The 144,179-nt window shown below is 46.5% G+C and overlaps 2 protein-coding genes, 1 long non-coding RNA gene and 1 pseudogene across 3 annotated transcripts in view; 2 read left to right on the top strand and 2 right to left on the bottom strand.

Annotated features, from left to right (window-relative positions):
* The first annotated feature begins 50,606 nt into the window (after positions 1-50,606).
* On the top strand, positions 50,607-63,931 carry LOC144166106 (uncharacterized). Its single transcript, XR_013321573.1, has 3 exons — positions 50,607-50,747; positions 61,478-61,535; positions 63,638-63,931. It is a non-coding gene; the product is annotated as an uncharacterized LOC144166106 (long non-coding RNA).
* Positions 63,932-81,041: 17,110 nt separating this feature from the next.
* On the top strand, positions 81,042-88,649 carry LOC144166223 (uncharacterized; annotated as a pseudogene).
* A 16,155-nt stretch (positions 88,650-104,804) lies between these two features.
* Positions 104,805-124,670, bottom strand: LOC144166160 (glutathione S-transferase 1-1-like). Its single transcript, XM_077695763.1, has 5 exons — positions 124,218-124,670; positions 123,687-123,745; positions 112,287-112,428; positions 110,737-110,910; positions 104,805-105,249 (listed from the first exon to the last, which is right to left on the bottom strand). The coding sequence occupies exons 1-5, from the start codon at positions 124,356-124,358 to the stop codon at positions 105,115-105,117; spliced, it is 651 nt and encodes a 216-aa protein (XP_077551889.1). The 5' UTR covers positions 124,359-124,670; the 3' UTR covers positions 104,805-105,114.
* Positions 124,671-140,447: 15,777 nt separating this feature from the next.
* The window catches only part of LOC144166105 (glutathione S-transferase 1-like), a 16,721-nt gene continuing 12,989 nt past the window's right edge, over positions 140,448-144,179 (bottom strand). The window contains exons 4-5 of the mRNA XM_077695737.1: positions 143,101-143,274; positions 140,448-140,632 (exon numbers count right to left, since the gene is read on the bottom strand). Coding sequence (XP_077551863.1) covers positions 140,495-140,632; positions 143,101-143,274 — 312 coding nt within the window. The 3' untranslated portion in view covers positions 140,448-140,494. The remainder of the gene's footprint in view (positions 140,633-143,100; positions 143,275-144,179) is intronic.

Raw genomic sequence — 144,179 nt, 5'->3', positions numbered from 1 at the left:
TGCTACTGTCCTGTTGTAACCTTCAAAGACATGATTGTGCAGTGTATGGAACCCCGAAATGCATTTGCTAAGGCGTACACGTTTTTTACCCTGCCACGTTATTTTAATGTCGCTGAATAAATAGTTTTTCGATGAGTATCTCATTTGTTTCCTTGTTTATGGGGTCTAGCATGTTTGTGCTCAGTTTTAATCATAAAAAATATTTGCTGTGCTGCTTTCACCTCGTCTGTGTTAACAGATGAGTCAATAGATTATCCTGATAGCCTTAGGGCTGTGTGACTCCAACCTTCGAATAGGGGAAGATCTCTTACTTGATATTTATTACCCTATTTGCCTTCTTGCGCTTCACAGGGCATTTTTACAGAGCTAGTTCCCTCCCCTTTCAGCGGCACTCTACCTTGTTTGCCCCGTATGCTGCTGGAGTGAATCCTATCTTTTTGAAAAGTTAGCCTGTATCAAATGCCTTCTGCAGCCCGGTTTCTGTCTACCGGTTCAAGTCCACGTTCCTTTCAGTGCCTCACAATCTCGCTTTTAGAAGCGAGTATTGGCCGATTGGTGTGCATGCTCCGCCCCGTCAAATAAGGCATGGTGATGACTGGAGTCCAGACGTTTGGGTCTGCTTCCAGAAATTCTTCAACCCCTTTGCTATCTCCAGGTCAAGGTCCCGTGAGAATTCCGTCAAGGTCCGCATTGGTCATTACAAGGTTTCTACACTGGCTTCACATGGCCAGCTAGCTCTTTGTTTTCGCCGAAACACCTAACATTCACATTCTTATCACCCTTCACCTTCGATAAAACGGCAAGCCACATAAGCAGCGATTATCGAGTGCCCTGGAATCATAACGCCATCTATAAGATGCAGATGTTTATTTACACACAGACTGCTCTAACACCGCTTCTGTCTGCATATTGTCGATCACGTTGTTCCTCGCTTCTTCTCCACGTTTCTGACTCGAAGCATGACACAATTTTGTTATGTGAGCGAGGCGTTTGTGATTTTGAGGAGGAACGATGAGTACGTCTAACTTCTATTCAGGTAGTCCTAACTTTTGTTCGGCGGACTCGTTGTCGTCAAACTCAATACTTATAGCTGCCTCTACTGCCCAAAGCCATGCAGCTAACGCAGACTTATCCGCTTTTATTCTAGCCAGACGCGACAGCACCAAGCACAGACGACACGGCTCTGCGCGTTGCTCGGCCTCGGCACAACCGCGCTCAAAATACCCGGTGCCTACATAACGCGCGCAGCTGCCAAACTGTAGTAGCTTTCTGCGGACAGCCTCAGCTTTTCGTATACAAGACCGTACATATAGTAAGAGGTCGCTGGCATCGCTTCCTTGGCATCATTGTTCAGCTTCAGTATGCCGCAGTTGCCGTACATTTGGGAGCACACAGGAGGCGGAGCACTGTTGTCGGAGCACAGTCTTTGACACTTTGTCCTCCTAATCAGTTGTTCCAAGCCGCCTCTCTAACACTGATGATGGTGATGGTCAGATTTTATAGCGCAAGGCCAACTAGGACAGACAGCGCCAAACCAGTGGTTAGTATGAGGAGTGAATATGTAAACACTAAAATCGCTCAATAATGCCAATAGTAAAAAGAGTTGACGGCAATGGTGGCGGCTGTTGTATAGGTCAAGTTTTGATTACACATGATAGGAAACGAGGTTTCAATCTTCATATCTGACAAATACTTAAAAAGACATTTGACAGGGACCATGTCATCGTCACCCAAAAACAACGATGGGTGGGGTAGAATGTGTTGTCTGTAGAGTAGGGGAAGGTGTCTGTGTCGCGTTGTGTCAAGCGCCTTGCAAATGAATGAATTATGTGTACTACGGATAAGGCCTCCCCGCACCTGCTGCACACGGGTCTTGAAGATCCTTTGAGCAGATACGAGTGATTTGCATGTGTGTGCCCTATCCGTAGCCTACCCAAAGCGACTTCTGTGTATCTGTTGTGTGTGTCAGTGGTGTATGGTCTCAAGTGTGGTTTAATTACGTGTAGCTTGTTGTCTATCAGTTAACTTGAGCCTGCCGGCCATGTTTTATGAAGTGGTTTTCAATTGTGTGGCTTCCTGTCAGTGTACGGTACTGTTGTTATATCAACTGTGCCTTGCAGTGGAACACCGGCAGACATTTATTCAGCAACCTCATTCCCGACAATCCCACAGTGGCCTGTAACCCAGCATAATGTTATATCAAGGTTTGCGCTACATGCGGATATATTAGTTTCAAAAATAAGGTTAACTACATAGTTTTTCGACCGTTCATTCGAGGACAGCGCGCGTACAACGGTGAGGTAGTCCATTTACACGATGCACTTTGGAATTTTGTGTTGGACAATATCATCTAAAACCATTAAGATGCCGTATGCTTAAGCAGTAAATATAATTGGACATTGAGCGTTTGACAGACATGAAAGTTTTGTCCGTGCGCAGCAAAAGACATCACTATAGAATCCTGCACACCCGTATTTATCCTGCAAACACAAGAAATGCTGCAGAACCGCAATTCTTTGTGCCCTGTTATTAGCAAGCTGCGTAAGAGACAGGCCACAGAACACAGGGCGCAGACTCCATGTTGGTATAAAATCAGTAATGGGTGTCTTGTGAATGTCTAAAAAGGGGACCTTGAGCTTAGAGGCTTCCTCTCTTACCCTAAGCGAAAAAGGCATAAAGATGGAAGGACGATTTGGAAGCAGTTCTTGTGAGGAGGTAATATAAATGGCGGAATCGAAAGGGTGGTTAGTCAGGGCCATTTTTTCGAGCCATACAAGTCAATGTATATCCTCTGGTGATATAAAAACCATTTATCACACTCGGCGTAGAGGCTCTGGACTGGACTAGTGCGAAAAGCCCCAGACACAAGGCCTAGCCCCAGATACAGCACTGGGTCGAGCATTTTTAGAGCATTTTTTGCTGCAGACCCATAAACGACACTTCCATAGCCTAATCGACTCCCCACCTGGCTGGTAAAAGTACGTAACAGGAGTTGCTTGTCAGTTCCACATGACTGATGTGAGAGAGTTTTAAGAATGTTGGTTGCTTTTAAACATATATGTTTGAGTAATTCAATGTAAGGAATCAATGGAAGTTTTTCATCAAACACTCTACCTAAAAACATGTGTTCTTTTTTGACAGGAATTGAGACGCCATTTAGAGCAATGTCTGGTTCCGGATGAATCCCACGCTTCCTGGAGAAGACAACACAAGTGTTTTTTTCTGGATCATGTTTAAAACCGTTCTTGTGTGCGCAGCTTACACGTTTTATGACACCGGGCTGGGCTTGACGGTCACCGGTGGACATATTGCATGATTTAAAAGATACCTGGACGTCATCTAGATACATTGAGTTAGGAATAGTAGGTGGCAATGCCCTCCCAAGGGAGTTCATCTCAGCCATGAACAGAGTGCATCTTAGAACTCCACCTTGCGGAACGCCGTTTTCTTGCACATTAACCGTTTAGAGTGCGCTACCAACTCTCACACAAAATGTTCTTTCGGACAAATAACTAGCAAGAGTGTGCATCATGTTTCCTGAGACACTAAATGACCTCAGGTCACTGACGATCCCATAGCGCAAGGTGGGGTCATAGGCCTTCTCAAGGTCAAAGAACACCGCTGCGCAGTTTCATTTATGAATAAAAGCATCCTTTATCTAAGACTCGAGCGCGACGAGTTGATCGTTAGTGAATCAGCCTGCCCTGAAGCCTGCCTCGCAGCTGTCGAGAAGACCATTATACTCAAGAAAGTACATGAGCATCCTGTTTATCATCTTCTCGAGGAGCTTGCGGAAGCAGCTTGTCAAAGCGATGTGCCAATAACTCGTTGGAGAAGAAGGGTCCTTCCCTTCCTTCATGAAAGCCACTACTATGGACTTCTTCCAAGAGCATGGAATGTGCCCCGAAAGCCATATTTGATTGTATAGATGAGAAATGTCTCAAGAGTGTCTAAGTGTAGGTATTGTGTCATAGTGTATGTTATTTTGTCGCCACCTGGAGCTGAAGGCTTACATGTGGTCAGAGCGGCCTTCAGCTCATGAATTGAAAAAGGAGAATTGTAGGAAGTCTGCGACTTGTTGCTATCACACAGGAACTTCTTTTTTGGAGATTTTTCGTGTTTCATGAAATTGTTTGTGTATAGTGTTGAAATGGACACGTGTTCGAAGTGTTGTGCAAGTTTGTTAGCCTGATCTTCGAATGTGTCCCTTGTGCTAACCTGGGCCAGGCTGTGTATCTGTTGTACTTTGAGCTTGCGTATATGTGTCCGTGTATGAATAATGGGTGTCAGGAAGTGCTCAGTTTGCCTCACGGCGCACACGTTTTCCAAACGCCTTGACCCTTTTGAACGATCGGAGGTTACCCGACGTGGGGTACCAACGAAGGATACCCCACGCCTTGTTCTGGACCTCTCGCGCCCGCCTACAGACCTCATTCCACGACGGCCTCCTCTCGTTGCGCCGGGCACTGGAGGCAAGGGGAATGGACTTTTCGGCGGCGTCGAGGATGTGCACCTTGAAGAGTTGGGAAGCTTCTGCATTGTGTAGGCGTCTTATGGTTGTGTAGTGTAGTTTGGATGTCTCTTTAAATGTACTCCAGTTAGCTCTTGCCTCATTTAATCTGTTCTGGGAAGGTGGACTGCGAGGGCCTTTACTTATGTATGTTAGTGAGGTGGCGAAGTGGTCACTGCCATAAGGGTCAGGGCCCACACCCCACCCGACAAGAGGAAAGAAAAGTTTGGAGCCAATAGTCAGTTCAAGGTATGAGTGAGTGTTGGATCCAATGTCATATGTAGGCTGTTTTTTGTTCAAGAGGCATGCTCCAGAGGATGTTAAAAACTGCTCTATCAGGCCACCTCGGCCTTTCGTGCGAGAAGAGCCCCGAAGAGGATGGTGCACATTATGGTCGCCTGTGAGGATGTATGGTTTGGGCATTTGGTCAACCAGCGCCTCGAATTCGGAGCTCGAAAGTGCGAATTTGGAAGTATTGCAAAAAGAGCATACCATTATCAACGTTTTAAATATTATTGTTCGAATTGCTACAGCCTCAATTATGGTGTTTAGAGTGATAGGGTGGCATTAAAACGGTTTCTGGGGGATTAGTGCCACAACACCAGAAGAGTATGTGCAATCAACCCTCACCTTTCTCTATACCAGGTAACTATTCAAAAAATTTTTGTGTGTTGAAATTCAAATATGTTTCCTGAACACACATTACACTTAGTTAATTAGCATGCAATATTTTGTATACATCGTCAAGATTTTTAAGAAGGACTCTGCAGTTCCATTGTATTGTGTTTTCTATTCCCATTATGAATTGTTCGGAGCTACTGGACTGTGTTGTTTATGTATCGTCTTTAGGGGCTTGGACTCTAGGAGGGGGCCCTCTCTACAGGTTTGGATGCAGGGGCCCGTTCCTTCCGCTGCGACCCAAACAGGAACGGCCCCACGCCCATCTCATCCCCGGATGTCCTAGGGGTGCCCGATGGAACAGGCCCCTTGGACTTGGCTCCCGTTGGGGGGCCTTTGTTTTTTGACCCGCTACCACCAAAGTTGTCGCGAGCACCACAGGTGGGACGGGTGGTGGAGCAGGGGTGGGAGCCGATGCGGGACCCCCTGTGTCCGTCGCCTTCGCAGCCTTCAATGAAAGCAGGGAGGATGACGAAGGAGGGGCCGGAGGGGCATCGGTCCCGACGGTGACTGTCGCCATCACATTAGCTGCTGGCGCAGCGAGCGCTGTGGTGAGGGGTTGGGCTTCCTGAGGAATCCCAGCAGGATTCAGGAGTGGTATCAGGTCAGAGTCGGTGAACTGGATCGCTGTATAAACCAGAAGCCGCTCCGCCCCCCGGCGAGCTGCGTCAGCGTACCACCGAAGGGGGAAAGAGGCGAAGCCCTTTTGCGCCTCTGGGAAGGTGATGTTCTCGTTGACATTCAAGGCAGTAATCTGTTTCTTCTTTTTAAACTTTTCATAGAACCTGGAATAGGCAGGTTGCGGTGCCTGGCAGTGATGTTCTCAGATTCCCAATTGTCATTGTGATGATCATGTGCTGCACATTTTGCGCACGTCAGTTTACCGCGACTGGAGGTTATGCCGTTTCCAAACCATTGACACTTAAAGCAGCGGCGTGGGTTAAGCACGTAGGTTCGGACCGGTCACCTCATGAAGCCTGCGTTGACCCACTCAGGAAGTGTTGAGCGGCCAAACTTCAATATTATGTGTTTGGTTCGTATTGTTTGGATCGTGTCGGGGTATGGTTATTCGCCTAACTTGCTTCACACCCTGAGTACAAAGGCCCTCGAGCAGATCTGCTTCCGTTTTACTTATAAGGCCCCGATCACAGATCAGGCCTTGGCAGCTATTAAGGCAGTGACGAGGCACGATCTTGATATCAACGTCGACCACGCGCATTTGTGCGAGCAGGTTAGCGGACTGCGGTTTGCTGTCTACCTCGGTGAGAGGTTCTCTTGTTTTCAGTTTCTTAGCCTTGTACGACTTGCCGACAGATCTTTCAAGTTACTTGGAGATCAGAAACATGGAATTAGAAGTGATTGGCTTTGTCTTATCAAGAGATTTCATTATCAAAAAGCATGAGAAGTTATTCAGCTTTGGGAGCGAGATTGATTGCACATGAGGAAAAGAAACTTCGGTGGAACACCTTTTCAGAGACCGGTCACGTTTGAGAGGGGAGAGGGGGTTTAGAAAGTACCAGATGCTATAGTATAAAAGCAAGGGAAAGGGGTACTTTCTTTGTGAAAGTACCCCTTTGTGAAAGTCCCCCTGTGAAAGTACCCCATTTAGTGAATGAAAACAAATTCTGGTCGTTGGATATATCTAGGTTCGTTTTATGGGACAGCCCTGCACAGTTGGACACATACATCTTTGAAAATCTATTTACTTGATGAAATGTGCGTATAATTTCATTTGAAGGCATCTGCTTTTGTGACAGCGAATTATGAATATGCAATTACCGAACTCCTTTTTCTGTAACTCTCGTAGGAAATGCTCGCATGTAGTTGATACTGAATCCTCCAGAGAACGTAGGTGCCATTTATTTATGAAGGCTGAAGAAAAACAGAGTGCAGTTTATGAGATCATTTTTTGAGGTTAAGACATTCATTATTGTTACAGCACTGCCTAATTATTTCTTTACCCACATGAATTAAACGACCATTAACCTGCCGTTATTTCAGAAGCAGAATATAAAACGTAAATCCCCCTTTTTGCCTTCTCCGAGTTCCATATCATTTACGGTAGTTTGTAGAGCCTATTCTTTACATTCGTTTCCTTTGTGCAACCGATACCTATTCATCTGGTAGCACGTACGGCACCTGTCTTAGTCAAGTTAAAGAGATAGCTTGCGACAAAAAGTGTTTTGTTTTTGCCTATGAATGCAAGAAAAGGTGGTGATTTCCAGAAATTTCAGGGATTTGAGGAGCCTGTGCTGAGAACCTACATTCTTATAGATCATTCGGCTGTTTGAAACAAAAGAACCTTGATTCATCAGTCATAGAATACTACCCATGCATTATCTTGCTTCCTATAACTGTCATGCGTAGTTCAGTTTCCCGTCGTCTTTGTCGGAAGGTCAATATTTCTACCGGCGGAAGACAATAATTTTGGGTTGCTCCTCTTGTTGACCTAAAGTCAAGGAGTGACTTGCTGATGTTTACACTTGTTGTCTGTGACCTCTGCAATTTATTACTTGAATAAACTGTTTACTGGAATAAATTGGGGTGGTAAAAAATAGGGTGTTTGTTTTGTTCACACCTTTCATGGCAACCAAGAAATTATACTCTGGGGAGGCCGAGTTTGTTAAAATTTTCTTGTTTAGAACACGAGAGCATACCTCCCCAGTGCGAGCATTCTTGTATAATGACTGCTATTGACAAGGCAAACAATAGCATTTTCATTTTTCGTGTAGTATTGTAAACATGTTTTCCAATAGCGTAAATAGCCCATTTAGCGCGAATAGAAAAGCCAACCCAAATAAGTCACCAATAAATTTCAGCCCCCGTTCAACCAAACCATGTTTACGGTATAAGAAGAAGCTGGAGAAGCACGCATTCGTTGAACCAAGTCGCATGTGGCAGCCGGTGAGTCCTAAACGAATAAAAACTTTTCCAACGCTACGCAGCTAGTTTGAATTTCTATAGACTGTTTAGTTTTATGTCTACTACATGTAGACTGTATCAATACGGCTTCAAAGGAAATTTGTTTGGGATAAAATGTTTGTGTAAAATAACTGGCTGAATTTTATATACGCAAGAAACAGGCTAATGAAATCCTAATACTGAGCCTCATCATGGAAATGCGCTTTCCCAGCTAGCATACAAGCTATCGTTCTTGTCTACCAACGGGTGTTTTTGTTTGGACACCACTTTAAAAATATAAAGCATGGAGCTGTCAAATCTTGCTTGTAAACTTTCTGTTTACGGGGCTAGATGTTTCTGTACTAGAAGCATGGTGTTGGCAAAATCTCTTTATTTTTCTCATCTCTATAAGGTTATATATATAAGGTTATAAGGTTATATAACCTTATATCTCTATAAGGTTATATAAGGTGGTATAGAGCAGGTGAAGCACAATACAGTGCATTTTTTACGGTATAGGATAAACGAAATGGTTGATTAATTGATTGATTGATTGATTGATTGATTGATTGATTGATTGATTGATTGATTGATTGATTGATTGATTGATTGTAGGGTTTAACGCGCCGACGAAACGCAGGCGATGAGGCGCGCCGTAGCGGAGGGCTACGGATTAATTTTGACCACCTGAGGATCTTTAACGTGCGCCGAAATCTCGTACACACGGGCGTTTTTGCTTTTCGCCTCCATCAGAAAAGCGGCCGCCGCGGCCGGGAATCGAACCCGCGACTCGTGCTCAGCAGCGCAACGCCTTAGCCACTGAGCTACCGCGGCGGGTAAACCAAATGGCTTCTTTCAAATTGTTGTAAAGCTGTGACGGGCCAGGGGAGGCATTTTTTTCACACTTTTTTTTAAACTTTCGAGTCGCAGCGTTAGGTACAGTTTCAAATCTTTCAATATATTTTAAACTTTGACACACGAGAGTATTATCAGACCGTGCACAGTGATTGGCAATTTGAGACACCAAATTTAAGATCATTTTTGAAAGGATATTAATAAACAATGTATTATATATTGAAATTGAATATCCAGGTATCTTTTATGGATTGCATCGTAAAACATCGCACCTAAAACATTTTTTACAAAGACTTTTTGAAGCCGGCTTCCCTAATTGCTGCGAAGGGGAATGTTCTTCAGAGGGAGTGAGAGCGCTGTACATGGCATTAGGCAGCTCGAGTTTGTTACTTGACAAAGAAGGTTTTATCGCGCACACTCTTCGCTTCTATAAAATGGATGCTGTTCACGCTTCCAGTTCGCAAGAGTAGTTATTGCATAAAAACTTTCGAAGGTAAAGTTCTCGAAAAATGTCTCCGTCGTTGTTTACATTAAAATTCCATATATCTAAAGAGCTCCAGTTATGTAAAATACATCACACCCATGTCTATATCTGCTAACGGGAACAAAGTTTGCAAGAAAGTCTACGACTTTTTTCTCGACTGCACAAAGCCGATAATGTACCTTTAGAGAACATGAATAAAACAGCAACCTTTTCGCAGCAGGCGCTCACGATGGGTAATCATTTTGACCACGTCACGCAAACGACTGTACACAGCTTTATTATTTTTCCAGAATAACTATGCACAGAGCTTCATATTCATTTATGCGAACCAACAAAAACCTGAATTTAAAACGTCTCATCAGTCTCGAAAGTGTCGTCCTGTAACCAAAAGTCGGCTTTTATATTGCGCTTACTACGTGGACCCACCGCATTGCTGGAAGTAAAACCGCTGACCCAAATCGCTCAGTTGGCAGTGGCGACGAGAGAACGTAAACGCATTAGCAAATCCTTTTGTTTGTACAGACACCCTTTTTGCTCTATCGATGATGCCCATAAAGAAGCTTGGACGGTTGGTTGCATCACGAGGCTGACAAGAAAAAACTGCGGTTTACCGATGATACCGTCGGTTGCGTGTACCTTATGCGCATCTGTGTGGATGGCACCACGCAAGTTTTCAAGAGGCTACCAGGCTCACTTCCCTGTAGCGGCGACGCTCAACCGCAGCGTATAACACGCTGCTTTGTTTTGTTTTGGTTGGTGCGAGTAATGTTTAGGTTGGGCGTGGGTGCTGCACTGTTTGCTGCACTGCACGGAACATGGCGATAAAATCCAATACAAAACGAATAAAGAGAGATATTAGGTCGACCTTTTATCAGCTCTAAATTATCTAAACATGCTTTCAAGTATGCAAATAAGGTAATATAAGAATCGAAGTTAGAATTTGGCGGTCAAGCTTTTGAAAGCTCTAAGCTCTCTTTGACAATGTCATCATCCATTTCATGCAGATAGCATTGATGTCGCAAAAACTACAACTGCAGAATTATGACTCGCAACACAACTACTTATAAAACACTAAAAATACAGTGGGGGCATTACACAGAAAAAGGAGATAAATTTGAATATAATTAGCAAATCAAATGTGTAAATGAAAAAGCAATTCCCGAAGCCGCCATCCAATAAAGGCACTGTGCCCGTTAGCTATATTCACTGTAAGATAGACATCATTGTGAAATTGAGTTACTTGCAAATAAAAAACAGGGAACACTTCAAAATGCAATCAACGAGCACGTGGCAATACACACACTGCCTATATACGCGAACGAACTTGTTTGTCCAGCACTGAAAGGATTGCTCGGTGTAGAGATCAAAGACGACAGCAGCAGAAAATCTTTATGCTCCATCAAAGCAATACCTTTGCGAGACAGGAAGATGAGCTCAATGCTGTACAGAAAAACAGTCGAAATAATCTTGAAAGAATTCGCTGAGGCAATCAACGCAACTTGGGCTCATCAAAACCTTAAACGTACATTTGCTGTAAACAGTTTTCGCTAAACTCGGCATTGCACATATGTGCACTCTCGGTGTGCCACAAAGGGGCTATTGAGATCTTCGGTTATCAATCTACTTTTACATTTTGCACAATAACGGTGACAGAGACTGGGTACCTCGACAAATACAAACTGCTCCGAAATAATGGGGACAAAAGCTGCTATATCAATCACCCGCAACAAAACCGACACGATGTCACTTTTGTTGTTAGTTTCGGTAGAAACAATAAAATACCCATAAATTTAACAAAATACTACATGATACAAACTTTTTACAGTATGGAATAAGCAGGGTCTAGCTGCTGGTGTATGTAGGCTCTAAAGAGACACATTTTACTTTCTTTTCTCAGTGGTTTTTTGAATTGCTTTGCTCAAAAAAAAAGACTTTCCCTTATTTCGTTGGGGATAACTACATGAACATGCATTAATATCAAAATCCCGTTAAAAACTGATTACGCCTCTTTAAATATCACATTTGTAAAGCGTCATAGGAACTACGCTGTAGTCTAATCCTCATTTATTTATTAGGTATGCTGAAACTACCATTCAGACTCTGATACTATCAAGGCAACTATACCCTACACTGCCCTCTTTTCAAGCGCACCTTGTAACGGATAATTTGCACGTCGAGGGCCGTCGAGCAAAGCCCTGCTCTATGGTGTTCGTCTCTCTCTCTCTCTTCTCCAAACCCACAGCTGCTTCCCCTCGGCACGAAGCACCACGCCACATCGCACGTGCGGCCTGGAGGACTCCGAGAAGGCACGTGAGCCAGTTCACTGTCGGCTACGGCATGTGTAAGCCGCGCTTGGTTCGCTTCGCGGAAGAGTGGCCAGCCATGCGAGGCCAACGTGAGCACGACCACGAACGTGTGCGTGCTCGCCGTGTGGATGCTGTGTTTCGGCAAGGGAAGTGGTTTTATTTTGTTCCGTCAACGTTTTTGCGGTTTGAATTTGGTAGAAGCGATTTGTTGTCACTTCCCGTGAGATCAAGGTTTGGCTGCTGTCTTGTTCACGGAGATAACGGCGCTCATTAGTTTTGTTTTCTTTGAAGAACGAAGGAACCCGGATTGTCACATTAGGTTTGTCTGAGTTAAACATCTCAGTGACACAGAGTTAGATTTCTTAGAACTTCATATTGTTATTCAGTGCTGGTCTCTCTTACTTTGAAAGTCGAATCTTGAATCTTGAATATATCTTGAACCGTTTGTGCAGATACATACCAGTGTTTTTTTTTGTTTGTTGCTTGTCCTCACCATTAACAACAGAATCCACGTAACTTCAAATTTCTTCGCACGCGCCTAGCCGCCACTGTTTATGAATTAACAAAAGTAATTAGCAATGTCAAGGCTGAACTGAGGAGAGCAAATATTCGCTTCTACTGAATATGCTTGCTGGTGTCTCCCATTGTGCGGTAGCGCAATAGTGTGATACGCCGGGGAGCACAAAAATATGGTTCTGGAAAAAAATGTATAATAGCTCTAGGGTGGTGTAATAGGGTGGTGTAATAGGGTGGTGGCGAAGCAGTTCAGCGAATAAATTTTTAACGTTGTCCCTTGAGAAACTAACTTTAAGGTACCAGGTAAAATCACCTGCAGAGTATGAAAAAGACTGCTTTTCGAAACAAAAAAAAATCACAGTACGTGCCACCATCATCCTCGCCACCCTATTGTGACGCAGGATTTAGGCAACCATAATTATGATTATTAATATAAAGCAATAGGTATTCATGACCTGCAAGCAATGCGAAATAAACGTGTTAGAAATAAATAGTTCCTCTGCTCTCACAATTTTATTTATCATTCAGAAGAAGTGGATTTCCAAGCGCTACAAAAAATTGGTCATTTTAGTAATCCAAAGGGCTGACGGAAATTTGCGATCAAATTATAGCGAAGTGTATGTTATTCCCACGGTTTAAATGTATTCGAAATTTTTCGTTGTCGATGGGCCACACAATTCTCCGACAAACATAGCATTTTGTATGCTCAGTTTGAATTAAGAAGTAATAAATCAACAGAAGCAGTTTCATTTAACTTTAGGTGAAGGTTCTAAAAATATAGGTTATATGTTTTCACTCTGAGGCTATTCGTACATTTTACTGGGCCATTCAACTCTCATCATTGGGACTCAAGGTGAACCACTTGTACTTCTCTAGTGGTTATCAAGCAATAGAAATTATTGTGTATGTTTAGGCTCCTTCATATCGTCTTATATACCAGTTACAAATGGACTATTTCTCGAAACCTAACAGAGCAATTCAGATTTAAACTGTGTAATGACATTTTTCAGATAGATATTTGCTTCATAAAGGCATGATGGAGCCTTGTTGGCGAGTGGAAAATACGAAAATTGTTATCAAAAGGAAACGACGTGCTAGACAATTTGCAGCTGTGGCCTCAATGAACTGAATTTATATTAATAGAATAAAACCATAATCAAATATTTTTAGGGGAAAAATAAAATTGGGAGCGCATCTGGTCGCCTTGTTACCTGGTCGCCTGCAAAAGACGATAATCTACTGCCGGACCAGGCATGTAACCATAGTTCATCTCTCATCCGCATATACCTCACATGCTTTCCTCCTGCTTTGATCTATCCTTTGGCGGTTTGCAGAGTTGAATGTTGACGGCTCCTCAAAACTCAGCCGCCTTTTGTTTAAACTATCGAAACCTAGTGCTGGAGCCACGTGTGCAAGACTTGGGTGCAAGCCTTATTTGTTTTTGTGAATAAATATTGTTTTTAACGCATTCCATAAAATTTCATCGAGCAAAAATGCAGCATGCATCTACTCTTAAGAGATTACTGCATACACCGCTTATGTATTGACATTTCCCCACACAAGTGTGATATCTTTTTAAGGAGCGATGTTTACACATATTGATCATGTTTCTCGATTAGTTATATAAAAACATAATATCATATAAACTGTTTGTTCACAGATTCTTTCAATTTTGGCCGCCCTTCTGAAGATAAAAAAAGCAAACGACAGACCGACCAAAAGTGTTGCCTTTCAGTAGCCCAATAAGGACTATCGTGTTTAACAACTTTCAATTCTCTCTTGAATACGCAGGCTAAAAATTCTCTTAGTCCTCCAGCATACATTTTTTGCTATCCTGTTTTTCTGCTCACCTTAGTTGAGATGCCTTTCTGAGATACTAATGTGTTGTCTCGCTGTCGAGCGCTTCCACCCTAAAATTCTAAATTTTGCCAATATGTAGCGCGTTGTTTGCGTGTCATAATTGGTATCGCAGTAAAGAAAAGTTTGGCATCCACCTGAATGCTGACGTTTTTTTTTCTTCAACTGTGTAGTTTCTGAGAAAGCTGCATAGCTTTCCTTGGTAGCCGTACGGCTGCATTCATGTGGATGTCAAACGTTTCTTTGCAGAAACGTACTCCACCTTGGGGATTTCCTCTAAATCTGTTCTGAACATATGTATCACAGTTTACCTTGATCTACTACGACCAAAACAATTATTTGAGAGTTTTGCAGTCGCAAGGAGTACTTGCTTGATCCTCAAAATATTTATTTATTCTAAATAAAGAAGTTGTTCCCCGTGTATGTCATTGTGAGAGCTCACAATGTGTATGGTCTTCAAATTTAGATTCTACGCAGCAAAACAAAAGCTTCTCTACCACCCGCAGTCGCCATCGTTAGTTCACTACGCATTTCGTTAATAGTTATGAAATCGCGACGCCAGAACGTTATCTGTCATACATTATAAATACGTTTAAGCACACACGAAACATCAGTATCATGAAACAGTGAGAATAATTCGTATTAACTATCATAAAAGGTATTTATGCATATCTCTTACAAGGTGCGTAACTTGGCGTTCCTTTCTTCTTAATAGTTTTGTCTGTTCATTTAACAAGTCCGGTATTGGTTTTGTACTGCTTGTTCTACGACCAAATTCCCTTTAAAAAGATGTGCAGTGAATGCCGAAAGAAAAACAGACCTGTTTTCGTGGAATTTATGTGTTTGGTGTTTCCAATTTTAAGTATTCGACATGTTCGTTTCTCTGTTTGTTATGTCACAGCACTGTGATGCGTTGTTGTGAATGTTGCTGCGAAGTAATAATTGGCTGAGCCTTTTCAACATGCTGCTGTACCTCTTACCTGAATGCCCAGCCAAAAAATACTCGTTAAATAACCAGAATGGAATGTAATGTTTTCTGACTGATCTTCGCCGTGAACCAGAACACTGTAAGCACAACCCTGCTAGGTGACAGATACTTCGTGAACTCTGGTGGCACAAATACATAAAACAAACACTGTTAAGTAAAAAAATATTTTAAATCCGTTCCACTCAACCAGAAAGCTATGGGAAGTGAGGAGCAGTGATTCGCCATAATGGGATGTGGCACCGGTATCCATTCACTGCTACCAACCGCGCTCTTCGTCTTCCTGTCTCACTGTTCTCTGGATGTATTGAACGGAGGTCCAATACAGTTCAAACTTTGCGCCTTCGCAGTGGTCGCGTGCCCCCTGCTTGGAACAGCGCGAGCGGGAGTTCTGTTGTTTTTGTGCTTGGTTTCATCCGCACGTGCCGGAGCCTTACTCCGCAGCTTGGAACTCGTCGGTCTTTGCGGTCACTTTTTTCGCTTGCTATCGCAAAAAACAACCCAACGGGCGGTCTTCGCAGAATGAACACGAGGGCTTCATGTCATATACACACATTTTGCCTCTAAAGTACCTGCAGTTTTCTTTACGGTAAGCAACGCGGAGAGGTATGACAAGCGCCCGCGTTTAAGGAGTTAGGAACGGTTATGAGCATATAAACCGCTTCTTTTTCGAGGCCTCTGTCACGGGCTCTACGTGAGTCCGCAACCTCGCTGCGGCGCTTGACTACGGCAGTCTGTTGGCATTCTGACACGAAATGCGCTACGACGACAAGGCGAGCCACTTAAGTGCTGTGCCCTTAAGAGTATCGCTGAAGTGTGCATGTACACACTGCAAATGGGCCACAGTCGCACAGCACCTTTTAAACCGCACTCTACCAGGTGCTTTAGAGAAATAGATGAAACAATTTCCTATTCCCACTAGGTACGCTTATGTACATCATAATCATGCCAAAAGGCGACTCTTTCCTAACACAAAGCTTTAAAAAAACCGCTCTACAACCTAGCTATACTGAGCAGAGCAGCTGACATCCTGAAAGCGGCGTCCTCTAAATTTTCACTTTTTTGATTGCGAAAACTGGTCCAGGACGGGGCGTAATCCCCGATGTCAGCCTGTGGGCGTTTCTTGAGATTTTCTATCTCCACGCTGGAAACGTGATTTACTGCTGACCTCATACAAAAACCCCGGTGTGTTCGAGGTTTCGGCGTACATAAAGATCCCCAGGTGCTCAAAAATTAATCCTGAGCCCTCCACTATTGCGAGAATAATCGCCCGTGCACAGTCGGCGTGTCAACCTTCATAATTCATCTATCAAATGTAGTACGTGACTCGCTCACCTCAGCTGAAAGTTCCATGCGCCATCGCCAGTCAACCATGCTAACTATGTCTTGCATATAACCATATTAAGGTTTTATTCTCCAGTGCAAAACACTTTTTGTATACGGGATTGCTATTTCCTCTGTAATTGAAGGATCACACAACGCATTTAATGACATACCAACACACTTTTAGCTCCCTTCATCGCCATGAGCACTAACATACGTAGTACTACAGTACATTTAGTACTTCAATACATTCAAGCTAGCCAGATTACTAACTGCAACCGCGAATGTGGTTTTCTGCTAAACATTTCAGAGAAAGCGGAGGCGGAGACAAATGCCATGATATACAGTGCCTCAACCAACGCTGCAAATTATTTACCCATATTCTTTCGGCAACTCCAGAAACTTGAATTGCTACTGGTTTCTTGCATAGGAAACTAAAGCATCTTTAGTGCAAGTCAAGCGAGACAGGATATTCAACTGCTGCGACTACGAGGAAACCTGCATGTGCCGTTTCCTTTCCTGACTATTCAGCAGACAGTTGGTTGCGGGGCCACGAGTTAACTGTCATGAGATCGAGTCTACGCCGACCGCGATTGCATTTCTTCTTGCATCCGGCAGCGAAAGTTGCAGAGTCATACTTATCCACTGCTTCGTGCATTTATTCTCATTTGTCACACAGTCTTTTTGAGAGGCAATATTTGGCCATGTGACCGAGGCAGCGACTGCGACTACGAGGAAACCTGCATGTGCCGTTTCCTTTCCTGACTATTCAGCAGACAGTTGGTTGCGGGGCCACGAGTTAACTGTCATGAGATCGAGTCTACGCCGACCGCGATTGCATTTCTTCTTGCATCCGGCAGCGAAACTTGCAGAGTCATACTTATCCACTGCTTCGTGCATTTATTCTCATTTGTCACACAGTCTTTTTGAGAGGCAATATTTGGCCATGTGACCGAGGCAGTGGCAGTTAATCAAACACGCTACTTGAGTTAATATTACGCCACACGGACCAACTTTACATAGTACGTGGTAGTTCCTTCCAAGTGTTGATGAATCTATGTTGATGAATCAATGAATCATGGGTGAATCAATGAAAGACTGACGCGGTAAAAGTTTCCATTTTCTCCTCTTCAACTATACGAAAATTTTAACTAGCGTGGTTTGAGTTAAGCCAGTGTCAGAGTACAAATTTAAGGGAAAAATAGGTTCTGTAATCCCTATTCATTAAAAATAGACCATGAATAAGGTCACTGTCATGTACATATAAATAAATGAAGAAAAAGCCAAATATAGTGAAATACATTTTAAGGAGATGGTATTTAAAATTATTGACAAGTTGTATGTCTCCAAAACTAGGCTTCCGCAGTTAAGAAGCTGTCTAATAACAACTTTTTGTCTTGTTTTGAAATTGGGTAAAAGCATACTTCAGGCTATGAAACCTTTAGTCGTTTATACAGACCACGTTTCTACAGCAAGGTTTTGCATAATTTCTTCTTACTAGCTAAATTTTGCTTTTGTCCCCAACGATCTGTTTTTCTTGATTGTACTCATCTAAGTCATCAAAAAAAGTGGGGCCAACATGAAGTAAAATTTCTCCGTGGTATTCTAACACGACTTATCTTCAGAACACACAGCGAAATGTGGTCGTAAGATTCGCCATCCTGCATTTGGACGGCTGTTTGGCGCACGACGACCGAATTTGAAACTGATTGGAAAAAATGGGTTATAATTAATTCTACACTGGCGGCTGACTCCTTTTGGTTCTATTTTTGTATTACTGGACCACTAGGTATTCCTTACAGAATAAAAGTAGAAAGCGAGAAATTTAGTGTCAGTACTCCTTTAACTCAAAAACTTTAGGTCTTTCCCGTCTGAGACTTTTGCACTTGCCTTTCCTTACCAAAGTTCATTGGTCCCTCTCGCAGCTTGTACCTTTTTTCTGCCCTCCTCTCTCTTAAGCCGCTCTCCCTTTTTCCCTCCCCTAACAGAGTAGCATTAATGTGATTTTGTACGCCGGCTAAACACTGTTTTCTTTTAAATAGCTTTTCACGCATTATCTTGGTTATTTTTTTATTTATTTATTTATTTATTTATTTATTTATTTATTTATTTATTTATTTATTTATTTATTTATTTATTTATTTATTTATTTATTTATTTATTTATTTATTTATTTTGTAATACTGCCGACTTTTGACACAAGGTTCTTGGCAGGAGTGGCGACGATAAAATATATAGATGACACAGCATACATGAACATGTATATGAAAGCAGTTCACTGGGGTACTGCCCCTAATAAACAATGTTTGCTAATTTTGGGTGGATATATACGGTTTTATCATAATACATACCGATGACGGGCTGCTGGCGATTGCGAAGTAACTGAATTCACCAAAAAGTTTTTGTTGAACTTTTACTCCGCGCCCGTCACCACTTCACCCTACCTTTTCAAAGCTTGTCCCGCTATTCTCATTTCAGGCACAATCCTGCTAATATTTAAAGCGCAGACAGACGATACACAAGAAGAAGACAACACCAGCGCTTTCGTCTTCTTATTTATCGTTTGTCTGCGCTTTAGATAAGAATCAGACCCAACTAGCTTAGCTTTACGTAAAATAAGGTTACTCAATTAATCCCTAATCTTTGACAGGAACTGACTTTTCGCCGTTGTCGGTACCTTCAACTCCTAATGTGGCTCGTACAGCTGATGCTGAAGTGGTGTAGCTTGCTCCGATCCTTCAGTTTCCCTTGCACGCAGGCGCTTTGTTACTATGTCTCAAAGCCCTCCTCTGACCCCGCTGACGCAGTGATGTTCCCTTTCCTGGCGCGCGACACGCAGATCGGGCTTCGCGCTCGGCTTTCCTTGGCCAATCTGTGTCCTCATCATTTATGCACGCCTTGCGTTGTAAGAGACATAGAGCCAATGCTTTCGCTTTAGAACTTCCCAAGAAATATACCAGGAAGAATCCGCCATCAGGCAAAAGTTTCCCACGTGACTACTGCTCTGACAGATGTTTCGCCACGAAGATAACGCTTTATTGAGAGTATACAATCTGTGGCAATATTTTTGCTTGAGCATCTGTCAAGGGCCAAGCACCTAGTAATATGCCTGCTCAAGTAGATTGGCCAGGCATAATCACAGAAGCTGGCGATGCTGACGGCCGATTGGGAAGCGTAGGTAGGTAGGTAACAAAACAATTTAAGGTCTAACATTGTGATTCAGAAGTCGCATTTTGACCTACAATGCGTGGGTAGTTGCTTAGCACGCGTTCGTCACCAACTTTAAGGCCACGTACATTTAAGTGTTAATAAATCACTACAACATATCCAGCAATGCTGGATTGGCTGGTGATCATAATGGCTGCGGCAGATGCTCAAGGTCGACACAAAAAACGGTGGGCATATTGTGGCATTGGGAGGTGTAGCATCCTTAATCCTGAACCAGCAGCTTGACGACAATGAATAATGTCGCTAGTTACGCGGTTTCGCTAAATTTTCTCATTCCCAAATGTTAGGTCTGAAATGGGGTAAATTGGCCCGAGATGGTGACGCAGTTTAGAGAATTTGTTAGCCTATTGACCAGACTTTATTTGATTGTAACGTCAACATACCTGAATTAGGTATACAGGATTAAAAAAGCCGCTGTTACACAATCCACTAAAATGTGCTAGGCAACTCACTGGAGAACAGCAGCTTACCCAGATTCGGTTACTCCAAGTGCTACACTGGTGGAGGTCTTGGTCTTCATGCGGGCTCGGCCACGTTCACCGCACGAAATGGCTGTCTTAAGACCTGTTTAGGCACCAAGGAGGCTGCTCACAAAGAATATCCCCGGGGAAAAAAACGACACCCAGGGTGTTTGTTCAACTTGGTTTGGAGGTAAAGGTTGCAAGGCTTTACACGTAAGACGTGAACTATGTTAGGTCAGAAGCTATGTGAAGGATGGCAGGATCCTGCCATTTCGATTGTCACGTTGGTCTCGATAACCACGTACGTCATGGAAAATGCAACGAATGCTCGTTAAAGTCCATACTATTTTCCCGCATTCGCACTACTTAATCGCCATTTTAACTACCTGGGGCAGCACGCGTTCCTTCCGTTACAGTTGTTCTTGCTTCTGTTCGAACCAAAACCAGCTCAAGCGTTTTTTGTTGTTATTTTTTGCGTTTATATTGCGTCATTCGGACGCCGTTTTTGAGGAGTTGTTTTTTACACTTGGTAGGCTAAAACTCATAAACATTAGCCGCGTATCTGCTCCTTTCGTTGAAAATGTTGTCAAAAGACGATAGTCTTTGTAGACATTTGCCGGAGAAATGTCCCCTTTGCTTTCCCGCTAACCTCTTATGCTGTTCGTGTACCGTCGCCATCATTCCAAGGTAAACACACGAAGGGTTTGCTCAAGGTGATTTGAATTTACCGCGTTCCACTGCTACAGGCCGGGTTCCTCGATGCCAGCGCTGCAGTACAGCGGAGACGCGCGTGAATCGAGGCGGCTTACTTTCAAACTTTATAGAACCGTGTGGCCGTGCTCTACGTCCGCTTCAAGCAGAACGTGAAACCTAGCTAGTGGAACCTTTCCTTGCTCTTGCCGCGTCATTTTTCATATGCCACCAGGAGGTGGTGCGGACAACAGCAGGCGGCAGTCTTCTGCAGAAGATGTAGAATATAATTTGCAAACAAAAAACCAAGCATTCATGATTTTTTAATAAAAGAACACTGTCAATATGCCTTGTGTACGTACTAATCTCCTGTCCTATTATGGTTAATATCTTGTTCTTGTTCAACAAAGTGGACAAGTATGAACATATAAACCGGGCTTAGATGTTTACCTTTTGCTGTGAGTATATAAGACCATTGCGCAATATCTATTTTACTTTGGCCGGGTGGATGAATCGAGTTACAGACAGTCAGACCGAAATTTCAGCGTTTAAGTAGCCCAAGAAAGACTACCGCCTTTAAATGTGTATTTTTGATTAAAAAGCACCTACAATTTTCGTTATGCACAGTCAGTTTGAATCAAGTTTCGCTGACGTTTCTCTCGCGCTAAATAATACCGACATTTATTATCCAAAACCTGGTTTCATAGGCTCAAAACGGTCATCCATGTGCATTTCTGTAGTTTATTTATTTAATCATTTAATAAAATACCTACAAAGCCCGAAGGCGTTTCAAAGAGGTGTGGTTAACAATTCATACAATACTAGTTACAGCCGTTTTGAATGATGTAGGATCCCGAATGCTGGCGATTGAGGCGGGGAGGTGGTTCCAGTCGTCGGAGGTTTTGGGAACGAACGTGTAAAAATAGGGGTTTGCGCGACAGTTAGAAACCCCTACCTTGAACCTATGATCGTTACGTGCGGAGTTCTAGGATTGAGCAGAAATAAGAGCCTGTTTTAGGGTGAGGTTAGTAAAGTAAAAGGTGTAAAAAAGGCACTAGCGCGCTATAATCACTCTAGCAAGAACGTCACTGAGTTTAAGAGAAGATTTAATTGACGTTATGCTACCGGTTCGGGAGTAGTTTGTGACAATGAATCCAAGAGCCCGGTTCTGAATGCTATCCAAGGATAAAGACAACGCCACTACATGAGGGTCCCAAATCGATGATGCATGCTCCAACTTTTTACTTCCTTGCAGCCCGGCTGATCAAATTGTTTGCGTTTTAGTAGCCCAAAAATTATTTCTCTGATAGCAGCTAATGAGACGGAAAGTTGTGTAATTTAGTAGTGGGATTACTACTTATGGGTATTTCTGGCATAAAGTGGACGTGAACACCGAACAAGAATGCGCACGAGAGGGGTTAAATATAACAAGCCGTTAACAGATAATGTCTAGCCTCTGTCTGTCACCATTCTTTTGTTTGTTGTGGTGTATTGTGCACTAATAAACATTTGCCCACTAATAATGCTAGTCGGTAGAGCCCCCAAGCTAATCTTTTGGTTAAAAAAATCACGCCATATCCACGGAATGAATGATGATAAGTGGGGCGAAGCTCGAGAGGGGGAGATCATCGGTAACCGTAACTCTCCCGTGAAAGTTCGCCCATTACATCATTAAGAAAGACGTAAGACTGTGTGCGTACATTGTGTGCGTACAAATCAACTTTTATTTTCGGAGTCAATGCTCCCAGGCCCAGACCTGGTGAAAGACCCCGCGCCATCGAGGGCTACCCCGCACCTCCACCACAATTTGTCAAGTAGGATGGGACACAACGGTAAAGAATTTTAGTAAGGGCGAACTTGTGCCCGAACAAGGCGAGAGGAAACGAGCAAAGGTCCTTGCGTCTCGTTCGATCTCCGAGAACGACTGCCTGCGTTCGTGGCGTGATCTCTTGCGTGATCTCCCCCTCGCAGTGCGCGTGCGCTCGCGCCTCCGTTGGCGAACACAGACAAGTTCGCGCTCCCGGTGCCGAGTTTGCGCTGCCGGTTGCATCCGGTTCTTGCGCGTGCAACGCGGCCCACTTTGCGACATCTCCGAAAGCATGCGGTGGTCACGTACCACGAGACTCAAGGGATGGACAGACCCATGGCTTTAGGAGCTTCGCCCCTAAAATAAGAGCGGCGGGGCCCGATAAGCGTTTTGGGCTTTTTTTTTTCTTGGTCTACTGAGCTCAGCGTAACGTATTAAAGGGGCCCTGAAAGGCATTTTGAGCACACTAAATGAACTAGCGCAATCGCTAGATTGGGTCGCCAACGTCACCTGTGCCAAGTATTACTCTTTTACGCGCAGCGGAAAGCTCACACTTTTGTTGCAAAGTTTGTCGCTTTTTTCTCACCCTTTCCTTCGTGTTTTTGGACGCCGCCATCTTCACATGTCTACATCATCGATTCCCAGATGTTCGTCATGAGCTAGACATCCTGCTATTGGGCGGCTTTTTCACGCACTTCCGGCAAAGAGATGAGTCGTCTGCTCAGCGTCGGCTCGCCGGCTGATCTGCCAGCGGAGTGCCGGAAAGCTTTGACATTTTACGACAAACGAAACAAGAGTAAACAAACGCTTAACCGTTTGTATTGAATGCAACACGGCCATAACACGACGTGGATTTTATCTTACGTGAGTACGTACCATAAAGAAAGTCCCGTGGCACTTCTTTGGTGCAATCGCAGAGAACGCCCTGAGCCGAATGCCCGGGTTTGACGCGTACATTTTATTCAACTTCAAAACAATCCAGAGATGCGTTTCGAACGAACGCAACGTCACAACATGCGTTGCAAGTCTGAACCGCGATTGACAGACGATGAGTTGCCTCCTCCTGCCCGTCGTAAATTCGGCACTCACCTCACACCCGGTTTGCGGGGACGAGCAGCAAGTCACAACTCTGGCGCGCAAGCGAGAAGGCTTTTAGCCAGGCACACTGCACATACCCCATGCGAGGTTGAGTGGTACGTCGTTCGAGAAAGATAATCCAGACCATGGGAAGCACTATCCACCCGCAGAAGTACAATGTCGCATTTCATCGCGAAACGAACGTGTCCACAACACACAGGAGGCGATGCACACACACACACACACAGCTTCGGTCGCTGCATTGGCTTAGCTGCAAGCTTCGTTCGGACAATCAGCGATGCTACTACGATACAGAGCTGCGTGAGGACGACGTGCTAACCACTTCACGTATTTAAAAACACAGGGGCAAAGAACTAGGTTCATCGGAAGCAAAAAAATCTTTCCTCCATTATAGTGCCTGAAATATACTGGCTAGTGTGCCGAGGGCGGGCTCCAGGCGGGCGCCGGGAGCGATGTACGCAGCCGTCTGCCGCTTGGGGCGCTGCCGTGCGGGAGTGTGCGCGTTCATCCGGCCCGAGCAGATCGCGCGGTTACCCCCGAGCTGCGTAGCAGACGGCAGCGGCAGAACTTTCCATTCCCGCTTGCGACGAAAGCGAGCGAAAGCGACGGGAATTCTGTCGCGCAACCAAAATTTGTCCCGACCATTCGACAAAAACGATCGTCGCGCGACAAAGCGACGGAATTCCTGCCGCTCTCACTTTCTTTCGTCGCAAGTGCGAACGGGCCTTTATGCGCAATCTCCGCCCCACATAAAACAAGCTCTTGCTTGTCGCCTGAGCATACGGTTGATATCTGACTACGTTACACTGGGCTTGCCAGTGTATTTAAACGATGTCACTAGGTTTGAAACGTACGCGCTCGGCGTGCAGCTTTGTAAACGCAAGCGCTTTCACATACGCACGCTATTTTGCTGCTAATAGAGTTTTAGTACAGCGTTTGTGGCCTTTGCATACGCTAAACGCTAAATTTTTGCGTCCCGCTACGTGACACCGCGATGGGAGTTTTAGTAGAGCGTCTCATCAGTCTGGCGTAGCGACACACTAATGCATACGGCGCCATCTGTCAAATGTTTTCCGAAATGTCTCGCCGGCTGATCTGCTAGCGGAATGCCGGAGTGTTTGGACATTTTACGACTATCCAAACAAGTGCAAACAAACGCTTTCCCGTCAGTGTTGAATGCAACACATGGGTGCAGCTTGTCAGAACACGGGTTCTCGCTGATCGAGTGCAGCGTTGGTTTGCTCTTCGCCTTCACGTTCATCGCCGCTGATAAAGCGATCCGATCCGGCGCGTTTTGTGCACGGGTTCTGTGTCGGTTGAAAATGTCTTTTTTCACATGCCGCCGGTAGTAGGAATTACAACCACCGCAAAATAACACCCGGCACCAGCGGGGCCACATCTGAGACCGCGCTTTTTGGATAAACAGTGCGCGGTGCACCAAAGGGAACGAGCGCACGATTCTCCCCACGCGGCTGCGAGTTCGCCGCCGATACCAACTACAGCTACGTACACCGCGAAAGGGCGAGGCCAGGCCGCACACATGCGGCCAGGTCATTCGTTCGCTTTTCCAGCCTGTGTCCATGGTGTCTACAGAGATGAAAAAGCCGAAAGAGCTGGCCCGTAGCAGACGGCAGTCTGTGGGAGCGCAATAGCGGAAGTACGTCACCGCTGAGGAGCGGAGCATCATGGGAGGGGAGGCCAACAGCGAAGAAACAGTTGAAAGGAGGAGGAAATACGGCGCGACGATAATTCGCGGTTTTTGATTTACGATTTCTCAGCTAATACTCATCGCTTTAACAAAATTCTTGCAGGAGGAGATTGCTAATACATTGCTTTATTTGGTTACATGTACATCCATGCATCGGCGGAAGGCATTTCAGGACCCCTTTAAGCAGCTCCTTCAACAAGGAAACGCCTTTTTATCGCGACACTTTGGCGGAGCACTCGGGTAACATACAATGCACGTGTATCAGAAAGACTCTTTCTCTGCTCGTTCGGGCACGTTGGGCAAAACACCCGTACATACAACCAGCAGCTGCATGCGGGGCCTTCAAACCGAAGTTTGGGACCCTTCCCAAACCAACCCCGGCGGTGACGCCGTCAACGGCGAGCGAAGCCAGCCTGAAAACAGGGAGGGCCCCGCCGCCCCTGTTGAGTATCCACGTACCCCGAGATCAATCCACGGCGACAGGTTTGTAGACGCCGAAGATTCGCTGGACAGCTACGACCGTATGGCGGCATTCAATGCGTGTGGCGAAGATCGGATTCACAGGAATTCGTATTTCTCCTTCAAAGATATCGCAATGACGATGTTCGAGAACAACGAATCTTAGATTACTCCCTGGCCTGAATCTGGCCGGCCGCTGCCGACCACATAAACCGGCAACGAAAGGAAAGATAGCGCAGAGATCACTCTGGAGGTGAGAGTAGAAAAGCCGAATGAGTCGGTTGGCCTTTTTGATTGAGGACGTGTGCCAACTATTTAAACGACCCGATCTAAACATGCCAGAAGAAAAGAAAGTTCGCCGTTTAACGCGCGGTGTAAAAAGCTACTACTGTTAGCGGGGTTTATGCGTTACACTCCGGGTGCAGTATCCGACTTCATCAGGGAAACGACCACAAATAAACATGCAGTCCAGCAACCGTTTCTCCGGTACGCATGTCCCACCGACCTTGCCAGCGCTAGCTGCTATGCATTGTCGCAGGGTAATGGCCTTGTTGCTAGTCTGCGGGAGCACAAAAGGAGCACCATACGGGAGCAACTACAGCTCCCGGAACTCCATCCTCAGCCACGGGTCATCGCTATCTTCAACGTAGTTCGTGACGAGCACCGGCAGATAATGCATTCCCCTGCGTTTTCACCGAGCACTCCTGCTACCTGCTACGAAGCAGTGTCACCTCACGTCATGGTGTACACCTACGTGCCACTGCACGACTGCCCCGTGGACCCCAGTTATAACGTCCATCGGCTCCACGATTTTAGCGCTATAAGAACGGTGTTGCGTGATTAAATCAGGCCAATGTGCAAAAAAGCCACAATATGGCGCATGGCGGAGAGTCAGCCCGTGTGCTATTACTGCGTCGAAGCGGGATATGTTCTGTGCCATTGCTGTTCTCGCCGAATAGGCCTTGGGGTGTTTTTTCCCACTTCTCTGCTGACCCGCTAAGGGAACGCCCTCACGAGATCCAGAATTATCTAGAGCAAATTTTAAGTATCAGCTAAATACATTATAAGTGACATTGTAATGTAAGGGACTTTATAATGAAAGAATAAACCCGCCGACTACAGAGCATTATTTACTCTTTTAATGACTGCTTTGTTTCCTCGTCAAAGATCAGGCGGAGAAGTGTCGACAAATACCGCAATATTACCCATGAATGCGAAAAAACAGCACCCCAATATCCATACACGGGCTGAAACAGCGCGAAGCAATTCGTCGTGAGGTCCAATAAACGCTTTAGAACGACGTATTAACGCTCTGGGCAGGCCCATGATCACCAGGCGTTGTGCCAGATAAAAAAAACAGACATCTCTCTTTTTGCGTGGATTATAGGTGACTGCGAGGGTTGGCAACAAAAATGTGGCATTTCAGCAGCTGATGAGCGGAAGAAGACCAAGGATGGACCCGCATTTCCTATGTTCCACTTACAGGGCCAATGGCTCCAAGCACGCGAGTCGGGTCCCGCCAACGCGTGCGGAAGCCGCAGATGACCTGGGCATGCTCCTACGACTGCCCGAGTCTTGAGATCACGGCCCAGAGGGTTGCCACTACTCAACCCGTCACTAAGAGCGTAGTGCTTTTAAGTGCGAATGCACTTTATAAGCGACCCCAAACCATCCACCGCCGGCGGCGGCGGCGGCGTCGGCGGCGTCCGCAGTGCTCCTCTATATTTAAAAAAGAAACAGCATCCGGCGCCAGGTTTCGATCCGAGGACTTTGCGGCCGCAGCGCGACGCTCTACCGACCAAGCCACGGACGCGACGCTGATATCAGTGTTAGTGACGCGCCTTATATCTTTAACGCATTCAAACTACGTCGTCAGCGGCGTGCGTTGGCGACTCAGCGGCGTTATAGCGGCTTGATAACTGCGTGGTGTACACGTGATACTACAAACCCGATGGAAGAGATGGAAGAGAAGGCGGCGAGGCGGTGGGCTGCGGGGGCCGAGCGCAAGCGCCGCAAGCGGGCCGACAACCGTGCATTCGCACTTTCACATTCTCCCCCTCGGGGAAATGCGGGGGAATTTTTTTCTGCTGCATCGCCAGGGCACAACTGGCAATGCGCAGCCACAGCTCTACTACAACCGGGACTGACGACGGCCCACCATGGACATCACCGATCATTGACGCTCGTGGCGGCTGTGACAATGTTTGTTTTTGTAGCCGAACGCAAGCTCGAGTTAGGGATCTCTGACTCTTGTGTCCCTTTATTTGCTGTTGTTCATTATAATATAGCTTTACCACTTTTTCTAGGGCTGTAAATATACGCATTATCTTACCGGTTCTCTCGAGTTCCATTCGTACGCGTCCCCACCTGCAAGGCCAAACGAGTCCATCACAGTGACTAAACACACTCACAAGGACTTTTATTCTTGGTCCCGTACCAATGACTCATTGGATCGTCTCCGCCATATCAATAACGTCGAATCCATGGGCTTGGGTAGCGGATATTTGCTGACAAAACTTGATGAACACGACCATCAAAAGAGTGCCTTTATTGCTGTTTAAGGTGCTCCTATTCAGTCTCTGCTCAGTCCCTGCGACTTCTCAAAGAATGAGGACAGCTTTCTTAAAGACTTGAAGTGACACTCAAGTCTCTATTAGCTGAAGACGTTGAAATCTTTTCTGGCACATTTCACAAACATCTCAAGCGCCACCGCGCCGTGTTAGGGGTGATTCTATTCGCTGGACTTTCGCCAAGACCACAAAAATAGCAGTTTTCCTTTCAGTAGCTCAAATGTATCACTTATCAAATGAGCTCTGAGAGTGCCAGCTCGACCCTGAAAAAACAGAAGCTGTAAGCGCTTTCTTTCCGCCGGCTGATAAACGGGCTGCCCGCCGATCCCTGGGCCTTCCTGTCTATTATAGGCTCTCTGGGATTAACCACTAAAAAACGTCTTCGCCCATAACATGTCTAAAAAAAGATGACATACCATTTCATTGTGGCATAAGGAGTGTAGCGCTTTTGATGATCGAAGGATGTGCTTGAACACCGCCGCTAATACAGGAGAGTTCCACTGCACTCAGATTTAAGTAATGTTGCTCTTGGTGCGGTACTCGCGCACTGGAAAGACGGTGTTGCACACGTTATTGGTTATGCTGGTCGTACCCTCTCACAAGCCAAGGCAGAAAAACAATGCTTCGACGGCAGAAAAACAATGCTTTGCAGTTATACGGGCGGTTCCGCCCATATAAAGTTCTGCCAGAACATATATATGCCAAACCATTTCAATGCGTGAGTCAGCAGTGCTGCCACGCGAATCTCGAAGATAACTGATAACGTGTCGCATCGTAAAGTTTGACTTCGAGACTTTTTCGTGACAATCGCCTACAAGTCTGAAAGACGCCACACCGACGCTGACTGCCTGTTACCAGCCCCCCTGAATTGGGACCGTGATGACTCAGGAGTCGACACAGCGCTCCCAGGAGTCCTGAAAGTATCACCTCTACCCCAGGAACTAAGGAAAGACTGTGAGCTTCGTTCACTCGTTGAGTATCTCAAAAGGCACGACTAAAATTTTCAACGACTCTTGAGAATCTCCATGTCGTGGTGTTTTCTCTGGAATGGGGACCTCTAGAAAAATTTGTTTTACCCTATTAGAGCAACCAACCTGCTTGCGGTTTTAAGAACGCTACGCGACGACGTCCTTCATGCATCCCACGATGCGACTTCATCGTAGAACCTGCGCTTCACACGCACACTTGCGTGGGTTTGTCAGAAATATAGCTGGTCGAAGCGCGGTGCGACCGTCATGTATCGCATCAAACCTTGCCGTGACTCTCGAGGGGGAAGACGCTGCCTACGAGGCCGGCTGGATCCCCCATCCTCTTTACCCACCGGGCATGCCATTTCAACAGTTCTGCAGGAATGTACTAGAATCACTTCCAACGTCAACATCCAGTGTCGGCTGAAATTTATTGCCTCTGACTATCTTACCCAATATTGGGAAACTAAGCCTTACCAAGAGGAACGTTGGCCGTGATCACAATTTCTTTGTCAAGCACCATTTGATTGGCCATGGCGCTCCTGCACTTGCCTTGAGCGGCAGAAACACTACTTTCACAGCAGAACTCATCAAAGGCAACGAAGTAAACTTTACTCATGATATCAAAACGATTACGTACCCCCCCCCCCCACCCCCGCCGCCCCTCCCCCACCCCCCGACAAATGGGCTCACAGAGCGGCTAGAGACTATGCACAAGACTACAGCGTGTAAAGGCGAGCGCAATAGCTAGAATGACGCACTGCCATTATTGAGGATCGCATATAAAATATCGGTCGGAGAAACACCGAATTTCACTCCTTTTCGGTACGTTCATGACCTCGATATCGCAACCAGGCCGTACGCACTGCTGCTGCCAGATGGAACTCACGCGATTACGCCATACGCTACCGAATCGACTCGCCACGCCGATGCCGCAGTGCAGATGGCACTAAACCGTATCTGGCGCCAACCAACTGTGGACACTCACCGCTATAACACACGTCAAAAATAAGTAACCTGCCCAACAAGATACCACGTTTTTGTATGTGTTTCGCTACTTATCTGGCCTGACGTGTGCGAGCCACTATCAAGCAGAAAATAAACCAGTTGGTTTATTCCGAAGCAGTATTTAAAGATGTGAAGGGAAAGGATAGAAAGACGAGGTACTCGCAGAGCATGCGCGATGGCTATTTCAGACATCACACGTGTCGTGATGGGCCAAGATTATGCTGCCGATGCATGTCCCTTTCTTTGCGGGAATAGAAAACATTCTTTCATGGCAAAGTAACACTCAGTTCGTTAATCCGCGACATGCGCCCGCAACAAGTTGTTGCCCGCTTCGGAGCTCTGCCGTTACGGTTCGACACCTCCACAACCCTTGGATGGTGCTAGTCGTACTACTTGTGGGTGGTCATTCACCTGCAAGAAGTACGACTAACGCCTTGCACTGCTGCCTCAGTCGGTCAGGTCGCTCACATGTAAGTTGAGTAGGTTTCCAGCTCTGATTAAACCCAAATGACACACTACAGTAACGCGTTATACGGGTACGCCAAGCAGGTAGTACGGAAAAGGAGCGGGGCAGTCTTTGGAGTATATGATATCACTATAGTTTCGGAGAGATCAAACTTCAAATAGTTGCTGTCGCAGCATGCCTAAATTGTGTTGATATCATTTTGCAACAGGGCGCGATCTTACGGGGAAGAAACTGCGTGATCGAGCTACATGTAATCAGCATACTGAGAAAGCGAACAGTGCCAAGTAACGGGTGGATGTCAACAACAAAAATGTTTAAGAGAAGAGGGCCCAGGGTTGAGCCTTCAGGTACCCCCGATATCATCGCGAAAGGCCGGAAGCTGACGCCTTCATAGCAAACACAATTAGACCTGCCTTTTAAATAACTGCCGAACAGCTAGCAGAACTACGTAGATATACCTCATCAGACAATTTGCGACGCAGTGAATCATGGTTTACAGCGCCGAACGCCTCCGGTGTAGGTTATAGTGGATTTACGGTCGCATTATTTCGCGGATAACTGTATTCGAGTGTCAGACATTACAAGAATTTTTTTGGCGATTCTAGAGAAATTTTTCCAACACACGTTGTGTCTCAAATATTCACGCTATTCTGCAAATTTGGAGAAGTCTCTAAAGGGGCAGCTCGTGTGTAAAACTTTAGACTGTTTCACACTGAGTAAAAATGCTTCAAACGTCTTGCCTCGCATTTTGGAAAAAAATTGTCTCCAATTTTCGCTGTAAAAGTGGTTAGACAGCAAAGCTCTAAACGACACCCACAACAACTGCCAATACGACGTTACTTGAATTCACACATGTGGATCGACGAAGAGAAAAACCAGAGATTCAGGCAGCCGTAATCTCAGATTCGCGGGGCTGGCGTCCCGAACGCAGCAGCGTCGTCCACGGCCGGGCTCGACCATCAGATGCCACCGCTCCAACCCGGCCGGTCGTCGGCTTCACTCTTAGTCCTCGTGTTTTTACAGTTTGGTATGCTTAATTAATCAGTCTAAACCAAGCTTGTGCTTGGCATATTCAGGGTCAGCTAAGCTTAGCCGTAACCATTTGTTTGGTTGTACAACCTGTTCAGGGGTCAAAACCAAATATTGCCGAAGTAGGAATATGGCCTATTGATTCGAAGAATAATATACTTCTACTTTTTACGCGGTTTTATTAAGTGGTTATCTCTTATATGAAGAAGATATAACTGAGGAACGTGAGAATTGTACCGTAAATTTTTTTCTAGGGAAAAACACGTGTAGTATTCGGCACTGTTTTTAGACTTGACGCTTACACTATTATTCCGAGTCTTCTGTTTGTGGGCGAGGGGGTTCGAGTTCGAATAAGACAACGCCGCATTGTGGAAACAGGCTTTTACAGGGAGTCGGCAAAAAAAGGGAAATCATACCGCACCACATATGGCTACATTGCGAGGACTTTTCATAAGAACGCAGAAAAAACAGAAAAATGTTGCAGAGAATTTCTAGGTTTTATGTTTAAGGTGCACGACACGACAGCCTTATTTCGCCATGGGCAATGCGCTATGGAATGTAGCTGTTGCATTAGTCTCTAATGATATCTAAGCGCTAAACCTCAGTTCAAGGAGCGAGACTTGTCACAACGGTTCTAAATGCCCTGCACAGGAAACAATTGTCGCAGCACCGGAAAGACGCTTGGCTATAGTATATGCGCTCGTCTCGTTTAACATGCCAGCTGGAAGGTGCGATGGAGAGTGTCGATCGGTTTGAGCGAGAAGTAGCCCTGTCCATGTTTAAACTCTAGCGTTTCAGTTTTGGTTCCAGTTTCAGTTTATTATATTAGAATACAAAGGTAGGAGTGCATGTTTACTGACCTCGCAGAAAATGGTATCGAGGTGTGGCGCAGTGGTGGAACCTTTTGTAAGTGAACAATCAAATTATTACATAGTAGCAGTCACAACACAACGAACTTACAAAAGACTTAGTCGTAACGTTACTAAAACATTAAACAAACCCACAAACTCAAAATGTTTGTTCATAAAAATCGCACACATAAATCAGACCTACGAGAAATTGCGAAATATGCATTGCAAAATGCAAGTATACCTAGAAAAAAAGGAAAAAAATCTAAGCAGGAACTGATTAAAGTCGTGAACTAACCAGCTGATAGGCGGAGTTCCTCGAGTATGAATGTGATTGTTGTTTTTTTTTTTGAACATGCACATTTATTTTTTTTGAGCTCATTCTGTAGGCTTATCGTATGGGCAGAGCCTAGGGATATGTTTGACACTTTTGTTCTTTATATTAAACATTGTATGGCGCGTCCTCCAACGTTTGTCAAAGGGACCGCCCGACACCCAGACAGATGAAAAATTAAAAAGTAACTGGTATATCCGTTTTCAGTAGGCGCTATTGACACTACCAAATTTTTAGTGAAGACGCGGTTTAGTTCATGTGCCCTCGTATCATAGGATTCACTTTATTCCTTGAGAGAGAACCGTTTCTTTATTGCCATTGTTAGTTTTACTTCAAACACACTATTGGGCGCCGACCACGATTTGAAAATATGATGATGATGATAGTTGGGTTTTATTGGCGCAAGGCCGACTATGAGCAAAGAGCGCCAAAGAAGAAGTTACTGAATTGTGATGAGACCGTACATACTAAAACATGTGACTACAAGTAAAAGTGATGCTAAACAAAAGACAATGGATATGGCTGGTGTATAGGGCCAGGATGATTACACGTGATATGACAAGAGCTGCAGAAAGTTCACCTCAGCTAAAAACTTAAAAACACGCTGACTAGAAAACATGGGTTCGTCGGCTAAAAAATATGATGGGTGCAAAGGGATGTGTCGTCTGTATAATTCAGGGAAATGTTTGTGTCGTGTTGTGTCAAGTGCCTTGCATGTGATTAGTATGTGGACTACGGATAGGCCCTTTCCACACCTGCTACACGTGGGTCCCGAAGTTCCAGTGAGCAGGTGGGAGTGCGTCGCATGTGTGTGGCCTATCCGCAGCCTAGCCAGGGCGACTTCAGTGTATCTGTTGTGTGAGTCAGTTATGTAGCGTCCCAATTGTGGTTTTATTACCTGTAGTTTGTTGTCTGTTGACTCCAGTGCAATTGCCATGTGTTACGAAGCTGTCGTCTGATGTGTGTCTTTAGGTCGGTGTAAGGTACTGTTGTAATGTCAACCGTAGTCATGAGAGCAGCATCACCAGCCATTTGGTCGGCGGCCTCATTACCATGGATTCCACAATGCCCTGGTACCCAGCATATAGTTATTTCAAGATTTGAGGCATATGCAGACATTAGTACCTTGAAAAGAGCATTTATAACATTGATTTTAGATGACCTTCCTAATGACAGTGCCTGTACAACGCTTTGAGAGTCTGTGTACACAATGGACTAGGGGATTTTATGTTTGATGATGTGGTTTGAAACGAGTAAAATGCCATATGCTTCTGCTGTGTAAATACTGTTATGAAAATTCATTGTTTTGCTTACTCTAAAATTTGGTCCGTGCGCTGCACAAGATACTGTAGAACCAGTTTTCGACGCGTCGCTATAGAATTCTGCACACCTGTACTTGTCCTGCAGGAACAGGAAGTGCTGCAGAATTGCATTCCTGGGTACCCTGTTTTTTTCTACAAGAGTGAATGACAGGTCGCATGATACAGAACGAAGATGCCATGGTGCGATGAAATTATGAATTGGTGTCTTGTACGTGTCTGAAAGGGGGACATTGAGTGCAGAAGCCTCCTCCCTAACTCTGAGAGAGAACGGTAAGGAAATAGATGGCCTGTTTAAATGAGTTGTAAATTTGATGTATCGTTCATGGTGGGATTAAAAGCATGGTTGGTCAGAGACACGATCATGGATGCATACAACAGGTCAACATACTCCCGCTGATGCCCTAGGCACCATTTGTCGCACTCGACATAAAGACTTTCAACAGGGCTAGTGCGGAATGCGCCACATGAGAGGCGAAGGCCAAGATGCAGCACTGGGTCGAGCATTTTCAGTGCTGTTTTTGTAGCAGACCCATACACGACACTGCCATAGTCGAGCCCACCAAGGCCGTGTAAAGGCGCAGCAGGAGTTGTTTGTCGGCCCCATAAGATTGAAGTGAGAGGACCTTAAGAATATTCATTGTTTTTAAGCATTTGCATTTGAGCTGTCTGATATGCGGGATGAATGTAAGCTTTTCGTCGAATAAAATGCCTAAAAACATGTGTTCCTTGTTCACAGGAATCGACACGCTGTTAAGAGTAATATCTGGTTCTATATCGACCCCGCGCTTCCTAGAGAACACAACGCAGGAGCTTTTTACAGGATTCAATTTAAAACCATTCTTGTCTGCCCAACCGGCAAGCTTCTTGACGCCGAGCTGGACTTGACGTTCGCAAATGGACATATTACATGATTTAAAAGATATCTGCACGTCATCTACATACACGGAGTAAGAAATTGTAGGCGGCAGTGCCTTCCCAAGGGAGTTCATTTTTACTATGAAGAGAGTGCAGCTTAGAACTCCGCCTTGCGGCACGCAATTTTCTTGCACGTGTACGTTTGACAGTGCAGAACCAACTCTGACGCGAAAGGTTCTCTCCGACAAATAGCTAGCAAGGGTGTTAAACATTTACCAGAAACACCGAATGACTTCAGGTCAGTAAGGATCCCATAACGCCAAGCGGTGTCATAGGCCTTTCTAGGTCGAAAAACACAGTTAAACAAAACTGTTTGTGAATGAAGGCATCCTTAATATATGACTCTAGTACCACAAGTTGATCATTTGTGGATCTCCCTGCCCTGAAGCCTGCCTGGCAGCTCTCGAGAAGGTCGTTATACTCCGAAAAGTACACGAGCCTCCGGTTTATCATCTTCTCGAGAAGCTTGCACAGGCAGCTGGTCAGGGCAATACGTCGATAGCTAGCGGGAGAAGAAGGGTCCTTCCCTTCTTTCAAGAATGCTACAACTATGGCATCCCTCCAATACTTTGGAATGTGCCCCGAAAGCCATATCTTGTTGAAAAGGTGAAGAAGTGTTCTGTATCATTGTATATGTAATGTCGTCTGGGCCTGGAGCTGAGGGTTTACACGTGCTCAGAGCAACCCTCAGCTCATGAAGCGTGAACTCCGAGTTATAAGAAGTGGCTGACCTGTCATTGTCATGTAAAGGCTTCTTTTCGGCCACGCGTTTGTGTTTCATGAAAGTGTTTTGTAGTGTGCTGAACTGGAAACGTGTTGGAAGTGTTGTGCGAGTGTGTCAGCCTGGTCTTCGAGTGTGTCCTCTGTTGTACTGACCAGAGGCAGGCTGTGTGTTTGATGTTCCTTGAGTTTGCGTATTCGGGTCCATACATTCCGTGTGTCTGTGTAGGAGTTAATTGATGTTATGAATGTACGCCAACTATAACGTTTTGCCTCACGGCGCACACGTTTTCCGAACGCCTTGGCCCGTTTGAACAAGAGGAAGTTACTCGACGTGGGGTACCGACGAAGGACACCCCACGCCTTGTTCTGGGCCTCTCGCGCCCGCCTACAGTCCTCATTCCACCACGGCCTTCGCTGGTTGCGCGGGGCACCAGAGGCGTGGAGAATGGAGTTTTCGGCGGCGTCGAGGATGTGCGCCGTGAGCAGTTGGGTAGCTTCTTCAACGTGTAGGTGTCCTATGGATGTGTGGTGTAGTTGGGATGTCTCTGTAAATGTATTCCAGTTAGCTCTTGCTTCATTGAACCTATTATGGGAAGATGGACTGCATGGGCCTTTACCTATGTATGTGAGTGAGTTGGGGAAGTGGTCACTACCGTATGGGTCAGTGCCCACACCCCACTCGAGGAGAGGAAAGAGAACTGCGGAGCCAATCGCCAAGTCAAGACATGAGTATGTGTTGTGTCCTATGTTATAATATCTAGGCTGTTTATTGCTGAAAAGGCATGGTCCTGAAGGTGTAAGGAATTTCTCTATAAGGCAACCTCGGGCATCCGCGCGAGAAGAGCCCCAAAGAGTGTTGTGAGCATTAAGGTCGCCTGTCAGGATGTATGGTTCGGGCAGCTGGTCAACCAGTACCTTGAAGTCCGAGCTTAAAAGTGAAACATCAGGAGGAATGTATATGGAGCATACCGTTATCAACCTATTAAATAATATTGTTCGAATTGCCACAGCCTCAACGACAGTGTTCAGGGTGACAGGGTGGCATGGTAAAGATTTCCGGGCAATTATGGCCACACCCCCAGAAGAGTGCGTGCAGCCATCCCTGTCCTTTCTGTATATCAAGTAACTGTTCAAGAAATTTGTGTTCTTGGAATGCAAGTGTGTTTCCTGAACACACATTACACTTGGCTGATTTGCATGCAGAGTCTCATACACGTCGTCAAGATTTTTCATAAGGCCTCTGCAGTTCCATTGAACAATATTTTCTCTTCCCATTATGATGTGTTCGGAGCTACTGGAGTGTGACTCTTTATGTAGGGTCTTTGGGGGCTTGGACTCTTGGAAGGGGTTTTCTGGCCTTCTCTACTGACCTTGACGTCGCAGCCTGTTCCTTCCGCTGCGATGAAAGCCGGAAGGGCTCGACGTCCATGTCGTCATCTGAAGGCAAAGGGGTGCCCAGCGCACTGGGCCCCCTTGACGGGGAACCCTTTCGGGTGTTCTTTGCCTGCGGTGCCAGTGCCGAAGGCGTGGGAAGCACCACAGGTGGCACAGGCAGTGAGGCAGGGGAGGGGGTCGCTGCGACTGCCTCCGTCTCCATCTCCGTGCCCTTGCGTGTGCTTTGGGCCGCTGGAGAGGAAGCAGTGAATGCAGCGGCATCCCCAAAAGACGTTGCCACCACAGCCGCTGCTGGGTAAGCGAGCGGTGCGGAGGCAGATTGGGCTGCCATAGGCCACCCAGGGGGGGGGGCGGGGGCGGGACCAAGTCCGACTCGCGGTACTGGGTCCCCGCCGAAACCAGACGCCGCTCCACCCCCCGGCGAGCTGCGTCGGCGTACCTGCCCAGAAGGAAGGAGGCGAACCTCTTCCGTGCCTCTGGGAAGGTGATGTTTTCGTTGACTTTCAAGGGAATGATCTGTTTCTCTTGTTTGAACTTTTCACAGCTCCTAGAATAGGCAGCGTGTGGTCCCTGGCAGTTGGTACAGGTGAAGTTCTCGGATTTACAATTGTCACTTTGATGATCATGTGCTGCACATTTTGCGCACGTCAATTTACCACGACAAGACGTTGTGCCGTGCCCAAACCACTGCCACTTGAAACAGCGGCGTGGGTTTGGCACGTAGGGTCGGATTGGAGATCTCAAGAAACCTGCATTGGCCGACTCAGGATGGTTAGAGCGGTCAAGTGTCAAGATTATGTGCTTGGTTGGAATTATTTCATCATTTCGGCGTATGGTGATTCGCCTCACTGCTGTCACGCCCTGATCTCGAGGCCCTCGAGCAGATCTGCTTCAGTCTCATTCATTAGATCCCGATCAGAGATCACGCTCTGGCAGCTATTGAGGCTGCGATGGGGCGTGATCTTGATGTCAACATCTACCATGCGCGTTTGCTTGAGGAGGTTGGAGGATTGTTGTTTGTTTTCTACTTCTATCAGAACTTCTCCCGTTGTGAGTTTCTTAGCCTTGTACGACTTTCCGATAATGCTTTCAAGAAACTTGGAGATTAGAAACACAGACTGGGAAGTGATGGGCTTTGCCTTGTCAACAGATTCCATGATCAAAAACCGCGAGAAATTATCAGGCTTTGGGGGAGAGATCGATTGCAAAGGAGGAAAAGAAACTTCGGTGCGGCCCCTTTTCGGGGGCCGATCACGTCTAGGGGGTGGGGGGGGGGGGTTGGAAAATGCCATATGATACATTGGAAAGCAGGGAGACGGGGGTACTTTCTCCTTTGACCTTACCCTGGTAGTCAAAGAGGTTCCGGAGCTCCCTGCCTGGTAGACAGGCAGGGAGCCCATCTGCCGGACCTTGACCAAGGCTCCGACGGCCACCGTTCACGGCTTCTAACCCTCCACCTTTCAACTTCTAGCCACGGTAGGTGACAGCTTAAGTATGGGGGGCTCGGGGTACGCGGTGTCGCCACTCACCGTCACCAAGATTACTCAAGGTCCCCCATGCGGGGCGATTTGAAAATAAGAGCTTGTGGTGGGAATCCGGCTGCGCGAAATTCTGTAACTATTTTGCTAGCTTGTGTAATTATCCACCTTTGACAGAGTATAGTTTTTTAAAAAGAAATATTTTATTTTGTTTCTGCTCATATTGGAGGCCTTTCTTTGGTTTGCCTGAGCCCAGCGGCTATTTTTGGCCGAGTGAGGTACGTTCACCTTTCAGCACTGGAATTTTTATTTCGAGTAAAAATTCTTTGGTGCATTTTGCGCACAGAATTAGTCCTCACAGTCACAGAAACAATGAAGTGAGCTCAGAGTGCAAGTATTTATGAATTTACGGGCATGGCAATAAATGAGATCGTTAGGTAATTAACCTTTTTTGTTTTAGTAGAAAATATTTCCGTGTTTTCGTAACGGCTGTGACACCCTGAGCCTATAGAAAAAAAATAACGCTTATTGGGAGGGTATGTGCAGATTCATGGGCATTTTTATAAACCCGGATTTCAGTTTCCTCAACCGCCCCTTGTTATACATTGGGTGCACTGAAGCTGGGTTTGTTTGTGTTGATATATGTTGAAAAGAGGTGTCCTTGAAAAACTTACTCCCACAAAAATATCTTTTCTGTTTTGTTCTCAAGGCGCGAAAGAATATTTTGTGTAGTGTCAAATCATGACACCAGGTCCGAAAGGGTTGACGCCAGCGTCAATCATAGTCGTCAGACGTTTCTTTGAATGTTTGATGAGCATGACAAGTAGCGACGCCTATTGCACACAGAAAAGCACTGAATGAACCTATTACGCTGTTACCTCAAAACAGCCGTGCCATTCTTGAGCCTCATTCATATTGGGTCACACTTAAAAATATCGGCCGAGTTTGAGACTACGCGTGTTTTTAAACAAAGCATTTATGGCGCCCAATCCCTTTAAGTAAGCAGGGTACGAGTTCTAGCGGCCGCTGTTTTTGATATCGGGCTTACGAGCTCATGTTTGTCTCAGTACATTCGCGTAGCCTATTAGCACTGAAACTTGCATGGGCGTCTGGTAACATAGAACTTTATATTAAACGCCCTCTACATTTTTTCCGCCGTATATTTTATGCCGGCACGCGCTCATGCCGTGACACGGTGCAAAGTCAAGTGATACAACACTTTCGAGCATTCTGAAATGTACACAAAACTCTAAAATTCGGCCTGCAAATATTCCGAAAAAACAATTAGCCAAAATTTAATCCAAGTTATCTAGTGTGAAGCCCCACGGAAACAGCGCAGCTGTGTTTCCATACGCTAGCTCGAACGTCAACGGGCGCTCGCATGAGTACGGCAGCGCCATCGCAGCGAAAATTTTACGGTTCACGCAAAGGAATTCCCAGCTGAATGTCAGGTGCGGGAAGGTTCCTCCAATATCCCTCCCCAGAGGAAGGGGCAAGGACTCGCCCCTGGGAGACCCCTGCGCCCTATCCCTGTGTGTTTGAGAACCGGTTGCTGCGACGACGTTGGCGGCAACACCACTGCTCCCTCAAGTGAGGGTCTAGGCTCCTGATCCTACGCATGAGTGACGTATGACCTGCCGTAGACATAAGAAAAGGCTGGGCCCGCAAAACTCAAAGTTGGCGTGCAGTGCGGGCACGATTTACTGTTTGCGCACAAATGTAAAAGGCAACAAAAATTCCCCAATTGTAGGGCCGGGGTTTCATTTTTTTTCCGGCGGTCTTTCTTCAATGAACATGTCGACGAAAACAGTCGCCTTTTGTTGACAATTGCAAAGATAACAGCTGATGTGTGTCAATTGTTTTAATACACGGCTAACGCGGAAAAAAATAGCAGTGACTTAGCTCGGCTATGCCAGTATATACGTAGCCTGAGCTAAGATTCAGCTGCTTATTCTTAGCTTTCCTTTTAGTATTGGATTGGCTTGGCTATCATGATTACTGCTGCTTCAATGACACACACACGGTATCAGTGTTGTACGGAACGGCGTTACAAGGAACGGCGTTCCTGGAACTAGTTCCTTTTTGGAGGAACGGAGGAACGCCACCGTTCCATTACGGGTCGGTGGAACTGTAACGGTAACTCGCTACGTTTTTGAAGGAACGGCAGGAACGGCGTTCCTGCCGTTACATCGCCAGGATCTGGCTGTTTTTGATGCCAAGGCTCGAGTACAAAAATCCACAAAGCGCTACTGCGTTTCTCTTCCTATAAGATGGTCAGTTTGCCCGCCCTTCAGCCGTACGTGCTTCCTCGAAGGTCAAAGGCATAATAATAACCACGCAGCACGCCGCAGCTTGTGCTTGCTTTCATGCTGGTTGCTTACGCAGCGTTCGACGGGTGAATAGCGTAGCCGCGAGAATGGTTTTCACTAGGGGTGTGCGAATATCAATTTTTTAATTTCGAATCGAATTCGAATAATAAAAACAAAGTTCGAATCGAATCGAATATTTTTCGAATATTTTTCGAATACGAATACTTATGGTTATTTGTAAAATTAATGTTTTCACCATCTAGAGACACAAAAACTGCAACTTTATTGCACAACAAATCGCACAAAGTAAAATTAGGAATTACACAATATATTGCACTCAACAGATTAAGGTCTGCACTCACTTAAATGTTAACATGGAGAAAGGTTAACTGCTCGACATGTTCGGGGAGCAGTGACAACCTCCTGCTCGTCACCACTTTACCAGATATCGAAAACAGCCGCTCACTTGAGACACTAGTAGCTGGCATGCCCGAGCCCGTGCACATTGCCGCGCGCTGATACAGTAAAATCTTGATTATACTAATCTCGCGGGACTGCGAAAAATATTCGTATCATCCAAAATTCGTATGAACCAACACAGACCAAAAAATTTAGCGCTGAAAAAAGTTTTCGTTTATTTCTTTTCCTACTTTTGCGTGAAGAAATTCGTGATTTTTCTGCTTTTTTTAACCCCGTGTCGCAAAGCAGTCCTTTCTGGAGCCCGTAAAGCTTCGCGCTCGTTTCCTCACTCGGTGTGCCCAAGCTCGCTACACGCCGAAACAGCCAAGCGTGAACCGCATGGTGCGGTTTTGCACGCGATTCGCTCGCCTCGGCTCTGCGAGCGCTGTATTTTCACGCCCACATCGACGATTTCGCGCCCGCGGTAGCGCCTACCTCGGCCAGAAAATGACGCAGTACGCGCGCTGCAGAATGGAGGAGCCTGACTACTTGCGATGAGATCGAGACAGCCGGCTTGGCTCCGCCAGAGACGGTTAGGCTTAGCACCCCGGCAAATATTTTATGGGCGCTTTCACTAGCGGCGCGGATGATGTTTTATAGTACCGTTATCGCATGAATTATCAGCTCCTTTACCGCACAAGCAACTTCGTGTCTCCCTTGAGCCGCATTTTAAAGAGCGGTTAGAAGCGGTCGCTCGAGCGCCCGCGCCACTTCGCGGCTGGAGCCGACGCCATGTTGACGTCGCCGGCCGCGCCGCGCGCAGCGTGGGGGTGGTTTCGCCAGGTTTCGCGGCGGTGTCAGCGCGTTGGGCGTGCGCAGAGCGTTTTCGCGAGCAGAAAACAACAGCCCGGCCGTTTCTGGAGAAAGAGTGACAAACAGGGGAGCGAGAGCCGTCACTTGCTCGTTCAGCAGTCGGGTGCCTCGCCGGCTCGTTCGTACCTTCCGCCGGGCCGCGCAGGTCCGTTCGTAACAGCCGAAATTTTTCCCATTGCAAACGATGCAATTTCGCCGGGACTTTTCGAAAATTCGTATCATCCCGAAATTCGCACCCCCAGAATCGTATGAACGAGAGTCCACTGTAAATAAACACCGATACAGACACGCTTTGAATTTTTTTTTTTAGTTTTGGGTGGTTCGAATATTTCGAACAATAAAAGTGTCGTTCGAATCGAATCGAATACCAAAAAATTCGAATCGAATATTCGAAGTTTCGAATATTCGCACACCCCTAGTTTTCACCTTTCATCGTTTGTCTGAGGAGGCCAGAATGCGCGTCTGGCCGATAGAATTGTTCCCTGGCGGGGACAGAATAGAGAGTTTTAGCGGTGCGTCCGTTCTGTCGTATGCGTTGTTACTGGGTTGACGGGGACCCGGCTGGGCCCTTGGGCATTCGTCGCGATAGGGGGATTAGTTCCGCGGGCCTGCCTTCGCCATGTCCGTGCCTCCGCATTCTTCCTACTCGCCCTTCCGCGCGCTCAGGAGCAGACCGGTCCCGGTAAACCCGGTAACAACGTAGCCAACAAAACGGACGGACTGCTAAACGGGATCCGGACATTTCGGTGTCGAACTTTTCGGTACAGGACGTCTCGGTGTGGACATTTGTCTGCACGGACATTTTGATGCACGATGTCATGGCCCAGACATTTTCAGTAAGGGGATGTCCCAGGCATTCTTTGAACATTTTAGCTTTAATATTGTAATTTCGTGACTTGATATGATTTTAGGTTCAAGACTTGCGCTTCGCTGCCGTTCGTGGAAACGAACGCTGAACCCAGGCAGAGGACTGCCACGTGAAACCTAATTTCTGTAGTAGATGGTAAAAAATAACCTTGTTAATTTGGATGCGTTCAACCATTTCTTGTTATTTTAACATTCATGTGAACAACCCTAATACTTTAAGTGTTCCCAAAGCGCTTTTCTTTCACTTCAACAACGGTGCAAGACGCTGCTGCTTTTAGTCTATTCCACCCCCCCCCAGCAAAACTTCCGCGAAAAAACAACAGAAAAACGAGGTCGATTATACTCTCAATCAATCTCGCCTTCGTTCCATTCGGTGTCAGTTCTACTTAAAGGAGCCATGAAGAGAAAACACAAGTTTGGTTCATTCAAAAGATTGTCTCGTTAGAATCATACTGACACCACTTTTAACGTAAACTTCGCTCAAATAAGCTACATAATTAGGAAAAACGGGAATGGTCATGCGACCCACCAGCTCATTTCCCGCAACAGAACCTATGATGTCACATGAGCTAAGCTCTGCGAATGGCGGAGGCTGGCAGAAGCAGACGCAAATTAGGTAGAGCTTACAAACTAGACGAACGAGCGATTTGCGCTTAAATTTAGGGCACATTCTTTACAAAGCAATAAGAATGATGGGACAAACAGTGGAAGTTACGAAAGCACATGTAAACATAGAAGTACTGATGCGTTCTCCTGTTCGTACTGCGCACAGCATGCTTGGTTTAGCTGCACAGCACTACGGGGCTTGGGGTTGTCTCAGACGGCACTGGCCGATTGACGCAAGCAACGGTGTCTTACGTGACCCCATTTGTCTAGCCAGCACTGTTTCAGGGAACGAATATTTTCTCCCAGAACAAAAACAAGCCAGGTTTAAATGCGGGCAAAAACAAACCAAACGCTTGCCACGGTATGGTGGCGCCATCTAGGTTACGGAACGTAAAAAAACGCGGGAACAAACCAACACCGCTGTACAGGGTGGAGACAACCTTTAAACGGTCCCGTGCCGCCGCAATTGGGCCAATGGGCTCAACGCGTTATTCTTTTCGTTTCCCACGAGACCTAACAACGCGAAACAGACAATATGATTCAAACTTCTTCAGTAAACCGCGTTGCGGCGATAATTTTAGCGCGGTTTTGACACAATGACTTGCTTCGGCGGCGAGCGAGCAACCGAAAATGGCGGCGCCAGCGTATACGTGTCTCTACCCTGTACGGCGGATGCGTGAATGAAGGTATTCTAGGCTGAAGAGCGGTCGGTTCCTGTGATGTCATTTGGGACCACGAAAACGCACGATTGAGCGGGAAAATCAAAATTTTAACCTAAATTGTTTAATTTCTCAGTGAATAAAGCACCGTTTGTATCCGGACAAGCGCTGGGGGCACTAAAAAACACGAAATCTTTCGAATAAAACCAACTTGCATTTTCTCTTCATGGCTCCTTTAAAACTAACAAACCAACGATCGCACTTACGGTGGCGTTACTTAGGGGAGGGAAAGCTGAGCCCCGCCGGCTACCAGCCCCCTTCACCATTGCGTCGACTGGACTTCGAAAACTTGAAGACGACTGTTGCCGCTCTCGTCACCCTAGCCTATTCATTTGTTTTCGCTCCTTATAATGGGAGGAAGCGATGTATACCTGGGGTGACCATGATATGCGTGACTTGTCGAGTTAATTCCCAAGGGGGCGACTGAAGGCGCAGAAAGAGCGATTCCTGGATTGGGGGCGCCGTCGATATGACTGCGGCGCGCTGAAGGGCGTAGCCAGCAAACGATAATGGCCATTGTGTTCTCAGCGGCGTTTTGGATGGCTTTTTGTGTCACATTAAAGAGGTTTCGTGCGCCCATGGTGAATGTAAAGCTCTTTGTCTGTTTTAAACGCGAAGTGTTCTATGTCATTGTTCTGAATGTATCACCCAATTCCTGCAAAAGCCTCCACTAAGAGGCTAGCTGTATGTTCTAAATAAAAAAATAAAAAATCACTGTGGTGACGCTTCGGAGACCGTGAACTCCACCACGCCCGTAGGATTTTCAGGAGAAACCGAAAATAATATGGCTGAAAAAGAAATCTGGTCGAGCTTCGAGCGTACAGGCGGAAGGTGGGAGGGGGGAGGGGGGGGGGGCGCTAGAACAAAGAATTAAAATGTGGTAAATGTAGGCTTGTAAACATTAAACGAAGGTTAGTTGTCCCGAACACAATGGGTGGAATTTGTATGCGCAACCGGTACGCGCTTAATCAGCAGTTAGGACATCAGAACCTGCGGCTGTTTTCCAAAAGGCCCGTTTTTCCTCCCCGACAATATTCTAGACCAGTGTTCGCGAATTCATTTTAGCAAGGCAGCCCAGCCTACGTAATACTATTCATAAGGTTTTTTTTTATTCTGGGTGGCTAGCTGATGTTTTTTACTTTTTGGATATTGAGAGTGTGCATGTAATTTAAGTAATTTGAGGGTGTGTAATTTAAAAAAATACAAAAGAGGCGGTAGACCATCGTAAACACGGGTAATTATCTTAGCTAAAAAAGAGCGAATATAAATTAACAACCCGTTATAAATGAAACAAAAAACGTGTGCTAAAGAATTCAATCGGCAGCATAACCGGTGTCCCCAGTAAGAGGTAATAAACAAAAATATATAAATGTAGAATTTCTAAAAATACCTGGCAAATATCGAACAGGCATCAATCAAAAAAATAAATTCACTGCTCCAGATTGTTGTTCATAACCCACGTCAAGCGGAAATAAAAATATAACGGCTGTCGCAAACAGGCAAGCACAGGATAATGGACCTTTTTCAAGTAGCGCTCTGCGCATGCGCTGCCCTCGCTCCCAGTGACCGATCCGCCATTCTTGGGGGGCAAATTGTAAACAAAACGACGCCATACTGGATTAGCCAGTTGCAAACTCCGAGCCAGCTAAGTGCTGCTTCGCCTTCTGAGCCCTGAAAGCAGCCGACAGATGGACACTATGGCTGCCATCGAAAAATTTCTCTGCCACCAAAACCATGCGTGGCGCCTGGGACGGCTTCCTCAACTGCGCAGCAGCGCAGGGCAGGCGGAAAAAAAGGGGGCGTGTTCTTCTATACTCCCCCAAGTGTGGTTGGGGTGGCCGCCGCAAGAGAGCTTTCCCTACTGGAAAAAAGGTCCGTTTGGTCGCCGAAATGTCCGTACACCGAAATGTGCGTGCACCGAAAAGCCCGTACACCTATATGTCCGTACACCGATAGGTCCGTACACCGAAATTTCCGCACCGAAATATCCTGCACCGAAATGTCCTCGAGCCGTCTGGAGTTTGTCCGGTGCTCCCTGAAAAATTCACCTAGGAGCGTTCCTTTTGATTATCTTTATCTCCAGATAATCTGCTGCCGGTGGTGTTAATATTCGTATAATATACATAGTTCGATGTGAGTTTTAAATGACTCACGTAATTTCGACCCAGGATTATCCGACACTATATTTTAATTTAAAAACCTAATTGTAACGTTAATGTAACGACGCGTTCCAATGTTCGAAGTGGAACTGGAACGCGTTCTTTTCGCAATAAAGGAACTTGTAACGGGAACTCGTTTCAAAATTGGCAAGGAACGAGGAACGAGCTTTCGTTCCTATTTTGGAGGAACGTGTACAACACTGCACGGTATACGTAATATGTTCCAGCGTTATATTTATCAAGACGCTCCGACGCAGCGTCACCAATCGCCACCAGACCTAAGCTGGTTCCACAGGCACACGCCGGTGTTGTTGCGACGCACGAGTCATCGGTTCAACACCCAGCCACCCCTCGCATGATCATCATGTGGACCAGGCCGCCCCGTGCGTAACGGAGGTCGGCGAAGACGCTGGGCGCGTGGGGTGTGTGAGAGACGCTGGGAAACAAGCAACGTTCTGGGCGCCGTGTTACGCCACTGCTTCTCGCGCATGCGCAGCACGGCTCTCCAGGAGCCACGCGAAACTGCTCAACCTCGGCCAGTGTACCTCACGCTACAAAAGGCTAGATTGAGCTGTAAGGCTAAGTTTTACTACACTGAGCTAAGAATAGTAGAGTTGTTGGCTGCCCGGGTAGACTGTTAGGGGACCGCGGCTCGAGCCTATGATCGCTTTTTTTGTTATTGCATTACTGGCACTGGTTTTTTTCCCCCTATAATCACGCACAAAAATGAAAAAGCTCCTAGCAGCAGAGTGAAAATACAAGGGAGGTGGAGTTAAACAGATGCCACATAACCGCGGTGGTTTCTGCAGCGGTGAGGTTTGATCGGGGCAGTTGACCAACCCCAATCATACCCTCATCGGTTACCCCACCCAGCTCCCTTAGTCAGGTCTCCCAGCTTCAACAGAACCTTACTGGCCCCACAAAGCACCTAGACGCGTGCACGTCGCTTATGTCTGATAGTGCGCCGACAAAAACCTCTTATTGTCCCCCCGGAACGTATTCAGCCTAGCAAGAGGCTATTGTTGGAACTTTATTGCGGGACCTCGAAACGTTGCTAGAAATAGGCCCTACAAAACCAATCTCACGTACGTAGAAAGAAAAAAAATTCCAGCCATTGTATTTTGCAAGAGCGGCACCCTAGCGGAGCTATATAACTACAGAGATTAGACTTGTGAGAGTAACTACAATATAAGTGGGATTCATTGCACGATAGGTAAGGCCAAAACCGCTAAACAAAGATACGGCGCTTCATGACACTGTAATCCCCTCCTGCATGCCCCCATACAGGAACGAAAGGCCAGCATCAAGCATCTTGTAAACGCCGCAGTCTTCGCCCAGCATAATAAGCTTTAATGGTTTTTTACTCGCCGTCGATGGCGCTGTGAGGTTTGAGGCGTAGACTTGAAAAACAAAAAAATTTGTCGGGCGGTATAGTCTGCTCATGTTATTTGAAACGTGTAAGCTCACCGGTACTTATCAAGAACTTCTCATCTGCAACACCGTGTTTGCGTGCCTGTGTTCGCACCATTTTTTTTTTATTTTAGTAGAACTGCTTTGACTGGCTGTACTATAAGTAGAAGATTCTCTAGAATCATAGGGGCCTCAGTCTGGCTTGTACTTGTGCTCCAGCGTCGACACGCCCCCTTGCCAAGCGATACCTGGTGGACTAACTCTTGTTCCTCCATTGTCAAACGTGCCCAGCTAGCACTGAAGTAAAGCCATCCGCTCGTAATTTGGAAACGCTGGTTCAGCTCGCGCACGAATACAAACATGTTTTACAGCCAAGCTTTATATGACCAGGATTCCAGGGTGGCGCGCCGGGGGCAACAATTTACATCGCTAGGCGCATTCAGTGCATAAAAAAATTCATAAATGGGTTCTCTGGCCTCTGTAGTTTCAAGTAAGACGGCTGATATTGTCTGGGAAAAATATCTTCCTAGCAACGCACTTATATTTACAAGTAAAACCGAATTTAAGAGTATTGGTGCAAGCTTGGCCTTTGTAAGCAGGCATTCCCGCATTGTGGCTTGCACAGTGAAGCATAGCCGTCTGCCGAGAGATTAGCGTGAAAGACCCCCTCTTAAGTGCAGAGGACTTTATGGGCTCGCCTCGTCGTCTTAGTCCACTAACGGTCGATGCGGCTGCCGGAATCAGGTGGCACAGCGAGATAACGGACCTAAGTAGAACTTTCTGTACCGGGGTCAGGGAGCCACGCTGAGGCTTCGAAAAACCACGCGGTTTAAATAGTCATAACCGTTCGAACCTCGTGACCCGCTGGCACTTGTGATACATTTGCCTGTTGTTTAGTGCAAAATCTGTGCATATAACCGTCAGCCGCCGCGTTTATTTAGTTAGGAACGCTATTGTCACGAAGACAAGGACGACGCAGTTGTCTTGAAGGAGAAACAAGTTTATTGGAGCGAACTTGTGCTCCCCTAACAACTCAAAAGAATACAGAGGTGACGAAGCAGCGCTCAACAAAGTCACTTGCGTCGGCGAGCGTCGCAGAATCGAATGCCGCGGCGTCGGCTGTGCAGGCTCTTATCTTTTGGCTAGAGAGTTTCTGGAACCGTTGATTCACATCCAGAACATTGCAGATCACAGAAGATTATTCTGGGCTAGCGGCGTTAGGGCGAAACACTCTGCTTATCTGAATAAGATAGCCGTGCGTCATGAAAATAAAGAATGGAACACGCGCTTCGCATGGGACACAGATAACAGAGCCGGGCGCGGCCTTAAAAACAAACAATAAATAAACAAACCCGTACATGGTTCGCGGCACTATGCACTTCCGACAGCTTTCACATTGAGTGGAACGGCTGTAATTTATAGTCCTCTCCATACTGTCGCCTCTTTCCCGGGTCTGTAACGCGCAGCGTCTCTCTCCCCCCTGATATTGTGCAGTGCTCTGAATTTTAAGACGTAAGAGGGATACTAGAGCCTGCCCCGAGAATAGGGTAGCACCGCTCTGATTAAATACAGTTGTATATACTATCCAATCTCGTGTGTCCTTCGTCTGTAACGCGATATTGCGCCATTGTTCTGATAATTATATATAGCAAATACCCAATATAAAAAAACAATGTAACAAACCGCACGCTGAGCTTCCGTCTTCACCCGGTGGGAGGACTCTATTTTTTATTTTAGGGCGCTCTAAGTTTGAAGGCGCACACGTGAAAAAACTGGGTGGGTGACCACCTACAGCTCTGGCATAAAACGAAGAGGCAAGTAACTCGCGAGATGTTTTTTAGTTTGCTTTGGGGAGTATAAAAAATTTGAATGTGTCCAAAAAGGATTTTCCCCAATATCAATCTGTGCTATGCTTTTAGAAAGCTCCTAAACAGGTCGTATCGGTTGTTGCTTTTACTTGGTTGAAAAAGCAACTAAGCTTTTGATCCTCGACATCCTGTCTACAGACTTTAGGCGCCCTCAGGATGGTTTTGTATCATCCTTACTGACTGCGTAACTATTAGTCAGGTTAGTGTCATTAGTGGCAGGTAGTGGTTTTTTTACTACAGCCTTATAAGCTAGCTGCGGAAAGGCCAGCCATAAGACCCAAATTTTGTCTACAGGCATATAAGACAATGTACCTCTCAAAAAGACAATCTTTTTGTTGTACGCGCAAGACGAACGTGAAAGGTAAAAACACAAAAAACTCAGGGTTCTTTGACAACACCTTCTATTGTTTTTTGCAACGATTCTTTTTCATATATAAAGGAAGCTTGTCACAAAAATAGTTCTCGGTGTATTGGTTTATGCATTTATCTTTTGTCCTTGAGAGTATAAAGTGGGATAGGCGTTCAGAACAAATCTGCTGCTGGCATAGAAACTGTTTAAGCAACCATGAAATCAATTGGGATTTGTGTAATTATCTCTTTCTTAACTGCTCAGCTGTGAGTATTGCTTTCAGCAACAAATATGTATTTACATTATCAGAAGGTTGAAACAGTGGAACAGGCCCATGCGTCTTGGTCCTCGAACGAACAAAAATGAATGCGCTTGATTATGTGCTTTTTTTATGAGAGTTTGGTTCTCTTTAATAATTTCGAGTATAAGAAAAGTTTTGGTGCGGAAGAAAAGGCGATCCTTGCTCGTTTACTGCGCAGTAAAGCTAATCTTTGAAAGCCCTTTTTGCAATCAATTACCAATTTTAAGCTGGTTGTTAGCGGAAAAAAATTTTTAGGAAAGACTTAAACTCTCAAAAAACCCGAGTGAAGGGAGATCTTTTAAAATTCGCTATAACTGCGCTTGTATTAATGGTACATCACGGGGCTGCGGAATACATTAGCAAGCATGAACACCTTATTTATTGGAATTATAGACATATTCCTAGCCTGAGCGCCAAGCTTTAGGCAGGAGTGGGTGAACGTTGTACAAGAACATAAGCCAAAGAAGAACGCAGAGATAGAAAGTTCAATTTTCTGTAGAACGGCCACTACTATACAGTATTTACGCAGTTTTACCTGCACTTGTATGTACAACAGTGTGGCTTTTGAGGCATGGTAATGACAAACATGCATAAACAATGCAATAAGTAGGGCCACACGCACTCAGTGCATAGCAGGATAATAGAGAAACGGTGAGCAACTTTTTTGCCACAATACCAACAGTAAAAGCAATTATGAAACTTCTTTTAAAAAACGGGAATACAGGGTAGCAGTTAACCGTATTAAAAGGTAACGCATGCCAATCAGCTGCCTTAACATAATATATAACAGAATAAATATATTTGCATATGGGCGTAATGTTTTCACATCATGAAAACAGTCACATCAGAAGGCCCGACGAGAGACTGAGCTCCGAACCCCTTCGTTAAGTTTAAGCTTTTTACCCTACCCAGAGAGCCATTTTAAGGCCTTGGTGAGAGACGGGAAATCCGCACAGTAAGTTACCATCTGAGGGGTTACCATAAGGACATTGCTTTGGACAAATTACGTAGCAGTTTTGAATAACGGGTTCGTAGCTGAAGCAACTTGCAAGTACCAATGTGCACGTACTTAGGCACTGAGTACCCTCGCATAGAGAATTCTGTTTAAAGAAATGCCGTTATAAAAAAATTACGATTTTTACGAACTTTTAGTGAAAAAATTACGCACTTTTAGTGAAGCGACAATATTTCAATTTCAATAGCCTCGTCTACATCAGTATTTTTCGTACATATTGACGAAAACTTTCAGCTTACTAAGCAACATGCATGCTTTATGCGCATCACCTATGAGTATACTAAGGAGTAGTGTTTGTAACGTTGAGTGCGCACTTAAACCGTCAACCTTTTATTGGTAGCATACCAATATCTCGACAATTTTTTGTTTTGTTATGTCCATTTTTAGCATCGTCGTTTGGTGCTACTTTCTCGTGCCTTTTTCTTGAAGCCGTTTGTTTCTGACAATGGCCTATGTGGCCGCGTAAAACTATTCTGTTTTAACAGTAGGTAGGACGGCGAAACGTACATTGTTTCTCTCACGGCACCCCTGTCCTCCCCAAAATAAAGAGCGATGAATGAACGAAACTTTATTAACAAATCGGGAGCTTCGTAGCCTAGTTGGGGAAGAGGGAAGAAGTGAAAGGGAGTGGGATAGCCATCGGGTCTTCCGGCCAGATCTGCCTCTCGCACGAACTCCCACAAGGAAACGATTGTGCTCGCTGCGTCCAAGTGAGGGGCGGGGTGGTCCATTCCTCCAATAAGGTAACGCATGCATCCGTGCGCTTGTTCCTCAGCGGTGAAAGGCCGGGGCACGACCACAGTGGGTGCCTTAACGTTGAGGAGGCACCGGTATTGCACGTGCAGCACGTCGCAGTGGCTGCCTGGTCGCCCTCCCCGTTTTGATCGGATAAATACCTTCGCGCACCTTCTGCCTATTTGATTTCCCAGGCCTCTCAAAGGGTCGCCCGGCGAATCCGCTAGGTTGCCGATAACTAGCCGAAGGCTAAGGACCCAGACGTCGTTGCTTGTATTTGGTACCTGTGAAAGCTTCACAATAAATAATTTCGATTTCAATGCCACAACGGCTCATGCCTGCGCGACTGGTCGGCGCTTGGAATCTTCGTCTGAGCAGCTCAGGGCCAGCGTTCTTTATTGGTTGGAGGTTATTTAGGGGTAAGGGTGGAAGGGACACGCTTACTTGTGGTGGTGTACTCAGGATACTGAGGCGCAGCTTGTGCAGAGAATAGAGTGGCTGGCTTAAGCATTGATTTTGTTGATGGATGGCTTGGTATGGAAGTGATGTAATTCAAAGGGGACGCTACAGTAGTTTCTCTTAAAGCTAGGGATTGGTGAGCGGGGAGGGGGGGGGTAGCTTATTGCGGGAGATACCGTAGAGGTCAGTAACCTTCCTTTGAGTGGTGAATGTGTCCCTGGCACCGCAAGTGCGTTGACAGGAAGAGGTCACACCAGGTGCACGCGTGACAATTTGCCATGATGCATTATTGGCAGAGCAGGAGCTCCTGGACGTGACTGCGGTTTAAAGGTGGAGGCGTGCGGCAATAATCAAGCAAAAGTATGAGTATTGAGCAATCTGGTACACCCGCAAGCCTACAGCTTTGACCGTTAGTTTTATAGTTTTATGTCCGCGTCGCCGCCGGCTGATATAACACGATAATATCATGTCCATAAATACTATACTGTAGCCATCATTAGCGAAAAATTGGGACGTGGAAAACATTGCAATAAAGCGAAGGGGAAGAGTTTTGAACTTGTGCGATTGGCGGCAGGCGGAAGTTTTCAAAAACCGAAAAAGAATGGAAGACAAAAGAAATTGCTAGAGGCAGAGCGCTCTGCCTCTGTGTATTCTGTTTTGTTTTTGTTGTTTACGTTGTTTGATGTTTTAGAATATTCTGACTTGCCCGATCTCCCAGTCGCCCTTAGTAGGTATCCTACCGGACAATTTTCAAGGAATGCTTTGCCGTAGGTGTAGGTACGTTCACACAGATATAGACGGGGAGGCCTTGGAGAACGGGTTGCAGGAGTGACCTGTTCAGGTGCCTTTTGTATGTCTCGCAACAGAACGGCCGATGAATAGAAATATGTATGTAAAGGAACAAATGTACAGTCATCAAAACACGAGGTGCCTGCCTCCGCCCAGAGTGGCAGCTCACGATAGCTACAGCCTCATCTTTGACGCCTGGTTATCGGCACTCACGATGCTGCCCTACAGCACTCGGGTGCTTCAGCGCATGCACACAGCCTGGCTTAGCAGCACGAGTTCTATCGTAAGCTGCCGCTCTGTGCATACGCTGGCATTTCTCTCTTTGTTGTTGTTAACAATTTTGACTACTGTACGTCACTAGCCTTGAGGCCCGCGAGGACTTCATACATGTGAAGGGAAAGCAATAGGTTGTCGTCAACATCTGTACTGAGTCAAGCAACCACGACTTCCTCCATGGCTTCCGCTAACATGAAGTTAGCGATGTAGGACGAAACCATGTTGTTGGGTGGAAGCGTTTTCTTGAGGTGGTGATTAATTTGTTCTCAACGCAAGTAAACTTAAAGGGAAGGGTTCCTGTTTCTCAGTAGCTATTAAAAAGAGTGGCAAGGTATTAGATTGAAGGGCCGTGTTGAATAGGGAGCATTTAATTTAACTGCGGTCACAGTCAGGTTTTCAACAAATTTAATGCTGCGTAGAACCGCCCTTACATTCACTTCTAACGAGCTGGACCAAGAGAATACTTAGGTAACGGTCCTTTAGGAAAACAATCATTCCACTTCTTCCTCTCAGTATGGCAGATGTAGTGGAAATTGTAACCGTATAGGATACGTTTATGTACCGTGGAAACCCTTTTTCCCGGCGTGGGAGCAACTCTGACATTTTTATTTCCCGAATGGAAACACAAAAAATGAGAATTGACCTTATGGCTGGGAGTAGTAACGTACCACTCTAATGAAGCGTGGCTGGAGGCCGCGGTGTCATTCTTGCGTGGTAACTACTGCATCCACACAGTACAGCTCATTGGTTGGACATCCATAACAGCTGAACATGGCCAGGCTGATGTCTGGCGAACTTCACTAGCGGTGGGTGATCCGTTACCATGCCGGGGGAATAGGGAAGCCCTGTAAAGGTTGCATGTATGGGGCATGCCAAGCGAGCTGCTCTGCGCCTGGGAGGAACTGATAAACCGTTGTGATTTTAATTCTCAGGGGAGAGAGTGCATCGTTACAGGAAGTTCTGCAGGATTGGCTCCCCGGGTGGCCATTAGCCTTTTCGAGGTTTGTGGGCGTAACAGGCGGATCTTCCGAAGAGACGTTAGGCTAATATGGCCACTCAAGGCAGCGAGACATGATGGCGGCCGAGGTAGGGGTGGTAACCACCAGAAATACAATCCACTCCAGGACTCCGGGAAAGTCGCCAAGCTGTCCTAGCTCCCTGCCGTGAGAGGCGTTGGTACCGAATCGGATTTAACAGAGAAACGCCACAGGTGGAGCCAGGTGCGTCGTATCTGTGAGTAAGTAGGCAAATCAGCAATAGGCAAATCGTCTGCTCAGTGGTCGCTCATCACTTCTAGCCTTCATAGCGTTGCTAGATGTGCGGTACCCCTTGCGGCTCATAAGTGTGGGTGGAACATTCATGGGGCGCGCAAAGCCGTGTCATGGTGCGTCTTCCCACTTGCTCGTCCTCTTGTAACTGATAGGTTAGCTGCGATGGACTGACTGGTAGGTGCTAATACATTGCTTTACCTGCAGCTCCCCCTTGGGGGACGCCCTCCTGTGTTAAAGAGGAAAGTCACTGTGTTTAATCACGGCTCGTCTCCATGAGGGAATGGGCACTCTGAACGGAATAGTTGTGGATAGTGCTCCAGAAAGAGGTGTTCTTTGTGATGGTGGTCGCAAATATTCCGCCCGGCCTACGTTTACCACCACAACTAGGACCCAGAACCCGGGTTTGAAGCAAAGGCATAGCTAGACGTTGTCGTGGTGGTCTTTGCAAAGCCTCTATATACCTGTTGACAGAGTGGCAAGATATTTCACTGAACGATCGTATCAAATAGGGATAATTTCGGTAGGGCGGTAACTGGCAGGAGTTGACTAAAAATGGAGGTCGTAGTGAGCCACCTTTGTTTACACCTTAAACGATTGCGGTAAGGAGGATGATTATGCGAGTGTCCTCCAATTGAGACATATTCCACCACTTCCCCTCTGTATAATAGACGTCGTGAGAAGGGTAAACGTCTCAGACACATTTTACACACTGGAAACACATCTGAAATGTTGCGGCAGGAATGGGTATGTCTTACAGAAAAGTGCGTGCCGTCATTGTAGCAAGCAATATAATTCGACCAGACGATAGAACCAACGGCATGTCAAGGCTACGTAGGTTGTTCTTTCGATTTGTGACCCGTCTTCACTGATTTTTCGCGCCGTAACGTTTGTGGCCTTCTTATCTTTTAAGGACGTGTTACTTGATTCCGCCTCTGGGACAGCAATTCCTGCTTGGACAGCGCCGACTGTCGCTGTTGCAGGGAAGGCTGCGCTGTCCGACGGGCTGCTTTCTGCTGTAATTCAGCAGCGAGGCGAATGACGGCATGCTGGCGTAAATCTTTTGGCTACATTGGGAAGGTTAAAAATTGGACGAAGTCAGCCACGTCATCTATGAGGTGTTCCCTCACCGCTGGAGACCAAAGCGACGTACGCGCGTGATCGCAGACTGTAGTCTGTGAGCACGCGCACTTGTAGTTTTAGGCCACGGCGTCAGAAGTCCTTGATGCTGGCGAAATTTATATAAAGTTAGGTGCCTGATATGCCATTGAACGCAGCGAATAATGCCCGGTTCAAGCTTATGCAATTAAAATGGGAGTGAACTTCGATCACATGCCACAATTGGACAGAATTGTGCAGGTGGCCTGTAAACGACCATTTGCATCTGTCAATCACCATTGAACGCATGCATTGTCGTCCGAGCTGACATATTGACATACGCGAATTCACGCGGAGGCTGCGAATGAGGCTGTTTTTTTATGTCTCATTCAGGCAGAAAGCGAGATCACTCCCCCAGCTCACAGACTCGTCATTGTATGTTATCAAATACGTATCAGGTTAAGCCCAATAAGTGAGTGCTGCCGTAAACAGACGTCATAAAGCGGAATTATCATTTGCTGACTGTTGCCCAAGTACTCAAATTACTGCCTGAGTTTGATGAAATCTCTTGTGAGTTGCACAAGCTCAATTTACTGAATTTACGTTGGGCGTGTTGCAATCTTAGATAGAGTTGAAAAGCCCAAAAAGAGTGCCAGAACAGGCCAAGCGAGAAACTACAAAATGGACGCGCTGGTAGATTACCTTGGAGGCCAAAAATTCTAAGAAACCAAGAAAGCTGAACAATGTCTTCTATAGACTGCAGATTCTTTGTGGAGCTATGGCCTCTAAGTCGAAAGGAACGTCATACGTTCGTGGCGAAATGCTTGACGGATACAAGGTTTTGCAGCTTATGTTCTACGAGCTGCGAAACAGCGCACCTTAATGTTGTGTGCATGGAGTAATGAACACGCCTAACGAACCCCTTCATAGAGCAATGAATATGCACCGAAACACGCACGGACAAGTCGAGTTTACACCAACCCTCGGCAAACCGCCAGATTTCCATGAATTCAGCGACCTGCGTCTGTCATTTATGTAACCCAAAAAGAAGCCGCTGATATTCTACGAATGGTTAACACCCACTCCCATAATTTCCAGGCGCGCCAAAAAGGGGCACTGTTCCGCAGAACAAAATTGGGCGTAAAGGGTGAGGAATCCATGGTCAACCTCAGTAAACTGCCTTCATACACTAATATCAAGACGTTTCTTGTACTTCACTAATTTCTGCGGCATTTTTATGGTACCGGTACGTAAGAAATGACCTCTGTAAGGTATTAGACATCTCTGTTCTCGCATTGACGGTGACAGGGATACCAGTTTTTAGTAGACAAAGACACGGCTACAGTTAAGCGAGAAAAACATATAATTTCAGAAGCCGGTGTATTTACAAGGAAGGCCGCCAATATTTTACTTGTACAACGAAAGATAAACTGAGCCTTAAGTGCTGCTGGAGCACCAGTGTATGATAAAAAGCTATTTGTCCACTCTCTCGCTCATTGCGAACTCAAACCTTGTTCTCCCCGTGCACGATCTCTCACCACGTGACGTAAAATGGAACAATGAACTCCATTATTCGGACGCTCCTCTATCTCCTTTCTTCCTTTCCCAATCTCCTTCCCCCCCAATTTCACGTTCCTCTCAATATTTTTATCCGCGTGACATAAGGAGAAGAAGTATTTCAAGTCATCTTTTCTCTTAAAAAGAAAGCCCTAGGTTTAAATATGATTCATTCATTAAAAACAAAACTCGTGCCCAGAGATATAAGGCCTATTTTGGCCTAAACAGTTAATAAGTTATTTAAATCCTGTGCATTTCCTGATGCTTTAAAAGTCGCAAAAATATCTGCTATTTTAAAAACTGGCACCGCTTGTCAATTAATAACTATCGCCTCATTTGCTACTTCTTTTTTTATCAGTAAAATAATCGACAGAATTTTTACGCGCGTTTAATGTCGTACTTGCACAATTTTAACCTACTGTCTTTTCATCAGTTCGGCTTTCGATCCGGCTACTTGACTGAACTCGCATTACTCAGCTTTACTGATCGGATGAAATTGGCCGTTGATGAAGGGTTCCCTGGTGGAGCAGTATTTACTGACCTCACCAAGGCTTTCGATACAATAAACCACCAGTTACGTCTACATAAACATGAATAATTTGAAATCACAGGTCCTGCTTTTCAGTTTACTCGCAGTTACAAAATAAACCAGTCCCAGGTAGTTCATATGAATAACAATGCATGGTCTACTAAGCCAGTTGACATGGGTGTACCCCAAGGTTCAATACTAGGCCCTCTCGTGTTTTTACTTTTATGAATGACTTACCTGGTTGCCATAAACATACTAACTCTCTTCTTTACGCCGATGACACTACTATTTTGCAACTTCCACAACAAGCACTGAATTTGTTGGACGTGTACACCTATACTTTTCTAGCATTTACCGTCGGTGTGTTGAAAATCATTTGCACATGAACTGCTTAAAAAGTGCATTTGTAGTATTTCCATTCTCAAAGAACACATATCTTTCATCCATATCCTTATTATTTAACAATCACAGTAATCCTGGGTCAGATACCGCGAAATTTCTGGACGTTATACAAGACAAGCATTTGAAATTTAACCAGCACGTGCTATCAATATTTATGAAGCTTTGTTCGGCATTCTTATTCTCATTTAAGGCTGCCCTTACTTTCAGTCACGCATCATTTTGTCATTCTACTATGCATACATTCATAGCCATCTTCCTTATTACAACTCACCCTGGAGTAACACATACACAACTCATCCTGAGCCTCTTCAACATCGTCACAATCAGGCATTACGGCTGATTACATTTGCTCCATTTCAATCTCCATGTATGCCCCTTTACGTTCAGCTATCTATACTTCCACTTAATCAGTTATTCACTTCGAACATTGATATACCGTCTCATCTACCACAATTTATGTTTTGAAGGGCTATCGAGACATCTTATCAACACAGATATGACTAGGTTTTCATCTCGTCACAACTTTCTTCTCCCTAAAGCCCGTACCAAATATGGAAAGCTAACCGCAAAATTTTACAGGTGTATCTGTTTGGAACAACATACCATAGAAATAAAGTCTTGTTCCACATTATGATCATTCTGCAAACAGTTGAAACGGTACTTACGTTCGACGATTTAGGTTTGCTAACTTTGTTACTGTCTTGTTTCTTATTTTACATCTTATTTTCCCTCTCATGTATTCTTTACTCCACGAGATGCTGTAATTGAATTTTGTTGCCTTGTTTCCGAATTTTTTATTAATTCTTTGTTTACTTTGTACATCACTGCTTGTTGCGTTTATTTTATACTCATTGTATTTATTCACAGGGGTCCCCCCACCTGTTTCTGACTTCGGGACCACCTATGTACTATAGCTTTCTTTAACAAATTCCATGTATTCTCTTGTATTCTAGAGAAATAAACTGAAACGCGAGACCATGTATCCAACATTTCCAGTGGGAGGCTTTGTGCTTCTTTAGTAACAAAACCGAGCTTTCCACACATCTTAAGGACAACACGTTACTAGCGAAATTTACAGGGTTCGAGAATTGTAGAACGTCGAACAGAATGTCATTACTGACCGCGTATTTGATCTCAACACTGCACAAATTTTGGGCGCAGATTATGCAAAGGAATGGAACACAATTACATTATTACAGGCTCTTTTGCAGCAGCCGCCCCAAAAGCAAGCACCTAAGCCAAGAAACAAAAGCACGTACACGAATGCCGGCACGTGGGAACGCCTCCCGCTCGGAATACACGCGAATTAAGTCGGCGTCGCCACAAACCGCTTTTCGTGTGAGGGCTTCGGCATATGTACAGAAGCCTCGCCTAATGCCGCTCTTCTATAAAGTCAGCCTGTACAATTCAAACGGGATCATGCAAGTTCTCCAAGTTAGGGAGGCCCCGAATTTCTCACATCACGATGAACACATATTTCCAAAGACCATTCTCAAAACAGGGCTATGTATTACCTTGCGAAGGATGCGCTTATATATGACTTTTAGCCCATTATATTATTGCGCAAAGCAGGATAGGAGAGATGTCTGGGTATTTGTTTGCAGTACTTTTCCGTTTGTTCTTGTGGCGCGTAAATTTCGCAATGCAGTTGGCACGAAGTGGTGGTCCACAAGTGTATAATTACGCGGAGCCTCTTGTGGGCTTCAGGTTTGCCTGTATTGCTATGTTCCATGACAGTTGAAATTTTCGTTTTTAGTGCTAACACAATAGCTTCTCCAGCAGATTTTTTTCATTTGTAGACTTTTGGGTACTTGAATAGTGAGGGTGTGACTCCTCATCTCCGCATTACTAACGTGAGCTTTGAGGTGGTGAATTTCCATATAGCTGTACAGGCAGCGAGCACACTCATCAATGACGTCGCTACATGTCAATACGAGGGAACTGGGGGCAAGGGCATGCCAGGAACTGACACGGCACACTGACCCGTCCACGCATTAACCCTCCGGGCGGCTGAGTACGCAGTTGAAACTATAAGGCACGTCGGACACAATGAGAGCATCGTTACCCTGTTAAACGAAAAACGATGTCCAAAGCAGTAAGAAGCACCCAACATTTCCAAAATACTCATGCGCAGGGATTCAGCTGCATTCAAAGGGAAACAAAGACACGCTACCGACTGCAAACCTCGCACCCCGATCCACGAAATTACCTGGGAACGGAGGTGCCCGATATATAAGAACTACGCTGGCATTTTCCCAGTCCCTGGGCATCCACATACATCATCAATGTTACCCCGCACCCTCCTTCATGTCGCAGGAGGATGGTCGACTCCAGTGCGGTAGCACAGCGAGGACTGGTGAAGCATAGATGGCCCAGTCTTGCAGTTGCGGTTTTTCTGCGCTCTCGATATATAAGTAAAACTGAATGTCCTATCTTGCTTGTTTCAGTTGTCAAGTTTAAAATCTCATTTTTTTATCGTTCAGCATTTCCAACTGCTGATTTGGTGTTCGTAAATTACTACACAAATTAGGTCTGATTGAAACCACTACGCTTTTTTCTTTCTGCAGTTCCAGGGCCACAGCGGATAATTGGACATCCATCGACCAACCAAAATGTGGTGGTATTGTAAGTACATTGTAATGATGCTTCCCCGGTGCAATACTGGGCGAAATCACAATGTTATTTTGAATGAATACTTTTTTTTTGCTGAGTGGCACTTGTTTTATTTACAAATTCCTGCACATTTGTGCTTCACTGACGTACAGAGGATTCACTGCAGTACAGTAAAATATTAGGCCTTTGTGAACTTTGAATGTCTCCATGGTGCCATGGATAATCCAGATTAACGTGAACGTATGTAACAAAACTTGAAGTAAGAATTGTTCATTTTTAATGCACTTGCGCCATAACGTTACCAAACGTAAAGTGGTGTGCCTGTTATGGCGTGCATATCACCGTAATTTACGATATGTAGTCAGTTGCGGTAGAAACGGTGCGGTACCAGCCTGTTGCAATACATAGATTCTCATCACCGCGGTGCGACAACTGTACACAAGGAGCGACTGGTACATGAAGAAGTATCCAACTACACAAGTCGCTATAATAGTCACCCCTGGGGGAAAATGGGCTATTTGTTTCAGGAGCGAATTCTTCTGTTTTTCCTACCACCGCTTTTGTCCCAAATCTTTGCGCTTTGGTATGCGCAACGAATTGCAAGGCCATACGTCGTAGTCGTAAATGTTTTGATAATAACTTAAAAAATACCCAACGTTACCATACAATGAAGTAAACTTGGCCAGAATTCTCTATAGCCACTTGAGCAGTGTTGTTGTTTACATCACTGCATTTTAAGGTTTATAGTTTGTCTTGTGCGTTCTCCCTTTTACTCGTACTACCGCGCTGCTGCTGGTTACACCACCTTTCATCATCGCTTGGCAATGAGCCACAGTGCCATAGTTTTACGCCTATATGAAGCCGTAATGTAAAGTTACCATAATTCAGGGACTTTCAGCGTGCTCAGCAACATCAAAGTCACTTCACGTGAAGGTTTGTGTACCGGTTGTCTCGTTTTGAGTGTACAAGACCACACCACACATGTGAGATCTTGCCGTACTGGTGTCGGAGGTGCGTTCTTGACTGGAATCCCTTGGAAGCCCTTGATTATAAGACCATCAATTTCCGGCATTTCTTATTTCATTCGACTCAGACAAGACACTTCCATGCTCTTTGCCCCACTCTCTTCCACTGCCATATACTTTGCACGCGGCTTTTGTGTAAGTGAAAAATTGAGATAATAGGAAGTAACTGCCAACGTCAAATCGTACCACTATAAGGACATTATAATTATGACCAAGGGTTCGCAGTATTACTATGTTGAAGCTGGCTTAGAAGGATAGGTTTTCTTGTTTGATTGAATGCGATGCAGGTCAAAAGATTTCTTATTATAATTATGACCAAGGGTTCGCAGTATAACTATGTTGAAGCTGGCTTAGAAGGATAGGTTCTCCTGTTTGATTGTATGCGATGCAGGTCAAAAGATTTATGATGCATTCGACGCGCGCTATGTAACGTGAATGAGTTATATCTCTTTAAAAGTTTAATATAGCCCAAAATAGTTTACGGGACAGTTTATTGATTTTCTTGTGGGTAATTATGCTTTAATGTATGAAATCTTCAGAGCGTTAAGTCAATATAGTATTAAACTATGGTGCTTCTATTTTGCTGGTTATATATGGTGTGCCTATACAGTGTGTCGTGCAACATGTTGGTGGTTGCTTCCGTATTTCCTGCATACAGATTTTCTATGACGGAAATAACAAAAAATTTCAATTCGTAACTCCAATCCTTATTAGTGACGCCGCTGTCGACTTTGTTTCTTTTCCTTTATTCCACGAAAACTTGTTAACGGAAACTGTGTATTATTCCAGCTGTGTGTCTCTCTTGTCTTCTTCGCCTTGTAACGGCTTTCTGCGCCTTTGCCAAGCTTCCAAGGATCTTTTAGCCAGAAATCCGATTAGTTTTTGTGGGAAATAAACCCGAATTCAATTGAAATAATTAGTAGCTTCCGTAAACTGCTTTATTGCATTTTCATGTAGAATAAGTGTAGGAGTTTCGCAATATTTTTTCAGCGTAACAAGCAATAAAAGCATGTTCATGATTTTCTCAGAAGCCAATATATTGCATTGTTATAAAGAACCGCCTTCTTTTTCCTCATCGACTTTTTTTAGTGCGGCTCCGGACTACGCTGCCCCCGAGAGTGCCGGTGCCGGTATTGTGGTTATGAAAGCACCTTGGGCTACTGCGGCTTCAGCAACGTGCTATACGCAACCCCACCACCAAGAGTTCTCTCGTAAAGTTAGACAAAATTAACGGCAACGAATTACTAAATCTATTTTTTGGCGTAAAACCATCCTCATAGTTTGCGTTTGTCATTTAAAAATTCTATAATTGAAGAAAATCGGCCATATGCCGTTAATAGGTCCTCACCAGTTATGACTAATAAAAGAATCAATTTTTCTAAAGTGGGTATGCCTATTATCAATCGTGTCAACGTTTTGCCTTTGCAAAATTTTCAGAGTGCCACCAATTCCGCACATCACACGATGGGTAATCGAGGTATTGGTTTTTAAGAAACAAGCAAACTGCACACAAAAAGTTCATTTACCCTGCCTTTGTATTTTTGAAAAACAGTTTGATGCTCTTTATATGCTTACATGACTTACTGCGTCCTTGTTTGGCGAAGACCAAAAACCACCTACTAGCACTTCAAAAAAAAATATTCGACACATATTCGCCGCCGATATCCACGCTCACAATGAGCCACGTTTGCCTCGTTTTAATTCAGTTTTAATTCTCAGTCTTTACTCATATCGTTTGGCGATAACGTACCTGAAGATTTACAAGCTTCCCTTAAATATCCATCAACTTGGCTTTCGACATATCACACTTCTAACACGAAACCTTGACAAATATCTTTTCGAGGATATCCTATGGGGAACAAATACTTTCTCTCTCAATTGTGCTAAACAGCCTGCGTAGTAGACGTTATCTATACAAACCATTAGCAGAGAAACAATGCGCCCTTTTGTGTTCACGAGGTTTATGAAATTTTTTCAACGAAAATTAACCTATACTCATTTGTTAATCAACAATATTTATGCTTATTTTAGTGTCTGAGTTGATGTAAACTGATCATCCCATTATATGTACATTATACTGTTGTTTGCTTTTGTATTTGCCACCCTCGCTGTGCATTCTGAAATGAGGCCCGAAGATTTGTCAAGTGGACTGCTCTTTAGTTTTTGTGTGGGATTTTTCCACATGTTATTAGGAAAAATAGAATGAATTATTTTATTTGTTTCGCTCATAGAACAGCATTAGTTGTCATGTAAGTGTAAGAAAAACGTAATCGCAGGAATAACTGTAAAACATATGGATACTCTTTTCTATTTCCTAATTTGTATTAACAGCTGGCTATTGATGCAAATAAATTGTCCCAAAATTCTTCATCAAGGAGTTACTTTGGTAACAGTTAAATCATACTTACCCTGCGATGATTGCTTATTCGAAATTATGTACTGTTCTAAAAACAAAGTCTCTCCATCACATTTTTCAAGCAGGGATGCTATACGGAACAAAATTATTCCCTCTTCACGTTCGTTAAATTTGTCTTACCCTATTTGGTTTGAGCAGGTAGTTGCCTAAGCCACAGGCCGAGGTTTTTCATTCGGCTGTTTTTATAGACAGGCAAAAATTTGCTCCAACATGACGAAATAAACAAAGTCCTGCTTGCTGTTGTACATCGCAAAACCGTCTTCACCGCGCTCTCTGCGTGCCCTCCTTTTCACCACAGCAAAAGCTCCCGGCATGGAGTGGAAGCGCAAGGTCGCACGCTTACGTTTCCAGTTGCTCGCTTATTCTAGCTTGTGCTGGCAAGTCCCAGTTTACGAAGGATTACAGAGCACAGAGTATTACCTCCCAATGTCGATTTCCCTTGTTCGAGCAGCGAAGCACGCGTAAGCGTGACCGGTACATCGTATATCGTGGCGCTCCACTCGAGGGCCACACCGGAGCTGGAGCTGGTTCACTTAGTAAGGTTCAAGTCTGGGCTAGTGGTTACTGCACTGTAGCTTGAGTCATGGTTCCCTTGCTTGGTGGCCAAACGTCAGCTGCAGTTGCTTCGCGAAAGGCTCGGAACCCGTGCGAACTAGTAAATAGCGAATTGAAGGCAGTGGGGATTCCACCCAGCATGCGGGTTGTGCGGAATCCAACTGCTGCGTAATTTGCCTGGCCACCGATTTTTAGACACTCCAATCAGGCAATATATATTCTCATATCTGAAGGTGGCCTGATATTCAAGGATGCTGGAATTCAAATTGGATGATGGAACCGAGAAGGTGTTGTGGTCGCCTACAGTGTTGTCGGTGTAATTCTACGGTTCGAGAAGCACCCGCGCCGAAAGATAAATGCATGCAGAGCAGGCGACGCGGCATTTGAATCGCCGACACTCGCCTGCATGCGTCAATTTATTGACTCCTCTTACGCTGTCTGTGTATTCTTCGAGATCTTAAGAGAGCGCAAGTTAGCTCTTATAAACTTGCTTTTCTTTCAAGACACTTGCGTCGTCTTTGGCTACGCGACATCCGGTGCTGGAGGTTACGATTTGTTATTTCGAAAGGACCGTTACTTCGCACGTAATTACCGTTCTTATCAGCAATAATTACCACCTGTGAGCTGTTCATACTCCGTTGCATGACGGCACCTATTTCCTCTCTTTATCTGCTATGACTGTAGTCGGAAAACTTGGGTTTATTTTTTTGGGAGTCAGTTCTGGGATCATGCGAACGAAGACGAAGTTGAGTGAACACAAAGAAGCGCACCACTCGTTAGGTGTTTCTACTACCGTCACCTTCATTGTTTCGCTGTTGAAGAAATGAAACCTTAAGCTAAGAACACCCCATCAGAATCAGTCCAAAGGCCAGAATCAGTCCAATTATTAGTGAGGATATCTTAACCAGTCGCTTTCCTGTCTTAGGTGTTCAGGCATACGTAAATAAAAAAGTTATAGGGACGCAGCTACTGCACATGATGGGCCCCGTGCGTAGTGCTGACAGTCCAGTGAGCTCGTGACGAACACTGATTAAGACCTCAGTCGCCTATCTGTTATGCGCCTTACGCATGTTTGTGGGATAAACAGTGAGAGGCCAAGGTTCACGTGGGTTGTGCGCATCAAGCCCGGATCATGCGCCCAATTACCGCGTCTGGTATAAAGCCAGCTCTCGTCTGCTGTCGGGTTAGTTTTACGGAAGAGCCTGGCGGCAGCAAAAGCACAGCATGGGAGCAGCATCAGGCAGACAAGCGGAACAACGATCCTTGCCCAGCTCACCTGAATAGCACATCTGCTGGGCTCTGACTATGTGGCTTGGTAAAAGGAGTCGAACGTTCAGTGAATGGCGAGCGAAGTGCCGTAATATTTTTCTGCACAATCGGTGCAGTGCGTTATTCAGTGTCATCTTGTTGCCTTCATCGTTACGTGTTTCAAACTGCTGTTTCTGGGGATGTCAGTTTTTTATTGTTTCAAAAAAGACGGTTTTTCCGGTTTCTTCTGTGTCGGCGTCACTTCGCCGGGAGGGGTCACACTCAGGAACCCTACGCACGTGAAGGACCTTCCTTCACTGGCGCCCAACGTGGTTTATATTCTTTTTGGTAGCATTTCGGCTGGCGTACCCGAAAATTTTCCCGCCATTTTTTCGCGGGGCTACCATGGTTGCCAGATCAGGACTGTTCTCCCCTTTTTACGGACTGCCTTTACGGGCCCCATATGTTTGTAGTACCTCCCCTAGGGGTGAAGCGAAAAAAAAAAAAGAACGAACCTGGGCCCGCGCCCGAGCCGCGAGCGCGCAGGGGTTTGAAACCTGAGCGGGCTGACAGATCCGCAGCCTTTACGGGCCCCAATACGTTTGTACTACCTCCCGTGGGGACGAAGCGAAAAAATAACAAACCCGGGCTTGAGCCCGAGCCCGAGCCCGCGGCGCGAGCGCGTAGAGGTTTGTAACCAGAGCGGGCTGACAGATCCGAGGCCTTTACGGGCTCCAATACGTTTGTAGTACCCGCGAATGTATGATGCGAGCTAATCAACAGAGGGCACTCCTGGTCTGGCAACCATCGTAGTCCCGCGAAAAAACGGCGGGAAAATTTGCGGGTACGCCAGCCGAAATGCTACCTTCTTTTTGAGCCCTGACTCGCTGTGCAATGATTACGTCTGCTTAGGATGTGTGTGCTCGAGATTGGTGGAGTTTTGTTTTAAAGTTTAACCTGATTTATGCAGCAGCCTTAATCAGAGCTGCTGCCCCGGTAGGAGGCCTGCCAAGAAACCGGCCGTGCCATCTGTGCGAGCATCACTCCATTTAACCAAGCGGAGAAACACACGGGACAAGGGTGTGAAACTGCGTACACAGCGCTTGTGTACGTCTTTTCTTTCGTTTGTTCCGTGTGCCCAGCTGTTTTGCTATATGGTGTACTGACTTGCCCAACTACCAACCCTGCACCACTCCATTTCCCGAAAAAGACATCAACCACGCGCATGATGCCAACAACGGAAGAGGCACACGTTCAATCGACTGGAAGCGGCGCAAGTAGCCTTGTGACTCACCGGAAATTTTGCGCTTGTAGTAGATTTCAAACTGCTCCTATGAATGCCGCAATTACGGCCTTTGTTTCACTCCGCTCAATACATGGATGCTGTATTCTGGACCACTTTAGGAACATCTCGAAAGCACAGCCATGTCGAACGATACTGAGCTTACTAGATCCAATGCCCTACGGTGAAGCGCGTTTAACACCAAAGCAAGCAAAATCCCCCAATAATGTACTTTGATAACACTGAGCAGAAGGAGCCGGCCTCGGGCAGCACACAGCGCACAATTATCGAATTGATGGCGCATTTGGTCGAGTTGAAAAACCAGTTTCTGGGGCTTGGGAATGCAAGACCTAACAGCACTGATCAATCGTTTGCCCGAGCGGCATACGAAAACGCGGCAAATTGTCCGTGTAGCACGTCACTGCAGTTACATTTGGCGGTAACAAGGTACACGGGTTATGCGAACCGGTATTTGACTTCATTTAGAAATTCTTTTGTTAACAACAGACCATGACAATTTCGGACGAGAGGACAGGTTAATTACTACGATCCTGCCAGTAGCTTTTCGCTCCTAAGCAGCGGCTTGGATGCGGCATCAGAAGCCAGTTACAAACATGCTGTACTTTACGGTGCGCTTCAACCAGGAGTTTCTGAACCGTGGATTCAACTACCGGAACAAGGATGAACTCTGTTCACGTACTCAAGATAAGAACTAAAGGCTGTTGAATTATGTGTGCTCATTACAGGATTTGTAAGAGCGAGGAAAACCGGAAGCACCCAAAGTAGAAAAAATCACCTGGGCTATCCCGACAGTACCTTCCAAGGTTTCATCCATACTTCCACTTCAGGTGGTTCTCAAGTTTTGGGGAGCTTGGGAAAGAGGCTTCGTCAATTGAGGCTTCCATGTTGACAAAAGCACGTTACCAGCCGTCTCCTTCTAGAGAGACCTTTTTGGAGCCATCGTGTGCGTGGACAACACTGAAATTGACCGGCCAGCCCCGTCGACGCACATTGCAATGAAAGCACAGTCGCTGCCCCCTCACAAGACTCTGCATTTACTCTTGCTGGACAATTTGCTACTAAGAAAATTTTAGTGGCTAGCAAAAAGTGGTAATCAGAGAAAAGTGGTTCGGCAACCGAAGGATCGCGGTTGCCGAAGGAGCTTAACAGTTTCCTGGGTCCTCTGTGACCCAGGAAACTATTAAGCCACTCCGGAGGTGTCTTCTTGCAAAATGTTGTGGAGGTGCTGCTCACTAAATACCGCATAGATCACATCCTACTACCCGCCAACCAACAGGCTGGCTTAAAGATTTAACCCCACACTGCCTTACAAAAATTTCATACATGGCCCATATATAAATCATATCTGGCCACATATAGTTGTATATGTGTTCATGTGTGACTATCGTTTACCATATATGGCGGCAAATAGGGCCACGTATGGCGCGATCAGCCCGTATATGGCGTCAATTACAGCCATATATAGCTCATCCCAACCATATATGGCGCCTTGTCCAGACATATATGGGGCTAGATGCTTCCTTGTATGGTAAGGGCACCACCCATATGACACGAACAGATTTATGTACTACACCAAATCCAGCCAGATATGTGAGCAGTTACTGCTATATACAATTGCTTCACGCAGTTGCAAGGCAATATATATGCAAATGCTCCAAATATTTAATTAACAATCAGGGGAATATGAATTCCACGAAAACACTTTCGCTTTAATTTTCAAGTTACGGCGCTGAGAGTTTTTTACTTCATTGAGATTTTTCCTTGGGTATTTCAAAACTACAATTAGTTTTAAAGCAGCTGCCTTAGTTCTTTATTTGCCATACATGCAGCAGTATAACAAATGGGTTTTTTTTTTCAACACAACATCTATGTACAGCATCGCCCAATAGCTCATTATGCTTGCTATGAACCACACCTCGCACTTAACAGCCTCAAGTTACGAAAAAAAGATATTTTCAATACAAAAAATAGGTTGAGGTTGCGTTTGAAGGTTTGAAACCTGTTTCGTAATCGGAGCGCTTCAAATTGCGTTCAGTAAACAAAGAGAACGTCCAGAAATCACACGCTGGCCTAGATCTCTCCGGCTATTATGAATATATTTTCCAGTGTGAGAAAGACGGGTCCTTTAGCAGTTTATACAGCTCCAGAAAGGTGAGCGTTCGGTTGCATCAGCCGCAAGTAACGTCAATTAGTCGATGTCACAGCCTTGTACAAGAATGACAATCAAAGACTCGCCTTTCATTATGCTTCAATAACTCCATCCGTATTTTGAGAAACGCTAACGGAATGCATACTGGAATCGATCTCGCCGCCAGAGCCATTCCACCGTTGTGATAATCGCCGATTCCCACACAGCTGCTGCTAGCCCTAGAGGCCATCAAGTCGTTTTAGGTTGCTGCCGCATTTCAACGCACTTCCCGGTATACATTCGTGCGCCATAAGGTGTTTCCAGACCATGAAGGAACGTTTTCAAGTGTCATTCATCGCGCTAATATATAATCTAAGAACAGCGGCTGACCCAGTTGCCTACTTTGGGGGGGGGGGGGGGGGGGGGTGGTGCATCTATATTGCTAATGGAAGGGTACATAAAGGAAGGTGCAACCAACAAAAATGTCATGATTGGGTTTCAGTTCCACACCAAGTGCTTTTTTCGGCAACATATTGCAGGCAACCACGTGACCAGTTTTAAAAAAGGCTCTCCTCGCTGCCGGGGCGTTACTCTTTGAAACGAAAAAAATGACTTTGGGAAAAAGCCGATTAGCGCACTCACACTGAGGCAGAAGTTGCGATAGGCAATATCACGAATAACAAAAAAATTAAAGTGAGAGGTGCTTCAGTCGCCACGGACAGCATGGTGTGGTGCCCGCCTCGGTATAAAAACGGCAGCATCTTGCATTCCGTGGATGATGGCGAAGGGGCTGAGTACGGGGACTCGAATTGACACACAAGTTGCGCCCCGAGTGACATCCGATTTGCGCCCCGACCATCATTCAATTTGAGCCGTGAGTTGCACCTAGATTATTCCTTAAATGAAACTGCAAAGCACGGCTCAAATAAAATTTCGCTTGATTTTCGCTTGATGGTGGTGTACGCAGGGATAGACGCGGACGGACATTGGAAGGTCCTAAGGTACTCCACACCGTTACAGGTGAGAGAGTAAGCTGTTTGACTCTCGGGTACTAACTCACGGTGGTAGCTCAGTGGGTAAGACGACTGACACTAACTCTGTCTGGTCTACCAGACGCAGGCTCGAATCCTGCCGGTGCCGGTGCCTGTGTGATTGTTTGCGATTGGAAATGCTATGCGCACGGGCGCGGACAGACGTTGTGCGGTCCTAAGGTGCTCCGCTTATAATAATTTACACGTGCCGCCAAATCAGTGTCGATGGGTGTGGAAGGGAGGGGGGGTTGGATAGTTAGTGACTTTGGGAGAGGGGACGATTGGTTTGGATCCGCCAGTCTGAGAAACAGTGAAGCAACTCGATAGGTAATACAGCACGGCGTAGAAGCCACGCCGCCTGTTGCCTACCCAATGGCGCAGTCGCTTCAGCATGACGTGCGTGGCGCGTGATTATCCTGAGCACATGATTATCTTGAAAAGCGATTGGGAAGGGCAATTACAACTCTACTCGCCGGAGTGATTGCAAATGGCGGACCGCACTTCTTCCTTGAGAAGTAAAGATACGCGGATTTTCCCGGCCGGAAATTTTCTTGTCACCGCGTGTAACTGGCGCATCTTTAGCTAGCTTCCGGTTAGATTTTTGTTTTAGAGTTTATACTGCATGCATGAATGGCAAAAGCTGATAATGCAACCACAAATACACAGCGAAATTTCGAAGAAACAGTCAATAGTTCTATCGGCGTCTTCCCGTAATTTGAATACACTCTATCTAACGGTGGCTGAATAATTTAAAACAAAAAAAGTATACAGAAATAATTAATAATATTGTTGGTTATGTTATATTAACAAAAGCCAAAAAATTGAGGATACCTTCGCTTTACTTTGCTTTTAGTTCCACAAGTGCTCAGTTTATAAAAAGCGAGCTCCGAAAAGCGGAAAAAAGAAATTTACGAAAACCCCCTCGAAACAATCTGAACAGTCAAGCCAAGAGCAAACTCCCATTCGGCAAATCAATTTACGACGCTTTAATCGCTTCACTCGACGCTTTACGCTACACAATTCTCTCGAAGAAAGGTCGCCGCGGCAATCCTACTTGCTCTATTAGAATCGCTGTTTTACAGCTCAGCGTCTGTCCTCTCCGTCCCCTTTTCCGCTTAAGAAAATCGTGTTAACGTAGGGGCTTCTACTCGGTAATTTGTCGTGCGCGTAAGTGTTGAGGTTTTTAATATCCCAGTGATCTGTCATTTGCTACAAACTTCAATACACAATTCAGTGGACCGGCCTCGCCTTTTGTCGAAGATGGACAATGGAATTGCGGTACATAACGACAGTCCAACTATTGAGACAAAAAACGTGTAAGTGGTTTCTTTTCTTCTTTGCATCATTAGAGGTTTGCAGTGCTGTTTTGCCTCCAGTTGTGGCAACTGTAATTGTGGCTCACGTACCAGAATCCAGTTAGAGCGGTAAAAATTTGCAGTGGAGGAAACAGGGAAGGAGAGCAAGGAGAAGAGGCTTGATGCTGATACTGTAAAGGGAAATCGCGCTGTACCTCAGAGCCACAGGGGGCAGCTAGAGGATGGACAGCCTGCCTTGACACAACGCCCAGTAAGCATTGTGTTCAGTTGTTCCATTGCCTGCAAAGCCGTAGGCGGAAGCCGTCTGCTATATGGCATGGCTTCCACTGTGGAGTTACTCTTCAAACCAAAAAACATGTTCTCAATATTTTGAGCTGGAGTCTATACCAACTTTGAAGCCCCTCTGAGAAAAAGAAGCAAGGGCTGGGGGCTGTTGCGAAGCAGGAATTTCGAAGTGGCGTCCCAGAGCATTAGAAGATAAATGTCCCAATATATATCTTAATGGAGCTTATTGCACCAGAAAACTTCGCTCGAAGCACACGTCGGTACGGCAAACAGCTCTGAAGGAGGAACAGCGAGATATGAAAGGTTGTATTGCTCAATGCGCCACCCTGAGAGACACCGGGGGTCATGTTATGGAAGCATGTCTTGCCATTTGCTACAGATGCTCCTGTCCAAAAGGTAATTACTCATCCAGTCGTACATGCGTCCTGCGATGCCTGCAGATCTCATCGCTATGCGGGTAGCCTAATCGAGAACGCATTGATATGCCGATTTGATGTCGATGAAAACGTGGATTGTAGCGTACAGTGGGCTCTTGGCTTGAATTACATACGTTGAAAGGGTAATTACTTCGCCAATGGTGCTCTTCTCATGGCCAAAGCCCGACATCTGCGGCGGATATTCGCTTCTCTCAGATCTCAGTATAAACACAGCAGAACCACATTTTATATGGGCTTACAAAGAACTAATAAGCGTATTACGCTGAAAATAAGCAACATTTGTGGGGTGTTTGCCCGGCTTCAAAACTGGCACAATGGGACCGCGCATCCGTACTAGTTAACCTCTGCTGGTCTTCCGGAAGCAGTTGAATGTTCACAGGAGCCATCTCTTTGCATTGGCGCTTAGATAACATAAAACACCATAACTTCCCCCATCACAGCCTTGAGAAGATCCTTTGCTGAGGACTGAGCAGCTTCAACGCTTCTCATACCGATGTGTTCATCCATAAATGGTGTGTTCGGTGATGGGTTTGCTGTTTTTAAGCTAGTCGGAGGAAAGGACCCCGGTGCGGCAGTTGTTTTCAAACGCGGATTCAGCGACATTTAAATCACTTACCTTCATTCTCTGAGAAATAGAATTTAAAGCAGCAAAATAGTTCACTGAGCACAGAGGCCGTGTAATCCGATCCATGTCGTTGTCAGCAGGCTTTCTAGGGTCTATCTTCAAACGGGGAGGCAACCCTTCATGCATGTCTAGCTACTACAGATATCTCTGAACGAACACTTGTGTGCGTCTGGGTTCTGGTATGTCTTCTAACGCGCAGGCCTTCTGCACGCGCCTTTCCGTCTTCTACGGATGGTCCCTATATTCTTATACTCGACGTGAGCCTCTGTATTCTCCTTTGGCAGGCTCGCGGGTTTGCTGCATAACCTCCGGGATTTTGCGATGTTAATAGCCTCGTCGTATTACGGTAAACTACTAGCGCTATTTCGATGACCGCTGTGAAGTTGGTGAAAAACAGAACTGCTGATTTACGGCGACCAGTATGTAAAACTTTGTCAGTAATTTGAATTGCTACATTGTCGCTTCTATGAGATTAAATATCTGCAAACAAGCTTGTAGTCATGATTAATGCTTAGAAAACCCTCGCGACGTCAAGGAGGGTTGATCATTGCTGATACAGTTTTGCTGAATTCGGTGTCACTTATAAATGTGGGCCGAAATGTTTCACTGGTCATCTCCTTTTCCAGAACAGAATGTCTCCTAATTTTTTTTGCTCGTTCGTACAGCACTGGGCGGGATTTGGTTCAATTTGATCACCACTTGTCAAGTAAATCCTCCTTTATCACCTGGTATTCTTCAGCAATATATGTGCTTGGTGGGCCTGCTGTTGTAGTTGTTTTGTCACTTAGCCTTTGGTTATGCACCCTTGGGGAATGCACACTTGTTCTGTGCTTGAGGCAGTGCCTAAATTAGGAGCGTTTTATACCCGAAAGCGATACGTGACTAGGTTGGCGACTGCATGGAGACAGCCGCGTTCACCGTGTGTCATTTAGATATTTTACGCAAAAAAATGTCCACGACAGCTTTCCCTTTCGTACGCGTATCATCACATTATACTCTTTCCACAGGCCATAAGTATCACAAATTCAGCCACACAAAAAATGGGCGTACATCAAAAGTCTGGTCCACACACTTGTTTGACCTAGGGCTCTTGCGGAGTCGGCGTAGCCACAGCAGGGAAAGTGATACCTCAGAAAGTGCCGTCACTTAGAGTCGTGCCGAAGCTGTAGGCTGTAGTCGACATCACCAGAAGACTTGGCGGCCTACCTAGCGAAGAATAAAACACGCTTGATCGCTCACATCGTACACGTATATCGTCGGAGATCCTGTACAACTTTCTTGCATTCTACTTTGAGTTGGAAAGTTACCGTAAGCACTGTTACCGTGTTGCGTACCTCTGATAAATAACATCTGGCACAAGGCAAAGGCAATTTATTTTCACTAGCTTCCCACTGCTTCACTACGGCGGCATTGGCTGAAAGAAGCATCCGAAAAGTAACTACGTTTCTTATCTCATGCACTGGCCCGGTCAAAAAATGTCATAAAGAAGCACCTTCCGGAATTCGCAATTCCAAGAAAGTCAAACCTTACACCTAGTTAAATTTTCGAAAGTTAGTGCACGTAAAGGTTGCACTGGCGTCGTTTCGATGTGTAAAATGCGAGGCAGACTGTCTTCCCGAGCGTCAAAAATTCGAAACAAGGCTCAAGATCGTTGCTTTCCTGCGAGGCCGTTAGAGTGTCTTCTGCTCCACGTAGAGCTTTCAACACTTTCCCTTCAAAGCTTTAGTGGAAATGGCGCCGTCAGACGGTTGCTGCGTACGTTGTGATGGCGTTGAACACTGCGTGTATTTAACGCGACGGCGTTATTATGGCCCTTTTTTGATAACTCCGTGGCTCCTAGCCGTCCGCTACCAGCCGTGTTCATCAAGCTATAGCAAAAATACGTCACCGCTTAAAGACGAAAACTGCGATTGGCGCAGCCACACGCGAGAGCTGGCAATTTGGGAGTGGAAAGAATGTCAATGATAATATCGCGGAGAGCAAAGTATGCGCGATTTCAGCAGCCGCAGTGCCGCCGCACCAATACCATGAAGTCCGTTCAACGCACCATTAGAAGTCAGATGTTCCGGTGGACACAATCGGCAATGGTGCCCGAAACTGCTCCTATGACACCAAAATGCCGCTCCCCCCGGAGCTTACGCCCGCGCAAATATTTGTTCACCTGACTAAAAAAGGGGTCACACGATTAAAGCCACGCTCTCAAAAGACATAAATAGGCTAGGATTTGAGCAGAAAGGAACTTATTGTTTTCCAAATAAGAAAAAAGGAATGCATATACCGTATAATTGCACACATTTTTTATGTTATTTCTTGAATTTATTCGGCTGTCTGCCAAAGCATGAATGGCGACACGCGACAAACTTCAGATATTACCTAAAACTGGCATGCAACGAAGCAGTCACGTAATATAGAGAGAGCGAGCTCGTTATATCAAATTTTGGAGCCTAGCTCTGCATGCAGCAGGTCTTTCACCTCGTCATAGCCATATAGAGGAGTGGCTTAAGCAATGTTACAATTACCAAAGTTCAGACAACCTTTACTATTTGGCCCACATTGTTAATCGCCTGACCAGGAGAAGAGCAGGAAGAAGAGAAGAAGCAATAAGACTAAAGAAGAAACTCATCGTGAGCTGCATATTGTGCAGCTTGCCGTACAACAGAGTACCCACAGAAAAAAAAAACAAATAAACAGCATTATCTTGACAGCATCTAAGGTCAAAATAAATTTCCCAGTTTTTAAGGCCACCGAAGAGGCCCTAAAAGTGCCACTTTATATCACTTTGAAAAAGTTGAGAGATTTCACGTTACAGTACAATGTTAGCGCATGGCGGCAAGAATCGGGACAGGTCACTCTATTAAAAATGTAATCAGACAACATGATATACATGTCACCGATCAAGCAAATTTCCCCAAAAACTATCCCCCTACCGGAAAACATGAAGCCAAACCTACAAAAGGAGGCCAACTTAACATTGTCTGGAAGAGAGTACCCAAAGACCGAAAACTCAGTATACACCCACGCCGGATAATACGGAAGTACGAAGGCAATCATTGTCGTAATGGACTACATTGCCAATCTTTGCAACTACAGGACCCTCCTACAAACAGGAATTCAAGAAATGAAACTGGAGCCATCCTCTTCGGTATCCGCCAAAGGAAGTGTTCCATTGAAGCTGAAGCATTATTACAGACTCTCAAAATATCATTAGCTTTGCGGCCTATACGCTTGAGAAAGATTCCTCCGTGCAAAATAAAGAAAGCTGACAAGAACACATGGACGCCCGGACAATGGCTTCTGGCACAAAATGACGCCACTGGCCTACACGCACGCGAATTTTCACATTGTGGTCCTCGCGACTTTAAAAAACACTGAAAACGTGTCCTCATCCTACGCCTTAGAACAAGCACCTTTGCCGTGAGGCACAGGTTTTCCAGCACCGAAGGATCAAGCTCTGATGCGCACGTGTATCCACAAATATAGACGGTCGAACATGTTCGTCAGATATTCTTGTTTTAAGGATATTCTGTGGGGTTGTTTAAGGATATTCTGTGGGGCAAGAACTCAAACAATATATATATCACACTATCAAGACTTTGAAAGCAGCCCTTACCACCCGTTAGCTAGTTGAGCTACTGCATCGGAGGCCGAAGACTTTGGTTTGCACCCTTGATTACCTCAAAAGCTGTTTGTACCCTTTTCAAAAACCGGCTACTTCTCACCGAATAAAGGTCTTCTCGCCACCCTTTTCGATCTTGTAATAAAAACAAAAATCTTCGCTACTGCCACGAAGATAGACAAAAAGAAATTTTAAACAATGATCTCGTCGTTACCCGCTCAAACTGACAAACGCGCAGAAGCTGCACGTTTTCATGCCGCATTTCGTAAGCTTCACAAACGTAAATGGCCTTTGTCTTTCCTGTGCCGCTGCGACTAAAACCGTCGCAGCGAGTTCGCCTTTCTTAGCTCACCTCAAGGCTACGAACAAGCGAATATTACAAGATGCAACCGTGCGTTCCAAAATGACCTCCCTACACTGAAGTTACCCTGTCGCGCCGTCGACCTTGAGACTTAATCGCGGATGTCCTGTTCCACATGCTGTACCTGTTTTATAGACAAAATAGAACTAATATAGTCTTATAAAAACTTTTGTGACCTTCCATGCGGCGTTTATTGGACGTTATAATTTTTTTGGTTCTAAGATGACCGCTAACGTATTTGCTCTTCAACTACAAAGTCCTCAATGAACGCCATTCGTCCTTAGGGTGCTCCTCGGATATTTCACCCCATTTCTGCGTGACTCCACTAAACCTGTGCTCACACGACTGACGCGTTATATAAGACCGCATATTATGGGAGCCCGGCAGGAAACTATCTGACCACAACCAAAACCATGACGTTTCAAACACCTGGAGTTATGTTTCGCACGCTGCCTCCTTACATATGAAAGTTTTTTATAGCATACATCCTAAATGGTTCAGAAACCTATCACAGCAAAGTGAATTTTTTAACTTTAAATTTCACACGCAGTCTTCACCCTAAACCTATATTTGAGCTTTATTGGAGGCCCACTAAAGAATGCAGACACACGGAGGATATTTAAGGTGTCGGCAACGAAACAATGAAATAAACGCAAAGGATTTTAACAGAAGAGCTGTTTAAGCTTTTAGTTCCGCCGTTGAGCGTCACGAGGAAACTCAGCCCGAGCGCACGTGAGCGTCCGCCTAATGAGCGCCTGTCGTCGGCCAACTCTACCTTCGAGAGCTGTCTTCCCACCATTCGGGGGGACGCTACCAAGATGCCGACCTGGGCGGACTCGGTTTCGCTACGCTCCTGCTTCCGAAGCTCTATGAGCCTACCGCAGAGTGCCAGCCACCCAAATCCTGCTCCACGACCTTTTTCTAGACGTTCGCTTTCACCTGATACCATCCAAGGTGAGCCCCGATCAGCCACGTTCAAGACTCGACCCGATTCCTGTGGGACCACGTTTTCGCCGGACGCTAAGCCTAACGCTTCCAGGGAACGTCCTGGCTCGCCAGCAGCGGCGGCGTCTGCCGCGTTCTGTCGATATTTACTACTTCGCCGGTGCTAAGCTCTCAAGCCACCGCCGCTGCTGTTGCTGCCCTCGCTGCTGGTTTGCACGTCATCTCCTGCTTGCAACGGCTGTTATCCGGGACGCTGTTTTTTGAACTCGTCGGCGGCACTGCCGCCTGGCTAGCTGCCGGCGGCCATCGCTGCTAATATTGCTCACGTCATTGATGGCTCCGCCGGAGCACTCGGTGCTCCCAAAGGATGTGCCACTGCCCCAAGGATATCAACCTGCAGTCTAAGACAACCTGAATGCCTTGTTCCCGCCGCTGACTTCAACGAAGAACCCTACTACCGCTGCCATGCTTTCAATGGTGCTGCTGCAGCCGGACACCAACCCATTCACCCCACTCCGGGAGCTTGAGCAACAGAATGGCATTGAAGGCAAGCCTGACAATGCTTCCCATCAAGTCAGCATTATTTCTACCGCCCCGAACGGAGACAAAAGCGCGCGAGGCTCGCTCTTGTCAACACCCGTGCGACAGTTCTCATACATGCACAGGGATTACCTTATGCGAGAAGCACACCTCACATGACCCCTGGTTCCGTTCACCGCCAGGACGAGGAGGACGGTTGGATACCAGTAAGCTATCGACGTAAGCAGAACCGTGCGATGGTCGCGACGACTCCGAGCCCAGGTGCTCCACGCAAATATCAACACACCGTCATCCTGCGGCCTAAGTAGCCGTGCCGCATCATTGATGAGCAGTTCATACGATTAGACAGAATCATAACGCACCAAATTTGGGCTCACCTCAATCTCTCTGGGGAAGACCCACTGCCGAAGTTCATGGTTCACTATTTAAACCATAGCAACCAGCTCGCTGTCGACGCGGCCGATCCCGAGCTGCGCGACGCCCTTCTCGCGATAGCGTCTCTGTCAATCAACGGAAAAGACGTTCCCTTTCAAGTGTACGAGGCCATTGGTCGCAACCAAATCAGAGGCGTTATTAGAAACGCTGGGGACGTGACTTCTGAGGAACTAATGAACTCACTGCACTGTCGGAAGTGCAAAATCCTGCAGGCACGACCACTTGGTGACAAGAGCACTGTCATAATCATATTTGAAGGTAAGAGCTTACCAATAAGGTCGGCCTGGGGTCATTTATCATTCGTGTTTTTACGTACCGTGCGCGAATGGCTGTCTGTGATATATGCCACAAAATTGGCCATTACAAGGAGCAGTGCCCCAATACTTTGGCAGCACGATGCCCTCAATGCTGTGTGCGGCAACACGAAGTGGGCACACAAAGTCCGGGCACAGAACCGAAGTGCCGCAGCTGTGGTGGTTCACACTTGGCCACAGCCACAAACTGCCCAAAAAGAACACAACTAAACCAGAAAATCGAACAAAAAAGCAAGCCGGCTGTGCAAAGGCAACGCAGGAAAAAGCAGACGCTGGTGCGCCAGCGCCACAATCCCGAGGCAGAACAAGGTCTTTCCAGACCCATGATGAAGGCAACACGCCAGAGTTTCTACACCGGGCCAACGGTACCCCCCAGCTGCACATTCTGAGGACAGCGAGAGAATCGCCTTCGCGGATGTAGCTAGACAGGCAAACGCGCGCCTAACAATCGGTTCTAGCAACGCAGCACCGTGTGCATCATGCTCAACACTAGCTCCCTCCGCGCCGCAACCTGCCCCTGGTGGAGGGGCGAAGCTTTCTGGAAGGAACTCAGCTCATTCAACAGCGATCCGGCTTCCCGGTGACCACCCACATCCGCCCTTTTACTACGACACTCCAGGATCTCGAACGGCGTCTTGAAAACCGTATGGCGGTAATAGAGAAATTATTCCATGCAAAGGTTGATCAGCTCATAACCCGGGCCATAGAGAAATGCGTCCACATCATCATGGAGCGTATCACACTTTCCGGCATGCTCCCTTTTGGCACAACTACCCCGACAACCGTAGGAGCACATGTGATGCGTACGCCTTGGGCACCATCAAACTCTATTGCTCCTTACGCAACAACGCCCCACCAATGCTAGCTTTTCAAAATCATCGCAATGGACAACTGTCTTGCAGTGTAATTGCCGCTCGCTTCGTAGAAAAAGGGCTGACATGACTACCCGCTTCATCAGCAAGCGAGACAACAGTCCACTGGTCATTGCCGTTCAAGAAATCAACGGCCCTGTGCTGAAAATAAGGGGCTATGACGGCTACACCCCGTCAGAAGACCTAGCTGCACCCACAAAGACGGCACTGTGCGTGCGACAGGGAACTACACACGTGTAATTAGATACGCAACCGTGATGCAGCAGTACTTTTAGCATTGTCGGTTGCCGGTTAGAAGTCTCATCACAGCGTACAATCCTTGTCTTCTGCGTGTACGTTGTTCCCGAAAACACAAGAAAAAGAGGCAACAAGGTGCCCGTTGATCTCAGTTTTATCACCCACTTCAAGAAGCTGTATCCATAGGACACCATATTGCTGTGCGGGGGCTTCAACTACCAGCACGTCGCCTGGGGATACAACTGCAGTCCGTGCGGCAGGCACATCATGCAAGATGCCTCGAAGTACGGGCTGACACTTTTCAATACGCCCCAAACACACACTAGACTGGGACAGAGAGTTTACCAAACAGACACGTCACCAGATCTCACCTGGAGCACCCGCCCACAGCTGTTTTAGTGGGAGGTGCTCGACGTTTGCATGGGAAGCGGCCACTTTCCGATACTCATACCTTTTCGTACAAGTCCCACCAATACAAAGGTTAGGTCAGACGCCACTACACGACTAAGCCATATAACACACTGGGACAAATACCGCGACTTATTACAGAAGCATCCTCCGGCTAATAACATTGACCATCTGGTATCACAGCTATGCGCAGCAAAGCGGAAAGCCACCAAGAACCTACGGGTTTTGCCTGACCATCCAGAACCTGATAGACATCTGCTCACCTTATGGAATAGAAGGCTCCGGATTCTCGCTCAATACCGGCGGTCCGGCCACGCTGCGCGCAACAAAGCACGGTTGCGCAAAATACAGCGTTTCATTGAAGAGTACACGACTCCAACGCGTCAGACCGCTGGATGGTAATTTGTGAATCTATCAATGGGAAAACTCACACGTCCAAGGAATGGGCCATACTGCGCTCTCTCCTCGGTCAGCGCAAGACCTACAACGGCGCGGCTTGTGTGGCCTTCCGGGAAGGCATTAGCGCTCAGGAGCTCGCCGGACAGGCCGCTCAGTGTTTTTCCTTCAGACGTCTCGCCCTACAGAAACCACGTACTAGAAGGATGCAAGTTCTGAAGACAGCGAGCCATTTAATAGTTCCTTCACCATGCTCGAGCAGGAGCATGCCTTGCAGCATGCACGTCTTACTCCAGGAGCCGATGGAATATGCGTTGCTCACCTACGCAATATGCCCTACGAGTACAAGCACGCTCTTCTCGTCAAGTTCAACCGTGTTTCGGAAACAGGGGTACTGCCATCCGCATGGAAGTTTTCTGTGGTCAAACGCATTACGAAGCCTGTTAAGCCACCATATACCTTATCAAACCTCCGTCCGATCTCTTTAACATCATGTGTTTTTAAAGTAATGGAGAGCATGGTCAACAAGCCCTTTTTGTGGTACCTTGAAGATCGCGACCTTTTGGCTCCTACAACGTACGTATTCCGCCCTGGGCTATCAACACAGGATGTGCTCCTCCGCCTAAAAGAGGATCTTCTCGACTCTAATTCAGTGCACCCACGAGCTGTTGTTGGAGCTGACATACGCAAGGCATTTGATGGCGTTGCACACAGTACCATCATGACCACAGCACGTGCCCTTGGCATCAGAGGGAAAATGTACAACTTCATAGGGGGCTTTCTAGAAGGGCGAAGCTACCAAGTCGAAATTGACCAAGACGCCAGTGCTGTACGCGTCAACCAGGTAGGCGTTCCGCAAGGCTCGGTGATATCACCGACCCTGTTTAATATAGCTATGCATCAGCTGACAAGACGCCTTGCGGATGTACAGGGCCTGAAATACGCGGTGTATGCTGATGATGGCACTGTGTGGACGCATCAAGGATCCATCAGTGAGCAGGAGGACGTCTTAAAAAGAGCCCTTAACATTAATCATGACTACGCGACGGAAACAGGTTTACACACCGCCCCAGACAAAACCGAGTTCATCGTCAATCATGGTGGCCGACACACCCCTCTCAAGCAGGAAGAAAAACGGTCTTTTAAACTTTACATAGGTGATCGACCCATTACTCGGAAATCTACTATCTGAATACTCGGTATGCACCTTGACGAGAACTGCACAGCGAGCACTTGGTTCCAGCGGGTTACGAGGACCAGCAAACAAATCCTGCACGCTTTACGCAGAATCTATAACGGCACTCGTGGAGTAAACGAACGTGAAACGCGACAGCTTGCTCAAGCCTTTCTTGTTTCCCGTATCATGTATGGACTGCCGTATCATCCGGTCAACCGCACGCAAATGCTCGCGCTCGATCGGCTACTTAACGAGGCCAAACGCATTGTTACTGGCCTTCCAAGGTACACACGCCTCGATGCACTCAAGGGCTGTAGCAAGCTCAACAACCTTTCTGAGCTCGTCGACATGCACACAGGAGACAAGGCTTCGAGCGACAAATGCCGGGCGGTACACGCTCATGCTGCTCGGGCATGCCATCCACACATTGCCCACTCTGCACAACAAAACACCGCCGTGGAAAGTCACTCCACTCACCAATGGCAAGCCACTTCCATGTAATATGGACCCCACTCAGGGAGTGCGGCGCCTTGCCTATGCTAAGAGGCATGCTAAGGCTACGAGCTCCCCCCCCCCCCCTTGACTGAACGCATCGTATCCACGAACGCTGCACTTCCGGTAGATAGTACCAGCAACACTTGCTATGCCACTGCGTGGTACGACCAGACAACTGGGTGCCAGAACCGACGCCATCATGTATCTACAGAGGTGATGTACAGCCCCCGCGCAGAGTTAATGGCCGTTCTAGATTATTTGGAGTAGGCCCTCGAAACTTCATCTAACACTGACCCCGTCCACCATCGTGTGTACACTGATTCTCAGGCTGCCCATCGATCGTGCGCTAATGTTCTTTACACATATCATGTGATGCAGAAGATCCGACACCAGGCCTGCCTACTCCGTGAACGTGGTCACGATGTTACCATCTTCTGGGTCCCCGCGCATTGTGGTATCCCCGGAAACGAGAGTGGTCATAGATTAGTGCGCACTCACCTTTACACCGCGCTAGCCAGAGCCTCCACTCCTTTTCCTCTTCTAGCTACACCACGCGAGCTAGCAGATCTGATGGCAGACAAGTATTTGACAAAACAACAACGTGCGGCCTCCCTCACAGCAGTTGCAATACACTCTTGATACTACCACTCCCATCGAAGATATTCACACGGCGAGAGTCTGTCCTGCTTCGAAGAATTCAGACTCCTTACTCCTTTTTTTGCTGAACCGTTTCCACAAAGGTGACACACCACCGCCTGTAACTGGCACCTGCTCCCTGTGCAACTGCCGCGCTGATCTCGACCACCTGTGTTGGGAGCAGAGGTCGGCGAACTCACTCATGAGTCCACTCACTCAGACTCATTTGGACTCAAACTCACGCGTGAGTTTGAGCTTGAGTGAGCGCGAGGTTAGTGTGGCATGGTGAGTTTGAGCTTGAGTGAGTTTGAGCCGAGTGATCCCGACTGAGTTTGAGTCCGATTGAGTTTGAGTACGCCTGAGACCTAGTGAATTCTGAGTCCATTTTGAGTTCTGAGTACATTTTGAGTTTGACTCCATTTTGAGTTCTCAGTCCATTTTGAGTTTGAGTCCATTTTGCGTTCTGAGTACATTTTGAGTTTGAGTTCATTTTGAGTTCTGAGTGCACTTTGAGTTTGAGTCCATTTTGAGTTCTGAGTGCATTTTGAGTTCTGAGTACAATTTGAGTTTGAGTCCATTTTGATTTCTGAGTACATTTTGAGTTTGAGTCCATTACCCGCCGCGGTGGCTCAGTGGCTAAGGCGTTGCGCTGCTGAGCACGAGGTCGCGGGTTCTATTCCCGGCCACGGCGGCCGCTTTTCTGATGGAGGCGAAAAGAAAAAACGCCCGTGTGTACGAGATTTCGGCGCACGATAAAGATCCCCAGGTGGTCAAAATTAATCCGGAGCCCTCCACTACGGCGCGCCTCATCGCCTGCGTTGCGTCGGCGCGTTAAACCCCACAATCAATCAAGTTCGAGTCCATTTTGAGTTCTGAGTCCATTTTGAGTTCTGAGTACATTTTGAGTTTGAGTACATTTTGAGTTTGATTACATATTGAGTTTGAGTACATAGGAGTTTTGAATCCATTTTGAGTTCGAGTACATAGGAGTAGCCTAGCAGGCAGCCCTGGTTGGCTGTTAAGTTTCATGTGTCACTGTGGGCTCGGAATTCAGGTTACCTGCGGGTACGGCACCAATCGCGATCTGCATGATCTATGGGAGGGAGGGGTGTCTGATTTTTTTTAGTTTGTTGTTGAATTTTCATGGACATAAGCACTTACTGTATACCTAATTTTCGCGGCTGAGCGCGTGAGTGATAATTGACTGGTGAGGTCATAAAAAAGGGTTGTCTTAACTTTTCCTCCTGACGGATCCACTAAGAGCATTGGAAAGGGTGGTGGGAAAGCACACGGCGGCGCTGGCGTGCTGGTTGTTCGCCTGCTACTGTTAACGGCTTGATATACTAGGGGTCACAAAGGAAGAGGTGAGAGCCGGGGGGAAATGGGGGCGGGGGCTGTCCTTTCTGCTGTTCCAAATAAATTAGCTGAATTAACTGGGCAGCGCCCCTTAAGACAGAATAATGTTCTAATTAGATTGGGTGAAAAGTGAAACTGATGAGGCTAAGGCGTGTAAGGTATCAAATGAAAGGTCCGGATTAACGGAATCAAGCGGGATAAATAAAAAATGCTTCCTGATTGTAGTCATCAGGCAGTCATAATGAGTCATAGATTGGGTAAAAATTCAAAATGACGCTGCGAGGGCATGTGGGGAATCAAATTCAAGGTGTCGATGTGGGGAATCATTCGAGACGAAAATGAGTTTTGGATACATCATGACGTAGTCATGGTAAGTCATAGATTCGGTTAAAATTCAAGTTCATGACGCTAGGGCGTGTGGCGTATCAAATTAAAGGTCTCGATGAGGGTAATCACGTGCTTCCTGATTATTATCATGACATAGTCAAAATGGGTCCTAAATTAGGTTAAAATTCACAATGATGCCACTGGGCGTCTGGGGCATCAAATTTAAGGTTTCGATAAGGGAAATCACGTGGGACAAAAATGTGGTAGGGCTATATCATGAGATAGCCATGGTTAGTCATTGATTGGTTTCATTTAAATGTGATTCCGCTAGGATGTGATGGGTATCAAATTAATGGTCTTGATGAGTGGAATCACGTGGGAGAAATACAAAAATGCTTCCTGGTTATAACCATTAGATTGTCATGACGAGTCTTATATTGGGGTAAAATTCCAAGTGACCCCGGTAGGTCGTGTAGGGTATCAAATTTACGGTCTTTACGAGGGCAATCACGTGGTACAAATAAAAAAAGGCTTCGTAGTTTGAATCATGAGATAGTCATTATGAGTCATAGATTGGGTTAAATTCAAGGTGAGTCCGCTGAGGCATGTCGGGTGTCAAATTGAAGGTTCCAGTGAGGGGAATCACGTCGGGCACCTAAATAATGCGTCCTGGTTACAGTCATGAGAGTCAAGGTTATTTTGACTGGTATCAATTCCATATGACCCTGCTAGGGTGTGTGGGGTATCAAATTAAAGGTCTCATCGAGGGGGATCACGTGGGACAAACATAAAAATGCTTTCTGGTTATAATTATGAGGATATAGCAAAAGGTATATAGCAGAAGGTACACACTCACACTCACACTCACACGCTCACTCTCACTCTCACTCTCACTCTCACTCACACTCACACTCTCACTCACACTCACACTCTCACTCTCACTCACACTCACATTCTCACTCTCACTCTCACTCTCACTCACACTCACTAACTCACACTCACTCTCATTCTCACTCTCACTCACTCTTACTGTCACTCACGCTCTCACTCACGCTCTCACTCTCACCCTCACACTCACTCTCTCACTCACACACACTCTCACTCTTACTCTTACTCTCACTCACACTCTCACTTTCACTCTCACTCACAGGCACACTCATACTCTCACTCTCACTCACACTCACACTCACTCTCACTCTCACTCACACTCACACTCACACTCTACTCTCACTCACACTCACACTCTCACTCTCACTCTCACTCACACTCTCACACTCTCACTCTCTCACTTTCTCAATCTCTGTGAGGCCATTTGAGTTCTGAATTCATTTTGAGTTCTCAGCCGATTTGGAGTTCTGAGTTCATTTTGAGTTTTGAGTACATTTTGAGTTTTGAGACCATTTTGAGTTTGAGTACATTTTGAGTTTTGAGCCCAATATGAGTTTTGAGTGCATTTTGAGTTTGAGAACATTTTGAGTTTTGAGTCCATTTTGAGTTTGAGTACACTGAGTTTGAGTACATTTTGAGTTTTGAGTACATTTTGAGTTTTGAGTCCATATTGAGTTTGAGTACATTTTGAGTTTGAGTACATTTTGAGTTTTGATTACATTTTGAGTTTGAGTACATTTTGAGTTGTGAGTACATTTTGAGTTTTGAGTCCGAGTGAGTTCTGAGTTTTGCGCTCAATGTGAGTTTGAGTTTGAGTGAGCGCAGATGTGCTGCTCAGCATTGAGTCTGAGTTTGAGTGAGTGGTGATTCGAAAAAATTGCCCCCACCTCCCCGAAGGGAATCGTGAGGAAGTGCGAATGCATTTCTTGCGCCGAGAGTACACGGCGTCGTAATTCTGACATCGCCTTGAGAGGCGCCCAGCCAGCGAACGGTCTAAACTGGAGCAGAGCGAGCAGGAGACTGTAGCGAGAGAGCGCACGCGAGCCGACCCACGGAGGTCTGGCGGTTTATCGCTGCATATAAAGGGGGTACGCCGCGCTGAGCGCACCGAGCCAGGTGGCTGAGAGAGCAGGCGGGCGCGCGAGAGAGAGGGGTGCGCGCGCAGCTGCAGCCAGCGAGGAGAGAGGAGGAGCGAGCGAAGGGGGAGGGGGACGCGCGCAGCGGCGCACGGCAGCTGCCGGGAGAGGAGGTGGTGCGTGACGTCACGGCGCGGGTGAGGAGAGGGATGCACGTGGCGCACACCGCCGCGCCACGAGGGAGCGGTGAGGGCGTGGCGTCACGTGGTGAGTGACGTCACTGCGCCGTTGCTACCGACGCTCCTCTCCGCTCTGCGCCGTTGCTAGGGAGAGCAGGGCTGCGGACGCCGCCGCCGCCGGCGATGGATGGTTTGGGGTCGCTTATAAAGTGCATCGCACTTAAAAAAAATTGTGAGTGAGTTTGAGTGAGCCGCGCCAACTTTGCCGAGGTATGGTTGGGAGTGCCCCCTCTACATTCCAGCTAGACTTCGTGCCCTGGCCACCATAAAACGGGGACCCTGGCCTTCTTCTCTCCGGAGATGGACCTGTCCGGATCCCAAGCCTCCGGATCGAGCCACTGAGCTCTAGCGAGCACTCCTGTTTCTTCATGACCCGGCGGCGCCACCTTTTGGTGATCGGCTCCGCGACTGCAACAAGATTCAAGCGGCCCCCACTTAGCTGCCTCCAATGCGTTCGTAAAAAAACGGAGGCAGCCCAACTCTTTCCGTCTTCTATAACACCGTAGTCTTTTCCACCGCAGTGCCCTCGGTACATTATAATGGGCAATAAACGTGGTTTCATTCATTCGTTACCACCGTTTGGGGCGTGAACTCTGACGTGCTGTTTTCCTCCCCAGTTATGGTCCGTTCGCACCTCAAGGGCGGAGTACAAATGCCGAGTTAGCGAGGCCTGTGCCGCGGGTTCCAGTGCGTGCCAAAACGGTCAACTTTGGGAGAGATGTGAAAGGCTGCGGCCAAAACTACCTGGGCCCGCATGTCATGAAGAACTATTATCGGCATGTTGGAAATCCATATGGGGTGCAACAGCCGGGTTTCCGATGAAGGAAATGGTGCCGCCAGCTCTGCTCTTTCGCCAGCGTTGCACCACCAATTCAAACAGCAACAATATATCCCTGTCGTTCAGAAGAATAACAGCCAAGGCAGTCACTCACTTTCTGTGGCGAGCAAGTATCCGAACCCATGAGGCCCCTAGCCAATTTTTTCGTGTTGCGTAAAAACAGGCTAAGTGCGAGTAATAAACAAGATCGGCTGTCGATCAACCCCCACTAGAAGCACCTACAGTTACTCTCAATGCCGTATGGTTATGTAAATACGATGGCTCTCCATTAACAAATTCAACATTGCACGCTTTTGTAGTGCCGTTTCCGAGAAAAACGAATAGAGAGTTGGGCATGGGTCGTATCTATGAATGTTGTGCAGTATACTTTGACTTATGACCATTGGTTATATCACTGATGTGTTGACCCTACTTGGACCGGTCAATCACACCTGTCGACTTATGAGTATGCGTGCGGGTGCTTGGGCCTGGTGCAGCAACACACTTGTCATGGTTGCGGCAAAGTGTATAAGATATAATAAATTACGCCAAAACATACGATCCGGGATGTATTTTAACAAGGAGCATTGAGGGGTGCGTGGCGCAGAAACGCAGGCGCAGACTCTGAGTGAAAAATCCGGAGCGCTACAGTGCGACGCGCTCCCGCAGGCCACAGGATCGGAACTAGCTGCGCCACCCGGTGGTGCGCGAGCAGGAGCGGAAAGTTCCCGCCGCTCACGGGGGCCGCTAAGGGTTGCGATAATGTAAACGCTTGGGTGTAATACCCAGTGTTGGCATACTGAGCTATTTATAGCCAAGTTATGTGACCTATTTTTATTCTTTTGGGGTTGGGGATAGGCCGCTTAGGGCCGAGCAATGTGGACGTAACTCCATATTCCTCTATGTTCCCAGACCTTTCCTAGCGGAAATACCTACGGTTGGAGTACTTTTCGTGCCGTTTAGTTTGCGTAAAGGACACCTGAAACGCACCGTTTGTACTACGAGTGCCCCTGTACGCTTGCAAGCGTGTAATCGCCACCAAAGCCACCCCCTTAAAGTAAACTTCCGTAACACTAACGGCGGCAGGGCAGCGGCCAGCGAACAGCCTGGTCGAGCATGTCGGGTGAGACGAAAGCACAGGGGGGCTGAAAACTTCCGAAGCAACCATCCTAGAAACAAGAGGTCTACAACCAATGGCCGTTGAAGTCGAGGGCGAGACTATTGATCCCTAATCCTTTGATAGCGAGTCCGTATGGCTCCTTAGCTACTCTAGAAGGAGCAGACTCGCTCTCGCGGAGCTACGCCCAACCTATAAAAAAATGTCGCAGCAGACATCAGTTGGTGCTGCAGGAATGAGCGTCCGCCAATATGTGGACGAGGCTAAGGAATTAGAAAGCAAAAGACCCTGTTTACCCAGGGAGAACGTTAAGATTGTACTCCGCTCCCGAAAGGGGCTGAATGTGTCAAACACCAACGAGCGCCGCTCCACGGCAGCATTGCTAAAACCAGAGGAATAGGAAAGGAGCTAGAGGTGGAGGACGTCTTGAGAGCTATCCGTCAACAAAACACCCTGGTGATCAGCACCCCATCACTAGCCAGAGCGGCCGTCTACGGCAAAATTAAGTAACCCTCAATCGGTGGAAGGTCGTACAAGGGTATGGCGTACGCAGCCCCACCTGAAGACCGGCAAATGGTGTCACGCGAAATATCTTCCCATAAAACACCCAAGAGGACGTCACCAGAAGTTTGGTCACCAAGCAGAACCCAACCATTTCACAAGCACGAAGTATGCGTTGGACAAACTCGCTCTACATAGTGTTCGAAGGAGAAAAGGTCCCACACTACGTCTACTACCGCAGGGTTGACTACCGCCGTTTTCTGCATAAAAAGGAGTACAAAATATGCAGCGTTTGTGGCAAAGTGGGCCATCGTATGAACGTATGACCAAATACTGAGGATGTGCGCTGCAACCATCCTTGCGACCCCACCTGCGCCCTTCTTAGGTAAGGGCACCACCGGCGGCAAGAAGTGCCCCAAACAATTCCGAACCCCTACCTTCTGAAGAGACGCCAATGGGAGAAGAAACTCCGCCAGCAAGAAAGCACGTCCAAGGAGCACCCATTACCCAGCCCCTTCAGAAGGAACGGAAGCAGTACATCGGCAACGGGTAGGGGAACATCTGTTCCTCCTCTTACGTGGACAAGAGACATCACTAAGGACCCTAAGCCCCGATCTAACAGCCGAGGGAAAGGAACGTCAAGATACCAGACCCAAAAGTGTCCAAAAAAAGCGAGTGAACAGAGTGTCAAGGCGAGGTCACCCGGCTCCCCGAGGACAACCTGTGAGACAGCGGAATCCCCGATTTAAGAAAACATCCGAACAGGTGACCTGAGCAGCGCGGTCTCCAATAGCAATAACAGTAAACCTCGATAAGCGAGGAAACAGAGGCCTGATACACAACAGGGCTAGCAAACCGAACTCCCGCGCATCCGACAACCCCTCGAGTTAGCCATACAAGAAAACAGACCTAAAAACATACCCACATGTCCGAGCCAAAAAGAACCCTAACCTATGCATACCACCACCGCAGACCCTTCTGCTATACCTCAGGTTTTCAAAGCAAACGGAGAGCAAGTACCTGGAAATGAAACACCTGCACCGGACAAGAGCCACTCCCACACTGAGAGCCTCAACCCGCCGAGGAAGTGGGCAAAAGAAATTTGCTAACCCGAGAAGCAGAGGAATAAGCTAGACGAATCTGACAACAGCCTGAAGATCGAATTAAGAGCGGAAATGAAAGCGGCCGCAGAATAAGCTGTAAGAGCGAAGCAAGAGATAATAAAACGCGGTAGGATACTTGTGTGACAGAATAAGCCAAATAGAAACAACGATGAACAGCAGAATGAGCCCAGGTAAGGGTGCGAAATCGGGAAAACATTCAAAATACAGCAAGCCCTAAGACACGTACAGCTAGACATAGAAGCACTGATCCCAATGACTACAGCGATGTAGACTACAAAGAGGGAGTCCCAGTAGTGTGTCTGGCAGTGGAACTGAAGAGGTTTCCCCCAAAAAAACCGAAGCATCATGCAGCTATATCCACGTACACAACAGACGCCCCCCGCAATCTTGGCCTTTCAGGAAACAAAGGGGAAAAGCCACTCTTGCAAGCTACAGATTCTTCGTAGACCTTAAAGCACGGACAAGACAGCCAGCGTTACTTCTTTGGTTGGAAGGAATGTACCGGCTCTCCAGCACGACATCGAAGAGAAAATTATCGAGCACGTTCTCCTGGAAATTTTCCGTAAATACAAGAAAGGTGACACCAGCCTGTTCATACTTAAAGACCAGCTGCAACAAAATTTTCGGCTCCTTAACTGCCCTATTTTCCGGTAATATAACTTTAAAAGTTGTTACCTGCAAAATGTGGAGGCCTACATGTGCTTCGCTGCATCGTAAACGAAGATCAAAAACGCTTTTTAAACCGAAACTGGAAAAAAAGGGCGGCCATTACGGACGGCCGGAAGTGACGTTACACTCAGGAATTGAGTGGGCGCAGCCGGCGGATTTCCCACAGCTGCCTGTGAGAAGACGGCGCGCATTTGGTGTGTTTCGAGCCGTCTGTTGCTTCAGACATTTAAAACAAGCGCGAAAAGGGCCTGGGAAATTCGTGCAACCAGTATTACTTCGTTGTGAGCTGCTGAGACGCGCCTATGGGCGTCCGGTAAAACGAAAACACAGCCATCGCGAGACGTCGTGGCCAAGCTGGGTGCACAAAAGGCAGTGTTGAGCGCTAGATGGGAGCCGGCACAGCTAATATGCCCTGTGCCGATCGAAGCATCTTGTGTTTGTGAGAGAAAAGAAAAAAAAAAGCTACCGTCGAAGGAAAGTGTCGAAACATGCCGGCTAGGGTGTAAGAATTCGGTTTCAGCGCATGTTGTGAGAGTTCAAATCCAGAATTTTATTATTTTTGTTTACACGGTCAGGTTTGTTCCTGTTAGCAGGGTGCCCGCGCCAAACCTTTAGACAATGATGCCATGCAGCGACGAAAGCACTGCAGTGTCTTCACTCGTGAAGCAGTGACAGTCCCCGAGTCTCACTGCAGCGAAATATGTGGCCCCATTTTTCATGTTTGTTTTTCTAACTGGCGAGGGAACTGTTGCCCACACCGGCTAGTATTTATTTGTTTTTTGATGAAGTTGTTTGAACTGAATCGATTCCGTGTAGTGCGCCGCGTGCTGTACTCGTCCGCGCCCCGACCGGCGCGATAACAGTGACAATCACCTCGCGTCGGCGCAGAGCTCTTCGATGGCGTCGGCGTACTCGCACTCTCGAAACGTCAACCGGCCGATCGTGCAGTGGGCCGCACAGCTAGCTGCCGTACTCGTTCACGCCCCGACCGGCCGCGAAAACAGCGTATCGTCTCGCGCTGGCCGTTCTGCTCGTAGAGAGGCCCGGCCGTTCTGCTCGGAGAAACGCCCGGCCGCGAGCTTGCAGCGCGCCGCACAGCCGCCGTAGTCGTTCTCGCGCCGACGCACCGAGCGGCCGCGACAACCGCGTATCGTATCGCGTCGGCCGTTCTACGTATTGCGCACTCGTAGAGATGCCCGGCCGCGAGCTTGCAGTGTGCCGCACTGCTGCCGTAGTCGTTCGCACGCCGCCGCACCGACCAGCCGCGCCAACGGTGTATCGCCTCACGTTGGCCGTACACGCGTTGCGCGTGCTCGTCGAGTCGACCGAGAGCCTGCTGCCGCCGTCGCTACCACGAAATCGGCCGTTGTGCTACTGCCGTATTCGCTCCAGAGCGGCCCCGGCACTTTTCAAATTTGCTCTTTATGTATCGGCAACCCAGAGTTTCTTCAGCTTCTCGCATTACAGAAACGCATTAAAGCAATTATCCATGCGAGAGGCACGAATTACGCTGCTCACTCGCGTGAGGCCACACGTAAAAGTGCTACTGAGGAGAGGCGATGGCCGCACGGGAGTCCTGACTGGCACGTCACATCCGGAAGTCCGCCGCAGTGGCGACAAGTTGCGGCGACAGTCCGCTAGGTGCTGCGTCGGCTGAAGTGGCGTGTTTCGAACGGTTTTAATAAAAAAACTGTGCGTTTGTGGAGTTTCAAATTGGGTAACAAGGGACTTTAGAGGTGCATACCACGCATTGAAGCAGAATTTAGGACAGGTAAAGTTTCGTTGCAGTTGGCCATATTGGCCATAATCCATATAGTAGCCCCAAAAACAGCACAGATCCGTCAACCTCTTCTGCAAGACAATAGAAGCCACCAAGGGGCACCCGCTGCTCATACTCGGTGAGTTCAACGCGGCCCAGCCGGCATGGGGATACATCAAAGAATTGGTCAAGGGCAGAAACGTATGGGTAAACTCGCATAGGGAAGCCTAATTCTGATCATGGACCCCACCCAACCCACGCTGCAGGGAAATAGCCTCACGCCAGGTACAACCCCGAACCTTGCGTTTGCATAAGGAACGTGGCTAACGGCAACAGTGCCCATTAAAGGGACCCTGCAACAGTCTTCGTGTAGTGCATGTAAACCTGCGTGACGTTTAGATGAGACTTCCAGGAACACCCGAGCCAAATATTACACGTGCACGTGAAGCGGTAAGCGCGCAAATCGCCGTGAAAGACGCGGAAAAACCAAGCGTGCCCTCTTCAATTGTCCTCATTTGCACCCTTGGCATGGCCTCTGCGACGTCAATTGGGCCATGGCTGTCCTGGCTGTCCTATTGGCTGTCGCTAGTCAACTTTGCGGCTAAATTCTGGCATTTCCTGTGACGATCAGCCGTCATCGGCGCTGTGTATGAACCTCTTCTATGTCTGAACCTGTTCGCATGCTTTTGGTGTTTCTTTTGTTTTAAGTGCGCGCGGAGTTTGAGAGACGAACTAAATATTCCAGTTTCAACGAGCCCACTCGATAACAAACGTTTATTGCTTCAAAAACGCCCTACCAGCCTGAGCGCTTGCTTGCGAGCAGGCAGTAATGCCTGCTCTTTTGGGGCACCAGACCGGAAATAGACCCGTCTACGTGGCGGGGAAAAGGACAAAACTCCCCGGCCTGTGACATATCAAAGGCCGCCGAACAGAACGCCGCACGCCGCCCCCCTCTCCGGCAGAGAGCGCGCAGCTTTCGTCGCGTTGTCCGCGGTTGAGTTGAGAGGGAACATTGATGCGCGATTTTTATACGCGCGTAGTTTCGGTGATAGTGAACGGATTTTTATACTTTTTGCGGGAGGTGATTGCTGGGACAATAGATATCGACTTTACCTCAAAAAGCATTCCGAGTAGTCGATGGTAAGTGTTGCAGGGTCCCTTTAAAGCAACCTGGGGCTAGATTTGGGCAGCGATCACATCATCACAGCAGCCACCTCGGCAGCGACAAGCACGGACAAACCCAAAGAGCCCGCTTGCAAAATCATTACCTGGAGAAAGTTCAAGTACTATTCCCAAGAAACCGGCGGTGAAATACGCGACATCGAAGAGTGGACGTCTAGAATGAAGAGGATGGCGGAAGATGCTACCACAATCATCCCCGAAGACGCGGAATGCCAACGGGTGGATTCCAGGCTCCTACTGTAGTGAAGGGCCCGGTGCAGAGTGGTGGCCGATCCGCCGGTACCGGTGGCGTAACGCTTGCGAAAGAGAAAGCCGCATTGAAACAGCAGAAGAAGGAAAAAAATTCCCCAGCATTTCCCCGAGGGGGAGAATGTGAAAGTGCGAATGCACGGTTGTCGGCCCGCTTGCGGTGCTTGCGCTCGGCCCCCGCAGCCCACCGCCTCGCCGCCTTCTCTTCCATCTCTTCCATCGGGTTTGTAGTATCACGTGTACACCACGCAGTTATCAAGCCGCTATAACGCCGCTGAGTCGCCAACGCACGCCGCTGACGACGTAGTTTGAATGCGTTAAAGATATAAGGCGCGTCAACACTGATATCACCGTCGCGTCCGTGGCTTGATCGGTAGAGCGTCGCGCTGCGGCCGCAAAGTCCGCGGGTCGAAACCTGGCGCCGGATGCTGTTTCTTTATAGAGGAGCACTGCGGACGCCGACGCCGCCGCCGGCGGTGGATGGTTTGGGGTCGCTTATAAAGTGTATTCACACTTACAAAGCAGTTCGAAAGCGGTCGGCCAAGACGACAGCTGGGCGGTGCCCTCGCGCTGTAGGCCCGAGGTCCGTAGCCAGCGCTGCCTTCCAAGTTGACATCCGTCTCGGTGTAGGCCCGACAACAACCCTGGACGCCGCCGGGAGAAGCCGGCGTCCGGCCCACGAGTGAACGAGGGGCCGGTGACACCGAGCGCGGGCAGTGAGGCCACGATTCATGCCTCAGCACTCTCCTCCCACCCCTAGTCATCGGCACCGCCACGTTCTTCCCCGTGTTAACATAACGCCGGTTTGGAGCTTCTCTGTGCACACAGCTCAGCAGCATTGCGGACAGCGCCGCCTCGCATCGACTCACCCAAGCCACCGCCCCGTCTCGCCTTGGCTCTACCGCACCGTGCCAACCCCAGTGGACTGAAGTGGACCAGTTCCTCGTTAGTCCTCTCCGAGTGTTGTAAATATTGTTTTCCCGCTTTCCGTACCTGCGCGTTTGGATTGTCGTTTGAATATGACGCGTGTGTTTGTTTAGAAACAGTAGTCCTTCTCGTGGATCTCCGCGCGATTCTGTCCATTCATTCATAACAAAAAGTGGCGAGCTTGCGAGGATTTTCGTGTTGCCACTTGTAAAGAGGAGTCTGCCTGCTGTTAGCCTTCTAGCCACGCAAATATTCGGAAATGTATGAAGCGGATCTGGAAAGAATAATGAAAGTGTGACAAGACTTGGAGTGACAGGTGCAGAGCTTCGCAACTACTTTGATACGAAGAAGGTGAACCTGAAAAGAGAATTAGCTTTGAGTAGGGAGGCGAGGCGACTTGGGGTCCGTGCTGTTCTATTAAAACAATGTGATGACAACAAAAAAGCGATCCTCAGGCAATATGAGAAAAATAAATATGAAGAGGAACGAGGAGCCCTCTAGGGAGTGTGAGAAGAGTGCGGACGAGGATGAACGAAGGATAGCCGCCGTCAAGAAGCAGATCGCCTCTTTATAATTGCTGATATACCTGGTTAGTCCTAACGACCTATCTCTCCCCCCCGTACATGGGCCAGGCTCCCAACCTAGCCACCCAGCTAGTAGTTCCGTGCCCTCTCAAAGAGAGCTTGATTTAAGCACCTCAAACTTACGACGAGAACGGAGAAGGTGCTGAGGCAGCAGTTATTCTAGAAACGAATTCCAACAATATCCTGATAGCCAATCATGAAAAACACTGCCAACTGTCAGTGAAACGTTCCTGCACTCGCAACGGCTATCGGGGAAACAAACGAGCCGCCAAAGGACTGTGATGCATTCGGCCATATAAACAGCTGTCTGCACCTCGCATGGTCGCGCATCGCACCAGCCAAAGTGCCATAAGATTTCCAAACATCCCGGGACTCGATGTCTTCCTAAGTCCAGCGGAAAAAACGTGTACCACGTAACGCATCAAAATAAAGTTTTCCAAACGGCTCATTACTCCGTAGGGATGTAATGGTGTGCGGTTTTCACGCAGGACCGACCACTGCTTTCCCGATTACCCCGCGAAGTGGTACGCACCGTAAAGCGACCCCACCCAAGCATTCACACAAATCCGTGAAAAGCAGACGCCAACGGAGACAAAAGCCACAAAGGCCCAAGAAATGTGACACGTTTACCGCATTTCAATACAGCCCTTTTCTTAGTGGAGTGTGTGAACACAATCACCCTGCTAAGGGGCGCAGGAAGAGGGTCTTTCACACAAAACGTTTATGCTGCCCGAAGCGGAAGAGGTGAAGAATGTCGAAGGCACCCGTAGGCTCTTCCGGCATACACGCATGCATGGACATGGCAATATGACTTGGAATAATGATTCCCGGCTGTACATAACTTCTTACGCTTTCGTTTGTTCTTGTAGTGCACTTAAGCAGACTACGCCGTAGACTTTTCTGTAAACTTGGAACAATTTATAGTTAACACGTAGGAGGATTTGTGAAGTAGCTTGAGAGAGCTACTTGAACTGTTTTTGTGCCCGTGCGAAGTGTTTTTGGTGACTTGCTGGGAGTTTGGTATGCGAACTGTTTTTCTTTTCTAAGAACTCGCCCATAGTCACTGGCCTGTATGACTTTGCAAGATGAATTAGTTTTTCGACCGTCACTTCGATATGATCTGGCCTTCACCATCATCAGCGTCTTAAGAATAGTTCTTCTCAGAACTTTCTGAAGAGCGTGGTGGTGCAGTGAAGGGCCGGTGCAGAGTGATAGCCTATCCGCCGGTACCGATAGCATAACGTTTGATGACGATGATGATGTCCTCAAAGATTTTGGTACCCACAAGGGGGAACTGGCCAGGGCTAAATCGGCAGTTAAATACGTGTTGACTTCAAAATACTGAAATATTTCTGGAAAGAGGTTGTAAAAGTAAACTTCGTTATGAATAAACCCAGAATTATCCATTAATCAGCACCCTTCAACAATTGAAACGACCTGAGGCAGAAAGAAAATTTTGAATGCAATTATATATATAACCCTTTTTGCAAACCCCAAATTTGATGTGCCAATAGATAATATAAGTGGAATCGAAAAAGTCAACCCCAAACGCTCAATTGGGCCCTCCACAAGAGAGAGCCGCATCGAAGACGAAGGAAAAAGCAGTTCAATAAATGCCAGCAAGTGCTCTGTGCTGGCTTTTCAGTCCACTTTTTTCTTTAATATCACTCTCTGTTACCTCCAGCCCATCAAACCCCAGGTGGATTCATTAAAATACCTTGGGGTGGTATACACCAGCCAACTTGACCGGAGTCCACATATAGAGCGTATAGCTACTAAAGGAGCATGTGCTGTTGGCATGTTGAGGCGCCTCAGCCATAGAAAGAGGAGAATGCGCCGTGAATCTCTTCTGATGATATACCGTATCTACGTGCGGCCTATTTTAGAGTTCGGGTGTGTTCTATTCTCGGGGGCTGCTGCATATAAGTTTCATCGCCTAGTTCTTCTGTAACGGCAGGGTCTTCGCTGCTGTTTAGGGCTACCTAAAAATGCAGCTAATGCGTTACTTCATTTCGAAGCCCGAGTTCCCACTCTGATACACCGATTTCGAATACTCACTGTGGATACTTTCATCAGAGGCTATAGCGCGGGGGTTAAGGGGGCACAATTTATCTTTGTAGCTGAGTCAGCTGTGTTTCTGGCGGCCCACTGGTCCACGTCCTATCGACCACAGGTTACTCTAGCACAAAGCTTGGTGTCTGCAGTAGGGGTTGCGCTCAATAACCATCACTTCCATCTCTTGATAGGGGTCATAAGATAACGGTCAACTTCCGGAACATCTTTCCCCAAAATGCTAAAATGCTACCTGCCCGACTGCTCAATGGTATCCAGCAAGATCATCTGTCCTCAATTCAGCAAGGTACTATCATATATACAGATGCTTCTCAACGAGATGAAAAATCCCGAATAGGTATAGTTTCCCCATCCCTAAATTGGTACTTTTAGGTTCGTCCTGGGGATTTTATCCATATGTTCTATGCGGAAGTCTTGGCAATTGTCTTGGCACTACAAAAGCTTGACATATCAATATCGTCTCCACTTATAGTTACAGATCCCCTATCCGTAGGCTTAGCCCTTTCTTCTCCTAAAGACTCACCTCTTCTACGGACGTTTCGATCACTTCTGCCACCTTATATTTCTGAAGTTGACATTCTTGGGTCCCTGGGCATGCGGGAATCACCTTTGATGAAACCACAGTTGCACTGGCAAGGGTAGCTCTCCCCGGGCCTCTTGTCGATGTCGTTAAGACAACGCCTTTATTAGCCGCCGCAAGGTTCCGTAGATTGTTTAAGCTGCAAGGGCAGCACAAATCAGTGTTATTGTCGTTGCGAGATTTTTGTCACCTAAAATTCTCCTGGAAACCGAATTGGTGCCCCTCACGTGACCTGGAGGTGATTGTAACGAGCCTTCGATGTCATGTGCCCCAGTTGAATACATACCGCCACAGGTCTCGTCTGGAGCAGTCTGCCATATGGAGTTACTGTAATGAAGAAGAGTCTGTTGACCATTTGCTTTTGTCCTGTCGACCTTTTTCAAGCCGCAGACGTCAGCTCCTTGAGGTGCCGCTTGATCGCCTTGGGTTGGCATTAGGCCTATTAATGCCGGTTCTTTTATTATTTTGGGCTTCAGAAACGGGATATTGCCGCCGGGATGTTTATTCTGCGCTTCATAGAACATTCTAAAAGATTCACAACCTAATTCGTATCTTATTCTGGCACCTCACCAGAGCCCTCTCAGAGCATCCATTTCTGAATATTGTTTATTTATGTTCTCGCTCCTCTTCCTCTTCCTCCTGCTCCTCCTTCTTTTTCTCCTCCTTCTTCTGCTTCTTCTCCTCCTTCTTCTTCTTCTTCTTTTTCTTCTTCTTCTTTATTTATTTATTTATTTATTGATTTATCTCCTTTTTTGTTTTGTTTCAATATTTGTTTATTTCCAAACTCGATTCCTCAAACACAAGATGAAACAAGCTTCAAAATTTTTCTAATTTTCCTGGAAATATCCATTTAGGCAGTAATCTTATTCGAATTAACGACTGATGTTTGGCCGATTCCCTGATTGGGTATGCGCCAATAATGTTAAAGGGACACTGAAGTGATATGTAAACATTGCGGGATTACTTGCGCAAATTGTAGTCCGGAGTCCCCAGGCCACGTTTCGACCACCCTGGGCGCGTTTACGCGATTTTATTTAGTAGAAAAATTAATTCGAAAATGCTGTCCTCCTCTCTTTACGCTCGCCCATTTTCTGCGGCGTTTTCGTGTGACGTCAGGAGGGGATAAGCTGGCAATTGGCTGCGCTACTGCACGGCTGCCCGGCCCTCAGACAGAGTCAGTCGGCCCAGCGTTTCGTCCGCCGGCCGCCGACGGGTCGTCGCAATTCGTTCGCTCAGTTGAAACGAAGCCAGGACACGTTTGTGAAAGGTAGAATTTGCCTTTCTTTACTTGGTTAGTTTGTACACTGTATCTAGCTCCAAGTCAAGGTCGCTTCACACAAGCGCTGCACAAGCGCACATGCGACGCTTCGCTGACTGGTACGCCAGTAGGAAAATATAAGGCCTCTTGAAGGCGGGCGCGGAGAAGAGTCAGCGAAGTCAATATAGGTACTAAGGAAATAAAATCAACTGATATTTTTACCGTACAGCGTAAAACTAGGGCGCGGGAAGCACTTTTTTGCGCTGGGCGAACAAGCACAGCGGTCAGCAGCACGACTACGCATCTGCGAACGCTTTTCCGTCTACGAAATGCAATTGCTAGACGTGAGCTATTGTGGAAACTCGGGCGACGCTTACTGCACGAGCGCAATACAACAAATAGTCACCTAAGCTGCTTGAAATGCCAAAACTAAAGAAAAGTGTAAACTGGTTGTACAATATATACCCTATATTACCAATGCCAGCGGAGCCCGCTCAGTGGCCGAGCGGTCTGGGTTGCTAGGTGTGCCACCGCAAGTGTTTTGCAAGTCACGAGTTCGAATCCCCGCGGGTACGTGCTTTTTTTTTTGTAAGTTAACTTTCTCGTTTTCCGACGATGTTTTCTATATTGAGTTCACCTTTTTTTGGGCCGCAACGTTCATGGCTCCACGAACTAGTTCACAAAACGCGCGCAGGCTGGCGCTGGCGCGCTAGCGAGTTCTCGTTGGCGTGCTGTTGCCATAAGCACCGACTGCTTGCCGGCAGTGGGCACAGGCCAGAATGAACAGACCCTTGGCCTGGTGCGAACACGCTTTTTACGACACAGGCATGAGGGAGGCAAGCTCCAAATATAGGGGAAAAGCGCATGACATTTGGGCGACTACGGGTACGCGGAGGGCGTTCATGCACTGCGTAGGTTTCGGCTAGTGAATGCTACGATTCCAATCCGTCCTAGGAGGCTTATCTTTATGCATTTTTACAGCTGACAACATGGCAGAAGCGCGGTACGATGATTACTGAGTTATTGAGAATGCCCATCCAACAACGCCAACGGTTGTGTTTTACAGAACCGAAACCGAAACCGAAACTTGTTGCTCACCTTGGGCATCGTCCAATCACGGTGCCCGCTCCTCCTAACGTCACAGCCTTAGTTGGTGCAGCCGCCGCAAACCGCGCATGGTAGTTTTTCTTCTTTCGCGCTTTGTAAAATGATTACCGATTTGTCAACCGAATACACGATGAAAAGTGTGCTAATTTCAGCCAGTCTACGCAGTGCAAGCAAAAACGGGAGCTTGACAAATTCACTTCAGTGTCCCTTTAAGGAACAACAACAGTTCGGAAGCGGTGGGTCAAGGCGACAGCAGGACGTCGCCCTCGCGGTGTAGGACCGAGGCACTTCGCCGGCGCTACCTTCCAAGTTATCATCCGTCGCGGTGTAGGGCCAACGGATGCTCGGGAGGAGACGGTGTCCGGTCCATGAGTGAACGGTGCGCAGGTTACGCGGAGCACGGGCAGCGAGGCCTCGTTTCGGGTCGAAGCTCTCTCCTCCCGCCGCTAGTCATCGGCACCACCACGTTCTTCGTCGTGGGCACTGAACTCCGGTTTGGAGCTTCTCGGCCCACAGAGCTCAGCAGCCTCGCGGGCAGGGCCGCATCGAATCGACTCGCCTAAGCCACCGCTTCGTCTCTCCTTGACCCTAGTGCACCGTGCCAGTCCCAGCGGACTGAAGTATGCCATTTCTTCACTAGTCCTCAAGGAACCTTGTAAATTGTCTTTTCCTTCTTTCAGTTGGCGACCATTGGATTGTCCTTTACATATAACGCGTGTATTCATGTGGATGCAATAGAACGGATCATAATTATCCGCGCAATCCTGCTCATTCCTTCAGGACACTTACACATGGGGAAGGCCAAAGAGAGCCTTCAAAAACGGCTCAAGAGGAGTAAATTTAAAGGCCGCTCAAACGCAGCGTAGCGAGTCCAAGTCTAATTCCAAGAGTACGCAGACAAGCTTACGCTGGAATATTGGCACGCTCTATGAACTCCAGACGAGCACGGCGCTAAGCGTGGAGAGAGAGAGAGACAAAACATTTTAATGAGCTGAAATGTGAGAGTGGAACCCTAGGAATATATGAGTGGCAGGAAGGAGCGGCAGCCATGCTGGCGCTCCTAATACCGTTGGGTTTTGTTGTACAGATGCTCAGTTCTTTATGTTTGGCATTTGTAAACATTTACTGAAAATTGTTTAGCTTGTGCTTTTTTGTTTGAAGAAAGCGTGTTGCAGAAATGAAACAATACGTGCCTGAATATACGTCATTACCATTGAATTATGTATTACGCTCTTACATTTATAGAAAACGTGATTATTTATTATGGATTTCACTTCCCTAAACTACACAGGTGATGAGGCGCGCTATAGTGGAGGGCTCCGAAATAATTTTGACCACCTGGGTATCCTTACCGTGCGCAGAAGTCTCGAACTCACGGGCGTTTTTTGCTTTTTTCCTCCATCAGAAAAGCGGCTGCCGAGGCCAGAAATCGCGCCCGTGTCTTTTGCTTCAGCAGCACAACGCCTTAAATACTGAGTCACCCCCGCGGCGAAAAAGGCGAGCCCGCATTAGTTCAGATTCCTTTCTTTTGCGACAGTTTTTGAAAACCGTGTCTTACGTGTAATGTTTTGGAAGCACGAAAACTCCGAAGTGTCGCTTTTACTCTTCGGGCTCCACTTAGCCACGCAGGACTAATGGTGAACGTCTCTCTGCAGCCTCGTCTTGCAAAGAGCAGCAGCATCAGAATTATCATTTCAACAACCAAACAGCGAAAAAATCTGTACTTGCTTCCAGTAAGCTAGAAAGCTGACGTCTGTCCAATGAATGGTTTGCCCCGCTCAGGGGCCAGAAGTAGGAGGAAGAACTATTTTATTGAGTACAAAAAAACCCGGGCCATCTACACTAACGTGAAACCTTGGAAAGGGCGAAGCATGCAGTGTATAAGTGTGCGCTTGGCCCCTTGGTGTTTTTGACAAGGGAGATAAAACCGTGAGGAGGTAGCGGTATACACCCTTGCTGAAAACGTCTCGCGTCATTGAAGCACGAAGCTCTCTAGCGGGAGGCGCAAACGAGTGTACCGGTGTTTTTTTCAGTACACGCTACGAATCGCTCCGGCGCGAGGCGTAAACGAGTGTCCCGGTGTATTAGTACCATGACTACATAAGACGAACGACGATTATGTCAATGACGGCGACGACAGGAGACGCCAACAGCCCAGCCCCAAAAGGGCTTCGCGCCAAAAAAGGTGAGGTATTAGTACTGTGGTCACCTCTTCAGTCCAGGAGGCCAGGGTTCTGTGCCAAATGTAGGGCTCGTTAGGAACAAGGAAGAAAACCCGTACTGACACGCCAATCCGCATGCGCAGCTTTGCGGGCAGTCGGACGTTGCTGAGCTGGCGCGCCAGCGCTGCCGGCGCCAAGAGGTGGAGAAGAGAAATCTTCAAGAGAAGGAACATTCACGCCCTACCATTTCTCCACGACGCCAGGTGCGCCGTATCCTCCGCCGACCCATGTTTATACCCCGTCACAGGCGCTTACTGTTCATACGCAAGTGAGGGATCCGCTGTGTTGTATCTTTGACGGGCGCACTTTTCCTCCATATCGCCGAGGAGGATAACGCTATCGCGTTCCACCCGTAATCGTGGAACGTGAACGCACACCATGTATTTTTTTCTTCCGAGTAATGGGAAGAAAAACTGACAAAAACATGAGTGCAAAAGCGCTGGTTTATTTCATAGACCACTGGAGACTTTCGTTTAACTCGTTGAAATTCTAGGCGCAGCATAAAAAAGGGGTCTGCGTTGGGTCGGCCAACTTTCGAAACCGTTGACGCTTTGTGTGCTGAGATATGTGGCCGAACTCTCATGGGCCCCGATACAGTTATCAGATAGGCGGCAAGGTCATTACGACCACGGTGCAGTGTAGGCGGCGATGCAGACATTGTGACAAACAGGGGCGCGGAAGATTTACTCCTTATAATAATCCATTCAAGGATGTCAGTGCAATATAAAAACCTTGCTAGAGTTCTTTCAGACATTCCTTCAGCAGGTCGAGGCTTTGCTTGTTGATCTCATCAAAATATGGGAGCTCCGCTTTGATTCGTTCGTAGTATGCCTTCAGCCGGGGGAACTTGTCGACTTGAACCACAGGAAACTGCAAAAAGAAATATTAAAAGCATATGTAGTTCAGCCTTCGGCCTTATTTTTTAAAATATTTTTTCCCAGCTAATTCTGGCAACGGCGATTCTTTTTTACTTCCATAATAATCGCAAAAAGAATTTATATCTGTTTTCTCCTCTGGTAGATTACCTTAGCTTCATCGCTTCCAATCTGTTTGTTTGTTTCCAAGAACTGTTTGTTTCAAGAAACCAATTCCCGTAGCTTTCGACCAACATGTCTTATGAAAAGGTTAAGAGAAGACGTCTTGCGATAAATATGTTGCCACCAGAAATTTTATTTGCGAGGGAATTCTTTTAACTTAGCATGATAAATTAAGGTATGATGTAAGCGCATGTAAATTGGTTGGTTAGTCTTCACAATTAAACATTACTTTTGTACTTAACCGAAGAAATATTAACATTACAGTGTCGAAACTTTGAGGACAAAAGAAAGCAGAAAAGCACACATTTGAATAGTATTCCAAAAGTAGCTTTTCAACAAATGAACTTTGGCAGCGTTTCCGCTATATAAAGGTATGTTAACATTTGCGAAAATTCTTTTCAAATACTTTTTTCGGTTGTATCTATCCAATATGCTCTTGTGCAACAAACACGATTTCTCGCAGCGCCTGGAATCCATCTGCATTTGTGTTTTATAGTTATCAGTAGCCCATTGAAGTGCTGTGCATGATGAAGCCCGCTCCACCAAATATGAACTTATCCCAACCTTCGCTCTAAAGATCTATTCATCGCATCAAATTTTCTTATCTCTTTATAGCTGTTGTTACGCTGTATTAATTTGATTACGTTTGCTGAAGCTAAAACGGTACAGTGGGCGAGTTTGTACATATTCATATAACAGCGCTAACAACACGGGACAAAGAGAAGAGGGCACAAACACAACGCTGACTGACAACAACCACAACAGTTGTTCTTAGCGCTGCGTTTGTGCCCTCTTCTCTTTGTCCCGCGTTAGCGCTGTTACTATGATGAACGTTTGCTGAGAAGAAAACCAGAGTGGAACGTTGATGTGGTTTCACGTTTACGCAAAATTATCGTCACTAAACTACTTCGCATTTCAAATAAGTAAAACTTACTTTAGCTCTTGAGCTTTAATAGAGCCATATAATCAGGCACCTGATATATAATAGTCTGTTAATCCCAGCGGGCCGTAGCAAATTCAAGCCACAAAGAGTTCGCCTCTTCTAAATCTGCTATGCCTCTTATCAGCAAAAGGGCGCTGAGTGGTCCTGGGCTTTCTGTGTCGCATCATTTCACCTTTCGGCAGTGCCTCGGAAAAGCAGGAATGAACTAACTGTTCACAATGAAAAATCACCGCCGCGTTCCTCAGCGCGCCTCCACATGTAGAAATGTTCACGGTTTACAGCGCCACGAACGCGCTCCAGTGAAAGGGTTCGGCACTGCCCCAAGCACTTTTGGTGAATGGGATATTCAAGCTTTATTATTGCCAGCTGTCAGCTAGTCCCCCGTCTGTTACTACTGTCGAATAGGGGAAAGGCTTAGGACAGCCAGTAGCTGTTGTTTACTACCCAAAGCGAAAATTTGATGTAGCATTCGGTGTGTGAAATCATTGGCGCGCAATGTACAACAGACCCCCGCTTGCGCCAAAGCAAGGTGATGCCGAATTACAAATCCGGGTGGAGAAACGTTTATTGTTTAACCCGTTTATTGTTTAACCCGTATGTGACGACGAATTCCCACACAGTGGATTACTCGGGCGAGAGAATTTCAAATCTTTAAAGAATAGGATTTGTCGGCGGAAATTTCCAACTCCCCCACGCTGACCAAAATGTTGTCACGAAGCCAAAGATGACGCAGTTTTTTTTAATTGCGAGACATTGCCCTACGCCATAACATAAAGTTTTAAAGGTACAACATTGCACCAGGTTCACGCAACAATTCAAGAAGTTTACGAGGATGGCTTGGTGGGCTAGTTAATGTAGCATCATAAAGGGTTGACAGCGCATAAACACGACGGCACAAGGAAGAGGAGACAGGACAAGCGCTGAACTACAACTGATATTTTATTTCGCCATGAAAGACATAAACCAAGACACACCCAATCACGAGGCCCAAAAAATATGACAAACGCTTATGACGCGCCCCGCCTTCTACGCTCGTTGCACAAGATACTGTTTTTCTTTTTCTGATAGTGCAACAGATGGTCTGCTGACGCAATTTTTATGAAGACGTCCAATTTCGAGGGCCTCGATAACCTCCCGTGGACGTCTGGCCTTCCCTCTAGCAATGACTGAGCAGTCCCCGAATAGCGGCACGCAGGCGCAATCTTTGCAGTGCGCAGCTAGGTGGCCAGAAACAGTCGTCTTTTCTACGAGGTTTTTATGTTCTCTCAGCCTATCATTAAGGCATCTGCCCGTCTGGCCGACATAGGTTTTTCCACAATCCAGCGGGAGAGAATAAATAACGCCTTCATCGCATTCAACAAATTGTTCCCGGTGTTTCTTCGAGCACCCCCCTTTTTCTCTGCCACCGCCATTCACCATCGGACATAGCTAGCTTCGAAAGCTTGTTGGGAGCAGAGAAAATTACATCAACACCTGCGCGCATGCCAATCTTCTTGAGGTTATGCGCAACCCTGTGCATATAAGGAACCACCACCACAAATATAAGGAACCACCACCGCTATAAGGGGACTGCTCAGTCATTGCTAGAGGGAAGGACAGCCATACACGGGAGGTTATCGAGGCCCTCAAGATTGAACGTCTTCATAAAAATTGCGTCAGCAGACCATCTGTTGCCCTATCAGACAAAGAAAAACAGTATCTTGTGCAACGAGCGTAGAAGGCGGGGCGCGTCATAAGCGTTTGTCATATTTTTTGGGCCTCGTGATTGGGTGTGTCTTGGTTTATGTCTTTCATGGCGAAATAAAATATCAGTTGTAGTTCAGCGCTTGTCCTGTCTCCTCTTCCTTGTGCCGTCGTGTTTATGCGCTGTCAACCCTTTATAATTCAAGAAGAGACTGGTACTGTGGTTCCCGTATCCAGCGCTTGAGATCTGGAGGTCTCCTAGGATGGAGCCCTGTGCCTCGAGGGTGTTTCGGCCGTTTTTGAGACCTCAGTAAGTCCACAACAGGAGTTTAACGTCAACTTCTGCCGCAGGAGTCACACACCAGAGGCAGGTGTCCGCTAACGGTGCGTGGTCTCGGGCAGGCCAAGCGTGAGCAACTGCTGGGGATAACGCAGCTCCAACTCGAAGACTAGGCAGCAAGACCTCCTCTCAGCGAGCGAGCCCACTGGGGAGGTCAGTTCCACGTGGCGAAAGTAAAACACGGGTGGCGCGGCTGAGGTTATCTTTTTCCAGCAACAGTTTTTCCACGGTAGATACTGGAAGAAGTGGTAGTGGCAGTGGGAGGTCTCTTCGGTCGCAGGCGCGATCTGCCGCAGCGTGGGCAGGAAGCATGTCCAGGCGTATTAACAACACACGGACAGGGCATGGGTAGGTGTCCATATTATAGTGAATGAATGCAGCTAGGCTTGTACACCATGCAACGCGACGTAAATCCCGAATCGCTCCGGGTTTAGTCTGTGAAAATTTGCAGCTTTACCCCACTAGTCAATGTCAATGCAAGCGCCTGCAAACAATCCCGAATGGCAGTAAGTTCTGCTACTGTGCTAGGTAGAGCAGTCAGGGTCTCGTACACGCAGCTTTGGTTCAAGGCAGGGAAAAATGGACACGTCAAGGCCGTGGGGACGATGCACTCGTATGCTCCGGCGTACACAAAAGCCTGGACAGCCGCTTTAGTCGCAGGCGCCCTGTCAGCGACACGAAGGACGGTGTCCGGGGGCTGATGTAGGCCAGAGGTACGGACATGGAGCCTTGTCAGAGGCTTGTCCACCACCTGATGGCCGAACCAGTGCGGCCCAGTGGCAGAAAAGGCTGGCATCGTCTCGGGCGGTTGGCCATGTATGGGGCAAGAGCTGCCTCCTCTGGAACTAGCACACGTTTCAGTAGGCGGGTGGAATGACCCTGGTGAATAATTTCATCAAACTTGTTTAAATGGGCTTCTGCTTGCAGCTGCGGAATCGGGGTTAAGCGGGGGAGGCTAGGGATGGTGCGCATGGTGGCCATATTACAGTCAAACCCGGCTATAACGAACCCGGATAGAGCGAATTATGGTATATATCGAACAAAAATATTTCAGTTACGGAAATAAATGGGAAACATATTCCTTACAACGAAGTTCACAACTCTTGGCGCCTAGAATGGCCGCCGAAATGCATGATCTCGGAGCGGCGATTGAGATGTGGATTGGCCGCGACCACGAAGCAAGAGCCGCGACTGAGACATTGCGCCTCGCACTGAGCGACGTGACACGTAATACTTTCAGTAACTGTTTCCGACGCGCGGGACTCACGACGGAACCCGCCCTGTCAGCGAGTCCGGACCAAGACAGCAGCATCGGTGAACTGTGGGAAGAGCTCGCCAGCGTTCCCGATGATGTCGCGAGTGAAATCCGCCCGACGCTTATAATGAAGCGCTTTCGGCAGTCGATGTGCTCCGCCAATGCTTCTTAGATTTTTGAGGACGCGAACTCGAACTGGTGCAAACAATGTTTCGTGTAGGGAATGCTATGCTAGTTGAAGCCGCCAAGACAAAAGTGAAAACAAAAATCACGCTGTTTTTTTTTGCAACGTGGGCAGTTAAGGCGGAAAGTAGCATTATTACTTGCAATAAATGGATTATTTTGGTATGGTAATGGCGACTGTACTCTGTTTGTTTCTGCATACGCGGACGGGGGGCTCCCGCGGATTGCGAACTCATAACATTGAGCTCGTTATAGGCGGGTTTGGCTATATCGAACTATTGGATATATCGAACTAATCACGGTGCATATTGCAATTCGCTATAAATGGGTTTGACTGTAATAGTCTCAAGCCGATCCCAGTCTACTTGCGTCATTTGATGGAACTGTGCCTCGTACACGAGCCTTGCGTGCAGTACGGAACCCACTAGGAGACGGCCAATGGTCCAGCGTTCCCCGCCAGACTTTGGAGAGTTGTGGCGAAGAAGGTCTTGAGGGAAAAGCAAGTTTATTGGAGCGAACTTTTGTTCACATAACAACTTAAAAAATACACATGCGGCGAAACAACAGTCAACAAAGTGACGTGTGCAAGCCAGTGTCGGCGAATGGAGAACCGTGGTGCCTGCTCTGGGGGCACTTATCCCTCGACGCGAGCGTGGAACGGTCGAATTACATCTTGAACACTGTAGATCAAAGAAGATTGCTCTAGGCTGGTGAAGTTAGTTCGAAACATTCGCCCTATCAAAGTATATAATACCCACGGCCCAAAAAATAATCAATGTAACACGCGTTTCACTTGGCCCACGGATAATACAGATAACACAGCCCAGCGGAGCCCGCCGGCAAAGACAAAACCCAAACAAACCCAATGCATGGTTCGCGGCAATACGAAGCCCGCTCCCGATCGCCGAAGTCTTACCTCGAAGCACAAAGTTAGATGGGCAACCAGAGAGAAATCCGCCAGAGTTAGCCCGTCTCCAACAGCATAGCCGCCATCCTTGCCCACGTGGTTTTCGAAGCTGGCCAAGACATTTTCCTCAAACGCAGCTATCTCTTCCGGTGTGGGCTTGTGGTTGTCGAAGAAGCATGGTTTCTGTGCGGAAATGGGCGGAAGTAAGCATTACAATTTACATCAAGGTCGAAGCGCTAACCCTCTTCATATTGCTCTTCACACGGCCCTTAAAAAGAACCTGCAGGAGCTTTTTAAATGGAGGCGGAAAGCGATAACGTCTTTTTCCCGAGATGTCAGGGCGTGTTAAAGATATCCAAGTAGTCAAAATAATTGCGGGGTCAGATTTCCGTGCGCCTGATAGCCCAGGTGTCTTTTCTGCGCGAACACAATCCCACCTAATCCTAGGCGCACGTGTTTGCATCTGGCCATTGTTTGGGGGGTGGGGGGGTGGAACGGAGGGGGCACAACTGGCTCGTATACCAACCACTCTTCTCGCTGTGTTGGCATGCTAGCCATGCGCAAAGTTCTTGACCGCGTTATCCAGAAATGTGTCATCGAAAAACTTACTCCAGCCTTTATACCTACGCGTTCTAAACTTGAACCAAGATCTCTGACCAGCGCAATATCAAACCAACACGTAATCTTCATTTGAACAGATCAACCGCAATATTTACGTCCACTAGCATGTGACTCAAGAATCGACCCTCGCTCCGCCATTCTTTAATTTCGCAGTCTAAAGCAGCCGGAATTTTGAAGACATTTTATCGCAAGATTCACTATATACGCCGAATTGCACTGTTTCGACACATATCGAAGGACGTCTCCTCCTCCTCATTCATAAAAGCCTCATGAAGAGGCTTGAAACGCTCTTCACCCCCTCACGGTTACTCTGTATATCTATTCGGTACTAAAACGGGCCTTTTGTTTGGGTTAAAAACCTAAAGCTATCGTTAAGCCCAATCTGCATACCATCGTCACCTCCCAAAAGTAGAGAAGGAGCAAATAAAAAAGACTCCCAAACACCAGCCTGCGCTGTGGCATTTCATATCACAAAACGTGCCCAAGCCCACTGTATCAATGAAGCCAAGGCTGGCGCACTTTCAATCGAGCTTTGCCATTCTCGGCACCATTAGGAGACTTAAACCTACACGCATCGCCCAAGTTTAGGCTCGCTTTCAGCTCGAAAACATCATTGAAGAACAAGTTCACTTAGCCACCTTTAGCGACCCCTCACTTATACTCATCGGTAGGGTGCTCAGTTACCCTTTTCAACCCTGCCGAGACGTCTACAATACCTCAATGGCGGTGAAGCCTACTAACCGACTACACCGCCTGGCGTCCTATACCGTAATCTTCATAACACCGCTCCAAACGTATTGACGATAGTTCTTGGATTACAGATTCTACAGTACACCACACATAAACACGCATAACCCGTAAAGTATGTTTTATTCATTTGCACTCTTCTATGGCTTCACTTACGTTCGCTCTACGCCATAACAAAGAAAAGGCCTTACGAGAAACGCGAAGTAGTGGGGCTGAATGGTGCTCGTGATGGTCGCCAAAACCTGGTCAACCTGCGCTCGACTCCTCGGGCACGCTGGGTACAGGCTAGATGCTGGTGCGAACTTATTGCACAGGTAGGTACAGATTGGCGAACTGTAAGTGAAGGATTATTGGAGGTATGACCAACAAAGCTCGCTTTTTGGCGGGAGTATCTAAGCATTTAGAATAGCAAACAGGACAGAATAGGCCTTCGTAAGTCTACAAACACAAACAGCAGGGTGACTACGCCGCTAGTTTTAAAAAATGCGCCCCAATCCATTCTGTGCAGGTGGTTGTAAAGCGAAGCTGTAAACGACATCCACGACGATTACCCATGCGACGTCATTTGTATTCACACACGTGGCTCTGCAAATAGTGAAACCAGATAAGTGGGATGTACTTAAGCATACCCTTTACTACTACTACATACCCTTTACTACTTCTTTTTGCTAAGGATACATCAATGCATGATTCATGAACGGTGGTAGGTTGAGTTGTATTGGTGAAGTACATCAGGGGAAACATTTTTTATAAAATTATAAACCCGCCGATGGTCTCAGTGACTGCACCTTCTGCATCCCCCGTCTCCGCGTTGGCTCGTACCTCAATCGGTACAAAAATGGGCTCGCGCTCCATTTGTGTGTTCGTTTCAGGTTCGATTCGTCAACTTCATTTGTTCGCGGGAGTTTTCTGTTGACACCAACGCTCGCGACAGAACCCTTGAGGGGTAGAGGTAAAAAGGTTCGCTTTAAAGGGACACTGAAGTGATTTGTAAACAATGCGGGATTACGAGCGCACATTGTAGTCCTGAGTCCCTAGGCCCTGTTTCGACCACTCTGAGCGCGTTTTTCGCGAATTTATTTAGTAGAAAAATCTATTCGAAAATGCTGTCCTCCTCTCTGCACTCTCACCCATTTTCTTTGGCGTTTTCGTGTGACGTCAGCAGGAGAGGAGCTGGAAATTGGCTGCGCTACTGCACGGCTTGCCGACCTTCCGCGACCGAGTCAGTCGGCCCAACGTTTAGTCCGCCGGCCGCTGACGGGTCGTCGCAATTCGCTCGATCAGTTGAAACTAAGCCACAACACGTTTGCGAATGTAAGAATGTGCCTTTCTTTCTTTACTGCGTTAGTTCGTACACTGTATCTAGCTCCAAGTCAAGGTCGCTTCACACAAGCCCTGCACAAGCGCACATGTGACGCTTCGCTGACTGGTACGCCAGTAGGAAAATATAAGACCTCTTGAAGGGGTAGAGGAGTCAGCGAAGTCAATATAGGTACTAAGGAAATAAAATGAACTGATATTTTTACCGTACAGCGCAAAACTAGGGTGCGGGAAGCACTTTTTTGCGCTGGGCGAACAAGCACAGCGGTCAGCAGCACGAGTACGCATCTGCGAACGCTTTTCCGTCTAAGAAATGCAATTGCTAGACGTGAGCTATTGTGGAAACTCGGGGGACGCTTACTGCACGAGCGCAATATAACAAATGGTTACCGAAGCTGCTTGAAATACTAAAACTAAATAAAAGTGTAAACTGGTTATACATTATATACCTGATATTTCCGCTGTTGGCAGCGCTCCAGGACAAGATGTGTTAAAAAGAGTCAAGCGAATGGAAGTGTCACCTGGGGCAAAGACTTTCTTTTTTAAATTGCACACGGGTACACTTTCAGTCGCTACTTGGATGAATGAAAGGGGGCTCTCGGTTCCATGGGGAACCGACTGCCCCATTTGCAAACAACCCGAAACTGTGGAGCATGTTTTTCTTCATTGTTGGGCCGCAGTGTTCCTTTGGGATGTCCTCCAACGGTCACTCCAGAAAGATTTTCCACTTAGTCCACACGGTATTCGTTTTTTGTGCATTGATAGAGAGGATGGTGCATCATTTGAAAGTGTCATGTTGTTAGGTCTGCACAGCATTTGGCGTTCTCGCATGGCTTGGCTGCATTGCGATGTCGACGCGCGACCAACGAGACAGTATTTTAGGGAAAGTGTGTCACAGTTTGTTGAAGTTCAGAGAGCGAAGAACTCTCCGCCAGAGTGGTTGTCTAAAATTGAACCCCTGACTACGCTTAGGGAATTTTAAATGACAACACCGGCCCTGGGGGGGCATGGCGGCATTACTGTGATTTTTTTCTTTGTCATTGTACCTGGTACCTTGTGTTGCTGTCCGAGATGGGCAATAAAGAAAAAAAAAGACCGTGGCCGTGTGGCCTGGAGCGCTAGGTATGTCCACGCAAGTGTTTTGCCCGTCAAAAGTTCGAATCCCCGCGGGTACGTGGTTATTTTTTTTTTATAAGGTAAGTTTTTTTTTTCGCCGATGTTTCCTATACTCAGTTCACCTTTTTTTGGGCCGCAACGTTCACTGCTCCACGAACTAGTCCGCAGAACTCGCGCAGCCTGGCACTGGCGCGCTAGCGAGTTCTCGTTCGCGTGCTGTTGCCATAAGCACCGACTACTTGCGGGCAGTGGGCACAGGCCAGAATCAACAGACCCTTGGCCTGGTGCGAACACGCTTTTTACGATACAGGCATGAGTGAGGCAAGCTCCAAATATGGGGGAAAAGCGCATGCATTTGTGCGTGTGCGGGGACGCGCGGAGGGCGTTCATGCACTGCGTAGGCCTCGGCTAGTGAATGCTACGATTCCAAGCCGTCCTGGGAGGCTTATCTTATGCATTTTACAGCCGACAACATGGCAGAAGCGCGGTACTACGATTACTGGGATATTGATAATGCCCATCCAACGACGCCATCGGATGTCAAACATGTTGTTTTACAGAACCGAAACCGAAACTTGTTTGATTGCTCACCTTGGGCATCGTCCAATCACGGTGCCCCCTCCTCCCAACGTCACAGCTTAGTTGGTGCGGCCGCCGCAAACCACGCATGGTAGTTTTTCTTCTTTCGCGCTTTGTAAAATAATTACCGATTTGTCAACCGGATAAACGATGAAAATTGTGCTAATTTGAGCCAGTCTACGAAGTGCAAGCAAAAACGGGAGCATGACAAATTCACTTCAGTGTCCCTTTAAAACAAATTGCACAAGGGATTCTCAAATTACGCGTGCAATATTTATCGGTCACGTATCATGCGTAACGGTGGCTGCGTAGTGACACTGAGACACTGCGAAGCACAGCGCATAATCGCACGCATAGTACCAAATTACTGGCTCCAAAGATTCAAATGTAAAGAAATATTTGTATTTTCCCAAATACATTTGGTAGGATGCCGAGCAAAAAGTGGAAGCTAATCCACTTGACGATTGTACGGGGCCCCTTTTACAAGATACAGCGAGAGTGACAAATACACAAGCAAACAACGGCATCATGAACATATACGCCTCGAGCTTCGCGATCGCTGCGCCGCCTGTCGCCGCTTCTCCGCGGCGTTGACGGGATTTGCGCTGCGTGACTGATAGGGGCTCGTGCAGTGTTATGGTTCTATTTCGCTTCTTTTCGCCTTTCCGCGCCCTAAAAAACTTGTTATGGTGACGACTATAGACAAAAGAGTACGTTTAGGTCACTTAAAGGAGCCATGAAGAGAAAACACAAGTTTGGTTCATTCGAAAGATTGCCTCGTTAGAACCATAACGACACCACTTATAACGCAAACTTCGCTCAAATAAGCTACATAATTAGAAAAAAAGGAAATGACCATGCGACCCACCAGCTCATTTTCCGCAACAGAACCTGTGATGTCACTTGGGAATGCTCTGCGGTTGGCGGAGGCCGGCAAAAGCAAACGCATGTTAGGCAGGGCGCACAGCTTGCATAGCGAGCTAAATGCCCGTGAAACATACTGCACATTCTTTTTTTGACAAAGAACGGTGGAGTAAACGGTTGAAGGTCCGAACAAACTCGCAAGCGTGTGCGCCAATGCGTGCGAAACTAGCGCCGGCCGAGCTCGACATCTCGCCGTTGCGCAGACGAATTTTCGGGTTCGAGGCTCTTCGGGGCCAACGAACCGTTCCAGCACGCACAGCCGCGACCTTGCTTCGTATCGTAATCCCTTCACAGGAGGTTGGCCGTCATATCGCCAACCAGCAAAGGTAAAAATAGAAACGAGGGGAGTAAGGAACAGCAAGAAGCGACGAGATAGTGCCAGTCGTCGCGTAAGTTTCGAATGGTGTTGGCTTGCTGCTGTCGTTACGAGCTCGTTTCCAGTTTACAACCACTGAAAACTTCAGTTTGTTCAGTTACGGCAGGGACCCTTACGTTAGCTCACTCCTGGGACATGCTGGCGCTCGTCGCCGACTTCGTCAAATCGCTCTGACCTTGGGGAAAAAAATGCCGCAAAAACACCGCGCATTCACGCTCGTATCTTTCTGGTCGAAGCAGAGAGCTCGCGCGAACGGCTTTCCATACACGACACCGGCCAACTGGCATAAGTGATACTGCTACTGAAATTGAACTATTATTAACCGTAATCAAAATACGGCACATACGTACCAGTCTATATTCGTCCGTCGCGACGGGGCTGACGAGGCAGCGGTGCCGACGGCTGGGCGTTCGTCTGTTGTGGCTATCGCGGAATGGTCGCTTTCCCGTCCACCGCGTATCCCACAACTCTTGCCGCTCGTGCACTTAGAAGCATTGAGCGTTCAAGTGGTGTGAGGTTGTTAAATGCAAGCCCGAGCTCCTCGGCGAGAGTTTTGTTCTCCGGATCAGGCGATTCCATGACTAGGGCTGCGGGTGCACTAGGTTTTACAAGTATTTTTAAAATGGCCGCCGTATCGATCGACTCCCGCGTTTGGGTGCTGTATGGAGTCGACATACTAAGTATCTGTTTCATGGACCGGCTTATGACGCCATTGTACACGTCACGGAATGTTCAATTTTAGCGGGAGATTTAAAATTTTGGCTTAAATTGCCTTATTTCTCAGTGAATAAAGCATCATTTGCTTCCGGGAAAACGCTTGGGGTACTATGAAAACCTAATCTTTTGAATAAAACAAACTTTTGTTTTCTCTTCATGGCTCCTTTAAAAAGCAGCTGCGTCTGCGTAGAGTACGCGATCGCCTAGCTAGCCGGAAACGCGGTTCTGCGCGCTTCGTCGCCGCTCTTCCGGGCGTCGGCGACGGCAGCAACATATCACCCATGTCACCTCCAAAACATCAGGCACAAATGAATTCTACTGACGCCTCGTTTAGACCTGATACTAGGACAATGAGAGGTTGGCTTCATTTTGCAGCGTGGACAACGAATGCGGCTTCGTTTATACGCCGTAGAAAAATATGTTTCGGGGATGTGATTACCCAATCCCGGACAATAACTTATGCCTTTTATAAGAATATAAACCATGCGAAAATGTAAAGTATATTCCAAGCCTGTGCGTCGTGAAATATGTGCCTACACATGCCATATAGCAAGAACCAAGGAAATGAAATCACAGAAAAATAAATGCTGTGCCAATGTGGAATTTAGAAACATAATAGCTCTAACGGAAATGACAAATAAAAACAGTGCAGCTTCTGGCATGCTAAAGACGTTCGTCTAAACTTAAGCCAGGTAGGTTTCACTAGACCAACTATACGGGAAATTCATCGCGAGAAATCGGTAAGGGGGGGAGGGGGGCGGGGAGGGGGACGCCGTGTACAAATGCGGAGCGGAATCAAGCAATGAACGTTTTAGTAATCTCACACATAAATCTCGCGTTCACTTTCCTTTTGTTTTTCTACTTCAACGAAGAGCTGATCGTACGGCGGACGCATTTTTGGAAGTATACAGGGTAGGCTGTTCAACAAGCGATGAAATGTGTCGTTGGAAGAGTGTGGTATGTGATAAGGCCCTCTGATTTCAGTTTCTGGTTTGTTCTGCAGGGTCTCTGTGCCATATGACGATATTTCGAAGAAGCATTTAGTCGCGTACGCGGATTATATCGTAAGCCCGTCTCCGCGCTGCTCGCAGAGGATATATGTAGCCAATGAAGGTCTGCGGGCGCGCACCTCACGACAGGACGACTCTGTCGTGTGCTGATCCCCGAGTATAATTATGCATTGTCCATCGTACTTTTGTTGAATATTCCCGAAATTAACACAGACTGGCTTGTAAATGGTGTTGATCAATATCTGAGGTATAAAATTGGCAAACGTAACTGGTGTGCTGTCAGGTATGAGTGCTCCGCTGATTATGTAAGCGCACAAAACCGATTTAAATCGTAGTGTATAGCCGTAGCATGAACATCTGAGGAACCGGTGGTTACGGAGACACGGCTAGTAAATTCAGGTCAGTGTAACTACAATCGGCTCCATCATACGCCGATTCCGCCACGCTGCCCTGTGACACACACCTGGCGCTTATGCAGACCGAAAATACCACACTAAAATCGCGTCGGAAACATTTACACTCTCGTAAATACACCCCATTTGCGAACAGAGTGACTGCTCCACACAAACATGAATTTGAAACGCCCACAAACGGTAAATCTCAGTCGTGAACGTGTCACAAAAGCAGCGGCGGCACTGGGGAGCGGGGCGCGGACTCCCGCACCTTCTTTCGAAACGGACCGCTAGGGGGATTTCAGTGGCGCCCCTACAGGCCGCGCTCGAGGCGTATAGCGGGATAATCAGTTCACAATAACGCACACATACAAATAGGAAACACAACTGATTACCCTACGAGTAAATATTAAATTTCTTTGGAAAACATATTCCGCATGTACAAAAAGAGTGTGCACTCTTGCTCTGTTGATGGTTTGTGTTGATAATGTCTGTTTGTGCATATAGTTTAGCACTATGGGGAGAGAATAGCAAATTATTTGCTCCCCGTAGGATGTCCTCGAAAAACGCATTTGCCAAGGTTCCGTGTCACAAATGGGGTATGTCGGCATCCGAGTTGATAGATCCACAATGGAAGCTAGTAAATCCTCAAGAGTGTTTGTAAATCTTCAGCTTTATTGGTATCTTATCGCCAAATGATACGACTGAAGCTTAAGAAGGAATACTTCATTAAAAGGATGGAAACGTGGCTCAGTTTGAGCGTGGCAATCTACACTGGCTATGCGTCGACGAGCTTTTTCCTAGAGTGCGAGTAGGCGATTTAGGCTCGTTAAAGTGGTTTTCCACTAAACAATGTTGCAATAATTATTTAGAGAGGAAAGAACATTGTAATTTATTCGTTTTTTTTTACATAAAAAGACATGAAATTTTTCTAAACTGTAGAATGCAATACGTTTAATATTGTAATTGATATGCTGATCCCAAAACTTGTTTTATGTAAATAGACACGGAGAGCTTCAACAAAAGCAACGACTTCGACATTGCTGTTACCGAGATGATTTCTTTCTAACGCGGTGTCCGAGTCCTCTGGTGAAAAGAAAACGGTATTCCTTTTCTTAAAGTTTACGTCCTCGGGGATTAACAAAAATAACAATGTTAAGTGACACTATTTCGTTTTCATTACGTTCCTGTTTTCTTCAGGCAAAAGAAGACAGGATATATGCGGACAAAAAACAGCCAAGAGCCAGTTCAATCCGCTCCCCGCTTCAAATCGTGCACTGTGACCGCGCTTACAAATCGTACGCTGCAGTACGGCAACATGAAGTAGCTAAGACGTCCAAAAAGAAAAAAATGGTAGACCCAGCAGGCGAGAAACACCCATAGGAAATGAGTAATGCAGAAATAACGCAGAAGCAGTTGGTGTAGTTAATCTAAATTACCAATTTCTGCCCATTTTGGTTTCGTGCGGCACGCTTATGCTGTGGATTCTATTGTAGGTGATATCAACTCTTAGCAAAACCTTGCGGTTTGTTTTTTGTTTTTCTGATTACTCACTGAACAGCCCTACAAAATGGTGCCACACTGGATCTATTTTCACCGCGCCGCCTGCATGCTCACTTATTGATTTATTATAAAGTGCGTCACCATCACTGACGGGATTACTTTTCCATTCGCCAATGTTCTCACGACGCTATAAATATCACAAATTTAAACATAAGGTGTGCCACTCATTTATGTGCGCGCAGTCATCTAGACCACCACTCAATAATAAAGCCGAACGACCTAACACAACACATAATCAATGACGAAAACAGAAGCCTTTTAACACGTGAAATATTCGAAGCCCTTATGCTTTTGCTAATCAAAGTTGCTGTATAGCTGCTTTCTACTTATATACTTTCAACCTTTTGTATTTTTTGTGTGCGTTAACATTTCCGCTTAACAGTTCTTTTTCGATGTAATGTGCCCGCCTGCTCTCTTAAACCCCTTCCCCCTTTTGTGTAATGGCCCTGGAAAGAGGCACCTTCGGAAAATTTTATGAAAAACCCGTAATGCAGTTTTCCGCGATAAAGGTTGTTGTTTCTAGGCCGCAACATTGAAGTGAACGGTGGTGATCAGTGGATGCTTGTAAAATTTCCAAAAATTTATCGAGATATTTCGAAGACGCGTGAGCAAGTGTAATGAGGAAGCAAAAACATGTAGTGAGATAAAAGAGAATCTCAATTTTTCAATTCAATTTTTCTTTTGCTAAGGCAAAAGTACAACAGATAGTGTCGCAGGTTTGTCTTTTTCCTAAATACAAGTTCATTACACACCATCTATTAACGGAGACCAAAGAAAGCTTTTGAAGAACGCATTTATTGAAGAACTCAATAAATATGAATTATTTCCACCGATCAAATCAACATCCGCAGCTCATCTTCAATTTGATAGCCTTTTGGTAAGTGTGACTTATATTTATTCCTTACTATATAAAACACAGTCGCGTGGTCGCATAGACGCGAAATGTCCTTGCTGTGAGGCAAGAAACGTACACGTTCTGAGAGAAGGCCATTTTGAGAGAAGCAGTTGGTGAGAGCAGCTAACCCATAAGCCTTGTTTTGTTGGGGTAGAGACATGGTGGAGACCACGGGTTATGTAGCATAATAACGACGGTAGTCTTTCTTGGGCTATTTAAACGCAAACATTTTTGTCGGTGTCTAGGTCTGTCCATCCGTCTGTCTGTCCATCGGTCTGTCTCTCTGCCTGTCTGTCTCTATGTATGTATGTATGTATGTATGTATGTATGTATGTATGTATGTATGTATGTATGTATGTATGTATGTATGTATGTATGTATGTATGTATGTATGCATGTATGTATGTAGGTATGTATGTATGTACGTATGTATGTATGTGTGCATGCATGCATGTATGTATGTATGTATGTATGTATGTATGTATGTATGTATGTATGTATGTATGTATGTATGTGTGTATGTATTTATGTATGTATGTACGTATGTATGTATGTGTGCATGTATGTATGTATGTATGTATGTATGTATGTATGTATGTATGTATGTATGTTCGTCCCTCAATTTCGTCGCCAGGCCTAAATATAAAGGAATTTTGACGAGAACCTTATACAGGCAAAACATTTTCAAACTAATAATTGTGGAATGAATGAATGAATGTGCTTTATTTAAAGGAGGCACGAAGCCCTTTGGGGGGAAGGAGGTAAGTGAGGAGGAGAAGAAGTGGGATACCACTATAATTCATTGTGTGATCATAGGCAATTTTCACACTTGTCAATATTTTTGCGGAAAAAGAAAACATTTGGCATATGTCAGGAGAGACGTCAATAGATGAATGATATTGGCGGTGTTTTTGAAATTAAAATACATGGGTCCTTGGGTGTTGCGATGGCAAATAAAGAAACACTACCCGAAAGAAATATTGTAACATCAAAATCCAAAAAGCACTCGAGGAGCCCCCTCATCGGAGTGTCCTAAGTTCAATAGTAAAATAATGTTGTAGTAGATGGCGCCAACAATGGTAACTTTTGCGCACTCGATACGGGGACACAGAAAAAGGTGACAAGAAGACAAGATACAGGGACACGGTGTGTCCCCGTATCGAGTGCGCAAAAGTTACCGTTAAGATGTCAAACCAACTATCCCGCCTATCCGTGTTATTGCGAACAATGGAACACGGCAAAATTGGCTTGAGCACACCTCCCCTGTGTTTAACGTGGGAGGAGCGAAACGGGAGAGAAAAAGCGTGAGAGGTGCGTGGGAAAGAGAACAGAAGCATTTGCGTGGGAAGACGGCAGAAGACTATCGTCTTTCAACGACATCTGCAGCGAAGCGAGCAGATTTGCGGCCAATTTTTACGGGAAACAGCAGCTCAAACGAATGTTTGTCACACGACAGACACTGCCCTGAAATAAAGGGACCCCAGTAGCTATTTCAACTGGTCACAAATCGCGGCACTCAGCTCGAAGAGGCGCCAGCACCGCCACACTGTGTGCGGGAGAAGCTTATTTTGTCGACGTCCCTGGCGCCACCGCAAAGCAAGGCGCTAGCCACAGGGTAAGTCCACAGCCCTAGACGAATTCACTGTAATGAGGCGTACCAAGTGGTGTTATTAGGACGCGGGCGACCCGTATTACAGTATAAAAATGCAGGCGGTGAAGCTGAATCACTCTTACATGTCAGCCAATACATCTTCGAACGATGTGTTCAAATAATTTCAGCCTACGAGACGACGTCATAGTTCTCACGGCTAGCCTGAATAAAGTATCCTGAAGCGGGTATCCCGAGTATCAGCCAAAGGCTCAGCTTTTATCAAACTTTGTTCGAAAAGGGTCGAACTTTTTTGCTGTTACATGTCCTACTATTTATTTCACTTCCACACTTTTCCTAATTTCATAGCTGTGCCTCGCTTTAGTTTATACTATACAATTTTCTGCTCATTCTAGACCCATGAGTCGGTTAAGTGCAAAAAATGTTCAGTTTATTCAGGATATTATATTCCGTGGCTCGTACGTTTTGATCTTTGTTTAAATTTAATTTCGCCTGTGTATCATTGGAACCCCTTCTTTAACAGTCAGGAATAACTGGTAGGGGAGGCTGGAACATCGATATGCTGAGTATCACACCACGTCATTTCTGTTTCTTCAGACCGCTTCGGACATTTTATGGCTAAATTCTTTGAAAGGTTCCTGTGAGGATTAAAATTTTCTAGAAACGTCTGTCAAGGCGTAGATTAAAAAAGCCTAAATATTGAAATAAAGATAAAAAAAATGATACAAAGGCCGTACCTTGGCTTCTATTAAAGAAAATCTTTGTGGTTGTTTGAATGTTTCCATTTCTTTCTCTATAGTTGTATAAAACATGAGTGAGGTTATTAAATCCTGCTTTAGGTCAAACTTTTGTTTGTCATTAAACTGTTAGGGGAGTGTCATACTAACTAAAATTTCTATTATCCTTTTGTTTTCACTGACGTAAAAAATAAGAACAGTTTTTATTGCACGCCTAATTGAGCATCCAACGTTTAGCTGAAGAAGGCTTCAATTTTTACGGTAAACTGCATTAAGTAAAGGCGTTCTCCCCGTCCATGTTTGATGTCTCCCGTACGAACCAAAGTATTCAAAGAATGAAGTGAGAAAAATACCTTTCATAAAGAATAAAACCGTCGTCCTCCATTGTGGGAACCTTGTGATAGGGGTTGAGCTGCGTAAACAAAACTGAAATGAGCACCTGCTTCATGAAGCAAACATAATTACGGAAAGCCCAAGGCCGTATTTTTATATTCTTAACGTATTATTTCACCTTCGCAATTTGTGTAAAGCATCGTCCTGCAGAATAGACAAACATGGCAGCGCGCGATCCCAAAATATTGTACATCGTGATTCCGAATACTTTTATTACATAGCACACCTGGCAGCCCCAGCAGGCCAGGGTGACGAAAAGAAGTAAGCAGGCCTTTATTCATGACAGGGGAAGTTTTCTGGGAAATCAACAACGAACAAGAAGGAGCAGCTATGCCATATGTTCAAAGTAATTATACAATGTAATTACGTAGATTGTCAGAACACAACTGCACATAGGTAAACCTAAACGGCTCTTGCGAGGTAAATAATGGAGGACACAATGACCCCTTAGTAAACAAGGTGCAGGTTGGAGCAATGAACATTTCCCTCACCTTGAGGTATTCTGGCTTCAGGTGCTCTCCTGTGAACAAGTTTAAATTGCGGAGTTCCAGTTCAACGCCCAAGTGTCTTGCAACCATGCGCACAAGAGCGCATGGTGGGCTCCCATACTGGTTGTACAGAGCCACTGGCATGATGACAGCTGTGACGGGCGAGGGTTGTGAGGCAATGCGTGCGTGACCTGTGGAGTGGCCGCCTACGTGGGGTCTGGGGCTCGACTGGCTTGCCGAAGCAAAGTACACGGCTCTCGCTCCGGTTGCGTCTCTTTATCCCTATTGAAACAATGATGGTGCCTTGGCAAACACGGCCAGGCTGTTCGCCTTAGCGATTGTGACACGACTGTGTTTGGTAACGAGCGCTGATTGGTGACCTTGCGGAATGTTCGCCGACCGAATACTGACCTCGTGAGAGCGCGTGGAAACGAGCGACACGCTTGCTGACAAACCCTCTTAGCTCTCAACGCCCAAGGGGCGAGTACGTCTATTTTAGGAAAGGAAGATACGGACGTCGCTGGTTGATAACGACTACGCTGATGTCGCCTTTCTTGCCCAAAAGATCCTTTTTTATCTACAATTTTTTCTTTATGTACTTGGTCTAGTCACGGATTAGCAAACAGCGCTATCGCTGTCGAGTGCGGAGAAAAACTGCTGTCAGGGCATTGATACACAAGCTTCGTGCTGCTTCGTGTGCATATAACAACCAGCTCACGCGATGTGTTCAAAGTCTACGGAATGGCGTATGAATAAATGCGCTGGAACAGAAATCCGGTGTTCTAGCCGGCATGGTTAAAATATGTGGCATGTAAAGATCAGTTTGTCGCATTAAGCGATTCCGTTTTTTCGCATGCGAGCATAGCATGTTGGGCTTGCTCTATAATTTTTTTCTCTTACAACTTACGGCCGTATAGTAGAAGTAATTCGTGATATGTGATACAATCAAATAAACGCAAGTAAAATCAAGGATGGCAATCACAAGCACATCGTACGAAGGCGAGCATAACTTATAATCACTAAGATGTAGGTACCGGTGTTCATTCAACTGCCGACGGCTGCGAGTAATTAATAAGAAATAACTTTTCTCGATGCATTGCGCACAGACGCATCAGCAACACGGTAATCATTAACCAGGGCCCAAGCACAAATGGCCTACAGACCAAACATTTTCCTGGAGCTTGCTCTAGAAACAGTACATGAGCGGTTGTCAACTCATTTCAAGCGAAGCTGTCAGCCTCTCGCTAATGGTGTCCCTACGGGAAAAAGCACTCCCACAAACCCAATTTTCTCTGACAATTATGATGACCATGGGGGAAGTATAAATATGAATTGCTTCCCTCCGAAGCCCGGCGATAGCTCTGTTAGGCCCCCTGTGCTGAAGGTTGATGTGCAGAGACGGAGGAGGTGACGCAGCTGTGCGACGCTGCGACATGTATAGACCTAATGTCAGGTTCGAAGCTGAACATCGCCAGCCGTTACCCACAGCTCGACGTAGAATGCAAATGACGTTTCTTTGCATGTCGCAAGGCTGTTACCATCAGGACGTGAGGCCTAATGGCGTATTTAGACGGTTAACACCTTCAAGTGCACATACTCAAAAAAGTAGTGATAGTACGCCAAGGAGCTCGTTGCGATTAACGCCGTAGATCCCAGAACGAAACCTTAGGTCTACGGAGTGCATACCCGAACGTAGCTGCGGCTATTCTAGATGGTGAGGGGGTACCTTGAGAGCATCGCATACTGGCATTGTGGGGTCGGCCACACAAGCAAGCCATCACAAAAAAGCTGTGCGTTGCACCTACCTTTGTGTAACACGAAGGGATGTAGGTTTTTATCATGTGGGTCTGTTGTATGTGCTCGCCCTTTGCCTGACGTTTGGCTACAGTACATAGCAAATTAACAGGTATGCTGTCGGGCCAGTTTTGCATTATAACTGGGTGTCGTCGCAGCAGTAAAGGTATGCGAAAAGTAGCACGCCGGCTGACCCTGGCGCCCTCTCAGTGCACCTTGCCCCGCACTTACTGCGTTTGCCATTAAGGATTTTAATCACAAAATTCCTTGTCTAATATATTTGTATTGTAAATTTAAATGCTTTCTTACTTTTTCTAGCCTGAATTATTTTTCTTAGCAGATAAAAGTGACAAATTGGTGTCGTCTGCTTCTGAACCGCTTCTAGCTCTGTTTGTCTGCACTCTGGTTCAGAGTGCAGACAGAGGCTTCAATACAGATCAGAGGCTTCAATAGTACTGGTAACCTTCAAGTTCGTAAAAAAAATTTCAGACACTAAAAAAGGCGCAAAGAATAATACTTCCAGGAGGAAGTATAAAAATAACTATTCAGTTTTTTTTTAAAAATGTCTCAATAGCGAAAATGGCTACTTTTCTGATAGGGCGCGGCAGTCTAACGGTGTGCTTTCTGCCCGATGCATTCATCGCAAAAAGAACCTCGCTGAAGGCCTCGGATGGCAGAGTCGCCGAATTTCCAGGAACTATATTGTCGGCATGCACAGCCGCTCCCTATAACAGCTGACCTCCTTTGCTTCCAACTAGGATAAAGGGGGCGTGATTTATTGCGAAAATAATATTGATATTATAAAACCGCAGACAAAATACTCGCGAATGTCTATGGTGATTATCACCAACACTCGACGTCTTGTTACTTAGAAGTAATAATACGTCCAATTCTAAACGCTGGATGAGTACAATGAAGCGACTTAGCAGGCAACAGTAGCCGCTCAGAAAATAGGAATCTGGCGTGGGAGACAGAAAAAATGGAACCCATTCCAGGCTCTGAAGGCGTATTCTCATTAAATGTGCATGCAATATACATCGCCACATGATCGGGTTAGGTGCAAGTATGTTTTTCCTGTTTATTTTATAATGGTAGTGACCACGGGTGATTTTCTGGTGAAACTTTAAAAGACTCTAGAATTTTATCCTTCAGCCCCCATGGGGCTTCCGCTCCTCTTCCGTATAGCCCATGTGTTGACTGCACCCGGGAATTTTTAATGTTTAGAACTTCCCTTTGAAAAAAAAATACGAACTTCATTCTGGAATAAAACGACACTTTGCATCATGATATAGTATTCTTGGTAGCCAATTATCATAAAATGTTTGTTAGCAAAGTTGCAATAAAATTTAAGTTAAAGCCGCTTTCTGTACCAATGCACCTCATGCGGAATTCCATGTATTAAGAGCAGTGAGAAATTCGACATTTATAACTTGACTGCAAGCTAAGTAAGCGTACAAGGTAAATAAAACTTGGCGGAGATTTCTCTACGACCAAATCGTAGTTCGCCAAAAAAAAATTCCCCGCATTTACCCGAGGGGAAGAACGTGAAAGTGCGAATGCACGAGTTGAATTTTCGCGGTTCGGTAATGTTCGCGAAAGAGAGATCACACACACACACACACAACTACAAAGAAAGAAAGATGCATTTATTCACAGACACCTATTTGTGTTGTCGTTGTACTTGATTGCTAGAGCGGATCTCAGCTTTGAAATTTCGTGTCAGTACTCCTTTAAGCGGGTGCATTAGCCCTTCTCACGCCCGATTCCTGGCCAATCCCCCACGTGGGTATGTGCCATGTCAGCGGCCAGGCAGCGCGCGCCCATCTCCCCCCGTTGCCAAGGAAGACGAGGAGCGCGCGCACCCGCAGCTGTTGCTATGCGGACGGCGGGGGAATGCGGACGGCGGCGGACGCTTCAGGCTCGCTTAAGAAGTGCATTCGCACTTAAAAATGGCCGCGTATCTGCTCCTTTCGTTGGAAATTCCGACTAAAGACGATAGTCGACTGCCTTCCCTGGCATGTAAGCGCCTCCCTTTTATTTCCCGCTCACCTCGAATGCCGTTCCTGGGCCGTTGCGTTCCTGTCTAGATAGTGAATCGGTTGTGAATGGGTTGTGTATCGCACCAAGTGTGGCTTTATTACATACAAAGTGCCAACTACACACTGCTCTGTTATCTAACCTACGTGTGCTTGCTTAAGGCCATTAGGCAACTGCGGTATTTTGTAGGGTGATCGATCACATAACTGTCACCGCAGCCAGATATAGTGATTTCCAAAGCGAAACACATAAAAGAACTTTGCACCAGTCAAAACACTGCGAGTAACCTCCACTGCCTCCCCCCCTCCCATCAATTGGCCGGGATTCGTTAGGACACGGGGGCTTCTAAGGCGAAACCGATGAATTTGCGCAGAGTGCTTGAGGCCCGGCTGGCGCACAGGACCTACTGGATGCCAGATTTCTATGAGGTTTGCTGTGGGAGGGACACGTCCACGCCATGTTAACGAGGTCCGCGACGCTGTTACTGTTCTTTCATCTAGAGTCGTATACTTTGCGGTGTCATTTGCAGTATAATAAAGGGTTTGGGAAGACCCCTGTTTGCAATTGCCTCCAGTAGATCTCTTCTTTCCAGCGAAGCTGCGGATTAGCCAGGGAAGTACCATACGCGCTTGTCTGTAATGTTGGGTAATTTCGTGGAGCTTTCCTAGTTCGTCTGCCCGCAGAGATCGTTCTACAAATGGGTGTAGAGCATCATCGGAGTTCCTCCGGAAGGTAGGACATCGGGCGTTCGCATGTGCCTTTTCGTTCCCGATGAGACCCAGATGAGCTGGAGTCCAAATAGGCGTCACCTGGTGAGTTCGGCTGTTCCTTTAGCGTTCATGAGAATTTGTAAGGCAGCGTTGGAAATCCTGCCTCGATCCTAATTTTTAATGGCTGAATTAGAGTCGCTAACTACTACCCTCATTCCTGGCTTAGTCAGCGCCAGGGTGATGACAGCCTTTTCCGCTTCTTGAGCGTCGGTACGAAGTATTGGGCAGCATGAGTGCGGGAGGCCGTCTTCCGTTACTGCCACTGCCGTGTAAGTTTTCGTTCTTTGATTTTCTGCGGCGTCGGTGTATAGGACTTCGGGCCTGCCTCCGTATCTGATTTGCAGGGCACTGGTCCTGCTCTTACATCAGCCTTCGTGATATGCCGGATTCATGTCCCTGGTTAGGGCATCGTTCTAATAATCTCCGACCTGTCCTACTGCCTAGCAGTCGTTTGTTACTGCGATGCATCGTTCACCCCTATGAATTCGTCTAGGGTGTTCGAGAGCCTTAGGCTGAGTATATTGGCCGTCAAGGTATTCGGGGGAAGACCCAATGCACTTTTGAATCCTTGTGTTATGATAATGACTAACTTACTTTGATCTTGCAAAGCGAAAAATATATTTTTCAGAATGCTTCTGAAGGTATGCGCGACGTTCCCGTCACCGTCAAATCTGCAAGAAACGAAGAGCCCACAGCTTGGCCTGTATTGAGTTAATACCTGAGAAAGAGCAAGCAGCAATTTTATTTATTCTATTTTACTAAGTCCGTGCATCAAGAGAAGAGGTCTCTTAAAAATTGTGTCAGATCCTGAAAAGCTGTTAAAAGTTCATAGAACTTTACACAATGGTTTATTGCTTTACAGCAAAGGTTTTGACAATGACGTAGGGACTACTGTTGCGGTCAGTGACAGGTTTTCAAATAACTTTGGGTGCACTGTTGACTTAAGACCAAACACAATCTCTATCTTCATTGCTTGGGGCCTTGACCGGGGTAGCTGTAGAAGTTATACGAAAGTTCGCCTTGATGCAGGTAGTGAACCACTCCTTCTTGTCAGGCTTTGCAGGGTACACACTGAAGTCACTGTTGAGACTGCTGTCAGCTTCTTGATTAGCCAATGTAGAGGTCGTTCGCACAAGGCTCGCCTTGTATATTTTGAAGTGCTCAGAGTAATAAAACTCGCCTCAAACCGAAAGTATTGTGAGGAACGTTTGGCGGTACACCACGGTGTGTGTGTGTTGGTGTTTGGGTGTGTATCATTGTGTGCGTTTAGTGTCTCGCACAAAATTTTAACGATGATAAGGTAAACAGCATCTTGCCTAGTGAAATCTGTGAATAGGGCACACAATAGCCTATGACTTTGCTGGGTTAAAATTGGTGCCCCCATAAATTCGTATGGTCAATATCAACCGTGATTTGTGGCATTTTCGTGCCGCCACGACGAAACGTGTGAACAAAACGTGCATGCTTCCTCGAAATCCCAGAAATGTTAGCCTAACCGGTGTTAGTTCGCTGTTAGTACGGAGACGCTGTTCTTAGAAATCTTTCCCTGCTATTTTTGGCTTTTATCTGAAATAGATACCACTTTTGCCTACCGACCAAAATGTGATTGATCAGTTTTATGAAATGTTTTGGGTTCATTTCAAGGTATTTTGATAGATCGAGCAAATTATTCTTGGTGGCCTTCACATTTGGCGAACAACAAAAGTGGCTATTCCGGCATGGGGGCTTAATAAAGAAGAAATAGCAGTAGAGACGGGACGAATGACCGAAAATAACGTGGCATATGTGAGCGTTGAACGAGGACCTTACACAAGTAACACTATGCACACACGTACGGAACAGGGACATTCACAAAAATTCTACGAGTGAAGTTTCACCGATGCATCTATAAAAGGTTCAGCTCTGGGAGACTGATAGAGGGGGGGTTCACATGTTCGCGATCCCAGCTTCGGTTTATCAGCTCAAACTAACATATCTATCGTCTGACCATGTAGGCACATTTCTCCATAACAACTGCTTCGTCAAAAAGAGGTGTTCACCCTCACGCAGAGCAGTGAAGAGCCTGACAGTAAGCGGAGACATTTTGTGCAGGAGGGTTTGCGACATTGTTATCACGTTATCCTAACCTATCGTTCAAAGACCTCATGGCTTGTCTGACGTGCTCACTCTCACGGCTGGGGAATTTTGCTTTTGTGCAGATGAGACGGCACCTCCCCTTCACAAACAACGACGGTGCATTGGGTCTTCAATAGCGTTCTAAGTGATATATAGCATTCCCGCTGTGATCGATAAATCTCACTAAGATTGGAGGTAGGTGTGCTGGGAGTGAATTTATATGATGATGATTTCTGATCGGCATTCGGGGCAAACCCGGTGCAGTGACACACCAGTGTATAGTGAGGTTGCCCTATGTTTTTAACTGTCTTGTCCCCATTCACCTAAATATTAGGTTTTGAACAACGCGGAAAACGAAATTTTTAAATACTGGTCGCAAGACCTGTTTTCAAGGTGGTAGCACCACAATTATAAAAGATTTTTATGCGATACAACTTCGCAGTTTTACGGACGTGCAAATACGATTCATCACGACAAAGAAAACTAGAGAAATATGTGGACACAAGAAGAAATTACACGGAAATAGCACAGACTCCCCAAATTTTATAGTGCATAATTGAACATCTATACACGCTTACCAATCCAAAATGTGCGTGCTAACCATGCGCACTGTAACAGAGATCGATAAATGAAGAAAAAGGTGAAGGCGACACGCAACAAGGCATTAAACTACTAGCATGGGCCGCAAAAGAAAGAGTATGTAGGAAATTAGTACTGATGAAACGCGCTAAACGTAAGCCGTCATGATTCTGTTCTGGGAATGTGGGTTTTACACTGAGGAGCAGTGCAGACTGGAGCTCATTGCCTATCTAGCATTAGGTATACCTCAAACGTTTCTCCCGTTTGTGCATCCTTGTAATGGCATCCTTGTAAAAGACTCAAAGAATGTTCGCGCATGGAGTTGCTGGTGCAAGGACTTGTTCGTGCATCCTTTGAAAGGACTCGAAGCACGGGCTGCGTTCGCAGGTGTTTTCACAAAATGTCCAAGAGTCTTCCAGTAAACGTTCATGTTGTACTTGAGGCATTATCAACTTGTGTCTCAAAAATATTCTGAAAAATCTTGACAGCCATTTTGTGCACCAGCGTTGATGGCCAGGTGGTGTGCGCCCAGATCGTCTGCATTGTCACGCTTCCTACCAAAAGAATGCTCCCCAGAAAGTATTCCAAACAATGAGTGCAAGGGTTTAGCCTGTCACAGAAACCACAGAGCTCAGAAAAACGGTAGCGGTTACCCAATATGTGCACAAATTGCCAAAAACGTAAATAAAAGTGGGCCTACGCACAACCGTTAACACCATGTTTTCTGCCTCTGAACTACTCAAGCTTTAGAATGATCCATTTCGTATAACACCAGGTTTTAGTGCCGAACGTTTTCATAGACCGTATATTATCTGTAAACAGCGAACTGTAGAAATAATGTTTTTTTTTCTTGAAAAACGCAATTTGCGCCGCCGCAATCACGTTTTAGGGCAAACTAAATATTTTGCCACTTATACCCATCTTTCCCATATAGCTTATTTAAGTACACTGGAGTGAGAAGTGCCCAGGGAATCCATGTCAGCGTGGGGAGCTATGAGAACAGCACAGCTTCTGACTTGGCATGAATATCGGTTTCTTACGCGTCTTTTTGGGTTGGCTTTCGTTACTATGTATTGCTACATCTACGAAGTATCCTAAATACCCGAAACTCGCTACGGCTCACTCGCTTCGCTTGGACAGTGGGAAGTCGCTGCCTCAGTTTATGCCATGACAGCTGTGCTTCATTATATGCAAGTGAGAGGATTATGGCTGCCGGGCGATCATAGTTACGTACAGTCTTTGTCAAAATTTTGTGGGCCACGGCGACCATGGGCGGAGCAGGCGCTCAGCCAAGCAGGGGCGCTGCGCTTGCCACTACCGGCTGGTTACGCGGCTAAAGAGACTGAGGGGAACTTTCTCGCTTCCTTTCGTGGCGTGACAAGTGCAGCGAGGCCGATTTCTCTCAGCAGGCGCACTTCGCTTCAGCGCAGGCACTTTGCGCAGCCCTTGTTGCTCCGAACACTTCAAAAGCAAGAGCAGAAGGTCCCCTCGCTCTCTTTAGCCGCGTAATCAGCCGACAGTGGCAAGCGCAGCGCCCCTAGTCGGCCGTGCGCCTGCTCCGGCCGCGGTCGCCGTGGCCCACAAAATTTTGACAAAGACTGTACGTTACACAGGTACATAGTTACATGAGTACAAACACATAATGCAGGTACGTTTATTTGTGCTAAGGAGAGAGCGCTTCAATGTTATTTTTCGCAGTAGCAGTAGCCGTACATGTGTTAACAGTGTCCGAACATTTTGTCTGAGCTGTTAGCCGCCACGAACGTTATAGCTGACGATTTGTGCACCGGTTCACCGCGAAGGCGATGGTTTTATTGGTCAGCGCATAAAATATTTCGGAGCTTTTCAAACCATTTACAATTTAAAATACAGGCAAAATCACAACCGTGAATGAGTTTTTAGCAAAATTTTAGAGTATTGTTATCGACGAACGTGATCTGCAGAGGAGCCACAACAGTTCCGGCGGAGTGTCAATAATAGTAGTACGCGTTACTTTCAATTTTCTTGGCGTCAAAATAGCGTGTTTTATTTTTACTTAGACGGTTACACATTCTTCTAGGGTTTTTGTAGCATTGTATATTACTTCACGACCACTAAACGTCTCAGTACAAGCCAATGGTGAGAATGCAGCATATTGGAAGCCCATAACGGCACAGACGGGCTTCATGTGAGCCGCATATACGATAGCGCCAGATTACTGTCTAGTGTATTTAGTACTAAACTCTATGGTCCTTCTCATCGAAGCGTACGCGCTGTCTCGGAGCTCGCATTGACACTAGCGCCGGTTTTCTGTCTGGGTATTGTTGTATGAAACGCTATGTTAGGTATAAACGTTCCACTTCTCCTTGGCATTGCTCATGGACGGGCAGAAAAATGTCCTGTAGGGGCAAAAGAAAAAAAATTGGCAGCGTATATGCTCCTTTCGTTGCAAATGTCGTCAAAAGACGATAGTCTTTGAAGACATTTGCAAGAAAATGACCCCCTTTGCTTTCCCGCTCACCTCTCATGCTGTTCCTGTACCGTCGCGCTCATCCCAAGGTAAACACGCTAAAGGTTTGCGCGAGGCGATTTGAATTTGCCGCGTGCCACTGCTACAGGCCGGGTTCCACGATGCCAGCGCTGCAGTACGGCGGAGACGCGCGTGAATGGAGGTGGCCGACTACAAGGTTTATAGAACCGCGTGGCCGTGAGCCACGTGCGTTCCAAGCAGAACATGGAACCTAGCCAGTGGAACCTTTCTTTGCTGTTGCCACGTGATTTTTTATATGCCGCCAGTAGGCGGCGCGTTTCTGGAGTAAATGTAGAATATCATTTGCTATCGAAAAACTAAGCATCCGTGATTTTTTTAATAAAGGAACACTCAAAATTTCTTGTGTACTAATTTCCTGTCTTATATTTGCGTAATGTCTTGTTCTTGTTCAACAAAGTTGACAAGTATGGGCATATAAGCCGGACTTAGACGTTTACATTTGGCTTTGAGAAGTGCATCCCAGCTTGTACATTTGTGGCAATCAATGCGTTGCAGCGGTAGGTTACTTGCCCATAGACTTCTTTGAAATGCCCGCCATGGCGTCTTCCCCAACCTTAGTTTCCCGCGTCAGAGTCTGCTTGGACCACGGATTTTGGGACGGCCGGTTTCTTGGCGTTCCACATCGCGCTTCTCTTTTATATCTAAATACCCAAAGCGCGCTCTGTTAACACTTTTTGTGATTTTTTTTTCAACTCATTTTTTTCGAGCGGCCACAAAGTGCCATCACGTCACTTTCCCGGTGCATCCGTCATACGCGGAACTTATTCGGAACTAGTCACCAGTGCAAAACGTTCCGCCCACTATGCTTATAGTATGCTCCAAGGGTTTACCTCGGGGAGTGTTTCGATGTGAGTACATCTTTGTGCCCACCTCATTTGGGCATTTTTTGTCCAGCTGTCCACAGTCCGCATCGATGTATTATTATGCGAAAATAAAATTCCAAAAAACACACGAAATTAATATGAAATGACGTTTGCGCGCGCAGGCTATCTTTCCGTTTATTTTTAATTGGCTGGTGGCGTATAACACCCCACGAAAAATATCTCTGGTTGCGCTACTGGTAAGCTCCTGCCCATGAGACGTGTATACGGTAATTCTCGCTTCCCCAGCGACCGGGTTTAGATGTTTTAGTCGAAAGCGCAGCGTCATTTCTATTTACCTCCTGGTGGCGCCACTTCGCTGCGTCAATAGCGTCTACGCGACCGAAACTGGTTTCGCTTTATCTTACCGCAGCAGCGTAAATGCCTAGTTGCAAAGGCGTAGTGACAATGCGCACAAAGTGTTATCTATAATATTCCCGTAGTGTTGCCCTACGGAGCGGCGGCCGGACAGGAACATTTTTTAACGGTAGGGAAAGAGAATGTGCTGACGATGCGCAAACACTCTGGAACAAAATGGGTGCGGTAACTGTCTGGCTTTTCGCTTTTCGCGGCCTCAATTACGCACTTGCGCCCCAATTCGAACAAACTCTCGCTATCAGGAAATGTGCTAACCGTGTCAGAGGCTAGGTTAAAGCTGCGCTGATAATTAAGGCCAGCCCGAACGGCGTGAGCTGTAACTCTATCCCACTCACAACGAAAGAGCTAGATATTTAAGTCTAGCGCTCATAAAACCCGACAAATAAAATTTTTATGGTTGCTAGTTTAATATTTGTTGTAAACTGGTGAAATAATGCGTTTGTTCATCGCTTATCTGTGCAATTTAATGTTCTGTCCTTGCAATTCTCATTGCTAATGTTATTATGTTAAACAGTTCCGGTATTTTTCTAGCCCTTTTCATATTTCGTATTTTGGAATAGTGTGCCTTTGCTGCAGCTACGTTTACCGTTTTCGCTTTTTTTGTTCCGCGTGCATGACATGACGGTTCATTTTATTTTCGCCAGCTTTCTGCTTTTCCTTTTGCAAGAACCCGGAACCAGCTTAACATTTTTAAGGAATTCCAACACAAAATCAGCACGACGTTTGTAACCCGATGAGTGCTCCTTCAAATCGTACGCCACGAATAGTGTCTCCGAATTTCGCTGCGGAGTACCGACGTGGACAGGCCAACTCTCGCTACTGCCGAGGTAGCGGCCGCCGATGATGTTTCCGGCAGATAATGGTGCTATTCATACTTCCAGGCAAAGCTTCCAGGTAGCGTCCGCAGCCCGGCTGTGCACTTATATCCTAGAACATTTCAGAAGTGACCAAAAGTTTAGGAGCCGTTTACTGTACAGACGCCAAAATCTCGCTTGCGGGTACAGTGCGCCTAATAGTGCGTTCACCAGCACGGGATAGTAAAACGTGTGCAAACTTCTGAAGCGCTTACCTGTATACCTTCGAAGTGTGTGCTGCGCTTCAAACGCAAAGGCAGTTTAGGAGCGTTTCACGAGTACAAACGCAATACGCGGGATTTTCCGTGCAATGGTGCATATTATTCCTCCGCACCAAACTTTCTCTCAGGATGAGTTATCTAGTTTCAGAATCTGGGTTGGTTCCTTCATCAGTCACCGTCTTTTCATCTGGTTGTTGTTTAGTTCATTCCTAGATACGGGTTTCCATTTCCTTGTTTCGTCTCCGTGTAAAGCGGCTATTCTTACTGGTAGGAAGAAAATTTACATCTTTCACAATCGTACCGCCTTCAACATAAGACACAGTTTAATCTCGACGATTGACTCATGAGGTGTTGCACCTTGCGCGTTTTCTCGAAACATCAATGTATAAGTTGGAAATTTCTGCCGCATGCTAGTGCTTCGAAATATTACTGCTGCGTTGCCGCAAGGCTAGCTATTTAATTGATTTGACTGATTGATTGTGGGGTTTAACGCGCCGACGCAACGCAGGCGATGAGGCGCGCCGTAGTGAAGGGCTCCGGATTAATTTTGACCACCTGGGGATCTTTAACGTGCGCTAGCTATTTAAGGCGCCCATGATGTGAATACCGCGTTATTTGAAGCATGCTTAAGACAGCGCCACCAGGTTTGTTAGGACAGCCCGCACAGCTTTTAGGAGCGAAGCTCCTTACGGGCTAGGGCTGTCGTCGTCTCATGTCGTCGTCTCATGTCATCGTCGACGTAGTCACGGTACTAAAGCACGGGACAATCGATGTCTCTCCTTTTAGGGCCATGGTGTGAGGATATAGCGGTTCACATATTTTAAGCGGGTCCATACTGACATACTCTGCTAAACGTCCCCATTCTGGTATATCGGGTACCTTTGGTTGATTTACACCTTTCTTGCTATTTTTTGTTCTAAAAGATTTATAGCTCGACTTCACTTCAGTGTGAACGCTTTTACAGCTCTCAAACAAGCAGAACTGAATAAATTCACAGTGCATCTTCTGTTCTCTGAAAGAGGACCTGAAAGTGAAAGCCGCTGGGGTGATGTATTGGAAACTGACAGGAATGGCAGCGTTTCATGCTCTCTACCTCTACATTCACGTCCACTGTCTACATCTGTTTTCCGGTTTGGTATCTCATCGGCAACGGCTTGGTGGACGCATCATGAATTGGCACGGTCTTTGCAATTTTTTTAATTTGTAGTCGGGTTAATTACCAATGTCACGTCGTGCTGCTTTGCACGAGGACGCGGTTCGATTACCGGCCGCGGCAGTCGCTTTTCTGTTGAAGGCGAAAAGCAAAAACGCCCGTGTATGTGGTATTTCGGCGCACGTTAAACCTCCCCAGGTGGTCAAAACTGATCCCGAGCCCTGCACTACGGCGCGCCTGATCACGTGCGTTGCGTCGGTGCGTTGAACCCTACAATCCATCAATAATTACCAACCTTATTTAGCTACACAATTCATGGCCGTTATTGGTTGACGTGATTATCTTTGTCATGCCTGTTAGATATATGACTCACCCACGTTTTTATTCTTCCGAGATTCGAATCCTCCAAGATCAGCGCGCCCATTATTGAGTTGAGTCTTCTGTAGCGCGCGCTAATGAAAGGCACTGATGTAGTTTGTACCCTGGCACCCACAATGACCCTTTGCTTGAGCGCTGATAAAAGGCAAGAAAACAATTCGCCCGGATTCGAAAACGCAACGTAGACAGCTTAGGCAACACTTTAAGCAGGCGTCTAGGTAGGGGTCAAAAAAATGAGAATCGAAATGGTGCTGCTGCCCCCTGCAGAGAAGAAAACACCTTGCAACAACTGTCAACCAGAGCAAACAGTTCGGGTAACGAAAACTTCACGAAAACTACATAGGAGTCGAAAATAATATTATAACAAAATCAAACTTCGCAAATGATAAATTGTGAACAGTTACAAATTCTAAGCCTACTTTGGTGTTTGTTTGGGGCGCAGCACTTCTTATGGATTGTGATTGAATTCTTATGAATTCCCATTTGAACGCCTGCCATGTCTTGCTTCTACCTAGCGTTCTCGAAGGGCTTCGTAATCTTGCCGCTTGAGACATTTTGCTTTGCGATCCAGCTGAAGGCCTTCCAATGGCTTCGTTCAGCTACCTAACCGTTGCGCTTCTGCTCGTTCCAGCCGCCGTGTAACGGGGAGCTGACAACGAAGGTGAATTTTTGGCCTCCTTCTCCCATTCTCTTCATGTGCGGTATATTGGCGGTGTATACCACCTCTCGCTACAGCCGAGCTCAGTGTCGAGCTGTTGAATGCCTATCGGTATCGTACGCCTGCGAAGAAGCCCTTCCTCTGTTACAGACGGCGGGCGACGGCTTTCTTCTGTATGGGCCATTAGGGCTATGGCCTTAAAAGGCGGGGATAACGCCCTCCATGCCCTCCAGTAGAGCCTGTAAGGTTTCTATGAATAAATAAATAAATAAATAACGTCACTTTTTGGTGTAAACGGCCTGAATCTCTACGCGTTTCAAATGGGGTCTTCTCGGGATTCTGAAAATCTGGAACGCCGCTCAGGAGGGCCGTTTCCCGGGCCTTCAGTTGCCTCCGACCGAGGTTCATGAGCTGTCAGAACTTTCGCGTCAGAGCTTTCCAGAAAATGGCGTCTCCACTGTTTCTTTCAACGCATGGCGCCGGGTTCTGTGTACGCGGGGAGAACATTGAATCTATTGGGCTATTTCTGCAGCTGCTATCATCGCAATGTTGAAGTAAAAATAGTCGTCTAAAAACAGTCTTGATCTTGCATGCATGTCCTTGTTATGGGAAGTTAAAACGTTTTGTTAAATAATTGCTGCTGACGAGTACATCACTTTGCTTGGATTTGCTCCATGAACACACATCGCGCATAAGGCACTCATAGGCGCGTGGAGTTTTTTTGGCGGGTGATGTCACTAAAAGTGCGCTTACAGCGAGTGAAAGTTTCTGTAAGTGCCGCCAACTTGGTTGCTAGGTGGTCTCAACCAAATGCATCACGGCAAGGTACCACGAGTTAGGTTTCATTAGAAATTCCCTCATTTTAAGTAACTAAATTTAGGAAACTGTCCTGAAGCCAGTTTCCTCTTAGCATACGCCATAAAATGATCGGAAGCGTTTTTCCGCACGGTTTCATCTTTAAAACCAGATAGCGCGCGCCCCTCCTTCAAGGTGAAATTCCCTGAATTTTGTGGGCGGCCACAAAATTATCTAGACGTTTTGAAGACCGTGAACGTGCACCTTAAAATCTCAGAGTTGACTTGGTCGGTTTGTTTCCCCCACATCATTTAAGATCAGGACAGCAAATCGCGATTAAAAAATTATTGGTTACGCTGCACCAACACCGTAATCACTAAGCTATTTTGGTTGGAGAATAATCAACAAAAACTAGCAAATTAGCTACACTTTCCTATGCATGGAAAGGAGAAAATGGAATTATATGCGAACTCATTGAAAAGCTGTCGATATAACCTGGAACTACCCACATCGACTGTCTGAGGCATACCGTTGGAAAAATCGCTACGGTACGCCCCGCACTTGTCGCTTTTAAAAAATGCTCGAATTACCGAGCGAGGAAACGGCGTTTCTTGCAGAGGTGATTAGTGCGCTTGGGGAAATGGCCATCCACATTCACACTGATTATTGGCCGTGATTCCTTTACTGTAAGCATGTGTCCATTGTAGCGGATGACAAGCGTGAAAAAGCTGAAATCTGCTGACATGACGGCGTTTCCCGTTATTACAAGGGATTACAGCGAGAATTACAGAAAAATTTGCAAGGAAAAAATGTTTGTTTTGCCACGTAAACTGCAAGGTTGGCATAAACGTTATTGTACAATACGCTGTTTCGGCTCACTATCAGGGAGGACTTGTGAACACACGCTTCCAGTAGCACTAGTTTAGAGTTGTGGGCTTCAACCCTGGCCTTGGAAAAGTATTTTAGTTTCGAGGACAGTGCCTGGCCTCTTATGCTTCCTGATTCCGGTGACGGAGACTTGGCCACAAAATAACGCAGGCGGGCAAACGGCGATGCAGTCATGACGACGTACACACGGCCCACAAGGCGAAAAACACTCGGTGCGAATATGTCTCCGTGTAAAAAACCATTTATTGCTGGCACTGCAATGTTAGTAGCTTATTTGAGCCCTTTCAGACGTTCATTCAGCAAGTCGATGCCGGGCTTGTTGATCTCGTCAAAATACGGGAGCTCCGCCTTGATTCGTTCATAGTAAGCCTTAAGCCGGGGGAACTTGTCGACTCGAAGAACAGGCAGCTGCAAGAAAAAAAATGAAAGCATGATCTCTATATTTTCGGGTGCTTCCACTGGATTTATAAGTGATATTTCTTCTCAGGAAATTCTTACAGCGGCCCCTTTGTATGTTGCAGATCAGCACTGGAAAAAGAATATTCGAGTTTTTTTTTTTGCAACCAGTAATTTTTCCCCTTGGTTTGGCGGCTGTATGGATTTACACCTAGTGATATCAATATTTACACCGCATGCGCCCCGCCATGAGTTAAGGTCCATATTACCATGTATTCTGCTTCCGTGTCTTCTTATAAAGTTCGTTCTGAACGTCTTGTGACAATGATTTTGATGGCAAGCATTTTTATTTTATTTAAGCATTGAAGCATAAACACTCAATACATTTGCAGGTGGTTCTATTAGCCAGAAACAGTAAATTAACGTACAGTGAACTAGCAGGCAAATCTGTTTATGACTTCCAACAGGGACATATTTTCAGTACTGTTCTGCGTGCCTAGCAAATCCAAAAAAATAGCTTTTGACAGTATTTATACCAAAACGAAAGTAAACAAAACAATTCCTTGTATATCATCGTTGTCACTGTATATCGGCACGTGCAGATTGATTGATAATGGGGTTTTGCGCGCCGACGCTACGCAGGCGATGAGGCGCGCCGTAGTGGAAGGGTACTGAGGATGTTCCACCGCCTGAATATCTATACCTTCCGCTGAAATCTCGAACACACTGGCGTTTTCGCTTTTCGCTTCCATGAGAAAAGCTACCACCGCTGCTTGGAGTCGGTCCCGCGTCCTTGAGGTAAGCAGCGCAACGCCTTAGCCCCTGAGCCACCGCGCCAGGCGCCGCCCATGCACACATTGTAAGGCTGCACTCTTATGTTTAGACCGGGATACTCAGCTCCGGCCCGTTTGATGGCCAAGGACGTTGCCAGACCCACAGAATCTTGGGTATCGCATAAGCAGGGGCGGAGTTCAGATCCTCCGACGTCTTTGCTTTGCTGCCATTGGAATCTTGGGTATCGCATAAGCAGGGGCGGAGTTCAGACCCTCCGACGTCTTTGCTTTGCTGCCATTGTGTGAAAAATAATAAAGTGTATTGATAAAACTACTTGAATAGAATTACTAAAGCAATCGAAATTGCCCATCTTTGACTGAGCTCCTTCAATTTGTATGTATCGCTTGAAACCTTCACTAGAGGGCGTATGGAGAAGCGTGTGGTCACCCCTTTAAGGAAGAGTGAAACAAAAAAAATGTAAGTTGGTGCAGCATCTTGAGGTTAGTTTGTCTGTGTATTTCTGCAATTTTTTCATTAGGCAATAACGTCCACGTTATCCTAAAGGTTCATCCAGAGTTTTCAATCTATGCAATCGTGCGGTCTCTTGATCCATTCCTTGCGCCGAACTTTGTAATCCCTGTCACGTGTTTGTACACCACATATATTTCGTTACTTTAACTGGCAGTCAACTCAGACCCTAAAATTCATTGGCAACAATGCGCACGTGCTAACTATTGTCTTTGATTGTATGTCATCAGAATTTTATACACCTCAAAATTGCTATTTTGCAGTTCTGCATAGATAACAGCCTTGATAATTGGTGGATCAGTTATACAATGGCGTCTTTCAAAGACTTGGTCATAGCTGGCGTATGAATCACAGGGTTGTTCGCTCTTTATACTACCCGCCGCCTATCGGCGAAAATCCGGAGAGATCTACCGGCCATCACTCAGAAAATGTTTCACTTTTGCATGCAATGTTCGCCTCAAGAAGGCCTCAAATATTGTTTTCGTCTTTAAAACAAGTGAACCACCCATATCCCTCCATTTCCCCCTTTCGCTTCACTGTATTCACCCCATCTGGAGTAGCAAGCCCTACCGTTAGTGGCGCAGATCTTTTCATCTTTGATCAAAGGTTTTCTCTCTCTCTCTCTAACCCGGTTAAAAGAGCTGTGTCTATGCAAACTTGTTTTTTTTTCATAAAATTTGCAACATCTATCGTTGCAGGTCTTACATGTAACTATAGGGGGTGAGGCTTTATCAAGCTGCATCTGCGCAGCTTTCTCCTCATTTTCCACACCACATTGCGTTGTTGACATTTCTGTTTGTAATTTTCTTTGTATGAGCACGCACTGCTTTTTGGTCAAATAAAGAAACTTCAAGCCTGCTTCAACAGGTGCAGTACTAGTGAAGCAGTTCAAGGACTGTAGTTTCTCGTGCGCGAACCTTAGCCTGTGATTTGTACTGGATATTTACAATAGGCACAATAAACCCCCATGTGCGAAAACGGAAGGCAGGGCTCAATGGGAAGCGTTGTTAGAAAAACGAGTGTCTTCTCAAATGGTGCAAATCTATGATATGCCCCCAAAAAGCGAATCGCTCAAGAGTTCCACTTCAATATGTGTGAGTAAAGACTTTCACAGTACAAATTGCCAACTGCAACATGCCCACCAAAACGTTGTCAGCTCCTTATCGTCGACGACTTACTTCCAGGCATAGCGTTAGGTGGGCAGCCAAGGACAGATCCGCTAGAGTTAGCATGTCGCCAACAGCGTAGCCGCCATCCTTGCCCACGTGGTTATCGAAGCCGGACAGGACGTTTTCTTCGAACGCAGCTATGTCATCCGGTGTGGGCTTCTTCAGATCAAAGAAGCGTGGTTTCTGTATGGAAAGAGTTACAGGGAACAAGAACAGTGTTATACCAAGGTCAAACTGCCAACTTAGCCGCATGTGTTTAACACACTTAATCAAGACATCATTTTCAGGTACTTCTAAAGCTTGTAAGATATGCTGATATGGGGTATTACATGTAATAGAGGCAATTTGGTTTCGCTCCTGAGTAGTCCTGTTTCAGACTACACTTTGTCCTGTTCCCCTTAAAATAGGGGCGCAGATGAGGTTATTTGTAATGACTAGTTTAGGTTCAGTACATATCCCTGGAAGTGACCACACCCTCCTCATCCGGCTTACAATAGCGAGCCCCCCATGAACCCTACAAATGTTGAACACGTAGTTGTCCCACTCCATGAGAACACTGCCCGTCTGCTTCAGCTTACAGCAGCATGCTACAAAATTCTGACGAGCCCTGGCCCTATTTTCTCAATCCCTTCTCCACTCGAGCTTTAGTGGAGGAGGCTTTTGAAAGCGATTTTCATATGTAAATAGTTGCGTCATCCTCCATTAAACCGAGTCGAGCAAGCACATGGAGTGCAGGGTGGAGTCAGAATATGGCTTATCGTCTCGATTGACGAACAGGCTCCCTAATTGAGTCAGTGCATCTAAAGAGGCTCTGCGATGGAATTCGCTATCTTTCACGACGAGTGCGCATACTCCTGCCCTTGTTACAGGGTAGGTGTTTGTGGTGCTTCAGGACATATTCCCTGGAACGCACTGCATAAGATCATTCACTCCACCTCACATGGAGGTTTATGCCCGCGAGAAAGGAATCGCAAAAACTATGAGCTTTTATAAATGACGCAATTCAATCGAGTGAAAGCAAACACGGTCCAAGGTCCAAGTAAACCCCTGTTAGGCTAAATTTGTGAATAGAACATTCGTGTTGTCAC

Source organism: Haemaphysalis longicornis, unplaced genomic scaffold (assembly GCF_048455015.1).
Source record: "Haemaphysalis longicornis isolate Haplotype H1 unplaced genomic scaffold, Haemaphysalis longicornis Haplotype H1 scaffold_16, whole genome shotgun sequence".
NCBI lineage: Eukaryota > Metazoa > Arthropoda > Arachnida > Ixodida > Ixodidae > Haemaphysalis > Haemaphysalis longicornis.
The sequence above is the reverse complement of the archived record's forward strand: the minus strand, read 5'-3'. Positions and strand labels throughout refer to the sequence as shown.

What these genes read in the sequence shown, in the direction of transcription:
- LOC144166160 (XM_077695763.1), bottom strand. Translation starts at nt 124,358, where the DNA reads ATGCCAGTGGCTCTGTACAACCAGTATGGGAGCCCACCATGCGCTCTT. An exon ending in TGAAGCCAGAATACCTCAAG is followed by an intron (nt 123,746 to 124,217) that starts GTGAGGGAAATG and finishes TTGTTTACGCAG; the next exon opens with CTCAACCCCTATCACAAGGT. An exon ending in CCCACTACTTCGCGTTTCTC is followed by an intron (nt 110,911 to 112,286) that starts GTAAGGCCTTTT and finishes ATTTCCGCACAG; the next exon opens with AAACCATGCTTCTTCGACAA.